Source organism: Bos indicus, chromosome 7 (assembly GCF_029378745.1).
Source record: "Bos indicus isolate NIAB-ARS_2022 breed Sahiwal x Tharparkar chromosome 7, NIAB-ARS_B.indTharparkar_mat_pri_1.0, whole genome shotgun sequence".
NCBI lineage: Eukaryota > Metazoa > Chordata > Mammalia > Artiodactyla > Bovidae > Bos > Bos indicus.
Window position 1 is genome coordinate 20,171,816 of NC_091766.1, and position 139,895 is coordinate 20,311,710.

Consider the following 139,895-nt stretch of genomic DNA (forward strand, 5'->3'; position numbering starts at 1 on the left):
GGAGCAAGCTGTGTCGCTTGCCGGCCTCACCTCTCGGCTGAATCGGGACAAACCATTTCCATTCGTCGTATCGGGTGGGGAGGCCGGAGAGAAAATCTCTTACGTGGAAACGATGGAAGCTGCCCTTTTATTTCCCTGAGAAGTGCCCGTAGATTCCTCCTGATGTGTGAGTGAGCTATGGCACCGTTGCTAACTCGCGCTTGCGGGGCCACTCACGCTGCGGAGCCTTAGATTGGATCCTCCCTCAGTGCTGCGTTGGTGCCGTCTGGCCTGGTCACATGGGCGGCAAGATGGCGGCCCCCAGAGCGCTGTAGCAGTGTCGCGGTTGGTGAAGTGTTGGTGGCAGCGGCCGCGGAGCGGGTGGGTCCTGTAGATCCTCCGATCTGGTAGCTCACTGGGGTGTTCTGGGGGCGAGGGGGACGGGGAGGACGCCTCACTGGGGTCCCGGCGCTGGGATTCTTTCGCTGGGGAGTAGAAAGGCCTCCCTTCTGAGAGGTCCCGGCGAAGTATTTCGCTCCAGTTCTGCAGACCCTGTCTCCGGGGATGCGCGTAGTGAAGAATCAGCGCGCGGGGGAAGGTCCCATGTTGGGTGACCTCTTTCTCGGGGTTCTGGGAGAACCAAACTGTGAAGGATCAGGTACTGGGGGACACACGTAAACGTGTCTTGTTGTTCAGTCGCTCATTTGTGTCTGACACTTTGCTGCCCCATGGATTGCAGCATGTCAGACTTTCCTTCACCATCTCCCGGAGTTCGCTCAAGCTCATGTCCATTGAGTCAATGATGCCATGAGACATCAGTTCCTGGGAGTCTCTTCCATGGAGCTTTGGGGACCCGGTCGTCCCTGGGGGATCCTGGGAGCAGCCCCGAGGGATGCCGTGTTGGGGCGACTTGCCTCTTAGCGGCAGCGGGGGCGGGGGTTTAGTTTATCGAAGGTCTTTTTGTTGGGAATTCTTGGTTTAGAGGGGGCGGATTTCGGGAATTCCGAACTTCCCTTCTTCCATCCCTTACTCACTCTTCATTGAAGTCTGTCTTAGTTGTGGCGTAAGGGATCTAGCTCCCTGACCAGGGTTCAAAGCCAGGCCCTGCATTGGGTGCTCACAAAGTTAGCCACCGGGCCACCAGGGAAGTCCCTGATGATCCCTGTTTTGAGTGCCACCTCCTTTGATGGTCACCTGTGCTCACACAACTGCACCTCCCTTATTATACCAGGTTGGCCCTAATGACTCCGCTGGGAGCCATACCCTGCTCGTAAGCTTCACGAAGTGTCCTCACTGGTCTGGAGGATGAAGACCAGCCTCAGCTGCATCCTTTCATTTTAATCCTTCCTTTCAACCCCGAGTTTGTGGTTTAGACCTTGACTCTGGAGCCCAGCTGCCGGGATCTCTAACTCTTCACTAGGTTCCTAGGCAAGTGCTTCACCTCTCTGTGCTTGGCGGCCCCTCCTGTAAAACACTGACGACCGCGGTGCTTGTCTCAAAGGGTTATGGAAAGGATGGAGCGAGTTTAGGAATGTAGGGGCTTAGAATAGATGACTGTCAAAGTAGCACATCCTGTGTAAATGTCAGTTGCTATTATTGTTATGGTCATTGTTCTTTAAAAATTTTTTTTTGGATGTAGATAATTTTTAAAGTCTTTGTTGAATTTGTTAAAATATTGCTTCTGTTCTGTGTCTTGGCATTTTGGCCACAAGGCATGCGGGATCTCAACTTTCCAACTAGGGATGGAACCTGCACCCCGTGCGTTGGAAGGTGAATTTTTAACCACGGGACAGCCAGGGAAGTCCCTTACGTTTCTTTTTTTTTTTTTTAAGTTATTATTTATTTTTTGGCTGTGCTGGGTCTTCGTTGCTGCGTGCAGGCTCTCTCTAGTTGCGGTGTGTGGGCTTCTCATTGTGGCAGCTTCTCTTGTTGTGGAGCGCAGGCTCTAGGGCACTCGTGGGCTTCAGTGTGGCAGCACTCTGGCTCAACAGTTGTGGCTCACAGGCTTAGTTGCCCCACAGCATATGAAATCTTACCGGGCCATGGATCACATCAGTGTCCCTTGCATTGGCAGGCAGATTCTTAACCACTGGACCGCCAGGGAAGTCCATGGCCATTGTTCTTATTAATGAATTGTGTGCTGGGAGTACAGGGGTGACTAGCACTCAGTCCCTGCCTTCAGAGTTTTAGCAACTGAACAACAATAACATAGGATCTTAGCTCCCTGACCAGGGATGGAACCTGCGTACCCTGCACTGGAAGGCGGATTCTTAACCACTAGACCACCAGGGATGTCCTCAGCAGCTCTATAAACAGTTAGTAACACTATTTTTCAGTTTCTGTGGGTCAGGGGTCCGGGCCTGGTTTAGCTGCGTGGCTGTGCCTCTGATCACGCGTGAGGTTGCGTGCAGACCCTGGCTGGGCTCCGCCATCTGAGGGCTGGACTGGGGCTGGGGGAGCTGCTCTCAAGCCGCCGCTCTCACCTGGCTGTTGGTGGAAGGCTTCAGTTTCTCCACCATGTGGGCCCCTGGAGCCACAAGGAGGAAGCCACAGGGTCCCTTATGACGCTCCCAAGTCACAGTGCCATTTCTCCTGTATCCCGTTATTCACCCGGGTCAGCCCTATCCGCTGTGGGGTCGGGGGTAAGGTCCACACGGTCCACAAACACCAGGAGGTGAGAGTCCCTGAAGGCCATGTTGGGAACCAGTCTCCACAGCCCCTCTGGCTGCTGTGTGGCGAACAGACCAGCAGAAGTCATTGGTGAGGTAGATAGAGGCCACAGGCCCAGAGAGGAAAGTGCCTTAGGGAAGGCCACACAGCAGGTAGGCAGGGCCGGACCCAGGCACCCAGGCTGTTCAGCAGTTTGGAAACCACCCCGCTGAGGTCCTAACTCTGAGATGAACAAGTCAGCTAGCAGCAAACGGCACCTTGACCTGGCATCTCGGTTTCCCCTCCCATCAGGTTCTCAAGCTTGAGAGTCCCCTGGTTTAGCCCAAGGAGGAGGAAGGCGGCATCGCCATGGTGACGGAGCAGGAAGTGGAGGCAGTGGGGCAGACGCTGGTTGACCCCGGGCAGCCCCTGCAGGCCCGCTTCCGGGCACTGTTCACACTGCGTGGGCTCGGGGGTCCAGTGGCCATCTCCTGGATCAGCCGGGCCTTCGATGATGACTCAGCCCTGCTCAAGCATGAGCTGGCCTACTGCCTGGGCCAAATGCAGGACCGACGGGCCATCCCCGTGCTGCTGGACGTGCTGCGGGACACCCGCCAGGAGCCCATGGTGCGCCATGAGGCAGGTGAGCAGACGGGGTGCGGGCTGTACCTGGCAAGCGCTGGAAGGGGTGGGTGGTGAATGCCTTCGACCATCTCTGCCCCATGTCTCAGCTCTACTGCCGAAGCACGAGAGCCAGGTAAATCCCAGGTAATGGATGGGTGTTGCCTCGAGCCAGTCTGGCTTTATGGGCCCTGAGATGTGAATTTCACGAGTCATAAATTGTGATCCCTTTTTGTTTTTATTTTTTTGGTCGCTCCATATGGCGTGTAGTATCTTAGGTTGTTCACCAGGGATTGAACCCGCACCCCTTGCATTGGAAGCTCAGAGTCTTTACCATTGGACTACCGGAAGTCCCTGATCTCTTTGATTAAAAGAAAATACACAGACAATGCGGGAGACCTGGGTTTGATCCCTGGGTCGGGAAGATCCCCTGGGGAAGGAAATGACAACCCACTCCAGTATTCTTGCCTGGAGAGTCCCATGAACAGGGGAGCCTGGCGGGCTACAGTCCATCGGGTTGCCAAGAGTCGGACATGACTGAGTGACTAAAAAAAAAAAAAGTTAAAACTGGAAATACCATTCTTTGCTCATACAAAGACAGGCAGTGGTCATAGCCAGCCAACCCAAGGTTACTCAGTCACTTCACTTACTGGACAATTTTTTATGGCCACTCCAGATGGCCTGTGGGATCTTAGTTCCTCAACCAGGGATCAAACCTGTGCCCTCTGCAGTGAAAGCATGGAGTCCTAACCGCTGGACTGCCAGGGAATTCCCTGGACAAATGTTCATGGACCATCTACTGTAGGCCAGGTGCTATTCTCACAAGAGGCTCAGATAGCCAGTGAGGGGCTATGGTTCCATTTATGATTGTTCTTGGTCCTTTTGAATATTCCCTGAGATAATCTCCAGCTTTGCCAGGCTGCCTTGGACTCCTCTCAGGATCCCAACCATTGACTCCTCTGGGAGCTCTCCGTATAGAGAAACATTTGAGCCCAAATCTCAATTTCGTGTGTGTGATTTTCTGGAACACCCAGTCATGTTATGGTGCAAACGCTTACCTAAGTGTTACGGAAGAAAATAAAGCCTGGGAGAGGGTGCCAGAGGTGTTGCCTTTTTTTTTTTTTTGGCCTTTCCATGGGATGTGTGGGATCCTAGTTCCCTGACCAGGGATTGAACCTGCGCCCCGTGCGTTTGAAACTTGGAGTCTCAACCACTGAACCACCAGGGAAGTCCAGCATTGCTGTTTTTAATTGCTGGAAAGAGATCCAAGTGGAGTAAGGGAGTTGTCTGGGGAAAGGGGTTCTGGGCAGTGCAAAGGCCCCGAGGCAGGATGGTGCCTGTCTGCTGACCCTCCTTGCCCACATCGCAGCTTAGAAACCTCCCCCATGTTTTCGGGGCTCTCCATGATGGACTCGACTCAGCGGACTGTTCTTGGCTCTCGCCACCCATGTCCCCAAGTTGTAAGGGCATGCTAATCTGCATCTCCCCTCTGGGCCATGAGCTCTAGGGGTGTGGGCCAGTGTGGGGTCTGAGCCAGTTTCCAGCAAAGTCTGATATCTGGGGAAGGGACACTCATTGGTGCAGATTCCAGGGATGGACTGGTCCCTGCTTTAAAACTCATGGCTGGGTGGCCCACCCATACGACACAGGCAGGGGCGGTGAGGGGGAAGGCATCTGGGGCGTTTCCTAACCAGCCAATGTACGCTCTCTGCCATGTTCTTCTCAGGGGAGGCCCTGGGGGCCATTGGGGACCCAGAGGTGCTGGAGATCCTGAAGCAGTACTCTACTGACCCTGTTGTTGAGGTAACACAGCACCCCCCTGCCCATACCCACCCCCATCTCGGGTCCAGGAACTGGCCTCAGACCCTGTGTCTGGTTGCCAGGGTGACCACCCAGGGATGCCAAGAGAGGGCTGCAGTCAGGATGGATGCCGTCCACTGCCCCTTTGGGCAAAACTGAACTCGATTCACACGTGACACCCACCCTGCTCCACTGGCGCCAGCACAGCCCCCACTCGCCTCTCTCCTAGCCTCCCACAGGCAGTCCCTCCATCGTGTAGATCTCCCAACCCACCCACCTCTCTACCTCCACCCAGCCTCATCCAGTGTCTCCCTGCCGCTGTCCCTATTTTTTCTTTAAACAACAGCTTTATTGAGATGTGTCACATACCATAAAACCCACTCCCTGAAAATGTGCATTTGGGTGGTTTTTAGTACATCCGTGGGCTTCCCTTGTGGCTCAGCTGGTAAAGAATTCACCTGCAATGCGGGAGACTTGGGTGTGAACCCTGGGTTGGGGAGATCCCCTGGAGAAGGGAAAGGCTACCCACTCCAGTATTCTGGCCTGGAGAATTTCACTGGACTGTATAGTCCATGGCGTCTCAGAGAGTCAGACACGACTGAGCGACTTTGACTTCGTACATCCATAGAGTTATAGAACCATCACCACTGTCTGATTCCTAGAACAGTCCATCCCCCCAAAAGGAAGCCCTATCCCCATCAGCAGTCACTCCTCCATTCCTTGCCCCAGCCCCTGACCACCAGGAACCCACTCTCTGTGTCTGTGGATCTGCCTGCTCTGCTCGTTTCCCGTCAGTAGAATCACACCCCGCGTGTCCTTCTGTGTCTGCGTCTCACTGAGCACCGTGTTCTCAGGGTCCATCCGCGTGGTAGCCGGTGTCTGGGCTTCTCTCCTTTTCAGGGCTGAGTGATGCTGCTGTGTGTGGAGCAATCACATTTATTTATCCATCATCTATTAACTTATTCTGTGCCTCAAGACTCATGGTTTGTCATCACCTTTGGGACAGTAGTCTTAAGCAGTCTGGCCTGGCCTCCTCAGGCCTGGCCTCAGGTCGTGTCTGTTGCTGGCACCCCCTGATGGTCCTGCCTTGGGGCCTTTGCACTGGCTCATCCCACCTGATGCCTTTCTCACCGGTCACCTCCGAGTGACTCCTCCTGACCCACTGTTCCCCTGTCACTCCCTGATCACAGCAGTCCATGCCGGTTGTTTCCAGCCTGGAAGGATCAATTAGTCCAGAGTCTGTGGGCTGTGTCCCTGCTAAACCGGGAGCCCTGGGGGCTGGAGGGGGACCTGGCATGTCCACTCCCTTCCCTTCCGTCCCCAGCGGCCGCCTGTGTGCCCCTCTCCCTGCAGGTGGCTGAGACATGCCAGCTGGCTGTCCGGCGGCTGGAGTGGCTGCAGCAGCATGGTGGAGAGTCAGCGGTCCGGGGGCCCTACCTCTCTGTGGACCCAGCCCCGCCCGCTGAGGAGCGCGACCTGGGGCAGCTGCGGGAGGCGCTACTGGACGAGGCCCGGCCACTCTTCGACCGATACCGAGCCATGTTTGCCCTGCGCGATGCTGGAGGCAAGGAGGCTGCCCTGGCGCTGGCCGAAGGTGAGGAGGGGCCTCGGGGGTCAGGCTCGGGGCCCCTTGGCCCCTGTGGCCATAGTTGTCACACACAGCTGCATAGCATCCTGGGCAGTGCATCCTGGGGCAGGTACTCTTATTACCCCCACTTCTCCGTGGTGGGAGCCTAGGCCCAGAGAGGCAGAGGGACTTGTCCAGGGTCACACAGCAGTCTCAGCTGCAGTTTGGGTTTGACCCCAGGGTCCCCCGTGACCGTTACTGGTGGCATTTTCATCTCAGCTGTGCAGGGAGCCCTGTGCAAGTCTGAGGGGCTGTGGCTCCTCTAGCAGAAAAGGAGAGGAGGGGCCTCCAGGAATCCTGGGGTCCCTTGATCCCCTCCCCCACGCCTGAGGTGGCTGCTTCTGGTCCACAGAGTGCTCAGAGTCCCTCTGCCTTCCTGGAGCTTCCTGTCTAGCCAGGGAGATGCTGGGACATCACCACCACGTGGACCCCGCGGCGGGAGCGCAGAGGGGGCAGGTGTGGGTTTGTCCTGGGCGGTTAGCTGCACAGTCAGGCGGGCTGGCCTCAAATCCCAGCTCTGCCTCCAGAGGACATCGGATCACAGGCAGGTCACTCCCGGGTCCAAGGCTGGGCCCCTCTCAGGAGAAGTGTGGCCCCTCTGTGTGGCTGTGCTGGTGAAAAGCCTGGGACTCTGCCTGTCAGGGTCACTAAGACTCTATGGAGTGTGGGGATCATGCAGGAAACGACCCAGAAGCACAAATGTATAAGATGCCTGCAAATCGCACTGGCAGTGTGGGCACAACACGGAGTCGGGGTACGGGGGACAGGACGGGAAGGAGGCGGCCGTGCCCAGTCTGGCCTCCGGGGAGTGGGAAGGGAGGGCCGAGTTTCCAGAGCCCGATGGGCCCACCCTGCTTCCCCAGTCCCTCTGGTGGCTACGGTCCCACCTCTGAACTCCATGATTGGCGGTGGGGGTGTTGGGGAGTGCTCCCGGATTCGGGAACCTCCTTTCGTCCCCTCTCGGTCCCTCTGTCCCCCGGTGCCCCGCGCCAGGCCCCCTCCTTGCTCTGTGGTGACCCCAGCCTTCTTCCCCTGTAGGCCTGCGCTGCGGCAGTGCCCTCTTCCGCCATGAGATCGGCTATGTTCTGGGCCAGATGCAGCACGAGGCGGCAGTGCCCCAACTGGCGGCAGCCCTGGCGCAGCCCACTGAGAACCCCATGGTACGACACGAGTGTGCCGAGGCCCTGGGGGCCATCGCCCGGCCTGCCTGCCTGGCCGCCCTGCGGGCCCACGTGGCCGACCCTGAGCGTGTGGTGCGGGAGAGCTGCGAGGTGGCCCTGGACATGTACGAGTATGAGACGGGGTCGACCTTCCAATATGCAGACGGGCTGGAGCGGCTGCGCTCACCCCTCTCCTAGGGCCTCCGCGGGGCGGTCCCCCGTTTGGACTCGGCGCATAAACCATGCTGGAGTGAATCGGATCTTGCTTCCCTGTCTTCCAGCCCCTTTTGCATCTTGATCGCAGGCTCCCGGGGGCTACGCTTAAGTCACTTCTGCCACTGAGCACAAGGGGAGGGGGACCGAGGGGTTGCGGGAACAAAGCTGCGTCTGGGGGGTCGGGGGGTGGTGGCCCCGCTTCTCTAGGAATGAAAGGGCGTGGGGAAGGCACTGTGGGGAAACCCAGGCCCCCAGGGTTGGGGGTGTTGGAGCTGTGCTTTGTGGGGTGGGGTGGCCTGGAGCTAAGGGCTTAGGGAGGGCAAGCAGGTCCCAGGGACACAGCCTAGATGAACTATTAAATTATTTTTGCCAAGCGATGACTCTCAAGAGTGTGTTGTGGGGCGGCTGAGGTGAGGGATGGCAGCTCTAAAGGAAAGTGTGGGGGACAAAGGCATGTGGAGAGCTCAGCTCTGACGTCTGCCCTGCCCAAGACTGTGTGACCAACCACAAGCCAGTGCTCCTGTTTCCCCATCAATTTCCTGGGCAGGAATAAAATCTGCCCAGCCAGTTCCCTCCAAGCCAGACCTCATCCTCTCCCAGCCTTTATTGGGGACATAAGGGAAGGGGTTTTGTGGTATGGCTAAGAGCTCGGGCTATGCGTTCCCATTCCCACCTCCATCCCCTACTTCCTCCACCTGCAGTCTCCAGCAGCCCATTTACCGCTTTGTAAAATGGGTGTTAACAAGAGAACTCATTTCATGTGTGACACATTTTCACACCAAGAAATTCTCAATTTCTACATGGGCATCAGCTGGGTGTCTTACAACTCAGTTCAGTGCTGACACCATCTGCCCAGAGTAAGTGCAGACCCTCCAGGTTCAGGGGTCAGACCTGCAGAGTTGCCCCACTTCAGACGCTGGTCTCGAGCCTGGACCTCCCATACTTCTGATCGACTGGTTATAATTTGGGGCTCCCACCACCCCCTCAAGTCAGGAAAACAGTTTACTTAACTATTTATCATAAAGGAGGCATATGAACAGCCAGATGAACAGGCGCAAAGTCCAGGAGGGTCCCCAGCACAGGAGCATCTGTTGTCCTCGTGGAGTTTAGGGCGGATGCTCTCACCCGTCCGGAAGCTCTCTAAGCCCCTTCCGGTAGGGTTTTCAACATGGGCGTGGTCTGTTAAATCATTCGCCATTGGCAATTAGCTCAGTTCCCAGCCCCTCTCCCCGGGTATACTCAGTTGTGTCTCAGTCGTACCCGACTCTGCGACCCCGTGGACTGTAGCCTGCCAGGCTCCTCTGTCCATGGAATTCTCCAGGTAAGAATACTGGAGTGGGTTGCCATGCTCTCCTCCGTGGAATCTTGACCCAGGGATCGAACCCAGGTCTGTTGCATTGGAGGCAGATTCCTTACCATCTGAGCCACCCCGAAGCCCTCTCCCTGGGGTGGTGGAGCTGAAAGTTCCATCCCTCTATCCCAGAGTAGGTTCCCCATGCCACTGGGACGCCCCCCCAAGCCAAAGCTGCCCCACCTCGTCTGCATCAGCTGACACCCAGGTGTGGTGGAAAGAGGTTGCTTACGAACCTCAGAGGAGGCATCCTTCATCCCATCACTCGGGAAATTACAGGTTCTTGGGAGCTCTGAGTCAGGTGCCAGGACGAAGAACAAACAGATTTCCTGTTATCCTACAGCGTCACCCTCGGGTGCTAGCTGCGAGCCCTCTCCCCCATTTTTCCCCAGGACCCCAGCCCGTCTCGTCAACTTGGCCCTGTGGCATGTGGGATCTTAGTACCTTGACCAAGGATCAAACCCATGGCCCCCACACTGCAAGGCAAATTCCCAACCTCTGGACCACCAGGGAAGTCCCTGTAATTTAAGAGCAGAAAAACAGCCACCATCACACACAGTCCTGACCCCATGCCTTCCAGCTCTGGCCCCCATAAGCCCTAGGAAGTTGTCAGACCCTCGCCAGCCCGTTCTCTCCCAAACCGGCACCAACTAGGCCTGCCCCTCAAGTCCCCAGAACTGTCCTTGCCCACAGATGACCTGTGAGTGTGTGCTAAGTCCCTTCATCGTGTCCGAGTATGTGCGACCCTATGGACTGTAGCCTTCCAGGCTTTGTCCATGAGGATTCTCCAGGCAAGAATGGGTTGCCATGCCCTCCTCCAGGAGATCTTCCTGACCCAGGGATTGAACCCAGGTTTCCTGCAGCTCCTGCTCTGCAGGGGGATTCTTTACTGCTGAGCCACTGGGGAAGCCCACAGGTGGCCTCCCAGTGTCCAAATCTGGTTGTCACATCACAGTCTACACTCTCCCCTCTGCTCCTGGGAATTTCTCAGGGACCCCGCCTCCTGCCCGCCTTCATCTGCCGTTCCTATCCTTCATTGGCCCAGGGCTGGGTCCTCAAGCACCACTCACATCCCAGCCTGGCAGCTTCATCCACTACTGGGGCTTAAATCCCATCTATGCTTCAATGATACCCACCGTTCTGACTCCAGCCGTTGGGTGGGGGTGGGGGAACGTCCTCGGAGCTCTTGACTCAGGGTCCAGTCTGCTGCTGCTGCTAAGTCGCTTCAGTCGTGTCGGACTCCTAGCGACCCCATGGACTGCAGCCCACCAGGCTCCTCCGTCCATGGGATTTGCCAGGAAAGAGTACTGGAATGGGTTGCCATTGCCTTCTCCGCAGGGTCCAGTCTGGATATCTCCAATTAGCTGATGAGGCTTCCCAAACTTAGCAGTCCTTAGACTTACTACCTCCTATAGTGGCTCCTCCTAGAGGAAATGGAAACTCCTGTCATTCCAGGTGTTCAGCCTGCCAACACCAGGGCTTGATCAGTTTAAAATCTGCCCCAGCTCTGCCTACTCCGCCTCACTTTTCTGCCTGCACCTGGTCCAGCCTCATTATTGGCCATCTGAACCAGCGCAATCCCTCTGGCCCATCCATCCCCTGGCTCCCAATCTCACCTCCAGGATCTGTCCTCCCCACAACAACCACCGGAGGGCGCCTGTGAGCACCTGAGTGAGAGCCCACCCTCACCTCCACAGTCTGTCTTTCCCACAGCAGCCACCGGAGGGCGCCTGTAAGCACCCGAGTCCGGTCATGTCCAGCAAGTCCAAGTCGGTCCTGCTCCAGGGCTTTTGCATCCAATAAACTTCTTCCATCTGGGAAGGAGATCAGCCCTGGGATTTCTTTGGAAGCAATGATGCTAAAGCTGAAACTCCAATACTTTGGCCACCTCATGCGAAGAGTTGATTCATTGGAAAAGACTCTGTTGCTGTGAGGGATTGGGGGCAGGAGGAGAAGGGGACGACAGAGGATGAGATGGCTGGATGGCATCACTGACTCGATGGACGTGAGTCTGAGTGAACTCCGGGAGTTGGTGATGGACAGGGAGGCCTGGCGTGCTGCGATTCATGGGGTCACAAAAAGTCGGACACGACTGAGCGACCGAAATGAACTGAACTGAACTGAAACTTCTTCCCTCTGGTACTGCCATGGCTGGTCCTTTCCTCCTCTGGGTCTCTGGTCAAATATCAGCTGAACATGACCTTGGCTGCCCTATTGCAAACTTTAACTTCCCTCCTAGCAGCCCTATGCTGCCCTCAAACCACTGAGGGCAGGGTGGTCTTCCCGCCCACCCCACCCTCAAACCACTGTTCACTTTCTCTTTTTTTTTAATTTAATAACATTTATTTTGGCTGCACTGGGTCTTTGTTGCTACACACAGGAGCTTTCTCTAGTTGTGGGGAACAGTGGCTTCCAGCCGCAGAGCACGGGCTTTAGGGCGTATGGGCTTTGGTAGCTGTGGCACATGGGTTCATTAGTTGCAGCTTGCAGGCACTAGCATGGGCTTACTTGCCCTGTGGCATGTAGAATCTTCCTAGACCAGGGACTGAACCTGTGTCCCCTGCATTTGCTGGAGGATTCGGAACCACTGGACCACCAGGGCCGCCCCACTCTTCACTTTCTAACACAACACAATCATTACTCTACGGTTATGCTTTTCTCAGAGTCTGTCTCACCATGTGCGCGCATGCATGCATGCTAAGTCACTTCAGTCACGTCTGACTCTCTGCAACCCTGTGGACTATAGCCTGCCAGGCTCCTCTGTCCATGGGGTTCTCCAGGCAAGAATACTAGAGTGGGTTGCCATGCCCTCCTCCCGGGGGATCTTCCCGACCCAGGATTGAACCCACATCTTCTGGATCTCCTGCAGTGCAGGTGGATTCTTTACCACTGAGTCACTTGGGAAACCCCCTATCTCTCCATCTTGACCATCAGCTCCAGGAGGGCAGGGATTTTCCCAGAAGAGGGAGCAACCTGTGCTAAGGCCCTGTGGGGGGTGATGGATGTGCAGGGTAGCACCTGGCAGTGGCTGTTGCTGAGCGAGGGAGGGGGGCAGTGGGCGGAAGTGATTTGCAATGTGATCACCCAGGCAGATGGTGGCCACAGGGGAGCCCCAATCCTCTTACCCAAAGCTCCTTAATACTTCCGCCAGGCAGGTCACCTCCGGGCCTCTCCTGCTCCGGGTGGCTGTCATGCCGGGGCTGGCAGCTGAGGAGGGAATGGACGACTGGAGCCCAGCCCCGCCACTCTATGAGGAGTACCGCCCGCCACCACTGGACACCATCCGCCTGCCCAGGTACGTGCTGTACCTGCTGCTGGCTGCGTTCCTGGTGGTGGCCGTGGCCTACGCCATTGTGGGCCATCTCATCAAGGACCTTGCCCACGATCTGGCTGGTGAGCCACTATCTACCACACCTGGCGTGGGCTAGTGCAGGATCGTGGGGGGAGGGAGGTCCCAAGGGTCTCCTGTAGCCAGGGAAGAGGGCGGAAGGTGGCCATGTCTGGGGACGCTCCTCATCACCTTCCTGTCGCAGACTGGGCTTTTGGCCCGAAGCCGGACCAGGAGGACGCCCCCCGGGAGCTGCCCGAGAGCCCCGAGGGTGAAGACCTGGAAGAATTGGACCTGCAGCTGGCTCTGGCCTGGCGAGGCGAGGAGGACGCGGGTGGGGGTGGCGAGGGGGCCCCCGCAGAAGCCCCCAACCGGGCCCCCCGCCGCCCCTCCATTGCCTTCAAAGATCCACCAGTCCGGAGCTCCTTTTGGAAGCTGGGCTGAGCTGGGCCCTGCCCTGGGGCCCAGGAGGCCAGCTCCAACCCCATTGACGGTTGTATTAATATAAAGTGGACTCATGTCCATCAGAGCCTTTTCTCCACTGATCCGCACTGTCTTGACAGAAAATATGGTCTTTCTTGGCTCGCAGGCTCCAGTGGTTGGACACTGTTATTTGCATGCTCTGGCTTCCCCCATTCTGCCAGAGCCTAACCCAGCCCAGTTTCCACCAAGCCCTGGGCAACCTGTAAACCAAAAACACTAAGGAGATAAAAAAAAATAAAATCTCACAACAATAGCGGCCAACCCTTAGCTAGAGTTGTGGGATGCTAAGCAAGCCCTTTCTGTATTTTATTTCATTCAATCCTCTGAGGTGGGACTTGCTGCTGCTGCTGCTGCTGCTAAGTCGCTTCAGTTGTGTCTGACTCTGTGCGAGACTTATCCACCCATTTATCAGATGGGAAAATGGAGGCATGCAGCCCAGACGTGACTTGGTTGGAGCAGGGAGAATTTTTTGTGGGATGAGGCCAGCCCAGCCAGCAACCTGCCTGGGGAAGCAGAGGCGTGTCCCCTGGGCTCCTGCATCTCCAGGTCCTCTCAGCTAGATTATGGGGTGGTCTGTCTCTGGGGGTCCTGACTTCCTAACTAGCCTGAGGGCACCCCGAGGACAGGGGCCTCCTTTCCTCCTGAGCTCTGCATGGGGCAGGGTACACAGTACGGACTTCAAGTGTGCCTGATGGGCTGGGCTGACTGGCTTGCCTTGGGCTCCACTAAGTGGCCCTCTTGCACTGCGGCCATGCTCAGACCTCAGGAAGGGAGGAGGCAGTGATGCTGGAGGCCTGGAGAAGGGCCAGGCCTCCCCACCCCAGTCTTCCTGCCACGTGCCTGGGCCGTGGCTGTCCCATGGCGGCTAGGGGGTAGGGTCCCCCTTCTCCCAGACAGGGCCGTCTATCTAATCAACTTAGTGATCAGGGTAGACACACAGGAGAGCTTGGGGACTGAGTCATCGGCTGCTCCGGGCCCCGTTCTCCAGGGCTTGAAGGTGGACGGTGGCCCCTCCCTTCTTGCTCCTTGTCCTCTCCCTGGAGTTGGCTGTCCACAATGAAGCAGCATAAGCTGGTGATGAGAGAGACCCTGTTCACATCCCAGTGCTGGCTGTTTCTGCCCAGCCTGGCACTCCTGGCCTCCCTGTAAAATGCAGGTGGCAAAATCTGTGGTGTGTGCAGAGAAAGAAGTGTAATGAGGTGTAAAAGCACTGAGTCAGGAAGCAAGATCAGGGCCATCTCAGCTCAGCCCCTGTGGGGCGAGCCTGGGGGCCCCGCAGGCTGGCTGTCCAGGGGTGGGACACAGAGCAGAGGGGCTGGACTCCCGAGTTAATCGTTACAATCAGGTCCAGAGTCTGTCCTCCTGGAAGGCGGGGGAGAGGGTGTGGGATGCCAACCAGGTGGGGCAAAGGGAGGGGCCCTCACTCGGGGCCTGCCCCGCCCCCAGACCTGCCTGCCCCCTTATCAGGAGCTGGGCAGGGCCTCCCCTGACCCTGACGGGGGAACGGCACACTCCAGCGCCCCGGCTGCTGGCTCCTCTGCACGATGGGGACCTTAGGGATCCTGCTTCTGCTCATGGGTCTGCTCCTGTCGCCAGTTGAGGCCCAGAAGGGTAAGGCTCTGACCTCTGGTTTGGCGGATGGGAGGAGGGGTTGGGGGATGGGCTTGGACATGGGCTTGCCCCCTCCCCACTTGATGAGAAACCAAGGACCCTGAGAAGAGAGGGGACAGGCAGAAGAGAAGGGAGGCCCGCTCCCCAACTCCCCCACTCCCTTGGGGCTTCCCACCCCATCTCTGAGCACCCCCATCTCTGAGGCACTTCCCTGCTGTCCAGTGTTGAGGACTCTGCTCTCTCACTGCCCGAGGCCTGGGTTCAACCCCTGGTCGGGGGACTAAGAGCCCACAAGCTGCGGTGTTGCAAAAACAAGCAAATAAATTAAAAGGACTTCCCTGGCAGTCCAGTGGTTAGGACTCCACACCTCCACCGCCCTGGGCACGGGTTCCATCCTGGTTGGGGAACTAGATCGCACATGCTAATGTCTGAGCATCTCCTGCACTCTTCTTTCCCTGTCCTTTCGGGGCGCCCCCACCTTTCCCTGGTGCTTCCCTGGTGGCTCAGACGGTAAAGAATCCACCTGCAATGCAGGGAGACCTGGGATTGACCCCTGGGTCGGGAAGACCCCCTGGAGGAGGGCATGGCAACCCACTCCAGTATTCCTGCCTGGAGAATCCCACAGACAGAGAGGAGCCTGGTGGGCTACAGTCAATGAGTCGGACAAAACCGAGGGACTAACACTCCACTTTCCACCCTTCCCATTTCTGAGTCCCCACTCCCCCCACCTCCCCACAGAGCGCCAACTGAAGCCCTGGCTGGTGGGCCTGGCTGCGGTCGTGGGGTTCCTGTTCATTGTCTTCATCCTCATGTTGGCCAGCCGCCTCTGGTGCTCCAAAGCAAGGTGGGAGCCCCATTCCTCACCCCTTCCCCTCCCTACTCCCAAAGTGCTGGGCACCTCTTCCACTTCATGACCCTCTCTAGTCCCTTTCCTTGTCTCCCCATTTCCCTGCTCCCCTTGCACCCACAGCCCAGTACAATCATGCAGTTCCCCCCGCTGGCTCTTGCTTCCTGGAGTTCCTTCAATCTGGGGGAGACTGAGGCTGCCTCCACTTCCTGCCCTTTATCCATCCCCACCCCTCCGATTCCCATCTCTTCTGCAGAGCTGAGGATGAAGAGAGGCCCACATTGAGGATGAATCCCAACCCGTATGAGGAAGTGGATCTGAGGTACTGCTGTGTGAGCATGTGTGTGTGCATGGGTGTGCACTGATGACCTCTTTCCGTCCTTGAACACCTCAGCCACACTCTGGCCCCAGGGCCTTAGCACCTACTGTTCTGATTTGTACACCTTTGCCCATATCTTCTGGCTGGCTCTGTCTCTCCTCCAGTCCCTGCTCAGTTGGTTCCTCCCCACAGATGCCCAACCTGACCAACAGCCTTCCTGATGCTCTCTCTGACACAGCCCTGCATCTTTCTTTGCACGTATTGCCAAATGAAATTATCTAAGTCATTTACTGGTTTCTGAACAGAACTTAGCTTTGGTCCAGGCTGTGTCCTCAGGGCCCTGCCCAGGGCCTGGCATGCAGTAGGCACTTACTAAATACCTGTTGAACAAGATGGTGGTGTGGGATAGTGCAGGGACTGTGTGCGTGTGATTTGGTGTGGGTGACTCTCCTGGATTCAGCGTCTCCCATGATCCTGTTTCCAGATGTGACTCTGATGAGAGCTCAGGGATGCGGGCAGGGCTGGAGGCTCTTATGGAGCAAGCACCCCAACTTGGGCAAAGGTTTGGGGACAGGAGTTGGAGCTGGGAGCTGGGAGGAGACTATCCTGGCTGGAAGATTCTCAGCTGAGCCTAAAATGCCTGAGGGAGGGGTCTGGGATGGACTATGCTTTGTTTAGACCCAGCTCAGCCCCAGTAAAGTGTGGTTCCTGCTCTCAGGATGTGCTGGAGGCTCCAGGTCCAATAAGTGCTCCTAATTCATAGTTTGCTCCCTGCCAGGTTCATTCCTTCCCCATCCATCCATTTACACTCCCACCCACAAATCCTCCCATCCATTCTCCCATCTATCCATCCATCCATCCACCCATCCATTCTCCCATCCATCCACCTATCCATCTATCCATCCACCCATCCATCTATCCATTCATCCATTCTCCCATCCATCCATCCATTCTCCTATCCATCCATCCATTCTTCCAATGAACAACTGAACCTTAGTTTCTGCCTTTGTGAAATGGAAATCACAAGGGTGCCTTGTAAGGGCTGTTTTGAAGATTCAGCAAAGACTTTTTGTGAAGCATTGGCACAAGTAAAGGCCTGGCACAGGTGAGGGTCTGTTAAATGGGAATGACTCTGTTTTGTTACCATGGTTTGGGGTTTTTGTGTCCCTACAGAAAAGAAGACAAGAAAGGGAAGGAAGAGAAGGAGGAAAAGGCTGAGGAGAAAAAAGCTGGGAAGGGGGAAAAGGCCAAGAAGAAAGGAAAGAGAAACTTCGGGCTGGAGCTAGAGGAAAATGAGGAGCGCAGGGACTACAAGAAAGTCAGGAACACGGCCATGTAAAGATTCAGTCACCTCCTCCAAGAAACCCGCCAGAGATGCCCCTTCCACACCCTAGAAGCAATGAACTGAACCTGAAGCCACTGTGGTGACTCCATCTGTGGTTGAGAGTACGGGGCCCTGAATGAAGAGGCTTGGGACCCTACCCACCCCCCACCAAGGAGGGCTCTTCGTGTGTTATACAGTCTATATTGTTATGATTTGTTCTATCTGGTGATTCTTCTTGCACTCGGAGACCATTCCTGGTTCGCGAGAAACCCCCAACCCCTACAATCACACTGCTCTACCTGCTTTTCCCCACTGCCTGACATCTATGGGCCAAAACCTCCTTCCTCCCGTTCAGCTTCAGGACCAGTATAGGCCAGGGACTGGGGGAGAGCCTTTCAGAAGGGCTTCTGTTGTCCCCTGGGACTCAGTTTCCCCAGGAGGAGACAGCTTTGGGGGCTGGGAGCAAGGCCTGGGCAGCTGTGGAAGACCAAACTCCACTGTGCCCAGGTGCTGGGCAGATCAGACGCTCCCCTTGCAATCTTGATCCTGCCGTCCTGAACCCTGAACTTTGAGCCCCGAGGGCTGTCTCCTGGGAAAGCCTTGCTCCCTCCACCCCCAGGTTTTTGGCTCACGTGACTCCATTTCCAGAAACTGGGTCTTGATGGGTGGGGTGCCCCTGGGTGCACCATCTTGGGAGGGGACAAGCCTCCCCTGCTCTCTTCACTTTCTTCAGGCCCTGGACCTTGCCCTGGATGTTAACCATTTCCTAATGAGAACTTTGATAAAGGCTGGTGTTTATCATTTTATTTATTTATTGGCTGTGCTGGGTCTCCGTTGCTGCGCAGGTTTTTCTCTAGTTGTGGCCAGCGGGGGCTACTGTCTTGTTGTGCAGGCTTCTCGTTGTGTTGGCTTCTCTTGTTGCGGAGCAGGCTTCAGTAGTTGCATTAGGGCTCTCTTGTGAAGCCTGTAGCTGGGGTGGTAGCCCAGAAGGCGGGGAGCTTCTGAGACTATCCCAGGATCGGCCACCAGGGGGCAGAAAAGCCGTAAATAAAAATATATAATCTCCCTAAAAGATGCTTCCACTGAACGCCTAGCATCCTTATGGTCTCAGTCTCTGTCGGTTTGCAATTCGTCCCATTTTCCAGCTGAAAATACTGAGACTTAGAAAGAAGGACGCCACCAGCCCAGGTCTCCCTGGCTGTTGTTGGCAGCGCTGGGATGGAAGCCTAGGCTGCCCAAGGGACGGGCACATGCAGGGGCTGGCTCAGGTCAGATTTGGAGGTTCATGTCCTAGGACGGGAGAGGGTTGGGGTAGGGGGTGTTCCTAGCTGGGAGAACTGTGTTCCTCTGGGATGCTATGTGGTCCCAGGGAAGTGGCCTAACTTCTCTGAGCCTCGAGTTGGCTCCTCTTTTGCAATGTGAGGACCAGAGTTCTGACCACCAGAGTGTGAGACTTGATGGAGGTGCTGGGACTTCAGAGCCAGTGCAATGCCTGGTGGTCAGGAAATGAGTTCCCCACCCTTCTCGAGCCGCCCCTGCTGTGGCTCTGACCGTGGAGAGTGAGAGTCAGGATGGGCCTCAGGGAGACAGGGACAAGGAAGCTCAGGACCCTGAGCCCCTCCCCATGGTGCCCGGAACTCAGGGAGGGGACCCCACCTCCTACTTCCTGGGGCACCGGCCACACCCTGCCCTGGGGTGCGCTGGGCAGGCCACTTCCTTCTCCCGCCGGGGCTGCAACCCCAGAATCTGCTGGATAGGGGCGAGGACAAGAGGGCGCAGGATGGGTAAATTCTGTACGACCCCCGGTCAACTCTCTCTTCTCGCAGCTCTGGTCCCAAGGCTGGTGCAGGCCCAACCCCGTAAGGCCTTGGGAGGGAGTGGGGGTGGAGTAGGGAAAATAGTCCTAACCTGGCGGCCCCGACGCTGACCCAACCCTGCTCCCGCCCGCAGTGGCCCAGCGGAAGTCGTGGCTGGTGGGGCTGGGGGCTGCGCTGGCCTTCCTCTTCCTCATCTTTGTCCTCACCTTGGTCTATGCCGTCTGGTGCCGGGAGTCCCAGGACAGGTGGGTTCTCATCCTTCTGAGCCCCTCCCCTTCGCTTACTCTTTAGCATCTCAGCTCCGCCCCTCTCTGAGTCCCACCCCTCTAAGCTCCTCCTTGTGCCAAGCCTCTCCCTTACTAGCCCCTCTTCTCTATGAGTCCCGCCCTTCTGAGCCCCGCCCCTCGCCGGTCCCTCCCCTATAAGCTCCTCCCCTACCGAGCCCCTCCCCTCTCTGAGTCCTGCCCCTCTAAGCCCCTCCTCGCGCCAAGCCCCTCCCCTCTAAGCCCCTCCCCTCTAGGAGCCCCTTCCCTTTCCGAGCATCCTCCAAGACTGGGCAGGACCAGCGGGGTAATACTCTGATTCTGAGAGGTCCCCAGGGGGGCCTCACAGGACCTCACTGGCTTTGCTCCTGACTACCTACCCGCAAAACAAGGGTGGCTTCCTCACAGAGATCCCCCATCCCTAGGATGTGTTTCAATAGGGGGGTCTATAAAGTATCACCCCAATGCCAACACCACCCATTTCTCCATCCACCTGTCCATCATCCATCCATCATCCCCCCGACCTGTCTCCCACCTTCTCTCTCTCCTTCCCTCCTTCCATCATCCATCCCTCTTATCTGTTCATCCATCCATCCACCCACCTTCCCACCATTCATGCATGCGTCTATTCGTTCATCTATCCACACACTCATTAATCCATCCACCCATCCGTCGGTCAAGCCCTTCATCTCTCTGCCCGTCCACTCACCCACAGTTCTGAAACCCAGGAAGCCAAAGAGGCCAGAAATTAAGAGCTCAGTTTTGGCTCATACAGTTCGAGCTCCTGAACTTCCTTCGTGTTCTAAGGGGGTCAGTGTCCTAAGCTGCCTGAGTCTCGTCCCCTTCTGTGTCATGGGAACAGTGAGGGTGCCTGCAGGACTCAGAGCTTCTGGGAGAATTGTCAGAGGCCTGGAGCACTGTCTGTCCTTATTAACTCGGATTATCTGGGCTCTTCTGGTCTCCACAGCAGTGAAGAGAAGGAAGAGGAGACTGTGAGAAAGGAGAAGGGAGAGGACGACTGGGGGCTGGAACTGGAGGAGACAGAGGGGCCTCTGAACCATGAAGCAATGGCAAGTTCCTCCACATGAAGTCTTCCCACTCATCTCCTCCAGGCAGTCCTCCAGGGATGCCCCAATGCCTTCTCCACACCCTATCAGCAAAGGACCTGGTCCTGGGGCCAGTAAGATGACTCTCTGGGACTCAGAGGTCTCAGAACCCGCCCCAAATCCCTCTCAGAGGGCTCTCTGTGTGTTACCTGGTAGTCCCGTACCCCTTCTCAAGCTTGGTCTCCACCTGATGATTCTTCTTGAGCTTGGAGGGCGCCCTTGGAGAAGGAGCCGCCCACATCCCTCCAAGAACCCCCCCGCCCCACTGTCTCCTGTCTCTTTACCCAGTCCACCACAGGCATCTTTTTACGCAGCGCCTGATTTCTTTTCCCACCTCCAATTTCTGTCAGGTTTGGATTTCATCAGAGAAGGCAGGTCCTCCTGTTGCCCAGGTGTAAGCTCTTCCAAGAGCTTTCTTTGAGTCCCAGTCCCTCTCCTTGCTGCTGTTCGCTGTCCCTGAACATGAACTTTGAGCTGGCTCAGCGTGCAGGGCCGTTTCCTGGGAGATGAAGGCTTCTCCTACCCTGTGCTGAGTCTCAGCATTCTGTCCTGCACGCTAGCACTCCCAGGGGGTGGGTTGGGGGTGCAGGGGTGGGAGTAGGGGGGCGACACAGGATCATTATCCCCTCTTCCTGTCCTGCACTCCTGGTGGGGAGGCCCCATAGAGAAGGAGCTGGAGTCCTCACTTCTTTGCTGTGTATCCCGGAGCAAGTAACTTAACCGCTCTGTGCCCAAGAGTCTAGTTCTGTAAAAGGAAAGAATAAATCCTTCTTAAGTTGTCACGAGGAACTGAATGAAATACTGCCTACAAAACTCCGGAGCGCAGGACCCAGCACCCTAAAGGCATCTAACAAGCATCAGCTTTCTGTATGCTGAAATGGTGAGGATGGGGGTAGGGGCAAAGGAGCCTGCCGCCTCAGACTTGGGGGATCCGGAAGGTCAGAGGGTGTGTTTTCAGACGACAGTTCTGGGAGCGTAGTTCTCAGTCCTCCGGTTTCCTCCAGGCGAGGCCCGGGGCTTCCGCGTGGGTGGCCGTGCGGAGGGTGGGGCGGGAAGGGAGAAGGGAGGTGCTGTCTGGGCTCCTCCCTTTCCGCAGGGGCGGGACTTCCCTACTAGGAGGCTTCTGGGGGCATTTCGGGGGCGTTTTTAGGTTGTCGCAAGCCTTCCCCTTTTATGGCATTCAGTGGGGAGTCAGTGCTGGGACAGCCCTTTCAAGGCCCCCAAATTGTTTTACCCCAGGGGCCAATGGATGAAAAAGACTCGGCTTTCCTTGAAATTAAAGGCTAGATTGAGTTCCCCCACCCCGGCTGAGCCTCGACCCTGGGATGAACCTCCAGCCTCCGGCTGAACCCTCCATTCCAGCTGAACCCCCACCAAGTTGAGCCTCACCCGAGATAAGAGCCCCATCCCGCAAAAGAAGCTCCTTCTAGATCCCCTCTTCCCTTCTTCCCGCCCCTTCCTCCCAAGCGGGACTGTGGGGTTGGGGGTCAGCTGACTCCTCCACGCGGGACCTGGTTTCTGGAGCCAGGTCCTAGGTCTGACCACAAGGGGGCGCCAGAACCTCTTCGCTGAGAGCAGAAGCGACCATCCCTTCTGGGAATGTAGCAGGGGCATGGGAAGGGTGCGCGTCCACCCGGGGGTCCTGGGATCCCTCATCCCTGCCTCCCGTATGTTTCTTCTGCCCCTGTTACCGGGCGGCGGGGTGGGTTGCGTTCCTGGGTGTCCGCGTCGGCGCACCCTACCGTCTCGGCTCACCCTACCGTCTCGGCGCACCCTACCGTCTCGGCTCACCTTGCCGTCTTTTTGTGCCTCAGTTTCCCCATCAGTGAACAGAGACAGAAACGTCCCTCCCCGGTGTGCGGGGTGGCGTGTGGTAAGATGCAAGGAGCCTGGGCAGCTGGGGAGCTTTGATTACATGTCTTGGGGTCTCTGGGGGACTGCTAGGGGGTAGGATGGAAGACCTCCCCCCCAAGAAGGGGTAGTGACTGCCCCTCACAGGCATAGCGAGGTTCCCTGATGGCTCAGATGGTAAAGAAGCCACCCGCAATGCGGGAGACCAGGTTCAGTCCCTGGTCGGGAAGATCCCCTGGAGAAGGGAATGGCTTACCCACTCCATTATTCTTGCCTGGAGAACCCCACGGACAGGGGAACCTGGTACGCTACAGTCCATGGGGTCGCAGAGTCCGACACAACTGAGCGACTGATAGGCATGGTACTTCCTTACCGCCACGCCCCTGTGGCTCTGGGGAGAGCTGAACATGAACGGTTCTGAGTGGTCAGCGGTGGGGTTGGAGAGACAGGGATGCTGGGGTGCTGGGAGGGCAAGCATGGCAGGCCTAGGCAGGTGGGTAGGGCCTCCTGGAGGTGAGGGTAGAGGAACCATGCCAAGCCCCGTCCCCTTCTTTGCCCACAGCCCTCCAGGGCTCCCACCTCCTTGGGGTTACAAGTCCCAAGTCCTCCTGTGACCCACAAACCCCTGAATGATCTGCCTTGTCTCCTCCTTGCCCTCCCCTCCCTTTCGCCCCCTCCCTCTCTCCGCTCAAGCCACACAGGCCGCCTCACTGTTCCCCCAACACACCAAGCACAGTCCTGCCCCAGGGCCTTTGCATGGTGTGTGCCCTCTGCCTGGAAAACTCTTCTGTCAGATTTTCAGGGGGCTGTTTCTTCTCTCCATTCAAACTTCTGTTGAAAGGTTACTTCCTCACATGTGGCCAACTCTCCTATCCCGTACTCTGCTCTATTTGTCTCCCTGGCATTTATCTCCTCTGACATACATTTATTTTTATTGTTTATTTTCTGTTTTCCCAACTTTGAACTGTGCCACGAAGGCAGATCATTTAGGGCATTTTGTTCTCCATTGTGTCCCAAGGGCTAGGTACCCAGAAGATACTCAGGGAATCTTTGCTGAATAAATGGGGTTTTGCTAGGTGGGGGAAAAACAAGGAAGGAAGGCAGTCTGTACATTTATGGAACACTGACTATGTGCCAGGCTTTGTCCCTGGAGCCAGGCAGGAGGTGGAATTACCTGAGCTGGCACAGAGCAGGTGCTCCATAGATGCCCATGGAACTTGTTGATCAAAGGTGCTGACGAATTCCAAGACTGGTTTTCTGAGGCTACCTCCCCTTCCAGCCTCTTCCCTGCACTTTGACAAGAACCTGGAACAGCCTGAACGCAACACAGAAAGTAGGACCCAAGACAGCTAGAAAGAGTCGAAGCATAGCTTGTTTAATTTTTATACATTTTTTCTTTTTTCTTTTTTTTTTTGCATTTTATTGAATCTTTTATGGAACCCCCCCTTTTTCATTTTTTTTCATTTTTTTTTTTTTGCATAGGGAAACAAACAAACAAAATAATAACAGCCAGAGTCACTTTCTGTAAATGGTACTTAGGTAGGCGCGTCCGCGCAAACTGAAACGACTGCGTAATATACAAGGTTATGAACGGAGTATGATGTGGGGGCACGGGGCAGAGGAGCAGGCAAGGAGAAGGCTGGGCCTGGGTCAGCCCGGATGTCCGGCTCCTTGTCCCCCATCCCTGCCTTGGGGAGGAGGAGAGGGGAAAGGAGATGGGCAGTGGGCTGGCCTGGCACCAACCTTCTCCTGACATAGGTTCATGAGCATGGTGTGTGTGTGTGTGTGTGTGTGTGTGAGAGAGAGAGAGAGAGAGAGAGAGAGAGAGAGAGAGAGAGATCCGGTATGTGTGGCAAGCAGAAAGCGAGAGACAGAGTAAACTATCCTGGTAATATTGGTAAAATACAAAATGGGGGGAAAAACTCAAAAAATATATCTCCGAGGCGACAGGAAATGAAACAGCAACACCACCAAAAAATGTGAGAGAAAAAAAGACAGAAAGAAAGAAAATTCAGAGAGAAAACGAGTTTCCCTCCTTTCTCCCTGTTGCCTCCCCCCAACCACGTGGTTCTGTCCCTCAGACACCCTGCTGTCTCGCCCTCCCACCACCGCCCCCCGCCATGTGTGGCCCTGGCAAGGGGGAGAGGGTGAGAATGGGGGTAGGGGCCAGGACCCCTGGACTGGAAGGGGCTTTGGTTTCAGGGGGCCTGGCTGGGATCCAAGATGGGAGGCTGGGGTGCTGATGCACTTAGGGAGTGAGCTTTGGGGGCTCACAACCGGAGGGGGGCTGGGTAGCTCCTGGCCCCTTTCCAGCGGGTCTTCTTCTAGCCAGGTGGTGTGAAGGGCGGGAATTTGCGGGGGGAGTGGGTCTTCCTCTCCTGGAGCCCATGTTCCTGTTGGATCCCGCCTCCTCTTTCCTGAGGCCTGAAGACCCCCTGGGAGTCGGGAAGGAGGACCTCAAAGCTACACCAGCAGACGTGTGAGGCACTGCTTGGGAAGTCTGTTTTGGTATCGCTGGCAACAAGTCCTGCTGGGATTGCTTTGGGTCTCCTTGCTTCACCTGGGGAGCAGGGTGGGGTGGGGGTGGGCCTCCGGGGCCAGCTCGGACCCCACACACTCTGAAATGCTTAGGGATAGATCGATGGGTGGCAGGGGGAGAGGTGGTGTCAGTTTGGAGATGCGGCTCTCAGGGAGTGTCCGAAGGGGCAGAAAGACGGAAGGATGCAGGAGATGTAGGACCTGAGGGCGTGTCTCTGGAACCTCTCTCCCATCACCCTCCCTAACCCACCCCCCTACACACAAAAAGTAAAAATCAGGGGTCTCAAAGAGAGAGAGACTCCAGGCCAAAATAAAAAGTAGCCACTGTATAATCTGTATTATGAGAAAAAAATTCCAAAATTATACATATATATATAATGTATAGTATAGCCCTACACTGGAGGTCAAAGTACCATCAGAGAAGCCAGAGGGAGTGGGTGGCTGGGGTCCCGTCTCTCCCAGAGGGCTGGATGGCTGCTCCTGGCCCCGGGATCCTGCCTCACTGGTAGCTGTCCAGCCAAATGTGTCTGCTCCTGGAATGCTGCTGTCTCCGGGGACAGAGGGAAAGTTCCGGAGCTGGGGGTGTGGGGGGGTGCTGAGGCTGAAACTGCTGCTTGGGGAGCGGCAGCAGGGCCCCCTCCCTGCAGCCTCCCTTAGGGTTCCCTTCCAGTCTGATTGTCTAGCTCAGGGTGAGAATCGGGGCTCATAATCCAGCCAGAGTGTGGGTTCCAGACCTGGGCACTGGGGACCCTGGACCCATCCTCCCTCCCCAGGTCAGATAGGGTGGGGCTGGCTTGCCACTCCACACCTCCCTCTCCACACTGGTCAGGGTCTGCTACCTCCATCCAAAGAGAGCGATGGAGGTGATCTGCATATATTGGGGAGGTCTCCCTTAGTCTTTTCCACAGCAAGGACTGGACCCCAAAGTCAGGCTAGGGGACTCTGCATGGGATGGGCTATGAGTGAGGGGGTGACGGTGGGCTTGGGCGGGGATGGGGTTTGAGATGTCAGTTTCATTAAGTGTCAAAAAAAACCAAAAACACCCAACACCCTGCCCACCTCCCTCCCAGGGCATGAGCCCCAACTGCATTGGCAGGTGGGAGCCTGATTCCTAGTGTTTCTGCCTATTCTGATGCACAGCAGGCAAGGAAGGGAGGGGCTCTGAGGCCCAGGGTGCTGTAGGGTGCAGTCATGAGGGACACCATGGTCCAAGGCAAGCCTATGGAGGAGGGGTCCCACAGGGACGTGCCACCCACTCCCCTGTGCCACTGGCTGTCCCCACTTCCCTGGTGGCGGGGGTGGGGGGGTATGAAAGCCGGAAATGGGCCCTGTGGAAACTGACAAGCAGGGCCTTGGGCTCTTGGGCCAAAGGGCCGTTCTCAAGGGCAGGGTCAAGGCCGGGGCCTGGTCTCTCCCCCCCTGGCCCTGGGGCTGGCTGAGGTGTCTTTTTGGAAGAAAACATGGCGTGAGCAAAGAGTGGCAGACGAAAGCCAGGGTCTGGCTGCAAGGCCCCACCCAGCTCTGGAGACAATTCTAACATCCAACGTGGTGGCCAGGGAGCGAATGGGGACTGCCCGCCAAGCGTACGCCAACAGGAGATGTTCAAGGGGCCCAGGGACCGGGAGGGCCGGAGATGGCGAGGAGGGATGGGCCCAAGGTTGGTGGACCCAGCCTCGGGGTCTCTTGCCTGGACACTTCACTGACTGCTACTGTCTCGGCTTTGGTAGAGTTAAAGGCAGAGAAAATTGGAGGAAAAAAAAGGAAGAGAGAAAGAAAAAGAAGGCAGAAAGGAAAACAAGAGAAAATAAAACCGAAGAAAAGACAACAGCAATGGCTGGCCCCTTGGACGGGGCCTGTGACGCGGTGCCCCCCGGCCATCCCTGCCCCCTGGCGTCAACCCCCCGGCCGGGCCTCCGTGGCTGAGCTAGACCTTACAGGTACAGACAGACAAATATTGCATATATCGGGTTTGGTTTTGTCTTTTTGTTTGTTTCACACCAGACCCCCTCTGCAGTCATAGCTGGAAGACATAGTAGAACTGGGGGGGTGGGGGTGGCAGGAGGGTCCTTCCTGCCACCCCAAGGCCAGTCTATGGGGATAGGTCCTTTGGCAAGAAGGAGGGGGCTGCAGAGGGGTAGTGACACAGCGATGCGACCCTGAGCCAGGGGGATGCCAGCCTGTGGGAGAGGTGGCGGGGGGAGTCTGGCTGTCGGCAGGGTGGCCACCCCAGGATGGGGGGGGTGAGAATGCGCAGGTGCATGCGTGGCGTCTGCGGGGGGCTGGCCTGTGGCCCAGTGAGGGGAGAAACCCTTGCCTGGGGCCAGGGCACACCCCTGAGGTCTGTCCGCTGCTGTGGGCAGGGGATGCGAAATGACCCCTCTGGAGCCCGAGGATGGGGCCGGGGGGGTTGCAGAGCACCAGGGGGCACCCCCAATGCAGCAGGAGATGGGGAGACAAGAGCCCAGGGCAGGCTGGGGGCAGGGCAAACTGTGGGGTGATTGTTGCGTGCATTGCTTTGTTTTTTTTAAGCAATGTGATTTTTAAGCGTGTGATTTTTTTTTAATTCTTAATTTTTTTTTTACAAATAGAAATACATCCCTTTTCAATTTTTACTTTTTATTTCATGTCATTGTTTTGTCATTTTTTCTTTTAAACTACACGAGCAGTGCATGCAGCTATCTGTGTGCGCTGATATTGTTTAAAGGTAATACTTATTCTTGGAAGGCAAGGCACATCATGTGATAGAAAATTTCGTGCAAATTAGGAAACATGGAACTTTTTTAAGGGTTTTTTTTTTTTTTCTGTATCTTTTTTTTTGTTTTCTTTTAAAGAGAAGGAGGGTGGTGGTGGAGGGCTGGAGTGGGGGGTGGCGTAGGGAGGGAGATAGAGCCAGTATCAATTGCCATGCAGTTTCAGCCGCCGTGAGCTGAAGTCAGGAGCCAGGTCACAGAAATCCTCGACTAAGCACCATGCAAAGTTAGGAAGCTGGGGGCTGCCGGGTGCCCCTTCCCCTTCCCTGCCTACCCGCACCCTCAGGTTCCCGGCTGACAAGCTTCCGGATACCCCAACTGCACGACCCACCCCTCCTGCCCTCCCCCAGAGCGGCCCATGCTTTGGTCCCCAACGGCCACCTGCTGGAGGGGCCCTGGGGACAGACGGACGGACCAAGGGTTCTCGAACCCCTCCGGACAGTGGGAGTGCGGCTGGTGGGGAAGGGTCTTGTGTGTGGGGGTGTCTTTCTCTTTATAATCGAGTGGGTTCGCCAAGCCCCTTGGGCTGGTTTGGGGGGGAAAGTCCGGTGTCTGGGGAGGTGGGAGGAGGCTGGCCAGGCCCGGGGCACCAGGGGTTTACCAGGAGAGGGAGGGGTGGGTCAGGCTAGGAGCAGTGGGCAGAGGCCCTCCCAGGGCCATGGCTTTGGCCTAGGCCGGGGATGGGGGTCAGCATTCCCCAGCGCCAGGCATGGAGACCAGTTGGGATTCAGACAGATGGCTGGAAGGGGTCTTTGTGTTTGGGCCTGGTGACCCCAGAACACCTAACACCCTTTCCCAGGCCCCCCTTCCCAAGATGGCCATCCCGGGGAGGAGGCATGGATGGGGCCGGGGAGCTGGGGTAAAGGGGCACCCCATGTCCCCAGGTTTAGTGTTTTTGGAGCGGCTCAACGGAAAATGTTTAGCAGATGGGAGGCCCCCCTACATGGCAGCAGGGAGCCCCAAGGCGCCGACCTGCCCGCCCCCAGCTGGAGCCCCCGGCCCTGTTCTGGACCACAGGTGGCCTGGCCCCTCTCCTTCTGGCCACCCAGCGGGCGACGCCTCCTGGCTGTGCCCCACTTCGGCAGGGGGTGGGGGATGAAAGTGCAAACCGTGGTCCCCCTTTGGGCCGGGAGGCACCAGGGAGGGGCTGTCGCTCCAGGATGTAAGGCACTGGCAGAGGAGGCGTGGGGGCAGAGAGGGCACACCAGCTTCTCGAGACCCCAGGCCCCATACCCCAGCGGGGCAGGACACTGGGAGGAGGCCCAGCTCTGCCCCTTGGGCCTGCTGGGGGCGGGGTTCCATCTCTCTAGCTCTGATGGGGGCATAGCAATGAGGGGTCAGCGACTGGAAGGGGCCAGGTTGCGGGAGAGGAGGGAGGGGGGAGGCCCACGGCCACTCTCGTCCCAGCTGGACACAGGGGAGGGGGGCGGGCGGTGGAAATCAGGCACTTAAACCACTCGCTCTCACCTCCCACCTCCACGGGCTAAGTGGGGGGGGTCCTCCCCAGTTCAAGGGTTGGGTGGATAGAGAGACCAGAGCAGCCCCCAGGCCTCTCTGCTCCACCGCCCCCAGCCCCTTCCTTGGAAAAGTGCATTTCTTACAGTGTGTGCAACGTGGGGCCCTCCCAGGGTGGGTGGGGGGGTGTGGAGCCGGTGGGAGGGGGGCTGGGGTGCGCTGGGGTGGCCTCCTATGCCTGGGGTGGGGCTGGGGGTCATTTGCATAGAGACGGCTCCCAAACCCGGCAGGTGCGGAGGGGCTTCACGTGAAAGAGCAGGTAGAGGTCCACGCCTGCCGGGCGCGCCTTCGCCGAGCATCCGCCACGTGCTGTGCCCTGGCCTTGCCGGGGTCTCCCTGCCACCCTCTTCTGGCCCCGTCGCCCCCTGCCCACCCAGCCGCCTCCGCTGCCTGCTGCTGGGGTCCCTGCCGGCCCCCCAGGGCCAGCCTCCCCAGCCTGGCAAACACTGTCCTGGAGGTGGCGGTGGGCGCGCGGGTGGAGCGGAGGCCTCACTGGGTGCCCTGCCCCGTGGGCCTGGCGCGGGCTCCAGGCTGCGCTCACCTGGTCCTGGGAGGAGGCGGGCGTGGCTGGGCCTCCCTGACCGGCAGCAGCAGCAGCGAGAGGAGATGAATAACTTAGGACGATCCCGAGCGTCCGGTCCGTCCGGCCGTGGTGTCCCGAGAGTCCGAAGCGTTGTCCTCTTTACCGTCTATCTTCTTGGTTGGGTGGGTTTATCTTTATGTATTGTAATTTTTTCCCCCGTTTGTCTTTTTTTTTTTCCGTTTTTTTTTTTTTTTCTTTTTTTTTCCTCCTGTGTTTATGTGTCTGTGTGATTTTGTCTTTCGGCCGGGCTGAGAGTCGGCGGCGGGGCGTTCTTGCTTGCTGTAGCTTTCCACCGAAAATGTGGGCCGGGGGCCGTCCATGCGGCCCCCTGGGATTCCTGGGACAAAGGAGCAGGGCGTGGGAAGAAATCTTTCTTATCCCAGATACCAGGACTGGGTGGCCGGAGGGGGACACACAGAGAGAGAGAGAGAGAGAAAGAGAAAGAGAGATGGGGGTCAGGCTCTGTGGGCCACAGCCTATACCCACTGCGGCCCCCTCGACCCCTGGAACCTATGACCTCTGTCCCAGACTTGTGTAACCTGCTAGGTGACCCTGGGCGAGTGATTGGGCCCCTAAGCAGGGCTGCTGGATAAAACTCAGGAAGTTCAGTTACACCTGAATCCTAGATAAGCCTTTTAGTGTAAGTATATCCCATGCAACTTTTGGGATATACTTGTGCTTAAAAAAAATTTTCTTTTTTTTTTTTTTAATTCTTTATCTGGAACTGCAATCTACCTGAACTCTGTAGTTTTGTTTGCTAAATCTGGCAACCCCACCTCCAACCCTGAGTATAAAACACGGGAGGGGATACTCCCCCTCGTGGGAGGAGGGCCACTGGTGAATCTCTACAGACAGGCACCATGTTCAGGCCCTGTGACCTGGGTTGTTTGTTTCTTTTTTACTTTTAACATTTTCGCATTTAATGGTTCCCCTAGAACCCTCATGAAAGAGGGACTACTGCCCCCCGACCCCGTTTTACAGTGAAGAAGACAGGGGCTCAGAGAGGTAAAGTAACTTGCCTAAGTCCACCAGCGTTTGAGGGAAGAAGACAGAATTTGCACTAGGGCCTGAGAAGCTACTTGCTTGTCCCCCTGCCTGGGGCTGACCCCTTAGCCTGGCCACTGAGGGGGTCATGACTTCCACTTTACAGAGGAGGAGACCGAGGCTTGGGGTCAGGCAGCCAGGTCTATAGGGACAGCTCTGGCCTGGGTCCCCACAGGGAAGCTGCTGTACAGACCCTTCCCCTGGAAATACATTCAATCCACCTGGGGAGTGGGACTGGGGTAGGGACCCCCCTGCCCCATCCCACTGAGGTCACAGCAGCGCTGTGCCCCCACCCCTGCTGTAAACCAGTCACACTCCCTCCAACCGGGCGATCAATCCCACCAGGCCGCCTGCAGCCGCTGGGCCATCCCATCGAACTGGCGCCGTGGCTCCCAGCCCCCCACCTCCAGCCAAGTTCAAGTTCATCTTGGCCATTACCTCATGTCTGGTTTCCGTTGGCAACCAGACAGATTCTGGGCGTGACCCTCCCCTGTGGTGGCCGGCCTCCCCAGGCCCTTCCTCCCTGCCTCCTCCCTTCCTAAGCTCTCTGCCCGCCCGACTCTGGCCCCCGTAATGGTGGGAGCAGGGAAGGCACCCTCAACTCAACATCCTCTCCCATCAGCTGAGGGGGAGACTGAGGCCGCATGGTGCCAACAGTGAGGTCTGGGCTCTGTCACCCCCTGGCCTGGCTGGAGCCCCCAGTGTGGCTCTGGGCACACGGCTGAACCACTCAGGCCCTCTGCTCATCTGCTGACCAGGTGTGATGGGCAGAGAAGGATTGGGGAAAAATGCTAGGCCAGGCGGACCCACCCCTTCACACAGGGAAGCGGGGGAGGCGTCAGACCCCACAGAACCCTACTCTGGAGGCCAAAGTGATGGCTGGCTCAGGGCTGCGGGGGAGGGGTGGGATGGTGAGAGATGGGGGTGGGGAGATGAAGAGGCAGGCAATTGATCAGGGAGAGATCAATTGCCATTGATTAGAGGAGGGGCGCTGATTGGGGTCAGAGAATATTGATCAGGGGGCCAGGCGCTGATGAGGGTGAGGGCAGGAGATGGAAGTGGGGAGGGGAGAAGCCAATGCAGGCTGGGAGGTGGGGCGGAGGTGGGGGGCCAAGTGCAGAGGAGAGCCAACCCGCCAGGAACAAGGAAGGTGGAGGAAGTGCTGACTGCGCCAAAGAGGAGGCCTCTACGCTCTGAGCCCTTAGCACAGGGGCTCCGAGAGGGGGGAATGGGTCTCGCGGTTCCTTCCTCCCCTTCCCTCCCTTTGGGGTCTGCCGGGGTCGGGGGACCCCTTAGTCCAGGGACCCAAGGTCCTGCCTACACAATTCTGGCAGGGTCCTCCATCCAACACCTTTGCTGCCCCCTGACACCAGCCCCACAAAGTTCTTTCTGGCTGCCAGCCCTGGCTGTGCAGACCCCGCCCTCCCTCTAACCTTTTCCATTGCTCCCCTGGGCCCCCAGGCCAAGCCCACGTTCCAGGTCTGCCAGCTATGCTCAGGCTGCTTCCCCATTATTTCCAGCCCTTGGCAGCGCTGAGCCCCCTGCCTGGACATACTTATCCTCTGTCAGACGCCAGGCTCCAACCTCTCCCCTCCCAGGCAGGGGCCCAGATGCCCCCTCCCCGAGGGTCCTCCACAGTCCCGGTCCCACCCTCTCTGGTCCCCTGGCAGGGCCTGTTCACCAAGCAGGGGGTGACCATAGGCACAGAGAAACAAAGGTTCCCCCTACCTGCCTGCCTTGATTTCCCTCCCCTTCCAGGCCGTCCACTTGGGGTGGTCCCCTCTCCCCCCATGCAGAGGCTGATGATAGGGGAGGTGACACCATGGATGGGGGAGACCGGGGCAGGGTGAAGAGGGCAGCCCGCACCCGTCCGTTGCTTTTATTAGCTTTGGTTTCGGAAGCAATTAGGACATGCCCAGCCTCCAGTGGGGAGGGCTGTCAGGTGAGAGCAGAAGAGGAAGATCCTGGCTCCCTGAGCACTCTGGGGGCAGGGGTGTCCACACTGGGATAGAACTCAAAACCCAATTGAAAGGGGGGTGGCCTGGGGCTGCGCCAGCCCAGTGGGTGACCCTGACCAAGCAATCCCTCTGTCTGGATCCTGGCCAGGGCTCAGTGAGGCGGGACACTTAATGTTTTGGGTATGCGAGGGGCGGCCCTGGCCTTTCCATGCCCTTTTTGGATCAAACTGGTCCCCTGATGCTCCAGACACTTCAAGGACTCCCCAGGAAGTACCCAAGGCTGGAAGAAGAGACTGAGGTTCAGAGTGGGTGAAGGAGAGCTGGGCACAAGCCCTCATCTCCTGACCCCAGGACCCCCAGCTAAAGTCTGTGAAGGGAGGGAGGGGGACTGCCAGGTTCCCCCCAACTCTGGACCCCCTGAGCTGCCAGCAGCAGCCGGGGGCCAGGCTGTGGCGGGAGGTTCCTTGGGCCTCCCCAGAGTGGCCGATTCTGATCTCAGCGGAGAAGGGGGACGTGGCTACCCGTCCACCTCGCCCTCACCCCTGCCCCCTGCCCATGGACTCTGTTGCAAGAGATCACTCTCTCACGGTGGCTTGAGGATCCGAATGTGACCCCTGGGGACCCTGCAAATCCCCATGCTCTATGGTTACTGGGGAGCCCCAGGATGTTTCTCTGTGCATCTGGGACTCAGAGGGGCTGCAGCAGCCGTTTTACATCCCGTGATCCCCTCCTCAACACACACCAACCAGGGAGCAGGGCTTGGGGGTACAGCCACCACCATCGAACACCACCTGCCAGCACCTTCCTGGCCTGCACACGACACTGATACAGATGCCAGATCAAAGGTGGGAGTTGGGGACACACAGGGAGGGGCTGAGGCCACCTCCTGCTTCGAGAGATGCTGGGAGCCACGGGTCTCAGTTCCAGACACATTGAGGCTTGGCCCCGCAGTGCTGTGCAGCCTCAGGCAACTCACTCCTCCTCTCTGAGCTTCCTTGTCTTGTCCTCAGCCAGCCTTGGTCCCCCCAACCTGGTGCACACTCAGTGGCAGTGATGCCAACCCCACCTCTGCTGTCTCCCTCCCACCTCGCGGGCTGGAGCCTGGGGTGGGGGCCTGCGTGCTCTACCAGGAGGCCCCACCCCCCTGCCATGGGCTGCCTTGGTTTCCCCAGCTTCCTCTGGCATCCTGGGATCCCTTGCCACCCCTTGCCTCCCTCTGGCCGGCGTGGGAGAGGATGAAGGTTGGGGGTCTGAAAGCTTGGGCTGATGCAGTATGTGATCCTGGGCAAAGCCCCTCTCCTCTGTGAGCCTCAGTCTTCCCATCTGTACAAATAGGACTGGGGCAGTGACAAGCCCAGCCCCACATCCCCTGGCGGGATTTGGGGCTTTACCACATCCCCCGGTATGGGCTCAAGGCCCTGAAAGGACCTGGCAGGTGGGTCCTCCAGCCACGTTCAACAGCTGCCATGCCAGGGGTACAGCTGGGGGAAGGCTCCCTGCACACCCGGCCGGCCCCTCTGCCCTGCCCCTCCCACCCCCCCGCCAGCCGGCCTCTTGGCCCCTACCTGTGCCTGATAAATGCCCGCTGGATCCCTTGGTCCTAATCCCACAAAGGAACGGTTTGCAGGGGACGTGCCGGGCGTAGAGTAGGCTGCGAGGAGGAGAGAGACCGAGAGCCCGTTAGCGCGGGGGTGGCGCGGGAGCACCAGAGAGGGTGGCCGCTGCTCAGGGTCAGACAGCCAGGCCTGCGCGCCCAGCACCTGGCACCTCTGAGCTGGCCGCCCTCCCCCGGACGGTCCGGGCACCCCGAAAAGCCCACAGGCTCAGGCCCCAGGGGTCGCGCAGGCAGATGTCTGCCGGGAGGGAAGGCGCGGGATGAAAGATTCATAATCCAGAAACCGCCTGTGAATTATTCAGAGAGTTCCAGTGCCTGGTCCATCCTGCTCCCGTGGCCTGCCTCCCGCCGTGCGGGGTGCCATGAATTATTGAGGGCGTTTTATTTATTAATTTCCCTCCTGGAGAGGGCTCGGGGAAGGCTGGGTGCACACACGCAGCATCTTTATATTTTAATCTCACTGATCACGCTTTGTGGGTGAGGCAATGATTCGAAATCCAGGCTGGGGTGTGGGGAAGGGGGTGGCGGGAGTGTCCCCATGTGGTCTCCACTCAAGCAAGGGTAAGTGGAAGGCAGTGAGGCTTGGGGAGCTTGCGGGGGGAAAGCAGGCTGGACCTGCAGTAGAGAAGTTGGTACAAGGCAAAAGAGAAGAAATCCACGTTCACTCCCCGTCTATTAAGTGTCTACTGTATACCACGCAGTGGGCAGCATTCCAGGGTTAACTCAGTGGCCTCAACACAGCAGACAAGACTCTTCTGCCCATTTCACAGATGAGGAAGTAGGGCGAGAAGGTGATGACCAGCCCCCCATGCCAACTCTGTGCCCTGCACCTGCCTCCTGCTAAGTGTTCTCCCTGATCTGTTTCACTGATTCGCTCTGCACCGCCCCTGGTGACTGTCCCATTTTGCGGCTGAGAAAACTGAGGCTCAGAGAGGGGAGGACAGTTGCCCAAGGTCACACAGGGAAGGAGCTTCAGGGGTGGGATTGGAGCCCAGCATTCCAGGGCTGCGTACTGGTGTTTGGAGAAAGATGTCTACATGTGAGGTGCCCTGGGTCTTGGCAGGCAGTGGATACTGGGGAAGAAACACTAGGGGTGGGGGTGCTGTGTGTGGGGAGCGGGGCCGACAGGGCCCAGAGGGAGGGCTGGCCCCTCCTGCTGGGGCTGAGGAAGCTCCTTTGGGGAGTGAGGGAGAGAGACATTAAAAAAGATGGGGTTCAGGGAGAGACTGGGGGCAGAGCCATGGCTGATGGGGATACCTGGACCAGGGTAGGGGCGTCCACTGGGGGCTGGCGAGCTGTAATCTCTCCAGCCACATCCCGAAAGTGGAAAGCTCGGGAAGGTTAGGAGACCCGGCCAGGGCCTCCCACTAGGCTACCACCCAGACCTACATCTACAGGGCAGAAAGTTCTAGAAGGCAGGGCAGCCACCCCAGGCCTCCTGGGGACAGATGGGCAAGCGGGGACTGTCCAGCCTGAAGGTGTGGCCCAGTCTGGCAGCTAGGAACAGAGCCCGCTGTGGCCAGTTTTCCCTGAGAATCCAGGGGAAATCTGGAAATTTTACGTGAAACGTCCTGACTTTAAAACAGCAACCATCATAACAGAGTCCCCTTTTTCACAGACAGAAGGCACCTGGGGGCCGGGTCTGGCCCTCCCGCCTCCAGTTTGAGATCTTCCCTTACTGCTTGTTGTACAGAGGAGGGTTTGGAGCCTGGGTATGGGAGTGGGGGTGGGGTGGCACATAGGGGGCCCCAGGCCACTCAGCCAGCGGAGGCAGACCCCAGACTCGCCCCCAGCCATCTCCTCAGGCTGCCTTGGCCCTGCATGGACCAGGCCTCCGTCTGGGGACCCACCAAACTCGCCGGCACACACCGGGTGGGCCTAAGCCCCCAACCCCAGCAGCGGGGCCGGGGAGGGGAGGGGCCCCTGGGGGACGCCTTCCTGGGTGCTTACAGGGCGAGGTCGGCGACGAGCTTCCTCCCTCGGAGGTGGGTTTGGTGGCAGGGGGGAGCGCCAGCCGCGGCAGCCCGGGGGGCGGGGGTGCCAGCATCTGAGCAGAAAGGCAGTGACTGGACATTTTGAGCTGGCCACTTCCATTTAACTGGGGGGAACAGAGAGACAGGTGGTTAAGGCGGCGGGTGCCCCCTCCGCCTCGGGCTGCTATCCACCCTGGGGCTGTGGATGGGCCTGGCCGGGACGAGTTTGGTGGGTGCCCGGGGCTCGCCTGGCCCCGCAGGCCTCCAGCATCCTGGGATGGCTGTATCATCGCCGCCTCCTCAAGCCACTTCATGCCCACTTTCTCCTAAACAAGATCAGCACCACCAGACTGCATGGGCGGCCTGGACACATCTCCCCGCGTTTGCCACGAGTACCCCTTCATCCATCACCTCTCCCACAGTCCCCAGGTCCAAAAGCCTCCGAACATCAAAGCTTTGGTGGACGTTTGGCCAAAGCCGGCCTGAGCTCAGCAGTAATCATGTCTGATTTCGGGGTCGTCCACTCAGACATTTGAAACAGACTTAAGTTCCCACTGGTCTGACTCCAGGAGCTGCGGACCCAGGTGTTTGCAAACAGAAGCTGCCCAGTTGGAGGAAGGGCCGCCTGACACTCATAAACGATGCCCAGGGGTCCCTGGGGTGGTCGCACCGCCCCACACTCACCGGTCCAGGCTGCTGACTGGCCGGGTCACAGGCCAGCGAGACGAGATCTTTGAGCGGGTCCTGGGGGTTGAGGTGAGGCGGGTAGCGGATGGCCGTGTGCGGGAAGTAGGTAGAGGCCGTCTGGGGCAGGATGGAGGTGGTGGGGAAGTGCAGGGCTGAGGACGGGTGAGGGCTTCGGGCGATCCCTGCAGAGATTGGGGGTGGGCAGGGGTCATCAGGGGCTCCCACTGGGCTGCCCTGTCTCAGAGTCACCGTGTTTATGCAAGTGGGTTACGCCTACATCTCCACCATGAGCCCATGGGGGCCTGGAACCACCCCTTTTACAATTTTTATTCATTTTTTAAAATTTACTATTGTTATTTTGCCATGCTGCGTAGCTAATGGGATCTTAGTTCCCTGACCAGGGATTGAGCCCAGGCCTCGGCAGTGAAAATGTGGAGTCCGAACCACTGGACCACCAGGAAATTCCACCGGCCCTTTTGTTAAACAGAGGACGACTGTGACTCTCAGAGGGACCGTCCCCTGTTCTAGCCACACAGCAGGCAGGTGGCAGACCTGGGGGTCTGAGCCCACACTGACTGGCCCCACAGCCCGCACCTTGACCCAGGGCTCAGCTAGCTCTTTCCATAAATGGAAGGTGGGCCCATTTTTTTAAAAAATTGAGATATCATTTGCACACTATAAAATACACCCTCTTAAAGTGTACATTCACTTTCTTTTTTAGCGCATTCACGGAGCTGTGCAACCATCACTATAATCTCTCTTAGAATATTCTCATATCCACCAAAAGAAGCCCTGTTCCCATTAGCAACACTCCTATTCCCTCCCCAGCCCCTGACCACCAGGAACCCACTCTCTGTGTCTGTGGATCTGCCTGCTCTGCACATTTCCCGTCAGTGGAGTCACACCCTGTATGTCCCTCTGTGCCTGCCTCTCTCACTGAGCATCGTGTCCTCAGGGGCCATCCACGTGGTAGCAAGTGTCAGGGCTTCACCCCTTTTTATTGCTCAGTAACAGTCCAGTGTGGCATTTGCTTTTTTTTTTTTTCTTGTTCTAAATAATTCAGTGACACTTTTAATTCCAGAACATCATCTTTCCCCACAAAAGAAGCCCTGTATCTATTAGTGGTCACTCCCCTTTATTCTCTCTCTCTGGCCAGACAGTAAATATTTTTGGCTTTCCAGGCCATAGGGCTTCTGATAGGGCTACTCAACAGTGCCCTTGTCACCTGAAAGCTGCCACAGATGATGTGTACATGGATGGGTGTGGCCCTGTGCCAATAAAACTTTATTTACAAGAACAGGTGGCAGTTGGGGGCCCTGCTTTGCTGGGTCCCAGTCTAAATTGCTGTACTATCTTGACTTTTGCCTCTGTCCTGTATACATACCTGCCTTTGTATGGCACTAAATCATTATTATCACAACCAAGGGACAACAGATGACATTCAGGTTCCTGTTTAACTCATTCTGATTTAACTCATTTGGTTCTACGGACAGCCTTGGGTGGGGGACATTTAGGAGCCCTGATGGACAGGTGACTGGCTTAGCTCAAGCCCCGTGGTGGCTAGAGTCCTGTCTCTGCTGCTGTGAGTGTGATGCTGCCCATGTGGGTGGCCAGGAGTGCCCATATTCCTGTGTGGCCTGTGTGCGGCCTTCTTTTTTTTAAACTTAAAAAAATTTTTTTAAAATCTTTTTGCCACACCAAGCATGTGGGATTTTAGTTCCCCAACCAGGGATCAACACATGCCCCCTGCAGTGGAAGCACAGAGTCGTAACCGCTGGACCGCCAGGGAAGTCTGTGTGTGACACATCGTGTGTCCTGTGTGTGACACACCATGTGTGCTGTGTGTCTGCCTCTTTTTGTGGCAGTCCAACCCCGGGATCTGTCCATGGGTCATTTGGACAGATGTGACCCATGACAGGTCATATGTCATACCGTATGGGGAGCAGATTGGGAGGTGAGCCCCTGGCTGCACCTCTTGGTACAAAAGGGGAAACTGAGGCCTCCAAAGAGTCAGGCCTGGGTGCTCTCTGCCACAGCACCTGCAGGCTTTCTTGCCTGGATGGGAGGCTACAGCAATAGGACTTGTGGTCAGACAACTGGTGGGACTTCCCTGGCTTCGAGGGCCCTGTTGAGATGGCCCAGCCACCCCTCCACTCCCGGGGCCCGCAGTGCTCACCACTGTGCACGGCGATGACAGGCCGGTGGTGCTGGGTGAAGCTGGAGAGGCGAGGTGAGTCCTGGGGAGATGGGCTGTTGAAAGGAGACTTGTCCATCTCTGTTTTCTTCACTGGGGATGAGATGCCTGCGAGGAGAGCCAGACAGTCAAGGGCCTGCAGGCAGGGTCTCTCCACTCCTAGGACCCTTGGGCCTCCCCGTGGAGCCTCTGCCCATCATTCCACCAGCCACTTGTGGGCGAGAGGCTGGGAACCCATTGCAGAGAGGGCAAACTGAGGTTCAGAGCGGGGCAGGGGGCCACCCAGGGTCATGTGGCCCACGGGGATGAGGGGCCTAATGCCCCATGGGCCCCTGGGTGACAGAGCCTGGCTCACATCTTCTCTTCTTCTAGACGTGGGTGAGCTCAGGGCTGCCCTCACCCCCTGGGGGACGCCAGAGCCCTGGAGAAGGCAGCAGGGTGGGCAGAGGGGAAGGTCTGGTCCAAAATCCGAGTGGCTCTGTGCTTGTGCCCCTGGCATCCTTCCTGGGGGTGCAGAACCTTCCCTGTGGGGTCATCGTGACTATTAAATGAGATATGACAGGTAAAGTCGTCAGACCAGGATCCAGCACAAACCCATGCGCTGGAATCACCTGCTTCCATTCCTCTGCAGAGAGTGGTCTCACTACCTACCCTGAATGCCCTGGGGGAACCCAGAAGGTCTCCAGCTCAGCCTCAGTGAATGAAACAATGGTATAAAGTAAGTGGGCCCTGTTTCTGCGGTCTCCTGCCCATCGTTCTGTGAGCTGACACCTGCATGTGTCCCTAGCGCTGTCCCATCTGGGACACCTGGGGCACCCTCTTCCCTGAGGCATTTCATCATAGGGCGCTTCTGGTTGCTGCACTAGCACCGCTGGGGGTGGGGGTGGGGGTAGGGGTGTGAGCCCGATCCAAGTGTCAGGCCCATTAAGGGCATTCAGGCCACCAACTGCTTTTGCCATTACAAAGACCACTGCTCTTGATGGCTCTGGGTGTGCACCTGCTGTTGTGTGTGTGTCGGGGTGGGGGGGGGGTTGGTGGCATGTCCTGGGATGGGGCTGGCGGTCCAGAGGGACCAGGCAGCCAAGCAGGGGCTTGGGAGCAGGTCTGGGCTTTCCCAGGGATAGGAAGAGTTGGCAGGACCCAGGGCAGGGTGTGTGTGTGTCCCTGCAGCCATGGAGGGGGTGTGTGTGCACACACGCATGTTTGCATGCACAGTGGGCACCTGGCTGGGGCATGGCTGTGGCAAGAATGAGGTTAGGGCTGTGAGACGCTCACTTAGGATCTCCTAGAACAGCCTGTCCCTGCATGGAAATAGCCCAGCCCAGACCCACCCGCAGCCGCACCTCTGCAAGGCCTTTCTAGAGCTTCCAGGGCTTGAGGGAGCCAGGGCGTGGGGTGGGGGCAAGGAGGCACCCGCATTGCAAGAAAGAGTCACCCTCATGTTCCGCACACCCCATCTGATGCTCCTGCATCTGAACATCTCTAGCTCGTCCAACAAACACACCGGGAACAGCCCCACATGTGCAACCGTGGCAGTCAACACGGTGCCTGGCCTGGGTGAGGACCCTAGGCGCCCCATCAAAGTAAGCATCTCTCCACTTAGCAGGTGTGCCCTTGACCCCTCCATCCTGATGCAACCAGCCAGCTTTCTGTTCAATACACATATGTATATGTCCTCTTTGAGCATCCCTATGCCGCCAGTGGAAGATACACACCTAACTGGAGACAGGTGCCAGTAGGTGCCCCGCTCCCCTCAGCATCTTTCCACATGCTTGTCACACATGCCTGTCTGTCCCCCATTTAAGCACACACTCTTCATCTAACAGGTAGGCCTGTACCTCCCCCATCTGAGACCCACAAACTAGCCCATACCTCTGCAGCCCACCGTGGTGGAGCCTTCTAGTCTCCAGGGCCCACAACACAGCATGGGCAGAGGGTGTGCAGAGTGGATAGGTGGGCAGGTGGAGCACAGTTCTGGTAGGAACCACCACCACTCAGTGGGCACTTACTATGTGGGATGCTCTCCCCAGCACTGCTGATCTCAGCCAGTCACCCTCTGTAGAACCATCCTGGGCTCTGTGGGGTGTGGAGCAGCCTCCTCGGTCCCACCCACTCAAAGCCAGGAGCACTTCCAGTCATGATGACCAGACATGTCCCAGAGATCACCCAGTGTCCCTTGGGGGCACAGATGACCTGGGTGAGGACCCTCTGTGAGACCCTGGGGAGCCACAAAGTGGTGGAGCTGGGACTCAAACCCAATCCATAACCACAGGCAATGCTCTGCCACCCCCCACTGCCCCCCTCCGCTGCAAAGTTAAAAAAGGGATGAGGTAAGCCAACCCCCCATTCCCACAATGGAATAACTGCCTGTGAAGGGCCTATATCCCCTGGCGAAGGGCCACAGAAGCAGCGAGAGCAGAGCACTCTGGGATCCCCTCTTTGCCAGGCTTGGCTGAGTAAGCAGGGAAGGCCTTGGGGAGGAGGTGGCCACGTGAATAGGCACTCTTGGCATTCCTGGCCTGGGCATGGAGTGTGCAAAGGCCTGGAAGCTGGTATAGAGGGCCTGAGAGATGTGGCTGCAGGGGTCTTGCCTGGGTGGAGAGGGGGGTCTTGCCTAGGCAGGGGGTCTTGCCTGGACTGGGCAGGGTGGTCTTGTCCTGGAGGGGCTGGATCCCCCTGCCACCCGCTGCAATAGGCCTTTGCTCTTTTAAGGCCCTGGAGTGTGGAGGCTGGGGTTGGGGAGTTAGATGAGCGCTGCCTGCTGCCCATGGAGGCCACAGCGGAGGAAGGGAGAGACTGCTCTAATCAGCTTAACCCCCTTAATGAACAGCTAATTGGGGGCTGTCTAGACAGGAAGCTGGAGGAAGTCAGGAGGAGGAGAAAGAGGAGGAGGCATTGTAAGAAGGGAAGGAGAGGAAGGGGGAGGAGGAGGAGGGAGGAAAAGACAGAATCCATCTCGCCAATAGACTGTGAGCACCAGGAAAGCAGGGACAGGCACACACTAGAGATTTGTGTGTTTGTGTTTGTGTGTGATGCCCACTGAGATGCCCACAGAAGGAAGCAAGTTTGTCATTATCTGAGGCAACCAATGGGAGCTCCAGGGGGACTGACCCCCTCTGGCATCCCCTTCTGGCTCTGTGATTCCCTATCACACACCAGAAGCTGCTACAGGCTTCCTTCTTGTCCTCCCCTGTCACGGCCATGTCATTCTCAGGGTAGGAAGGTCAGATCCAGCCCTAGGGACTCTCTCCAGTACTCCCTTCCTTTTAAAATGCTGTTTTTCTTTTTTGAGCATCCTGTATTGAAAGCTGGGCTCTTTATTTCCAGCCTTTCTCTTTTTTTAATCAATAGACTGAAGGCTATAATTTTTCCTCTCAGGACTGCTATGGCTACCCCAGCACAGGCTGTCTTTCAGCTCTATAAATAGTATACACTTTATATGTAGACAATCTCTTCAATTACAGAGTTAATGAGAAGTGCTTTTGAGTTTCCAATCAGGAAATGACAGGGCAGAAGTTCACTGTCTCCCAATATCTACTTTATCCTTCTTTCTTAGTAACAGAACCATTAATTTGAGATGGCACACGACTGCCCCAAGTAAAACTACATTTCCCGGCATCCATCACACAGCCAACTATGGCCTTAGGACTAACTCAGGGGCTCAAAGACAAGCAGAAGAGCTAAGTGAGTCTTCTGAGAATTATGTTTAAAGGGGGAGGACATGCCCATACTTGACCTTTCTTTCCTGATGGCTGGATATGATACATGATGGTTGGAGCTCCAGCAGTTACTCTGGACCACAATGTAGGAATAAAAACCATATTCAGTGCTGCATAATGCAGGAGACTAAAAGCCTCACATCACACTTGCCCAGGGCTGCTGATGGCTGGACATCTATTTGAGAGAAATGTACTTCCTTTTGAGTTTTCTATTATCTGCAATCAGACCTAAAGCTTATTGAATGCAGGTCTTTATAGAGACAAACTTCAGAGAGAGAGGGAACTCAAAGCGACAGAACCATAGAGACACTCTGATTCATAAATTAGAGCCTAATAGAGAGAGGTCCCCCCAGCATTTGGTACTGCTCTGGGAGCACACAGTGAGGAAGAGGGAGGACCCCTGGGACCTCAGATGTCACAACCAGCTGTGTTACAGACTGATTCAAAGAGATGGAATTTTATAAGGACGTGAACACCGAGAAACCCTCCTGTTTCCTGGTCACTTATCACATGCCAGATGATTGCTTTATTCACATTCCACCATGTCCTCTTTTCAACTCTCCAAAAGAATGATCGTTCTCATCTTCCCACTTTGGAGATGAGGCAACTGAGGCTCAGAGAAGTTAAGTCACCTGTCCAAGGGTACACAGCCTACACAGTGAGCAAAAGGCAGGGCTGGGATTTGTACCCTTGTTTCTCTGATGCCTGAACCTGCCTTTTTTCTTCCTTCCTTCCTTCTTTTCTTTTTACTGAAGAATAGTTTATTTATGATGATTCAGGTATACAATAAAATGATTCAATTTCATATATATCAGATTCTTTTCCATTTTAGTGAATCTGCCCTTTTAATTGTAATCTTAGGTTACTTATCAAGGATCCTATAGGTATGGCACTTTGTATAGACAGATCTCTATAAGACATCAGGCTCTATGCAAGTAGGGAAGAGGGAAACAGGAAGAGGAGGAGGGAAGAAAATAAATTGTAAAGGTATACTGGGTACTTATTATGTGTCAGGCATGTTTTAGGAACATTAGATGTCATAAATTTACTTAATCCCCACAACAACCCTATGGAGTGGGTAATGTAGGCATTAACACCCCCATTTTACAGATGAAGAAACTGAGGCACAGACAGGTGGGGGCACCAGGAAGCTGCTAAGGGTTGGGGGACTCGAGTCCACCATTCATAACCACTAGGCTATATGATGGGGTGAACCCTTGATAAGGGAAAAGACATCGAGTAAAGCCAAGCTTCTAAAACTGGGGGACAAGAGAATCTGAGGAATGCCAGGGACGTCCTCTCCACAGGCCACTCTGCAAACCACTTCCTTTATGGCTAGCGCTAGCTCACTAGAGAGCGGAATCTTAAGGTGAAAGAAACTGCCTCTCTTTTTTTCCCCCTGGCTGCGCCCCGCGGTTTGTGGGATCCAACCAGGGCCCTCTGCAGTGAAAGCGCCAAGTTCTAACCACTGAATCGCTAGGGAATTCCCATAAAGGGATTCTTTAGACGACAACGACGGTGGAGATGGAAACGCCAAAGAAGGGAAGCCTTTGGAGAATGCCCTTGGGGAGACGGTTAGTAAACAAAGAATCCGGAGGAGCCAGCGCTCGACAGAAAAGAGCCTCTATGAAACAGCTGACCCTACAAAACAGGGGCCTCATGAGAAACACATTCTAGAGAGGACCCTAGGAAGACAAAGGAGCAACAAGAAAACCTGCCAGGAAAAGGATGCTATAAGAGAAGAGGGGCTCCTATGGAACTGGAATCCCCCATACCAAGCTCCCGTGGAGATGCGAATCTTGGTTGAGGGGAAGAACTCCAGAAAGGACCCCCGTGAGTAGGCAACCTATATATCAGGACCCTCTAGCGGCGACCCTATATTGGAGGGTCTATGGGGAACCCCAAGAAGAAGCACCCTGCTGATCGAATCTATACTGAGTCAATTCTGTAAAGCAAGAAACTCACAGAGATAGCCTGTTTACAGGCAGAAGGCAAGAAAGCCGGCCAGAGTGGAACCAAAGAGCTCCGGGAATGCAAACCCGGAGTTTACGTCCAGCCGAACGCAACCCGCGCGACTACAATCCCCAGGAGGCCCCATGGCTCCAGGCCGACTCCCGACTCTCTGGCGCCCGCGCAGTGCCTGTCGGAATACGTAGTCCCAGCCGCGGTAACCCCGACCGGAAAGCCGGCCAGCTCCCGCCACCAGGCCCACCTCCTTCCATGTCCTCCGTCCAGTTGCGGCTGCTACTCGTGGGAGAACTGGGCGAGGTGTAGTAATCGCCGCCGGGGCTCGTGTCCACGTCTTCCTCCATCGAGCCGGATTTGTGCCGCTTGCTCCTAAAGGGCGAAGGAGGAAGCCAGCAGGGCGGTTACCACGGAGACGCAGGGGGCCCAGCAGACGTCGTTACTTCCGGCCCTTGGGGTGGGGCGGGGCGAAGAGGGTGCTATCGCGAGACTGCATGCGAGCCGCGGACTTGCCCCTGGCCCTCAGACAACACCTGTTACAATCTGCCCGTTACTTGGATGGGACACCTGGGACCAGAGACAGGGAGGGACTCGGCTGAGGTCCAAGCTAGAAAATTAGCAGAGTGGAGACTAAAGCCCAGAAGACCTGGCTCATCTCTTGAGCTGCTGTAATCCCCAGAACAACCTGGTAGGATCATGATCCCGTTTTACACATGAGGAAACCGAGGCAAACATAATGTGTGACTGGCTCACAATCACATAGCACATCTCAGCAAGAATCACTGGCTGTGTTCTCATCTCAAGGGCTGGGCCTGTAGGGCTCTAGGCTGCAGGAGTCTAGTGTGGGGTGTCAGGACTGGGGAAAAGAGTCACTTGGGTCCTGGATTTTTAAGGATAAATAAGAGTTTTCCAGGTGGAATGTGGAAACAGGGAAACGAATGAACCAGCTGGGGCTGGATGGAGGTGGGTGGGTGGGGTTATGGAATGCCCAGAGGTGGGGCCCGGGGGACATACCCGCTGGAGGATGTGCTGGGTAGCGTTCTTCTCATGCCGGTGCTGGCTGGATTTAGGTCATATGCCAGGTGTCCCTGCAGCTCCCCCAGGGAGAAGTTGGGTCCTGTTCCAGTCACCACAGGTGCTGCAGAAGGCGACAGAGAGGAGGGTGAGGGAGGGAACAAGGTCCAGGGCTGTGATTTGCCCTGGAGGGGTGGGGAGAGCCCTTTGGGGGCTGGCACTAGTTTGGCTGAAACTGCCCTAAATTCTATGTATCAGAAGAACAAGGCCATTGAGAGAGGCCAAGGTCACACTGTGAGGCAGAGACATAGCCTGAGCCAGAGGCCAAGCTTCCCAGCATTCTGAGGCCAGGCTCTGCTGATCTGGATGGGGAGGGAGATGGTTAGGGTTAAGGTAGGGTGCTGTGCTGTGCTTAGTCACTCAGTTGTGTCTGACTCTTTGCAACCCCATGGACTATAGCCCATGAGGCTCCTCTGTCCGTGGGATTCTCCAGGCCAGAATACTGGAGTGAGTTGCTGTTTCCTTTTCCAGGGGATGTTCCCAACCCAGGGATTGAACCCAGGTCTCCCACATTGCAGGTGGATTCTTTACCACCTGAGCCACCAGGGCTCCCTGAGGTGTGGATTTGAAATGGAGGTATCTGGGGGGTGGGTCCCGAAGCAGGTCCATAGGTAAGGCAAAAGGACAAGAGGCAAAGCGGATTGGGAAATCCTCTGGGGTCTCCTCCTTATGGAGTGAGGGAGGCCCCCAGAGGGGGGATGTTGGGGCGGAAGTTCGTTTGGCCCCTCCACCCAGCATCTAGAGTCCTTCCTGGGGAAGCGCATGTCAGCCTGACCTTGGACTCTGGAAAGGGCCTGGATACTGCCCTTCCTAGGAACCTTAGTTTAGTGATAGGGGTGGCTGGAGAGGACGAGGGGGAGTGGGGCAGGGATATGGGTTCCTTCTTCCTCCCTCCCTGAGTCCCTTTCCCCCTGGGAGCCCCCATCCCAAAGCTACGTCTTCTTCCTGACAGCTGCTCCCCTTCTCTGGCAAGTCCCAGAAGAGGGTGGGCGGGGACACTTACTCCGGGACACTTGGATGAGCTCAGTGACACTGAACACACCGGAGGTGACGAAGCTCTCCTGGAAGTCGGTGGTGTCTGGAAAAGAGACAGAGGACGGGGCTCAGCAGGCATCTGGTTGAACCGTGTCTGTTACCTGACCTTGACACCTCTGGGCTGCCCAGACTCTGGGGTGCCTGACCAGGCACCCCCGTCTCCCCCATTCTCCTTGACCGCAGGGAGAGGATGGCTGTTTCAACCCCTCCAGGCTGAGGAGGAGTCCTCTGCCCTAACGCAGCTGGAGCAGATCTTCTTTCCTGAGTCTCTGCTCCATCCTTCTCAGCGCAGCTGCAGCCAGCCTCCTGTCCTCCAGCCTCCCAGCCTTCCTCCAGGGTCTTTGTGGCATGGTAGGCTGCACACATGAGTGGAGGCCAGACCTGGGTTCACATCCCAGCTAGGGTTCCCACTTTGGTGTGTGATTCTGGACAAGTCACTTTACCTCTTTGGTCTCAAAAGTGGGGACCATACACCCCATCAGCTTGGGTGATTGTGAGATATGAATGCTACAACCCAAGAGGGACCAGCTCGGTCCTTTTGCCTCACTTATCGCCCCATGCAACACTGCAGTCTTTTAGCTTTCTGCTGCCAGGCTGAGAGCTCTGTGGCATTCCCAGTTCCTGGACCAGAACCTAGAAGACAGCAGGGGCTCAGAACCATGGGCTGAATGGAGGGTCCACAGGCAGCTGTTAAAATCTCCAGTGTGCCTAGACCCACTCCTGCCTAATTTAAAGGCAGTTTCACTGTTGCAGGGGCTGTCTGGACACTTGGACAGCCTCCTCTCCAGGATGGGGTGGTTTAGACCCATTTCATGGATTTGGAAACTGAGGCTGGCCCCAAGAGGGCAGGAGCCCTGACCCACATGGAGAGCTGGGAGGGAACAGGTCTATCCTGCCCAGAGGCCCTCACAGGCAGGACCCACTCTCTCAGCAAGTGTTTCCCAGGCACTTCCTGTGTCTGCCTCCGAGCTGGACACTGGGGAAACCATGGGGAACAAGACTAACGGGCCACTGCTCTCCAGGACTCACAGTCTGGAGTGGGCAAAGGAAGTCACATAAGAGCAGGAAGTCAAAAACCCTTCTACATGAATGTTCACAGCAGCATGATTTACAGTAGCTGAAATCAGAGAACACCCAAATGTCCATCAGTGATAATGGATAGACAGAATGTGGTCCCTCCACACATGGGAGCATCACTCAGCCATGAAAAGGAGACAAGCCCTGACACTTGCCACCACATGGACGGACCCTGAGAGGACCCTGAGAACACGATGCTCAGTAAGAGAAGCAGACACAGAAGGACACACAAGGTGTGATTCCACTGATGGGAGAAGATCCAGAACAGGCCGATCCACAGACACTGAGAGTGGATGAGTGGTCACCTAAGGAAGGGGAGTAGCTAATGGAGGTGGGGTTGCTTTGGGAGTAATGAAAATGTTCTGGAACTAGACAGGTAATGTGTGCACAGTTTGGTGAATGTACTTAATACCACCAAACAGTGCATTTTAATATGGTTAAAATGATACATTTTATGTGTGTTGTACCACAATTTAAAAAAACTTTTAAAGATCATTAAGTCAAACATGAGCTGCGTCAGGGGGTAGCGAGGCAGGCAAGGTGGGGGAGCCTGATGGGGAAGAGACCTATTTTGCACAAAGGGCTCAGAGAAGGCTTCCCTGGGAGGGTAACATTCAACCAAGACATCAGGGTAGGGGTGGAAAAGAGAAATGTGAGTTTAAATTTGAGAAGTGCCCAGACAGCCCCTGGCACAGTGAAACTGCCTTGTGAGAAGTTGGCTGCCTTGATTAGGATGATCTTAAACTCAATGTTTTGCCACCTGCCTGTGGGCTACAATGTTCCCGGCAGTGGAGATGGCTTATGTAAAGGCCCTAGGGTTGGAACATACGGCTTTTTTTTTTTTTTGGATGCACCACACAGCGTGTGGGGATTCCCTGGTAGCTCAGCTGGTAAATAATCCACCTGCAATGCAGGAGATCTGGTTCAATTCCTGGGTTGGGAAGATCTGCTGGAGAAGTGATAGGCTACCCACTCCAGTATTCTTGGGCTTCCCTAGTGGCTCAGCTGGTAAAGAATCGTCCTGCAATGCGGGAGACCTAGGTTTTATCCCTGGGTTGGAAAGATGCCCTGGAGGAGAGACTGGATACCCATTCCAGTATTCTGGCCTGTATAGTTCATGAGGTCGTAAACAGCTGGACATGACTGAGTGACTTTCACTTTCACACAGCATACGGAAAATATCTGACCAGGAATCGAACCCGCGTGCCCTGCAGTGGGAGCGTGGAACACTGGACCATCAGGGAAGTCCAAGTCCTTGGGGTGGGGATACACTTGGTGAATTGGAGGCTGACAGGGCTGGAGTTGAAGGAGCCGGGAGAGCGGTCAGAGTAGAGGTGGCAGCTCTCGGTTTCGAGGCGGTGGTGGGAGCAGTTCTTGTCCAGGCCTCTAGGGGGCAGCACTAGCCGCAGGGAGCGCAGAGCCGTGGCGGGCTCCCCCGCTGTCCATCACTTAAGCCCCCTCCTTGCTTGCGAGCTTTGTGTCCACCATTTATTGAGCAATTACTGCCTGCCCAGGCCCATGATGGAAGGCTAGGACCACAACATTCCCGAGGAGGACAGGGCGGTGGCTCCCAGCGTCCAGGGGAAGTGGCCATGGCCATTTCCTGCTGACCCAGCTGGCCAGCTGCTGTCAGCACACCCCTCCCCCCTCCCCCCACAGGGGTTTCCTGTTTGTGCAGCGCTCGCCCAGCTCCATCTCCAGGGGACTCCCTGGCGGGCGGGGAGGAAGTGACTTCCTCCACCAGACGCTGGAGCTCCCCGTGGGACCCGGCCAAACGCCGCAGCCCCCGCCGCCTGCCTCGAACATCTGGCTTGGAAGGAGGCACGTGGGGATCACAGGAGGCCAAGGAGGACTCAGGTCACAGATGGCCAGTGAGATGTGGCCCCGGGGCCTGTGAACCTCCTGGAACCATCCAGCCTCCCTGTGCATGCCTGTGACGGATGTTCCATGGGGGATGCCCTCATCCACCGGGTGTTTCTTCCCCTCTCCCTTTTCATCTCCCCTCTGTCCTGTCTCCTGGTGTACTATCTCTCTAGCTTCCCTTTTCCTCTCTGCTTTATCCCTCCTCTCCTTTTTTTTTTTTTTTTTTCTTTCTATCAATGTTTTTTGAGCATGTGCTGTGTACTGTGTCCTATTCTAGGTACTGAGGACAGGGCAGTGATCAAGACAAACACCTCTGCCCTTTAGGAGGGGATGTTCCACCAGGTGAGATAAGCAAACACATATGCAATCACTAAGCAGCTAAGCAAATACATACGCAATCACTAACTTCCTCTAAAGGAACTAAAACAGAGGGCTGGGATTGAGAGTGGCCAGGCGGCTTGAGCTAAGGAGCTCAGAGAAGATCTCTCTGAGAGGGAGGCATTTGAGCTAAGACTTGGGTGATCTGAGAGAGACAGAGCAGTTACCTGTCCAGACAGAGGGTACAGCCTGTGCAAAGGGCCTGGGACAGGCTGGTGCCTGGCATATTGGAGGAGAAGTGAGGAGGCCCCCTGTGGCTGGACCAGAGTGACAAGGGGCAGAGAAGGAGGAGGTGGGAGACGGAGGGCATGGGGCAGGTTGTACAGGGCCTCCTAGTCTGCAGGAAGGACTTGAGCTTTTACCCTGAGGGCTGTGGGTGGGGGAGGGGCAACACATGACTCAAGTGCTCACAGGAGCCCTCTGACCACTTCAGGGAAGACAACACTGTGACAGACAGGAGCCAGGGGATAGAGTAGAAGCAGGGCCTCTGCAGCTTCCAAAACCTTTCTGTCCTTCAGGTGTCTGCTCCCAGCCCTGAAGCAGGCAAATTCTCCTGCTTCCTATCCCCCCACCCCAACATGGAACTGACTTGTCCTACTTATTCATTAAACATCCTGTGAGACTGTTGGGGGAGCACCTCTGAGTGCAGATGCTGGAGTTCAGGGTCATGAGTTCCAACCCCAGCTCCCTGGATGCCCCTGGAAGGTTCATATGCCTCTTTGGGCCTCAGTCTCCTCCTCTGCAAAATAGAACAACAGCAGCACCTATTCCAGGAATGACTCAGGTACTCACACAGGACCACACAGAACCCACAAAGGGTGTTCCCAAAATTACTCCTAAATAAAAGATGGGAATGCAACCATGCCCTCCACCCCGCCACCTCCAGACTCACCCAGTGTGATGGGCTTGCTGTCCTCCTGGTCGGAGCCCATCCCTGCCCGGGGACTGCCACTCTGCTCTGCATCTGCAAAGAGAGGGAGGGGGAATTGGTGACGTTGCCACAGGGGTCCCCATCCCGAAGGGAGGAGGCGTCAGCCCAGCACTAGCTGGGACCAGCACCATGGAGACAATGGTCTGGAGCATGGCGTTCCCTGGCTGCTGCCACAGAGGGTCATGGATGTCTTTCGTCACTGGGGTCACAGGTGAGAACCCAAGTGCAGGAGCTGGCTCAGTCATAGGAAGTGCTCTCTGAGCCTCAGTTTCCTCTTCTGTCAAGTAAGGATAACTCATTTAATCCTGCCTCCACTGTATGAGGTGGGAACCCTCATGCCCATTTTACAGATGGGAAAACTGAGGGCCAGACAGGTGAGTCCTTGACCCCTCAGGCCCACTCCCATCTTCCTCTGCCTTCAGAGTCCCAGGAGCCCAGCCCATGGTCTTAGGTTGCTATTCAGGGTCCCCAGAGAGGGGGCTGAGGGGCACATTTCCGCAGCTGTGATGTCCCCCTCCCCTGCCCAACTTGGGGGCTCCCTCCCACTCCGGCGCCTGCCCCCCCATCTTATCTAAAAATAATCAGGCTCCTTGGCAGCCGGGTGAAGCAGACAGACGCTGAGCTCAGCGTTATTGGCTCCGGAGAACTAGATGGAGGGCGAGTCACGCCAGCCCCCTCTGCAGTCCCCACCCCCACCCTCCACCCTGGGTTGGGGGCAGGGGAGCACTTGACCAAGCCCAGATGGACAGAACCCCTAGAGCCCTATTCATTTATGTCTCAGGTCAAGGACAAAGGTGGCCGGAAGCACCATCAAATGACGGAGAAAGAATCAGGCCCCTGCCACCTGCCATACTCCAAGCCCAGGGCTGTTCTCTGTGTGACCTCAGGCAAGTTGCTTACCTGCCCTGAGCCTCAGAGTTTTCTCTTTCAAATGTGTGAAAGCATTTCACAGGCCCGACTGGGTTGGCAGGAGGTGGCAAGGGGATATTAACAGTATATATTAAGCACTTAGGGCGTATTGAGCTCTATATACACGGTAACATCTATCCCATTATTATTATTGTTATTTTTAAGTCCCTAAGATGACTGTAGATATGGTGCTTCGTTGTTCTCATTTCATACCTTCCCTTAAACCATTAAGAGCTACTTCTCTGGCATTATTAATGTACCCATTTTATAGACAAGGAAATAGATGGTTAGAATGACGAAAAAGTGCCTGCACTATGCCCCTTGTTGTTTTTTTTTTACGGTAGTGTATCATTTTATTTTACTTACTTTTTAATCCCCCCCCCCCCCTGCCAACCAGGGGAGCAACTTGTGGGGATCTTAGTTCCCTGGTCAGGGATCAAACACATGGTCCTGGCAATGGAAGCACAGAATCCTAACTACTAGCCCACCAGGGAAGCCTCCCCTTGTTAATTTAATTCATACTCTGCACATGTATCCAGACATGCAGCGCGACCAACATAAACTGCTTGGCATCTGCAGTTCGGTGCCTGAGTTCCCATCCCAGCTCTGGGAGCATCCGAGGCCACATGGTCCTGGGGAGGTCACTTCCCCTCCTGGGGCCTCAGTTCACCCAGGGTTGCTGGGGATAATAGTAATGATGACACTGCTCACAAGAGTTACTGAGCCCGCGCCATCTGCCTGGCGTGGAACCTGCAGCTTTGTACACACTGTGTGCTGAGCACCTGCTGGCAGCCAAGACCGTGGATGCTGTAAAAAGCCCAGGAGTGCCCCACCACCACCCCGCCTCCACGTCCCATCCACGACAGAAGCGCGTGCAGGCAGCCCTCCTTGGCTTGGCTGAGCAGCCCCCTGTGTGGCCAGCTCGGCTGGGCAAAGCTGGGCAGCAGCAAGGGGATTGTGCCCAGCTGGGCCCCACGCCCCATGGCAGCTCCCGGGCTGGGCAGTCAGCGGCCCCTTGGAGCCAGCCTATCCTGCTTGAATGGCCGCGTGGCTGGGCATGGGTGGCCACTGTTGGGAAGGGCCCAGCCTGGGCAGCCAGCCGTCGGGCTCCAGGCCTCGGGCACAGACCCTCTTCGAGAACCGGTGCCCATACGGACTCAGCGGGCAGCGGTGCCCGACTGGCACTCAGGCGCCTACCGAAGGAGGTGGGGGTATTTCCCAAGTGCTGTCTGTGTGTTCCTGCTTTGGAACCAGGCAGCCGGGCACTGCGGGCCTCTCCCTGTGCCTCACTCCCCACATCTGTGAAATGGGCACCATTACAGCGTCTCCCTCAGAGCTGTGAGCCCTTCACCCACCAGAGGAGAGTTTCATTACTGTTGTTACTCTCTGGTTGTTTCTGCCTTGGGTGCCTTTACTTCCTATGGATTGAAAGCCATGGCGCTAGGCTATGGCTGGCTCTAGTCTGGCGCCCTTATCCTTTGCTCTTGACCTCAGGCCGGCCATATCATGTGTCTGAGCCTCACCTTCCTCATCTGTAAAATGAGGATTTAACACAACCCACTTCCCAGTGTTTGTCAGGTCTCCATGTCAGCTAATAACAATTGTAAAATGTTGGTGCCAAACCGACATTCAATACATGGTTTGGGGGACCTAAATGAGAGTGTGTTTTTAAGTTTCTTTCCTTTTTTTTTTCTTATGGAAGAAAAATTGGTTAAGGCCTTTCTTTCTTTTGACTGCACAGCATGCAGAATCTTAGTTCCCTGACCATGGACCAAAACCACACTTCCTGTAGGGGAAGCATGGAGTCTTAACCACGGGACCACCAGGGAAGTCCTTTTAATTTAGGTTTCTAATTGATCATTGCTAAAATTTAGAAATGGAATTGGTTTGGGGGTGTTAAGCTTGTTGGAGAAGGAAATGATAACTCATTCCAGTAGTCTTGCCTGAGAAATCCCATGGACAGAGGAGCCTGGCGGGCTATAGGCCACGGGGTTGCAAAAGAATCCAACATGATTTAGTGACTAAACAACAACAACAACATTTTGTATCCTGCAACCTTGCTGAATTCACGTATTAGTCCTAAGACTCCACCCCCTTTTTTTTTTTTAATAGATTGCTAGGGATTATCTGTGTAGACAATTGTATCACTTGCAAGCAGAGCTAATTTTATTTTTTCCTTCCCAATCAGTATGCCTTGATTTTTTTTCTTGCCTTATTGCGCTGGCTAGGCCTTCCAAATGGAGAAGGAAATGGCACCCCACTCCAGTACTCTTGCCTGGAAACTCCCATGGACGGAGGAGCCTGGTAGGCTGCAGTCCATGGGGTCACTAAGGGTCAGACACGACTGAGTGACTTCACTTTCACTTTTCACTTTCATGCATTGGAGAAGGAAATGGCAACTCACTCCAGTGTTCTTGCCTGGAGAATCCCAGGGATGGGGGATCCTGGTGGACTGAGGTCGATGGGCTCGCACAGAATAGGACACGACTGAAGTGACTTGGCAGCAGTAGCAGCAACAGGCCTTCCAAAACCCTGTCGACTACAAGTAGTGGGAGCAGGTGTCCTCGTCTTGCTTTTAACCTTAGAGGAAACCCATTCAGTCTCTCACCGCTAAGAACTATGTTAGCTGTGGGTTTCTGCAAATTCCTTTACTGGGTTGAAAAAGCTCATTCCCCCGCCACCCGCCCCCCCTGCCACCCCCTCCCCTGCCTCTCTTTCTCTCTGTTTCCTATACTCCTGGGAGTTTTTTTTAATTTAAATAAGTATAGTTTCTAAATTATATGATGCTATACTTATATGACATCTCATTAAAAAAATTTTAATTGACTTTTAGATTGTTTTGAAATATACACTACATGTACTCTTCCATTTAACTGTTTCTCAGTGTACAGCTTAGTGGCACTAAGTAAATTCAGACTGTCTTGTGACCATCCCACCATCTATCTCCAGAACTTCCTTATCTTCTCAAACTGAAACTCTGTTCCCATGAAACACTGACTCTCTGTCCCCTACCCCAACCCCTGGCCCCCACCATCTACTTGTTATCTCTATAGATTTGACTCCTTCTGTGTCTGGCTTCTCTCACTGAGCATCACGTCCTCTGAGGTTCATCTACATTGTAGCAGGTGTCAGAACCTCCTTCCTTTCTATTATGCCATCTTATTTTTAACCATCCCTAAAAACCTCAAACTATTTCTCACCCACCTGCTGACCACTTGCCAGTCATTTGGCTTCTGGAAACTCCAAATCTTCTGGAGCTGTCCAGTGTGGGAGCCCTGAGCAACGTGTGACTTGAAATTTAAATCGGCTAAACTGAAATTAAATGCAATTTTCAGGACTTCAGCCATGCCAGTTACCTTTCAATACTGGACAAACACACTTGGTCAGTGGTGACTGAACTGGCCAGCACTGAACATGCCATCATCACAGAAAGTTCTATCAGGCTGAGCTGCTCTGGATATTTCCATGAAAAATCAGAAAAAGAGCACAGATAATTCTTCCACTTCCTTTCTACTTAGAGACCCAGAGTGGATAATGCCTAAAGGCTGGCTAATGTCTGACATCCCAGTCCCCAAGTGGGCAGCTTTCATTTGTTGAGCTTTTACTGTGTTATGAGCTTCATGGCACTATCTGACTAAATCTACCCAGTTGATGAGGTTTGTAAACTGAGTCCCAGCTCAGAGAGTCTATATTTCGAAGTTGATGTCTATGGAAAGAAATTGCCTAGCACAGAGGGACTTGACTAGGACATTCCTGCTCCCCAAGACGATGTCTGGGGACATCTGTAGTTGTCATGACAGGGGAAGGAGCTCCTGGTATTGAGGGGTTGGGCCAGGGATGCTGGCCTGGGAGAATCCCACCGAGAGTTGCCCAGTCTCTGATGTCTGGACTGGGGAGGGAGTCCAGTCCAGATCCAACCATTCTCAGTAGAAGCAAAAACTGGCTCTTGGGGCAGGGAGGGGGCTAAAAATTTATCTTTTTTTAAATAAAACACAGATATATAGACATAGATACAATATATAAATAAATATATAATATACCTGTGCTATTAAAATTTCATGAGGTTCACTGATTAGGGAAAAATCTGTCTAAAAAGGCTTTTTGTGTGTGTGCTAAATCGCTTCAGTCTTTTCCAACTCTTTGTGACCCCGTGGACTGTTGCCCACCAGGCTCCCCTGTCTATGGGATTCTCCTGGCAAGAATACTGGAGTGGGCTGCCATGCCCTCCTCCAGGGGATCTTCCCGACTCAGGGATCAAACCTACAGGTTCTTTACCACTAGTGCCACCTGGGAAGCCCAAAAAGACTCTTTAGGGGGAGGTAGTAATGAAAGAAAAGTGTCCCGTACAATTTTAAAGGGCTGTCAAAAGAGAAAGAATATGCAGCAGAAACCGGAAGTGACCTACGTGGTCTGAAGCATTTACTTTATTCAAAGTCTGCCAACTTCTGCTGTGAGTCCTCGCACAAGTGCCTGACATCTCTGAGCCTCCATCTCCTCATCTGTGAATCAGGGCTGAACTGCACTACTATTAACCTCTCTCCTTTGAGCACTTGGCAAATTGACTGCCAAGCACCTTTGGGTGCCGCCTGCCTGGGGGAACACAGCAACAAACAAGAGGAGCAAAATTCTCTGCCCTCATGGTACTGACGTCCTAATGGTGGAGTGCCAGGCAATCAACAAGGAAGCAGATTAACCAGGAGTATATAATTTCAGCTGGGTCAGGTGCAAGGGAGGTCATTCAACCCAGAGATGAGAGTGGCAGCCCCTGGTGGGTGAAGGGCTGTGACTGGAGCTCCTGGGAGGGTCATCAAGCCCACATCATGTGAAACGGTACATTCCAGTAATTAATACTTAGTGAGTCACCCCTTTAGCTGTGTTGGGAATGCATGTTTCACCTCCACTGACTCGTCTAATCTTTGAAACTCTCCCAGGAGGGATGTGTGGTAATCACCCCCATTTTCCAGATGGGGAAACTGAGGCACAAAGCGAGGTGGCGACATACGCAAACTCACACAACACCAGGTGGCAGCAATGGAACCTGGGGTCAACGCCCAGACACCCTGAGGCCTCATGTTTGGGTCCGTGGAGGGACTAGGAGGGATCCAGTGGGGGCCCTTGGAGGGGGGCTCAGAACAGACAGAACCCCTTCTTTGTTAGTAGTTTGGGGCGATTCCCCCGTGTTTGAACCCTGTTGTCTGACCAGATAAAGCCCCTAGCTGGGGGTCCCTTGATGCTCAGCTTTTTCCAAAGTTCTTTCTGTTACTAAATGTGGTGTTGGGACAGCTGGGGGCAGTGAGGAACAGCCATTTCACTTATGCCAACAAGCCCCTCATGGGAGAAGAGCCCCCAGACCCTAATGTCCATGGGAGCAGATGCCCCAGACCCTGCTGCATGGGTCAAGGAAATTTCAGAGCACCCTCACCTCACTGAGCAGAGAGCTAAGGTGTAGAGTGAGAAGATAGGAGATGATGATGCTAAATAATAATAATAATAATAAAATATTGGCAACAACCAAGCACAGACAGCCTACCAAAGGCCAGGTGGCAGGCTGTGCATTTGACAGTCCTGTCTAACACCCTGCAGCAATCCTTGACTGAGGCTGACAACCACACGTGACCCAGAGAGGGTAAGTAAGTTACCCAAGGTCACATAGCAAGGAAAGCCGATGGGCCAACCCGGATTTATGTGCTCCTCTCTTAAAGAACCTATCCGTAGAAAGCCATCATTTAAAGAGATACATGCACCTCAGTGTTCACAGCAGCACTATTTACAACAGCCAGTACAGGGAAACCGCCGAAGTGTCCACAGACAGATGAGTGGGTAAAGACCATGTCGGGTATATACACAAGGCAATATCATCTGGCCATGAAAAGAATGAAGCAAATGCCACGTGCAGCAGCCTGGATGGACCTAGAGATCATCACACCAAGTGAAGTCAGACACAGAAAGACAAATATCGAATGATGTCACTCACATGCAGAATCTAATATAAAAGATGATATAAATGAACTTAATTTACAAAACAGAAACAGATTTCAAAAATAAAATTATGGTTACCAAAGGAGAAACGTGATAGGGAGGAATAAATTAGGAGTCTGGGATTAACATACACCGTGAGTGCAAGAATGCTAAGTCACTTCAGCCGTGTCTGACTCTTGGCGACCCTGTGGACCGTAGCCCGCCAGGCTCCTCTGTCTATGTGATTCTCCAGGCAAGGATTCTGGAGTGGGTTGCCATGCCCTCCTCCAGGGGATCTTCCTGACCCAGGGATCAAACCAGCATCTCTTAGGTCTCCTGAATTGGCAGGTGGGTTCTTTACCACTAGCACCACCTGGAAAGCCTTAACTTATGCACGAGTATATATAAAATAGATACACAACAAGGACCTACTGAATAACACAGGAAACTGTACTCAATATTCTATAATAACCTATATGGGCAACAAATCTGAAAATAACAGATACATGCAAATGTATACCTGAATTGCTTTGCCGTACCTTTGAAACTAACACAACACTGTAAATCAACTATTCTCCAGTAACATTTATTTTTAGAAAGAGGGGGCCAGGGGAAACATCCTTGAATGTCTCATTGAATTTTATATCATGTCGATTGCTGGCTTTAAGACATTTGCCTGTTGACAAGCTTTCTCCTGACCTGCTGCTGTCCCCGGAGTCCCCCACTGCCCATCCCCGAAGACGTGATTTTCTGCAGCCCCACTCAGATCAGACGTTCGATCTGGCACTTGGTGCTGCTCAGATTACATTCCAGACTGTGTGAGAAAAACGTGGACACTCCAGAGAAGTACCACAGAACCAAAATGCACATTCTTGACCTGGGGAGTGGGGCACCTACAGGGGTCCCTTGGGTGTCCACAGACTCCACCTGACCCTGGGGTTTGTAGTCAAAAAGCCTGAGCCTTGCTGTGGGCCTCTTGGGCAGCTGTGGGACTCCTCAGAGTCTTTCAGGCACCCTGGGGTCATGAAGAACAGGCTGTGGGGCCCAAACTTGTATGATCCTGGAGCGTGTTTTAGAAGCTGGAGTCCTGGAGCCCTCCTGTGTTGGAGACTCAGCCCTGATACAAGTTGGCCTGTGACCTCGGATGAATCAGGCCTCTCTCCCTCTGAGCCTCAGTTTTCCCCATCTATAAAGTGGGCTTTCTCTGTTGCTGCCTTACTTTATATGGGTGTGAGGCTCAAATCAGAGGAGACTCAGGAGGGGAGGGGTCCATCACAGTCTAAAGGATAAATACTGTTTGTGTGACAGCATATTTCCAAGCTCAGAAGTTACATGAACTTTGTCCCTCCTCTGCCCACAGCCCTCCAGGGCTCTCACCTCCCTCGGGGTAAAAGCCCGAGTCCTCCTTGTGGCTCATAGGCCCTGCACGACCTGCCCCATCCCCTCTCTCCCCTCCCCTTCTACTGTTCTCCCCATCGCTCACTCTGTTCCGGCCACACAGGCCTCCTGGCTGTTCCTCCAACATTGTCCTGCCCCAGGGCCTTTGCACCGGCTGTGTTCACTGCCTAGAACATTGTTCCCTCTGTATCTACGTGGCTCACATTCTCTCCTCTCTCTGGGACCTTCCTGAAAGGTTTCTTCTCTGAGAGACACTCAAAGCTCTCCAGCACCATTCCCAAAGCGCAGCTAACCATGCTCATGCTAGTATAAGTGAGACTGGCCCTGGACAGACAGCGGATGTGTCTCAAGCGACACCCTGGCTTGGCCTGGCACCAGTTCTCTTGACTTCCCAGGTTCGCGGGGTGTTTGTCGGCAGCCGGAACGTCATCACCTCCCGTGGCCTTTCCTTCAAACAAACACATGATCACAGCGGCAACAGAAATGTAAACTGGATCCCATTGACAGCGTGTACAAACTGTTCTTTCCTGTCCGTGGCCACGAGCCCAAATTTGGTCTGTCCTAGCCCGTGACAAAGGCGCCGCCATGGCCTCCGGTCCAGCCCTTCCCGCCCTGGAGCACCCACCCCCCCTCTGCACCAAACAACTCTTGCTACTATCCTGGTGGCTGAGACTCCAGCAGTTCCTAACTGGGAGGTCCAGACACCACCCCGGCATTCATCTCCCAGATGTTTACTGACCACCTATGCTTGCCGGGCACTGGGGAAGTGGCAGGGAGCCAAGGGAGGGGAGACAGACAGGAAGTGACCCAACAGAAGGAGACCGAGATAATTTCGCTGGTTCTAAGTTCCACCGAGGCAATAAAGCTGGGTCAGGGGACAGAGAATGGCTGGTGGGGGCGGAGGTGACTTTTAACCAAAAAGTCAGGCAAAAACTCTTTATAAAGACATAGGGAAGGGAAGGAGCCAGCTGTGTGGAGAGCTGAGGGCAGATGGCACGGCAAGTGCAAAGGCCCTGGGGCAGGAACAAATACAGGATGTTTGAGGAACACAGCATCTGGCCCAAACGCAGTACACAAAGCCAGGAGACCTCAGGCCACTCAGGGCACCACCCCCCATCCTGGGCCCTGTGGGAAGCTTTGATTTTGGTTGCAAGGGTGATGACTGGATCTACGTTACATTTTAAAACGTCTCTGGCTATGAGGATGTGGAGAAATTGGAACCCTCGTGCATTGCTGGTGGGAACATAAGATGGCGCGGCCGTGGTGGAAAACACCTTGGCACAGGTCCCTCCAAAAGTTAAACATAGAATCACCATATGACCCACGCCTATGTCTATACCCCAAAGAACTGAAAACAGGGCTCAAGCAGATACTTGCCCACCCATGTTCACAGCAGCTAGACTCAGAGAAGTCAAAAGACAGAAACACACCAAGAGTCCATCAAAGCACAAAGGATAAACAAATTGTGGTCCAGCCACGAAATGGAATATTACTCAGCCTTAAAAAAGGAAGGAGGTTCTGGCACCTGCTACAATGTGGAAGGACCTTGAAGACGTGATGCTTATAAGAGAAGCCAGACACAAAAGGACAAATACTGTCTGGTTCCACTCATACGAGGTCCTAGAGGAGTCAGATTCACATAGAGAGGAAGTAGATGGTGGGGCCAGGGGCTGGGGGAGGGGAAAGGAGTGAATGTTCAATGGGGACAGAGTTTCAGTTTCAGAAGATGAGAAAGTTCCGGAGATGATGGTGGGGATGGTTGCAGGACAGTGTGAACAGGCTTAATACCGCTGAGCTACGCACTCATAAATGGTTAAGACAGTGAACTTTATATTATATATATATTTACCATAATAAAGCAAACACGCATTAAATCTGGCTGCTCAGTGATTTCTGCACTCTCAGAGGCTGGAAGTCCAGGGAGGAGGGGTGGACAAGGATCCCAGTGGGCATAACAGCTTGGCCTAGGGTAACAGCCAGGGGTGGACAGAGTGGGTCACACTTAATTCATCTTTTGGATGTAGAAAGGACAGGACTTGCTGAAACTATGATTACACCCACTTAAACCTGGCAGGATACGGAAGAGCCTACGGTTCCTGTTCAGGCCCCACAGTGCATCCGCTGGGCTAGCCTCGGCTGCCACAATGAGCTCGCACACGGGATTTCTTGTCCAACCTCAGCGGGCTTCCAAATGGAGCTGGCTCTGCTGGGCTGCCACGTCCGCCTCCCAGCACCGGCCAGCTAGAGAGAGAACCAAAGCCAGGTCCTGGAATTCCCAGCTCCTGGGTGTCACCGGTCATTTTTAAACATCGCCGGCCAAGGTTCAACTTTGTCCTGGAAGGCCACACTGGTCAGGCGACCCTGGTCTTCATCCTCCTCGTTCTTGCCATGGAACCTTCCCTGCCCCTCTTGCTCTCATGCCAACTCCAACCATCTTTCCAAGCCCGGATCTAAAATCTCTTTTGGAACACCCTCCTTTCGTACTTTGTCCCACTTTTGTCTGAGTTCTCATCACACTGGACTGAGCCTGGGTCTTTTTTTAATTAAAAAAATAAAAAAATATATTTATTTGGCTGCACTGGGTCTTAGCTGTGGCATTCAAACTCTTAGTTGCAGCATGCAGGACCTAGTTCCCCGATCAGGGCTCAAACCCAGGCCCCTAGCGTTGGGAATGTGGCGTCTTAGACACTGGACCACCAGGGAATTCCCAAGTGTGGGTCTTTAAACGTATGAAAGTCCCAAGTCCTTCTTGTGGCCCACAAGGTTCTGCATGACCTGCCCCATCCCCTCCCTGCTCTCCTCTCCTCTCTCTCCCCCTTGTTCACTGTGCTCTAGCCAAATGGGGTCCTTCCTAGTTCTCCAACATCCCAGGCATTGGTCCTGCCTCAGGGCCTTTGCACTGCCTGGAATGCCTTTCTTGCAAATGTCTGCTTGGCTCAAGAGCTCTTTATTCAGGTTTCTGTTCAAGTGGGGTTTCATGTCCACAGGACCTGGCCTTGATGCTCTGTAAGTTTGGGGGTTCACACCCTCGTGTCCCTCCTAAGAAATGTGACCATGGATTCCCGGATATGTCCCATAATCTTACAACCTGCTTTGTGTCCCAAGCCTCCACCTGCCTCCCGCATGAGTCTCTGTGCAAACCCAAGCATAAGGGGAAAGGTTGATTCTTTCACTCAAGTATTGACCACCTACAGTATACCAGGCTGTGTCCTAGAGTCCAGAGACACAGCAATGTACCAAAGAGACACAAAGTTCTGCCCCATGAAGTTTGAGGTCAAGGTTTCTTCTAGGCCATCTCGAGGAAGGCCAGATCAGTCACAGCAGGAAGGCTTCAAGCTAAACTGAACCTGGACGTCCCTGGTGGCTCCCACGGTTAAGAATCCATCTGCAATGCAGGGGACCTGCATTGACCCCTAGGTGGAGAAGATCCCCTGGAGAAGGAAATGGCAACCCACTTCAGTATCCTTGTCTGGGAAATCCCCTGGACAGAGAAGACTGGTGGGCTACAGTCCATGGGGTTGCAAACAGTTGGACCCACTGAGCGACTAACAGACTGAACTTGGACTTCCCTGGCAGAATAGCAGGAGGAAGGCCCAGAACCGAAATTACTCTGGGCTTCAAGGAATTCTAGTACAAATCCTGAGTCTCCCTGGGGACACCCTGTCTTGCACCTGCAGGCTCAGGACTGCAGAACTCCCAAGGCCAACAATCAGGAGAACTGGATGTCAGTCTCACCAATGCTGTGTGATCTCAGCAAAAGTACTTTCCCTCTCTGAGCCTCCACATCCTGATACAGAGGTTCTAAACCACCCCCTGGTGGCCCTCCTACAGGGATATTTGGATAAATCAAAGGGGAAAAAGGCAAGATGCTAGACATCCTCGGCCCTCAGGGGGAAATCTGGACAAAGCGTCCAGGCGGAGAAGCAGAAGGCCACGGCCGGGGTGACCTCCTGGGCGCCGCACCCCGCTCCGCACCCCCCCTCCAAGGCCTCCCCCCGCCTTGTCCTTCCTGACCCGCCACGTTCCTCGAGTCTGGACCACACTTTCCATCTCCCTCTGCCCTGCTGCCGGCCGCCTGGGCCCCAGCCAACCTGCTTCGGAATCACTTTCAAAGAAAAGTTTCTTTTTTCTTCCCACCCAGCCCGGCTCTCACCCCCGCCTGCTCCGCGGCCTGGCTGTGGGCCCCGCCGGGCACTCGTGGACACCTTGCCAGCGGGTCAGGACAGCGGCCGTCCACCACCCCCCCGGCCGGCCACAGCGCCAGGCCTGGGAGGTGCTAACGCGTGGCTTTGGGCTGAACTTGGGGCATCCGGTGGGCTCTGGGGGGCTTTGGCACAAGCGGTTTGGGGGTGTCTGGCCCGAGAAGCTGGCAGGGAGGCCCCCGTAGGCCGCGGGGCCCACTCTGAGGCCTGCAGGCCAGGGCTCGTCCCACCCCGGCCGCTCTTGGCGGCCACGCCACCTATGACATCAGCGCTCTGGCGGCCATTTTGTCAACGCTTCCTCCCAGCTTCCAGATGCTTCTCCGACCTAGGCGGCCATTTTGTGGGCGCGGGAGGAGCTGGCTGGCTGGGCCTGGAGTCCGGGATCCCCTGGGGTAGGGGTCGGCGGCGGCATTGGTGGGGGGTGCTGAGCCTCCTCTGCGGCCTCCGCGGGGTTAAAGGCTCTTATGCCAGGAGGGCGGCGTCTGTGCCAGGCAGGGGTAGGAACCCGCCTGCTGCCACCCGGGGCCCGGTGCCCCCCGCCACTCGCTCGGCACAAACCAGACTCCGGGTGGCACCAAGGATGTGAAAAACAAGGTTAAAAATACCCACACGCGCAACACCCGCCCTCCCCCCCCCCCCCCCCCCCCGCCCCGTCCCCTCCAATGTCAAATGTGTCAGCGCCACCCGGGGAGGGGGGCAGACTTAAAATAACTCGCTGTTTACATTTGGAGTGAATTCCTGGCTTCGCCCGCAGCCAAGCCAAGGCCTCGGCCTGCCTCCCTGGCAGCCCCGCCAGGGGTTGGGAGCTGTGGAGCCGCATGTGCCCAAGGGCTGAGCGCGCACGTGTGGCCGCGGGAGGGGACGCGGCCCCGGAAGCCGTCTGAGGCCACGCGGTGGATGGAGGCGGCGGAAGCCCAGAGCATCCCCCATGCCAAGGACGGGGTGGGGGCGCCCGGCCCCTCCCAGTTTCCCTTCTTTCTGAAGTTTCTCGGGCTTCGCGTCACCAACTCAGCAGCCCCAGGGAGGGGTGGAGGAGGTGTTCGGGGGAGGCCGGAGGCTGGCAGCCTGGGCCAGGGAGGCAGGCACCAAGGGGAGGCCTCCAGAACAGGGCAGAGGCCCGCCCTGAGCTGTGTGCCCTTGGGCCAGCACTCCCCCTCTCTGAACTAAGACTAGGTGCTCTCCCCAGTGTTGTCTGGGGGGAATCACACCCGCAGCAAATGGGGAGCCTGCTGACTACCTCAGTTTCCTTCTATGCAGAAAGTAGATTTTGAGATGCAAACCTTTCAGACTGCTGGGAGCCCCATCTTCCAGAGGGGTCAGAGATGGGAAGGGACTTGTCCCAGGTCTCATGTCGGTAAGTGGACAATCGGACGGGAACTCAGTTACTCTGGTTCTGGTGTCCACATTTGTAACCTGCTGCCTGAAATGCAGGAGGAGGTCATAGTTGGCGTCATAGTTGGTGGGGAGACTTTTCTTCCCTGCCTCTTCTGTGGCCTCTCTTCATGAAGCCTGGCATGCAATTGGTGCTCAAACAGTGCTTACACATAGCTGGCAGTCAACAGATGTTTGTAGACAAGTGAGTGTGAATATTCCTGCAGAGCCTGGCACATGGTAGGCACTCAATATGTGCCTATAGCATGAATAATTGGGATGATCCTGCTAGGGCATAGTATACAACAGGCACAAAATAAATGCTTGTAGGACATGGGAATCCCCTGTTGGGAAAACGGGGATATTCACAGGGAAAGACCAGGTTTAGGAGTGTAGATTCCAACCAGTGGTGATACAGTGGATTTCCACAACAGGCCAGGGAAGGGTATGAAATGTCATCCAAGCATTGCCCATCTCAGGCCCCCCTGGTCTTTTGAGGATCAGCAGAAATCCTCTTTTGCAAAGCCCACCCAACTGCTCCAGGCCTAGCTATCAAAGGCAGGACCTCAGGGCAGGAGGAACCCCCCAAAATAATAGAAACTTGGCTTGGGGACCCAGGAAGGCTTTCTGTTAGAGGGCACATTGGAGCTGGGGCCTTGATGTCTGAGTAGGAGTTTGCCAGGTACAGAAGGGGCTTGTAATGACAGAGTATGAAATACATTGTCATACATTGTAGAGACAGTGTATGAAAATAATGATAATCATAACTGCCATTTATTGAGTCCTTATATGCCAGGAGCTGCATGCAATCACCGGAGAAGGCAATGGCACCCCACTCCAGTACTCTTGCTTGGAAAATCCCATGGACAGAGGAGCCTGGTAGGCTGCAGTCCATGGGGTTGCTAAGAGTCAGACACAACAGAGCGACTTCACTTTCACTTTTCACTTTCAAGCGTTGGAGAAGGAAATGGCAACCCGCTCCAGTGTTCTTGCCTGGAGAATCCCAGGGACGGGGGAAACTGATGGGCTGCCATCTATGGGGTCGAACAGAGTCGGACACAACTGAAGCGATTTAGCAGCAGCAGCAGCATCATACAATCACAAGAGCTATGTACAGATTTACAGAGGGGCAAAAGAGGTCTCAGGGAGGTCAAGCAATTGGGTCCAGTGCATGCAGCCAGGACTTGAACCCACGCAGAGATTTGGCCTCACTACCTGCTGCCTCACTGAATGTGTCTGGGTCTGGCAGAGACTGGGCAGGCAGCACATGGTGGGTGTGTAGCAAAGACAGACAGCCCTGTCTGTATGGGGTGGGCCAGACTGTCCAGCTTTAGACATTCTGCAGGGCAGAGGAGGACCCTAGAGGCCTGCTTTCCCCAGAGAGAGAGGGCTGCAGTTTCTGGGAAGAGGGGCATGGCTCCTACTGCCTCTCCTTGGCCAGAATGGCCCCAGTGAACCCAGGAGCCTCCAAGAATCTCCTCAGTCAGCACCTAAGGGAAACTAGGGGGGTGGAGGCCAAAGACCCTCCATATGTCACCTCAGTACCCCAGGAGGAAGGTGTCCAGGCAGAATCTCAGGCTGGCCACATAAACCCTGCAGCCTCTACTTGGGTGTCCAGTTATTCCCACTGACCCTCACAGTGTACCCATTTCATGGATCCAGAAACTGAGGCACTGGAGTGGCTTGGAGCCAGGCTATTTGTTTCAGGGACAACTCCTTGCCCAACTGACTGTGTGACTCCAGGTTAAGCCCCTGGTTCTCTCTGGGTCTGTTTTCCCACGTGGCACATGGGGCTGGGACAGCATAGTAACAGTCTAAACAGCTTTCTGTGCTGGCCTTTGACCAGGTGTCACAGGGCTTCTGTACTTTCCAGATAGTGTAGAGGTAAAGAATCCACCTGCCAATGCAGGAGATGCAGGTTCAATTCCTGGGTCTGGAAGATCCCCTGGAGAAGGAAATGGCAACCCACTCTAGTATTCTTGCCTGGGAAATCCCATGGACAGAAGAACCTGAAGGGCTACAGTCTGTGGGGTCACAGAGTTGAATATGACTGAGCGACTGAACATGCAACATGCCACAGGGGTTCCATAGCTGTGGTCTCATTTTACAGGGACAAAATGGGCTCAGATGGGGGAGTCACTTAGTTGCCCAGTGGCCCATCCCAATGAGCATCATGGGTTTCCTCATACCTGTCTCCCATGTCAGGCATGGGGGAGTGGCACTTTCTGCCTCCCAAGCCTCCTACATTATTGCTACTGATTCCTGAATTGGTGCCCACTGTGTGCCAGTGCTCCTGGAACCCACGGAGCAGTTACAGACGATCATTCCCATTTCACAGCCAAGGAAACTGAGGTGCCAGCCCAAGCCTACCAGGTGAGATCAGGAATAAAAAAACGGGAACAATGCAGCCATGCAAACAGAACACCCAGCTTGAGGCTGGGGGCCCCACAGTTGCCTGCCCAACCCACCCAGAGCCCTGCGGGCCACCTGGGGAACCACTGACCTATCCCCGCTTGCCCACAAACAATATCCTGACTCCAGGAGAGGGCCCTGGGTATGTCTGGGGGCCGACCTGCTCCCCCTTTTCCCTGCCTGAGTCCAGGCAGGAGGCAAGGGGACAGGAGGGCCAGCACCAGCCTTGGAAGGGGCCTCATGATCCAAGTGACCGTCCAAGTGAAGTGCACGGTCTTGCTCTGCCCAGACTGACCAATGCCACTGAATTCTCATGCTTCTGGAGTCCGCCTCTGCCTGGCTGGCCCCTGGCCATCCCTGGCCTGGGCCGGAACCAGCCCTGTCTTCTCAACTCCCACCCTTGCCCCCCAAAGCCTGTTCTCCCCACAGTGGCCAGAGGGCGCCAGTGAGCACTGAGTCAGGCCCTCCGCCTCCTCTGCCCACAGCCCTCCAGGGCTCCCACCTCCCTGGTGGTAAAAGACCAGTTCCCCTCCCTGTCCTCCCTTCCTCCCTGTCTCCCCCTCGCTCAGTCTGCTCTGTCCACCCGGGCCTCCCGGCTGTTCCTCCAACCTGCCAGGTCCAGTCTTGCCCCAGGGCCTTTGCACTGGCTGTGCCCTCTGCTTCGGGTGCCCTTCCCCCAGTTCTTTGCACAACTGGTTCCTCCTCACCGCTCAGGTCTCAGCTCAAATATCAGGTCCTCAGACAGTCCCTCCCCAAATAGTCCATCACTCTGTATTCCTTAACTTTATTTTTCTCGACAGCCCTCATCATGAACTTGTTCTTTGTCCATCTCCCCCACATGACTGGGAACCTCACCAGGGCTGGATTTCTGTCTGTCTTGTTCATGGTGGTGTCCCCAGGACCTGGGAAAGGGCTTGGCACACAGTAAGTACTTAATAAATATTTATCAGCTACCAAGAAGTTGTACTGACTGAGTGCATGCAGGCCCCATGCTATCTTAACCCTTCACACGTCTGAACTCATTTCCCCTGGGCAACCCTGAAAGGCAGCGTGTTTTACAGATGGTGATATGGAGGCCCAGAGAGGGTTGCCATTTTCCTGCGGTCATACAGCAAGCAGGTGGCAGGGCCAGCACCCCGCTTAAGACCCACTGCCTTACTTTGCTGATACCCCCTTGCCCAGATAGGGAAACTGAGGCTCAGGGACAGAAGGGACTAGCTGAGGGTCAGAAGCAGAGTGGGCTCTGTGCTACCTGGGAAAGAACAGAGCGATGATGAGCAACATCAACAACAATAATAATGATGGTGCATTCTAATGATTGAGTCGATGAGAGTTGATAAAGGGTTCCCTCCATGGGTTGGTGCAGAGTCCTGGAGGGGAGACTTGGGGGACGCCAGCCCCTTTAAGAGCCTCCCCCTCCCCAGATGGGGCTGGCCCGGCCTCCCCTTATGTAAGCAGGCCAGCTGCCCTTGCATAACCCGGTTACATAAGGAAGCAGGGAACAGGCTTGTCCATCCGGCAGCAACCTGTCCCAGGCTGTCTGAGGGGCCGGCCTGGGGCATAGGAGCGCCGAGGCCGCCCAGAGCAGCCAGCGGGTACAGCCCAATTCAAGGCCTTCTAGGTCGGCCCCTGTGTGGAGGATGTCCCAGACTCCCCCAGCCACAGCATCCCCTGGGCAGGAGAAGTGAACGATTTCCAGCCTGAAAGTGGACAGGGGATATTCCCATTGCTCTGAAGGGGAACTGAGGCCCAGAGAAGGCAAGCGAGCAGCCTGCAGCTTCACAGCCCCGGTAGAGAGGGTGGAGGTGGCAGGGCTGACTGACACCTGGGCCACATAACGTCTCAGCGCCTTTGTAAAATGCGGCTGCAGACAGGACCTTTCTCAACAGGGCCTGGTGTGCAGCTGGCACTCAATAAATGCAGCCTGAAACTCAGCTGCAATTAAAACCCTTTTAACACTGTTAACCAGCCTAACCCTTGCCTCATTTGACATTTGAGAAGCAGAGGTAACGAAGAAAGGTGAAGAGGTAACTGCCCAATCCCAAAGGTGGGGGAACACCACGAGGCTCAAGCAATGCCATGAGCACAGAGGAGCACCAACTGTGTACCAAACCCTGACCCAGATACCATTCCATCTGCCCAGTGGCCGAGAGAAGAGAAGGCATTTTTCCCAGATGAAACCCACACGCCACCAGGCACATGCAGCCACCATCTGACCATGTGGGGCTGGGATGTCTGGATGCGATGCTGCCCACCCCCACCCCCACGCAGGCACTTCAGTTCCTCCATCTTTGGGAGGCTGGGGGGTAGGGCTTGGGAGCAAAGCGGTGGCCCCCTCCTTTCCCCTTTCTCTGGGCACTGGCCCTTTAAGCCAGCAGGCTGCCAGGGCTTGTCCTGGAGTGACCCCAAGGGGCGGGTGTGGTCAGGAACAAGGGGCCCATTCAATTGCTGTTGCCGCCTCCGGGCAGCCCACAGGCTGGCCTGGGGTGGTGAGGGGAGGAGACTGGCCAAGACCGGGGGAGAGAGACCGGGGGTTGAGACAGACAAAGAGACAGAGACCCAGACAGGGAGACTTTGGGCCTCGGCTGCATCTCTTGCCTCCCTGGTTCCACCACATCAAGGGTTTGAGGCCGGCCTACTCCCAGCCAGGCTGCAGCCCCAACTTGATCTAGCTGAGCCTGGCACCTGCTCACCAGCACCCAAACTCTCTAGGCCCAAAGGAGGGATCCTAGGACATTCTAAGAGAGGTCCCTGACATACCCCAAACAGCCCCTTCTTAGGGGACTCCTGTATTCCCTCAGATCTGCCAGTGAAAGTGAAAAGTGAATGTGTTAGTCACTTAGTCATAACCAACTCTTTTCGACCACTTGTGGACTGTAGCCTGCCAGGCTCCTCTGTCCATGGGATTCTCCAGGCAAGAATACTGGGTTGCCATGCCCTTTTCCAGGGGATCTTCCCGATCCAGAGAGTGAACCCAGGTCTCCTGCACTGCAGGCAGATTCTTTACCACCTGCGTTCGAATCCTGACTCTACCATTTAGCTGTGTGGCCTCAGGTTGTTGTCTTAACCTCCCTGGGCCTCAATTTTCCCATGTGCGAAATGTGGTTCATGATAATCCCTACCTTTGTGGGATTAAGGTGAAACAAAATGGTGTGAATAATCCCTGATATGTACTGAGGATTTACTTCTTAGTAAGCCCTCAGTATGCCTGCAGTTCCCCCCCATAATGCACCCCGACATCCCAGACACATACAGACAACCCCTTCCTCCTGCCAGAGGTCACCAGGGTCAATTAGAGCTGCTGCCTTCCAGCGAGGACCTACTATGTGCTCTGTTCCCCTACAGCCTCTGGAAACACCCCGGGTTCCGTGTCCCTACATGTGATAAACAACAGACTTTTATTGCGGATTAAACAAAATCCTGACTTATTCCTGGGCCCCTTAGTCCCAGCTTCTCACAGTCCTGCTACCAAACCTTTCCCCACCAAGGGGCCCCATTCAAGCAGGCAGCCCCTGCCTCAGCAAGTCTGGAAAAAGCCTTAAAAAATCTCCCAAATCTACCTCTGTCTCCCTCTGTAAGGGTTTTTTCTAGAATACTCTGCTCAGTCACTAGACGTCTGAGGACAGGCTTATTCAACTCTGACCTGAACGTTCTGTATCCCTGCCAGAAAGAGAATTCTAGAACTTGCCCTGGATGTTCTAGAACCCAAGTTGAGAAATTTCAGAGCCCGTCCTTGGACATGAGAAAATCCCACAGGTGGAATTCTGGAAATTCTGGAATTCTGACCATGTGGCTCTGGGAGAATTCTAGAATTGTCAAATGAAGATCACAGCGTTGTTTGTTTGTTTGTTTTAATATTTATTTGGCTGCATCGAGTCTTAGTTTGCAGCATGTGAGATCTAGTTCCCTGACCCGGGATCAAACCTGAGTCCCCTATGTTGGGAGCATGGCGTCTTAGCCACTGGACCACCAGGGAAGTCCTAAGATCCTAGCTGTGAAGGGTCTAAAACAGGCCTTGGGAACTCCAAAACTTGTCCTGTGGAGGATCTAGAACAGACCCCCTGCCTCTCTTGAAACCTCTTTCCCACTTGCAAGCCATTTACCCTGAGGTACCAGTGATATTTGCTTAGTCATGACCAACTCTTTGCAATCCCAAGGACTCTAGCCCACCAGGCTCCTCTGTCCATGGGGATTCTCCAGGCAAGAATACTGGAGTGGGTAGCCATTCCCTTCTCCAGGGAATCTTCCTAACCCAGGGATCGAGCACAGATCTCCTGCAGAGCCCCCCTTGTCCCCCTATCCTGACGCCCACACAAGACAGCCTGGGACAGAAGGCGGGATAGAATGGACCTGAGGAAGGACCCTCTCTGGGCCTCAGTTTCCTGATGTGGACAAGAAACGCAGTGTTCCCACATGCCCCCTCCCTTGTCCCTCACTGACTCTGACCATCTGTGACTTCCTGCCCACACCCAGCTGGAGAGAGAGGGGCTGGACTGGCAGCTGTCTGCGGAGGTGGGGGGTGCCCGGAGATGTCCCTAGCTGCCCTCAGCCCCCCCTGGCTGGCTGGGCACAGGGCCAGAGTGGCAACTGCAGCCCTGCCACACTGGGGTGGCCGCCACAGGTGCATCGAGATGCTTCCCGCTTTCTGCGGGCTCCACACCTCTCGGGTCCTCGGGAGCCTCAGCAGGTGTGGGCGCGCAAGCTGGGCACCCCAGCAGAGGTGCTCGGTCCATGGCAGAGGGGCGATCTACTCAGGAAAGTGTTACTTGCTCAGTCCTGTCCGACTCTTTGCAACCCCATGGACTGCTGCCCGCCAGGCTCCTTTGTTCATGGGTTTCTCCAGGCAAGAACACTGGAGTGGGTAGCCATTCCCTTCTCCAGGAAAGAACTTAAAATTTCTGAGTACTTATGCTGAGAGGTTCCTTTCTCAGAGACTATAACTTAACTTCAGTCTCTGAACACTGCCTCCACTCAGCCTGCAGATGAAGAAAGCAGAAGCCCAGAGATGGGCATTAACTTGCCCAAGGTTGCTCAGCTGGCCAGAGGGCAGAACTGGAGCTGGAAACACAGTAATGGTGATGATGATGATAAAGGCGGTGATGCTCAGTTGTGTCCAACACTTTTGTGACCCCGTGGACTGTAGCCTGTCGGGCTCCTCTGTCCGTGAGATTTTTCAGGCAAGAATACAGGAGTGGGTTGCCATTTCCTTCTCCAGGGTATTTTCCCCACCCAGGGATTGAACCTGGGTCTCTTGCATTGCAGGCAGATTTTTTACCAACTGAGCCACGAGGGAAGCCCTAATAGTAACTATGATTATATTACCATCACTGGTTTTGTTTTTATTACTTATCATTGCATAATAATAGAGGATGTATATCTTGCCTGGAAAATCCCATGGGTGGAGGAGCCTGGTAGGCTGCAGTTCATGGGGTCGCTAAGAGTTGGACACGACTGAGTGACTTCACTTTCACTTTTCACTTTCATGCATTGGAGAAGGAAATGGCAACCCACTCCAGTGTTCTTGCCTGGAGAATCCCAGGGACAGAGGAGCCTGGTGGGCTGCTGTCTCTGGGGTCACACAGAGTCGGACACGACTAAAGTGACGCAGCAGCAGCATTATTCATTATTACTATCATTTTTTAAAAATTTTGAAAATGAAGCCTAGTTGAGTTACAAATTATCACTAACAACAAAGAATTTTTTTAAATTGTGGTAGAATATCAATTGGAGAAGGTGATGGCACCCCATTCCAGTACTCTTGCCTGGAAAATCCCATGGGTGGAGGAACCTGGTGGGCTGCAGTCCATGGGGTTGCTAAGAGTCAGACACAACTGAGCGACTTCACTTTCACTTTTCACTTTCATGCATTGGAGAAGGAAATGGCAACTCACTCCAGTGTTCTTGCCTGGAGAATCCCAGGGACGGAGGAGCCTGGTGGGCTGCCATCTCTGGGTTCGCACAGAGTTGGACACGACTGAAGTGACTTAGCAGACTATCAATAGCATAAAATTCCCCTGGTGGCTCAGCAGTAAAGAATCTGCCTGCAATTCGAGAGACCCAGGTTTGATCCCAAGTTGAGAAGATCTCCTGGAGAAGGGAATGGCTACCCACTCCAGTATTCTAACCTGGAGAATCCCACGGACAGAGGAGCCTGGCGGGCTATAGTCCATAGGGTTGCAAAGAGTCGGACATGACTGAGCAACTAACACCACCACTTCCATTGTTATTTTATTTATTTTTTGGCATGTGGGATCTTAGTTTCCCAACCAGGGATTGAACTCATGCCTCTAGCATTGGAAGCACAGGGTCCTAACCATTGGAACCACCAGGGGAGTCCCCCAAATTCACCACCTTGGCCATTTCTAAGTGCACAGTTCAGTGGCACTGGATACCTTCACATTGCCTTGCAACCACCCCCACCATCATCTCCAAAACTGCCTCATTTTCCCAAAGGAAAACTGTCCCCATTAACTGACCCCGCCCCACCCAGAGCCCCTGGCCCCACCATCTACTTCCTGTCTCTCTAGATCTGGCTCCTCTAAGACCTCCTGTGAGTGGAACCAGACAGTGTGTCCTTTTGTGTCTGCTTCTCTCATTGAGCATCATGTTCTCAGGGTCCATCCACGGTGTAACGTGGGTCAGGATCTCTTTCCTTTTTAAGGCACCAAATTATGTTTGAGCCTGGAGGAGGGCATGGCAATCCATTCCAGTATTCTTGCGTGGGGAATCCCATGGACAGAGGAGCCTGGTGGGCTACAGTCCACGGGGTTGCAAAGAGTCGGACACAAGTGAAGTGACTTAGCATGTATGTTTGAGCACCTACTGTATGCCAGGCCCTCTCCTAGCACTCTTCATGCATTATCTTACTTAACCCCATATAGCCCAGCGAAGCAGGCACCATCTGTTTCACGCCCTTTTCAGAGGGAAGGCAACTGAGGCCCAGAGCAGTGATGTCACCTGCCCAAGGCCACACGGCACATGAGCAGTGGGATCTCAACCTGGGCTGTCTGGCTACAGATGTCATCCCTACCTCTTCCTGACACGGGGCTCCCACCTGCTGCATTAGCAGCATCCTTGGCACCGCTAACCAGGAGCCCAGAGGCCTCCCACCACCACTATAAATACATCATCAGCTGGTGTCTGGACCTCACCCCTGGGCAGTCACCTCCCCTGCATGGACAGACAGCTGGTCCACCTGGCTTCCCTGCCCTGGGGGAGTCCAGGCTGCGAGGAGCCCCTCACTCCTCCACCACCCAGACACCTGGCTTCCAGTGGGGGCCCATCCTCGGTTACAGGTACCCCGGCTGGTTCTCTAGATGCTCTGAGGTTCTTCCCCACTTTGCCTCCTGGGGCTGGGGAGAGGATCTGGGAAGGAATTGAGCATTTATTGAGCACCTGTTTTATGCTATCTAGGGGTCACTGACTCCAATTGTCAATGCAGTGGACACAGCACAGTTACTTTTTCCACTCTCCAGGTGGGAAAATGAAGGGTCAGAGAGAGGAGTACATCTCACATAGCCTGGAACAAGTGTGGACACAAATTGTGTCCATCATACAAGCAAATGCCCACCCTCACATGCTCTCCTGTCCACATCCATCCTGTCTCCCCCGGCACAGTGTCCTGGGCTGGAATGGAGATTAACAGGGGTTCGAAGAGATGAGGGACCCTCCCTCTGTCAAGGTCCAGCTTGCTTCTCTCTGTGGCCCCACAAGGCCCTACCTTCCTGGCTCAGCTCTCCTCCAACCTCAGAACAGAGAGGGCAGGGCTCTGCCCTAAGTCACATAGCAAACCCAGGCAGGGCTGAAGCCAACCCAGGCTCCTTCGATCCAGACCCTTTCTCCTGCCATCCGAGCCCAGGCTGCACTTTTTGAGGATCCTGGCCCCCAGGCTGGGGCACGGTAGGCACTTCAGGGAGGTTCACCAATATTCATTCATTTGTTCACTATGTATTCTGGGCCAGCTCTCTTCATCATCTGTACAACTGGGAGGGTGTGGTTCCATTCAGTAACCCCAAAAGCAGTTTTCCGTTTTTTCCTTTAGTGGTTTTGAGGACTCAGGATCTGTGGGTTCTAATTCTGCTCTACCTCTTAGGAGCCGTGTGACCCTAGACAAGTGATTGACCATCTCTGGGCCTGTTTTCTTACTGAAACACGGGAGTAGGTAATAGTTGCTGCCTCCCTGGGTGGTGAAAGTGAAAGTGTTAGTCGCTCAGTCGTGTTAACTCTTTGCAACTCCATGGAATGTAGCCCACCAGGCTCCTCTGTCCGTGGAATTCTCCAGGCAAGAATATTGGAATGGGTGGACATGCTCTCCTCCAGGGGATCTTCCCGACCCACGGATCGAACCTGGGTCTCCTGCATTGCAGGCAGATTCTTTACCATCTGAGCCACCAGGATGGTCTCCCTGGGTGGTGGAGAGAATTAAACCAGATGTGGGGCAGGCTCAGCATCGGGTATGCAATACATGTCCGCTGTTACTATCATCTGTTGCTATGATTGCTTCCCAGGTTTATCCAAGAGGGGTGGGGACCCCTCCCCCCTCGATCCTTCTGCCTCCTTCCTGGGCACCCTGGGCAGCCCCTTGAGCAGCTGTGATCTTCCTAAGCAGGCCCCTGCCCACAGTGCCGTTCCAGGAGGTTGGCACCGAACAAGGCGGGAACAGGAGGCGGGAACGGGAGGCCAGCCCACAGCGGCGTCAGCAGATGGGCACCATCTGGGCTGGCGGCTCAGGGCGGGCTGGCAGCTGCTGGAGCGGGCGGGCCTGGCAGCCCCTCCCCCGCCTGCCCTGGCACGGTGCCCGCCCGCCTCAGGTTTCTTAGGCCGCCAGAGGGGGCGGGGAGGCCTGGCTGGGCTCTGGGGCTGGGCAGACAGCTTCTCTCTCTGGGCCCTGCTTCCTCCGGGCTCCTTCCCAAACGAGAGGCTGGGGAGGAGGCCCGGCCTTCCCACTGCCAGGCAGCGGTCCTCAGCCCCACCCTCCAGCCCTTGTGCTTGGGACCATTCCAGCCCCAGGGCCTTTGCACTGGCTCTGCTCCCCCAATGGCCTGACACACTCTCACTCAAATCTCCCTGTGGCCCAGCCAGAGTACCTGCCATGCCTCTCCACGCCCCTCCCTGTCCTTAGCTTTTTATTAATTTAACTGAGAATTGTCAGCTTCCCCATCTCCTGCTCAATGGCACATCCACCCACAAAGGGCAAGCAAGCAACAAGCAGCCCCACTGTCCCAAGGCAGAGCTCATGTCACTCCCCTCATCAGGGTCCCCCAGCTGTCCCCTAGGCCACCCTCAGGGCACACACGGAGTCCACTCCTGGAATCAGGGCCCCGTGTCTGCAACGATGCCAGATGGATGCCCAAGGCAGCCAAGTTTGGCCCAAGGTGGTGCCCTGGGCTCTGAGGAGCCTGGCAGCCCCAGCGCCAAAGGGATCTTCTCCCAGCTCATCCCCACTCTTCGATCCTCCAAAATAAACCTGGGGAGGGAGGCCTGGGATTCCTCCTTGGGGTGGGGCCCCAGCAATCCATCTGACAGCCCCAGGGAGAAACAGAGGCTGTGGGGGTGGGGGGAGCCGAGCCTCATCCCCGGGTCTGGGGATAGGGGATGGCCGAGTGTGTGGGTCTCCGTGTGTCTCTTCCTGTCTCTGGGTCCCCCTGTGTCTCTGGGTCTCTCTCACTGTCATTCTGTTGGCCCCGAGGCCCCACATCTGACACCCGAGGTGGTACCTCCTTCCAGACGAATGGCAGGTACCCATCTCAACATCCTGCCTGTGACCTGTCCCAGAAGTCAAGCAAGGCCTGCTTTCCCCACTCCCCATCAACCCCATGGCCTCCCTGCAGGGCTGGTTTGAGTGGCCACTGCGCTCTGACCTTGGCCCAAACGCCCTGCAGCCCTGAGACCCACAAGGGGAGAGGAGAGAAGAGATGGCCAGTTCTCTCTGCCATCAGATGACTGCTTGGCTAAGAACAGAGACGTAACTCTGGTCCAGATGGGGATGGGGGTCCTGCGATAGAAGTCGGGGAGCTGGGGCTCAGCAGGGGGTTCTGGGTGGCAGCCTCAGCTTGGGAATCCTGGAGGAAGCTCTGGTTAGTAGAAGCCTAGAACACAGACCCAGCCCAGAGGTGGCCAAGCCACATAGACTGGACACCCACATCCTACACTGCAGCTTGCTTCTATCCCCTTCTGCCACTGAGCATGGAGGGCTAGCAGGGGTACCAGCAACAGAAGTTGTGCTGTGCTTAGTCGCTCAGTCGTGTCCGACTCTTTGTGACCCCATGAACTGTACCCCACCAGGCTCCTCTGTCCATGGGAATTCTCCAGGCAAGAATACTGGAGTGGATTGCCATGCCCTCCTCCAGGGGATCTTCCTAGCCCAGGGATCGAATTCAGGTCTCCCGCATTTCAGGTGGATTTTTACCGTCTGAGCCACCAGGGAAGCCCAAGATTACTGGAGTGGGTAGCCTAACCCTTCTCCAGGGGATCTTCCCAACCCAGGAATCGAACCTGGGTCCCTTGCATTGCTTGCGAATTCTTTACCAGCTGAGCTACCAGGGAAGCTCCGGCAACAGAAGTTGCCCATGTCCAAACCCTAATTCTGCCCTTTTCTAACTGTGACCTTGGGCAGCGCAGGTAACATCTGTCAGGGTACTTTTTAGTTTCCTTCTTTTGAGGCTTCCGTTTCCTCATCTGTACAATGGATACGATTCCTGCCTCACAGGCTTGCCATGAGAATGGAAAATAATTGCTAAGTCCTCAGAAAAACTGCTTGACAGAAAGCAAGTGGCACTGGGAGTTGGGGTTTAGAAGCATAAGTAGGAGTCTTCCAGATGGGAATGACATCCACAGCAGAGGGAACCATATGGGCAAAGGGATGGAGGTGGGAAATTATAACCCTAGTAAGGATGATGATAATAATGGTCCAAGAAAAAAATAAATAACTGTCCACAAAGTCTTATTCCTGTGTTGGGTACTTCTCTCCATGACCCCACAGGGGTTATTTGTCGAACACTTTTATCATAAGAAGCAAACATTCCTACAGCTATTTTTGATTGTCTCATTTTAAAGACAAGGAAAGCAAGCACAGAGAGATTCAGTGACTTGTTTTGGGTAACCCAGCCTCCAGGCAGTCAGGCAGGAGGCTGAGCTGGGGTTGGGCTCCCTGCCCAGCCCTCGAACCCGACCCTCACTCCGGGTCAGCTGGGGCGTGTTTGAGTGACGGTCCCCTGGGATGATGGAGCTGGCTGGAAGCAGGAGAGGGTTCAGCCTTGACCTTCCCCAGCCCTCATGCGAGGAGGCTGACCAGATCGGCTAGCAAAAGCATGGCCGACGGACATGAAGGTGTCTGTGGAGGCCTGGAGGCCCCGCCTGCCTGCTGAGCTGAGTGGGGGAGGGGGTCGATGGGGGAGGGGAGGCGCCCGGAGATTGTGCTGACGCCGGCAGAAAACTTGCTTCAAAATTTTATCAGCTCAGCGCGGAGGAGGTGGGGGTGGGGCTGGGCGCGGAGGATGGATGTGGTGGGAGAGACCGGGACCTGCATGGTAATGAATGCTGCAGCCCCCAGGCTGCCCGTGCCCTCCCCTCCCCCCATCACAACGACCTCAACAGTCACCTTGTCTACCCCTCTGCTTCTGGAGAGGGGTGAGGGATGGGGCAGATGGGGTCAAGGTCAAGGAATCAAGGTCAAGACTGGGAACTCTGGCCTGGCTTTACCCCCTACACACCATGGTGACCAGGAGACCTCATGGAAGGCTCACAGCACCGCTGGGAGTTGGCCTGGTTGTTCCTCCCACTGTACAGAGGAGGAAACTGAGTTACAGTCCAGAGTCACACAGCCGGCACAGGACACAGGGCAGGGCCGTGATCAGAAGCTCGGCGGTCCTGCCTGGAGTCCCCACTTCTTCTCTTTGCCCCACCCCCGCTCCTCCCAAGCCCTCCCCAATCATTTCTGGTTGTCTGATCAAGTGGGTGCCTGTGGGGCTACCGGTGGTGGGACTGGGTCTCCAAACCGAATGCACCCACCTGACACGCTCAGGCAGCCCGGGTGTGTGCAGGTTCACGCCCACAAGGGTACCAGGCTCAGCTTGGGTGGGAATAGCAGGGCACGGGACTTGTGCTAGTTAGGTTCTCCAGGGCACACCTGATTCCATCCGCATGAAGACAGTCACAGCTGCCACCCGCCACACAGTAGACCAGAGTTCAACACGCGACACACACCATCTCCAAGAATCTCCCCAGGCCCAATCCAGGTAGGAACTTGGATAACTTCCATGTGACAGCTCCACTGGGCACACCACCAGGAAGCAGTGGGTCAGTGAAGCCCACTGCCTGCTCAACCAGGCCCTGCCCACGACCACCAGGACCTGTTGACGTTCAGGACTGGGCCACCCGTCCAGCCTCTGCACCTCTGCGCAGGCTGCTGACCCCCTGGGAGAGCCCCATGCTCATCACTGCCCAGTCATCCTGCAGAGCTCAGCTCAGGGGAGCCTCTTTCTCCAGGAAGCTGTCTTGGGTTTCTCCATCCTCACAAACCCCACTGGTCTCCATGTGGACCATTTGACCACAGAGCCAGCAAACACCAGAAACACCCAGCTAGAAGGGCAGGAGTAGGGAACCCCAACAACCAGAGAGATTGATGACACAGCTCAAGTCACACAGTGCCCCAGCTTTCCACTTGGCATCAACATGACACCTGTCAGGACTCTGGGGAAGGTCTGAGTCAATCAACCAGCATTCAGTGGGCCACCCAGCACCCTTCCAGCTTTCCCAGGAAGGATAAGGCTGCCCCTCTCCCACCTGTCAGTGGCCCATCCTCACCCCTGTTGCCAACAGACCTTCTGGGACAGCATCTCATTTCCTGTGGCCTGCCACCCCACTTGGACCCCCAGGACACACCTGCCCCCTACCTCACTCTCCCCATGAACCAGATCTCTTTCCCTTACACTTCACATGGCACGTGCCTACTCCATCTGACTTTCCCAGCACCTGCCTCCTCCCTTTGACTTGAAGAAGGCCCGCCTCCTTGCTCAAACCTTGCGAGACACGCCTCCCTCCTTGGACATCTCACAGGTCAGCCTCCTCCACCCCCACCAACCCCCGCGCAGGCCACTGGACCTGCCTCCTCGCTCAGACCTGCGAGCCTGGTTCATGCCCCTGAGACAGGCGCATCCCCAGCTCTCTCCACCTCCAGCCCCGTGCACGCGAACGCCCTTACTCACCTCGCTCCCGCACGAAGTAGGCCAGGTAGAGGTCGAGCTCCTTGACCGCCACGCCGATGTGGTGCGGCTGCACGCAGAGCACCGGGTGGCCGCACTGCGCCGCCTTGACCAGGCGCTCGCCGTCGGTGCTCTCCAGGGGGATGCCCTTGAAGAGGATGACCATGACCAGGTCCAGCCGCCACACCTTGTCAGCCTGACGCAGGCAGTCGATGCGGCGCATCTTGCCCTTCTGGTCAGGGTTGGAGAGCACACAGCCCGGCGCCTTCTTGCCAGTGATGGCCAGCACGAAGTCCTCGCGGCACTCGGGCCGGATGTCCTTGCGCAGCTTGGCCAGCAGCCGCGATGCCCACTTCTGCTTGACTTCGGCCTTCTCACCCAGCAGCTCGTCCTTCACCGCCCGCTCCTCATCCTTCGACATCCGCTTCTCATGCTTCTTGAAGTACTTGCGCTTCCGCGCCTGCAGGTTGAACCAGGTGTAGGCGAAGGCTCGGACGTGAGGCAGCAGCGCCTCGATGAAAGGGTGGAACTCATCCTGCAGGGCGGGAGAGGCCAGAGATCAGGAGGCGCTGGGGCCCGTGGACCCACTGCCCGGCCCAGAAGACTGAGGCTGCAGAGGCCCCAGGCAGACACATTGGAGGGATGGTGGAGCAGAGGTGTGCAGAAGTCCTCTGCACATACCTCCAAACTCCCAGGGAAAAAACAGGGCCAGAGGGGTCCAGCAGAAGTTCACTGGATCATCTGAGAACCCATTGCCCCGATGGGGAAACTGAGGCTCTGACCATGGTGGAAGGCACAGGCCAAGGAAGCCAGTCATGGAGGGCTGTCTTGAACTCCAATGTTCAAGGCAGGACAAGCTGAGGGTCCAAGGTGGAAACTGATGGGGACCCACTGAACAGATGGGGAAAACTGAGGTTGATAGAATAGTAGTGGCATGGATCCATTCTCTGCCTTCTAGAACTGGGGTCAGCAAACTTTAAAAGTACCATAAAGAACTGGTAATGAGTATTTTAGTCTCTGTTGCAAGACGCCACAGAGATGTGACCACATGGCAGTGTTTCTGTAAAACTTTATTTATGAACACAGAGAGTGGGCCTTGGGCCCTGGGACTGTACTTTGCAAAGCACTGAACTAGTGCGTGAGCTCAAATGTCCAAAGCAGGGCTGAGCACACACCGGACACTGACAATTCAGGAGCAGACAGGCTCATAGCGTCACTTGTCTGCCAGACCCACTGCTCGGCAGAGGAAGCTGACATGAGACGGAGGTTCAATGGCTGCCTCTACTGGCTCTTGGCAGTGATGAAAAAATGAGGACAAGATATCTTTTCTATAGCCCAGAGATACAGACAGAACCAGCTGAGGTCCACAGGCCAAGAGGTCCACAGGTCCACTGGGGCCTACTGTATGTCAGGGGCTAATGAAAGGGTGGGGTGGGGTGGGGCGGTTCCTATATAGACCCATTGCAGGGGCAGGGAGAGCTGAGGCCCAAGGAGGCAAGATCAGAATGCAGCAGAGAAAGGGGAGCTCAGGCATGGAGATTCAGAGCTGGAGAGAGGGGTTCCCGGGGGCCAGTTCACCCTAGCCTGCCCCCCACAGACCCATTCCACAGATGGAAAAACTGAGGCCCGAGGAGGGCCAGAAACCTGCCCAGAGCTGTGATTTCAACACCCCCGCCCCCACTGCCTGAGTGGGGCTACTGAGCAGTCACAACACCCATTTTACGGATGAAGAAACTGAGACCCCAAGAAGAGACTCAGTCACAAGGAGCAGAGCTGGGACAGGAAGCCACACCTAACCAACTTCTCCATGGAAACAACAGCAGCCCTCCCCACTGTTGGGCCCCTAGGAGAATAATGGGGCCATGGGAGGCCCCTTTCCTCTTCTCTGGGGGTGGGAGGAGGCTGTCTCATTCTTGCCATTTTCAACAAGGGAAACTGAGTCTGCAGAACATCCCTGGGATGTTCTCAAGGGGTGAGAATTTCTCAAGGGGTGAGAAATTCAAGGAGAAAGGAAGACAGAGAAGAGAAATTTCAATCCCTACTCTTGCCTGGGGGCTGCACTGGGTTCTTGAATGGAGGTTACGTCTCTCCCTGGCATGTGAATCTCATTATCTGCCCAGCTCTCCAAAGCCTGCATTATGCTATTATTATTATTGTTATTATTGTTGTCGCCGTAACGATTAGTTGCTTACAATCTTCTAGCGGCAGGAAAAGGCCCAAGGCTCCACTATGCCTTGCATGACGGGGAGGCTAAGCTCAGAGACAGGCAGAGACCTGACTGAGGTCCCGGAGGCTCTCAGGGTCTGTGTGAGGACACGAACCAAGACCCTGTCTGTCCCTTTCTCGGAACAGCCTGCTCTCCATGAGGCAGGGGTCTCTCGGGAAGATGGTGACACAGTTGCTCTGGGCTACCAGCTGGTTTCCAGGTGGACGTGGCCAGGCTCAGTCCCACCTCCAAGCCTGGATGCACATGGTACTCCCCGCCCCAGGTGCCCCCTCTCTGTCCTGTACCCCAACTCCCCTGGGCCACCTGTACCATGGGTGCTGGGGGTGGGAGACGACCTCAGATCTCCTCTATTACTGAGGGTCTGAAAATAGCCTTCTGTCCTCATGGGGTGGGGCAGGATGGGGTACTGTTTGTGCCAGCCCAGCCCCCTCTATGCCAATGTCCCCCGACATGTGAGTCACCGTAACAGCTGTGGCAGGGACTGGACCTTACAGCCCCTTTCCCCCACCCTACCCTGCCCTGGCTGACCTGCTGAGGGGCTGTCTCCTGCCAGGTCCCCTCCAACCTCAGAGGCGCTTTTCCTGTGTCACCATGTCACCCAACATGCCAGCCCCAGGGGTGGGGAGCGGCTCGCCCAGGGTCACACAGCTGATCTGCAGACCTGGGTCCAGAGCCTGGGAGTCTGGCCAGAGAATCGGGGCAGAGAATACATGGAGGCGTGGGGCACTGTCCCCCATGGAGGGAACACCATGGTAGAAGGAGGCCTGTCATCCGAGGCCTGGAGCTTATTGGGGGAGTGATCAGAGGGAGCTGGGAAGGGGCAGTTGGGGTGTCAGCCAGCTGAATGGGGGTGCTATCTCCTTCTAGCATAGGAACCCCCTTATCTGCCCGGCTCTCAAAAGCCTGAATTATGCTATTATTATTGTTGTTGTTGCTAGGATTATTTTGGGCCCAGACCCTACCTCTCCCTGAACCCCTGTGCCTCTGAGCCCCCTCCCGTTTGATGAGTTCTCTCCTTTTCCTTCTCCTCCCCTCTCCAAGCCCCCTCACCCCTGCCGATGCCTACCCCCTCCTCCCTGGGCCCTCTCTGGGGAAAGATGCCAGGGAGGTGGGCAGGGGCGGGAGCCCACGTCACTGGTGACCCCAGCTGGTTCTGGAGGAAGGAAGACAAACAGCCTGTAACTGGGTCATGGACCTGCTGCCTGAGCCTCCACGTCCTCCCAGGGAGGTCAACCCAGGCGAGAGGCAGGCCTGTCGCTCTCTTTGTCCCACAAGACCTGTGACAACCAAGGCCTCTTCCCCAGACACTTCCCAATGCCCCCACTGGTTGACAGGGCAAGGGAGACAGCCAAGGAAAGCTAGAAGCCAAGAATCCTCCTGAACTCCTACACATCCCTCAAACCCCATCTCCAATGTTCCTTCCTTCAGGCAGCCTTTCCTGCTTTCCTCAGGGTTCTCCCAGACCTAGCCTGGACCACACAGCTGGGCATTTTCAAGTCCAGCTCAGTCGGTCTCCCCTAACCCTGAGGCCCAGGGTTGAGGCACCTGCTGCCAGCAGACTGGAGGGAACAAGCTTGGGTGACAATGGCCTCCATTTTCACCTTCTGTATGATCCAGGAACAGATCGCTGCCATACCTTGGGCATCAGTTTCTCATCCTGTACAATGGGCAAAAAGGGACCTGGCACCCTGCTGGGGATCAGTGGGGAGCTTATTCACTGCTCTGGTAATCACAGATGCAAGGTTAAGGAAGACAGCAAGAAACCCCAGAAACCTTACTTGGCCCACTGGGACTTCACAAGCTAAAAAGTGTAATAAAATGTCAAGCTGGACTTCCTTGGTGGTCCAGTGGTTAAGACTCTGTGCTTTGACTGCAGGGGACATGGGTTTGATTCCTGGTTGGGGGACTAAGAATTCCAAAAACCTTACTTGGCCAAAGAAGACAGCAGCAGCTGGCAGGCAGACACTTGGGTCCAAGCCCTCGCTGGGCACTATGGACTGGCCAACTGTGCTCTGGGCTGTGTCCCTTACTGGGCCTCCCCGTGGCTCACCCACTCTGAGAGTCCAGGACAGCAAACCAGGATGTCAAGCTCCAATTTCCAAACCAAAAGTTTTCCACAAAGCATTTCTCTCCTCAGTGACTCAACGAATGTTACTGAGAATCTCTTGTCCACCTCCTGAGTGCTCATCTCAAACTCCTGTGCATCCTTCAAAACTCAGGTTCCAATGTCCCTTCCTCCAGGTAAGCCCACTGTTAAGTGTCGAACAGCAGAACTCATATTTGAATGCAGGCCCATTTGGTGCCAGACTAAGTGTTCTTGCTAGTGATTCCTCCTTCCAAGTTCAGAGCATCATAGCTTATGAACAGCTCTTATCCAATGAGGGAAAAATACATTTGATGTTCCAACAAGTATCTCTTGAGTGCCAGCTCCATGCATGATGCTGGGGCCCAGCAGAGCCCTGGGCTCAGCCCTCACCTGGATCCTGATTTGGACAGGGATGGATATTAAACAAGCTAGGAAATGTAATAAAATGTCAGGTTGGACTTCCCTGGTTGTCCAGTGGTTAAGACTTTGCACTTCAACTGCAGGGGGCATGGGTTCAATCCCTGGTTGGGGGACTAAGATCCCACAAGCTGCAGCCAATAAATAAATAAAACAGGGAATTCTCTGGTGATCCAGGGGTTAGGACTCCACCTCCACACTCTCAATGCTGAGGGTCTGGGTTTCACCCCTGGTTGGGGGACTAAGATCCCACAAGCTTGGAGGTGTGGCTAAAAAAATAAATAAATGAAAGACAGAAAGCAAAAGAAAGGAAGGATGGAACAAAAAAGAAAATGTCAGGTTGAACAATGTGCTCTAAAGAAATTTAAAGGAGTTTGTGGGGGGCGGTCCAAGGAGTCCCCTGGGGATGGTTCTTTTTAGTTGGAGGTGGTCAGGGAGGGTCTCTCATAGGAGAGGACACTTGAACAAAGACCTAAAAGATGAGCATCCATGGTAGGAGCTTTCCAAGTGGAGAACACAGCACATGCAAAGGTCCTGAGGCAGGATCATGCCTTATGTTTGGAGAGAACAGGCGGGGAGGACAGTGAGGCTGGAGCAGAGTGAGTGAGAGGGAGAGGAAAAGAGGGCAGGCAGGGAGGGGATGGGCAGGTCAGGCAGGGCCTTTGAGGACCTCCTGGGAAGACTTTGGGTAAACTAAGTCCAGGGAGTAGAAAACCTGGCAAAGTGACCAGTGAGTCTGAGCCCTGAATCTCCTGACTTTACTCTCTGTGCCCTGGGGTCCTGGGTGGATGCTGAGCCAGAAGGTTCGGGTGTGAGGGAGAGAGACAGGGAGCAAGGCTGAACATTTACTGAGCTCTCAACTCTACAAAATGGGAAAAATTGTTGTACCCACTGTCCAGAGGGAAAGACTGAGGCACAGAGCCTTGAAGCCACTGGCCCACAGCCACAGAGCCAGGAAGGAGCTGAGCTGGGACTTGAACCTGGGTCCCATGACCTTGAACTTCCTGATCCTTGGCCCCACTGCCAGCTCCCCCAACCCCCCGAGCTCAGGGTCTGGTCATTCCTCAGGGCTTCCTGTTCTGTACCCCACCTGCTTTCTCTGAATCCCATGTGGCCCCCTTCTGCTGCTCAGCCCTGGATCACATGCCACCTCCTCCTCGGGACACCAAAGCAGCAGCCAGGTCCTGCCATCCCCTCACTACACTGCAGCCCCTCGAGGGCGTGGCTTTGATCTGTTTCTTCACTGCTGCTTCAATGGCATCCAGATTAGAAAGCACCAACTTCATCTTCTGCTTGTTCCCAAGGCACACACCCCAGTCGACGAAGGAAGCTGGTTCCCATGTGGGTCTGGTCAAACTCAGGGAGACCCTGTACAGGGCTAGGCAGGTAGGGGAGGAAAGACCAAGAGAAAAACCCTGGTGGTGGTGGTGGTGGTTAGGGCTCAAGGTTCTGGGGAGTCACTGTTGCCCCTGGCTCCCAGCTCACCCTGAGCAGATAGTGACAGAAGGCAAGGAGGACGAGCCGGAAAATGCCTGTGGGGTGTTTAATCCAGTTATCAGTTTCTGTGCTAAGTCACTTCAGTCGTGTCTGACTCTTTGCCACCCCATGGACTATAGCCCACCAGGCTCCTCTGTTCATGGGATTCTCTAGGCAAGGATACTGGAGTGGGTTGCTATGCCCTCTGCCAGAGGATCTTCCTGATCTAGAGATCGAACCTGTGTCTCTTGCATCTCCTGCCTTGGCAAGCAGGTTCTTTACCACTAGTGCCACCTGGGAAGCTGCAGTTCTTAGTTTAGTGACAACCATCATCACAGCCAAGCTTATTTGGCACCGACTGTATACCAGGCCCCAAGCTAAGGTTGAAGCATGCAAGGAAGGACTAGGTCACCTGCCTAGAGATACACAGCCACTTAGGCAGGATCTACATGCATATCCAAGGTCAACCTGGGTTCCTGCCTCTTGATCCCAGGCAGGGCACATACGTGTGCACATCTGTGTGCCTACACGTGTGGGAGTGTGAGCTTTGGGGACGGCACACCCAGGGTTCACTCGCACCCAGGCCACGAGCCAGTACACGTGTGTGCGGTCACTGCGAACCCGCCTGCTCATGGGACAGGAAGCCCCAGGACATTTGGTGGGTCCCATCCGTTAGGTGGGAGACAGGAAGGTAGGTCAGCTCAGGCAGAGAGCGAGCAAGGAGGGGAGGAAGGGAGAGAACGCTGACTCGCTGACTCGGCCAGAAGCCCAGTGTCGTGATTTACAAGGCACCCGACCCTGACGCGTTGAAGCACCTCCGCTGCAGAGGAGGGAGGGGAAGAGACACAGACTAGACTCAGAGAGAGACAGAGAGAGGGAGAGAAACATGGGGCGAGGTCGTGCCTTGGACAGGAGCCAATCGGAGACCACCAGACCACAGGTCGTGGGGGGTAACCTCAGGGAGCACCCACCTGCCCAGGCCTGACCAGTCAGGTGGGCAGTGGCTCCAGTTCCAGACTCACCAGCCATGCTGTGCCACCCGGGGGCAGGCCCTAGCCCTCTCTGGTCTTGGCCCCTCTCCCAGTCCTGAAATGCTGGGAGACCCAGCCCCCAAATTCCAGCAGAGCCTCCATGAACTCATACTAGGCTGGCACTTCATGCCTTCTGTGCCCTGCCACAAGCCGCCGCCACATACATCTGGCCCATAGGAGGCGCTTAATGAAGATCTATCATATTCAATCAAGACAGAGTCCGGGACCCTCTCCTAGCCTCAGTCTCCCCACTGGAGAAACAGTGATTTTTTAAAAAAGAGTGTTGCCCCACCAGGCAATGGGGTGAAGCAATGAAGGGAAGAATGAATGAATGAGGGGGGCCCTGGCAGCCGGCACTGCTGTGGCCACGGCCCAGGCCCAGCCTCAGCCCCGGGGAATCCTGGGCACTGCAGCCAAGAGGGATTTGGCCCCAAACCCGGAATAACTAACGTGGCGGTAGAGGCGGGCGGGAGGGAGGCAGGGAGGGAGGCCCAGAGCGGGGCAAGCGTGGGGAGGCCGGCCTTCCCGCCGGCAGGATTTATGGAAGTAACGGCTGCTCCACACAGTTCCTCTTAAGAGTAAAAGTGAAAAGCGTTTGAGTCACCATTGAAACAAGGACGGCGCTCCCAGAATCCTCCAGGGCCGCCTGGGCCGTGGCCGCACTACCCCCACCCCAGGTGGGCAGGACCTTGGGGGCACAGGGCGGGCTGGCACCGGAGCAGCCCGGCTCCCTCCCTTCACACACCCCCATCCAGTCTCGGCTCTGAGAAGATCCGGGTCGGATCAGCTAAAAGGGAGCTATTTTCGGATGGGCTCAGGTCGTAAAATTAGTCAGTAGAGGAGGGGAGACAGAGGCCCAGAGATGGAGAGGGAGAGAGACAGGGAGAGATGCAGGCAGTCAGAGAGAGGTGGGTAGGGCGAGATTAAGATGCAGCCAGGAGTGGGGGTCCTCCGTGAACAGTCTTTCCAGATCCCCCAGATGGAAAGCCCAGACCAGACTGAGCCTGCATGCAGCTTTTGAGATTACACCGAGGCTGTGCTGAAGGGGGTCCCAGGCATCCCTCCAGAGTGAGGGGCACCCGTGGGAGAATAAGCAGAGGAGAGGGATCCCCTTGCCTCTGGGTCACCCCATCCCCACCCTGGCCTGGGAGCTCCCAGGTCCTCTCTCCACCGGACTGTCTCCCGGTCGCCCTGTCCTTTGCACACAGAACCTCAGGTATTTTTCATTACCATGTTTCCACCGAGAGCCTGCCTGGCTGATCCTTGCCCTGTGCCCGGGGAAAGCCAGGCCCAGGGAGCAGAGGAAGGCCAGCTCTGCTTCTCACTGCCACCCCCCACCCCCAGGCAACGTGGACCAAGGCCTGTCTCCCAAGGAGTCCTGATGGGGGAATTCCAGGGCGCAGTGACAATAGGCTGCCGTCCAATCTCCTCGCCTGGAATAGCCTCCCTGGGCTCAGCCCCCCTGGGCGGTTCCCAGAGGGAGGGAGCCAGCAAGCGCGGGAAGGACGGAGGGGGCGGGGGCACCTCGGGGCCACCCAGGCCACCCCTTGAGGCCCAAGGTCACCCAGCAACCCTGACTAGGACCCTTATGGTACTTGGTGAGCTTTAGGGCAACAAGCGGCAGAGGGGAGCCAGCGATGACGGCTTTGGGGAACACCAAAAATTGCTCTGAAGGGGAAGGGAGGTCTGGAGAGGGGCAGGGACATCCCCAAGGTCACTCGGAGGATAAGGGGTAAGACAGGCCCTGAGACCCCCTTGGCATGGGCCCTCACATTCCCTGTGGGGAGCCAGAAACTGCGGGGGCTGGAGGGGGCCTGTGAGAAAGAGCTTGCTATGCGGGAGGGGCACCCCAGGATCGTGAATGGTGGCGGGGGACGCCCAGCAGAGACTAGCATCCACGTGCTCCCCACACAGTAGTTTGTCCTCAGGGTAGTCGGTGGCCCGCTGGATGCCCAGCTTCTGCGGCTCCGCACTTGACACTGCCTTTGCCTCCAGAAACTGCCTCCGCAGCCACTTGTCACTTTGAGGGAAACTGAGGCCGGACCCCCATGTGTTAAAGACATCCAAGGACGTCGGGTGGGGGCAGAGCTGGAGAGTGGAACCAGCAGACCTGGGAGGGTCCCCCTGGAGGAAGCTGGGGGAGAGAAGGGGTCCCCTGGGGCAACCCCGGGCACAGCCGCCCCCTCCCCACACACCCCCTGGGTCATTGCACAAGGGCCGAGCCCGGGTAGCCTGGGAGCGCGGCCAGGGGTGAGAGGCTACACGAGGGGGCAGGGGCAGGTGCCGGGCTGGCGAGGGCGTCTGCAGCGCCGCAGTGCCCGGGCCAGACCCGGGCTCGCCCGGCCTCCCGGCTCCTCCCGCCGGCGGCGGCGGCTCAATAACCCACAATCGATGCAGCGAAAATATCGGGCCGGGGTTGGGGGCGCGCGGGGAGTGGGAGACCCGACGGGAAGTTGGAGCACCCCCTCCCCCCACCGCTGGTGCCTCCAACTTCGCGTGCCCCCTCCCCCTCCGCGCACACGTGGGCCAATAATGGGGGGAAAGGCGGCCAGGGCCGGGGTGGCGGGGCACCACCTTATGGGGTGGGGGGGCGTTCGTCCCCATATCAGAGGGGTTCTCCCCTCCAGAGTCTCCTGGCATCCAGGGTCCAACGGGGACCCCCTCGATTCCTCCTATGAGCAGGCCTGGGTCCAGTCCGGGGGTTCGCACAGAACCCCGCCTTTGGCCTTCTCCCGGGCACCCCTCGACCTTCCCGGGTTGGGTGGGGGTGCGCCTCCTGCGTCTGGGGAGGGCGAGACTGCAGGGTGAGCCCCCACGTCCGCCAGGGGGAGAGGTCCCGTGGGGCACGCAGGGCAGGCGTCCCGGGTGAGGGTCCCGGCCCATCCCCCCGCCGCCTACCGGACCCTGGCCTGAGGCGGGGGCGGGAGGGACGCGCGCCTTTTCCGTCCCGCCTCCTCGGGCTTCCAAACTCTGGGGCCCGGTGGCGGGGGGCGCGGGGCCGGGGCACCGGGGGCACGCACCCGGGGCCGGGCGGGGGGCGTACCTGGGTCAGGCAGAGCGGGGACGAATACATCCCGGGCGCGGCGGGAGGCGCAGGGCCGGCCGGAGCGGGCGCGCTGAACTTACTGAGTCATTTTTCCAACCCCCCCCCCCCCCCCCCCCCCGCGGCCGCGGCCGGCGCGCTCCTCGCCGCCTCCTCCCTCGGTCTGCCTCCCTCCCTCCTCCCGCGCTCTCCCTCTCTCCTGCGCCCGACTCCCTCTCTCTCTCCCTCTGTCTGTCTCTCTCTCTTCCTTTCCAGCACCCCCCCGTCTCTGTCTCTCTCTGTGTCTCTGTCTCTCCTCCCTCCGACAACCACCTCCCTCCCTCCCCCAATTTCTCTCCCCTCCCATCCCGAACCTCCCACTTCTCAATATCCAACTTTCAAAGAAACGAGGGGGGTAAAAAAAGAGCGCGAGCGAGAAAGGAAAGCCGCCCCCCACCCCGCGCTCCCCATGCCTCCTGAACCCCCATCATTGCTTATGATTACGAATTTCGAGCCGCCCTGTGCCGGGGCACCGGACGGGAACCAACGGGCTTGCGCACACCCCAACCGCAGCGGGTCCCCCTGGATCGCCCGCCCGAGTCGGGTGGGTAGGGGTTGGTGGCTCTTGCGGGACATTTGGGGGCCGAAGGTGGATTTTGAAGTCCCCCCCCACAACCCGCCCCAAGCTGGCCGGGAAGTTGGAGAAAGGAGCCAAGGTGGGGGGAGGGAAAGAATGAAGAAGTGACGTGTGCAGAGGCCCGGCGCGAGCGCGCTTTTCCCCTTAAAGATGTACAACCCGGGGTGCATGGCGGGAGAAGGGGGTCTTATGGTATCCTCTCCCCCTGACAGCCCCGGGAAGCCAGACGGGGACTGCAGTTCCCAGGCAGAGGGACTTGGCTACAACTGCCCTTCCGTAGCCAGAAGGGCCCCAACCAACAGGGGAGCCTCCAGAACTCTGCTCTTGCTTCCTCAGCCAGCACCAAAGGAGAACTGGGAGCTGGGTGGGTGGGGTTTGGGCCTCCCCTATATGTTTCCCCAGTACCCCAGGAGGAAGGTGTCCAGGAAGACCTCAGGCTGGCCAGATAAACCCTTGCAGCCTCTTCCTGGGTGTCCAGTGATTCTTACTGACCCCCACCCACAGTGGACCCATTTGACTGAATCCAGAAACTGAGGCACTGGAGTGGCTTGGAGCCCAGTTACCTGGCCCCTGAGCCCACATGGCAGGCTCTGTTGTTCCCCCTCTGGAGAACAGACCTGCCCTCCTCCAGTCTGAGCCCCCAGGGAGCCTGAGGACCTGGCCTCACCCCTCCCTGTGTTCATCCTGCACACCCTCCCAGCCTCTCTCAGGCACTTCTGCCACCTCAAAGAGCAGGATGCTCCCCCCTTGGCATCCTCCCCTGTGAAGTGCATGAACAGTGCCCACCCCCTGGTGTTGGTCAGCAGAAGAACAGCACTTAGAAGTGCCTTGACCTTCTGTTAAATATGCACTGAGATGCTCTTAGAAAGCTTGGCCATTCTGACCCATCTCCAAGGACAAATGATAACCCCTTGCCAACTTGGGGCAGCTGCCCCATGCCCAGAAAGAATGCTTTTCCCCCATGTTATAGGGGAGGAACCCGAGGCCCGAGGAAAGGATGCTACTGACCTGGGGCCCTGGGGTTAGGCCAGAAGGAAGCAGGATTCACACAGACACGTACACCCTCCGTCCTGCCGGCTCCCCCTGCTGTGAGTGACAGTCACTCAAATGGCACTTCACTAATGTTTTGTTTTTCTAAATTCCCACTGTGCAACCATGGGGGGCATTTAAACCTCAGGATGAAAGAGAGAGACAGGTGTCTAGGAATCCAAATGCCAACATAACAGAAAGCAATATTTTATTATTTTGAAAACCATTGTGAACACCTGGAGGGCAGAATCCCCAATTCACAGACATTTTCAAGTTCAAGTTGCCTTAGGAGCTTTCTCCCAGGTGGCTGCGACTGCCAGACTGTTCCCAACACCCACTCGGCATGCAGCCTTCACCAGGTAGTTTGGGTTACTCTGGAACGCAGTTTGGAGAGCACAGACTCTCTCTGTCTCTGTCTAAACCTCAGTTTCCACATCTGTAAAATGGTTACAATAGATGCAACTCGCACATTTTGGGAGGTTGGGCAGATCGGAGTCCTTGAGATAAGGTGTGGAAAGACAGTATTAATACATTAGTGGTGGCGGGTGCAAGTTCACAATTGAGAGTGAAGAGTTCTATCTGTCTGTCTATCTATATCTATCTAGGCTTCCCAGGTGGTGCTAGCTGTAAAAAACCCACCTGCCAATGCAGGAGACATAAGAGATTAAGGTTTGATCCCTGGGTTGGGAAGATCTCCTGGAGAAGGAAATGGCAACCCAGTCCAGTATTCTTGCCTGTAGAATCCCATGGACAGAGGAGCCTGGCAGGCTACAGTCCATGGGGTCGCAAAGAGTCAGACATGACTGAAGCGACTTAGCAATGCATTTGTCTGTATCTATCCATCTATATCATCGAGTTCAGCAGGAAGGGGTCCCTACAGTGTAAACAATAGGTCCACAGCAGGGCAGTTTTAGTGCAGGGTTACAGCCTTGGGTGTATGTCTCCTTTAGCCAGGAGCCCAAAGTGCCTGTGCCTCAGCTTCCCGTTCTGAGAAATGGGGTGATAAAAGTTTCTACCCCTCTGGCCTGTTGTGGGTAAACCTGCCAATGTTTGGAATGCACATAGTGTTTTTGAAACAAAACAATTGCTGGATTGGACCTATGTGTGAAACATCTGGGGAGGGGGGCACTGCATGACTTTAGCTCCTGGCGCTTTGGAACATAAGTTAACTCATCTGTTTAAAAATGCTCTCCCCATCACTCACTCTTAGGCTCCTCTGTAACTGTCCCAGCTATAGATGCAGGAGGGTGTTGACTGTCACCCTATAACACTAATGCCAACAATCTGGAACCAGCTACCATGTCCGTCCTCGTGGGGACCAGTTCAGCAGTGCCACCCAGAAATACTACACAGCTCCACAAAAGAACAAGGGACTTCTACCTGGAGACGCCTCCAAGAAATACCCTGCAGCCCAGGGCTCCTCCCCACTCAGCACTTCAGACCATCCTCTCTGATTGGGCTGTCCTGAGCACTGTGCGGGGGGGTGGGGGTGGACAACAGGAGCCCCGCCCCCCAGTGTGACAACCACGGGTGTCCCCAGACCTCACTCAGTGTGCCCTGGGGAGAACCTCTGCTGTAGACTCAGCAAACAGACTCAAGATTGCATTTGGGAATTTTTTTTTTAAAGAATATACATATATCCTTTATGAGAATGTGTATCTGTTACATGTGTAGCTGCTCAGACAAAGCTGGGTGAAAATAGGGCTTTTCTGGAGTAGGGAGTCCCACAGGGTGGGGGTGACAAGGAAGGTTTGATTTTTACTCTGGGCACTTCTCCATCCTCTTAAGATGTTCATGAGTGGCTTGTGTTATTAAAAGGCAAACTTTTAAAATGTGAGTGGAATCCACAGCAAAATTTTAAAAAGCAAGAGCAGCTCAGGGAGGAAAGATAAGAGCTGGAGCCGCCTGGGAACCCCCCAGCTGCCATACGCAGCAAACTGAGCTCCAGCCAGGGGGGCAGGACCATTCCTCCTCCTACCTTGCAGGGCATCCTGTGTCCCCATTTTACAGATGAGAAATTGAACCTCCAGAGGGGCATGTTAAGGTCCTCAGCCTTGAGAATTGATGGTGGGATGACATTGAGGCTGACACAGACATACAACACAGAGGCACACAAACACACCGAGCATGTCACGAGAGATACACAGATGTACAGAAACACCTCATACGGAGACACACAGATTCTCGCATGTCACACAGACTCTGACAGATACCCAGACCCAAGGGGACACACACACAGACTCACATAGACTCACAGAGAGACACACAGACCCATACGAGGGCATGCACAACCCCAAATACAACACAAGTGCAACCAGCCAGAATCACAAACTCAGACCACAACACAGCCATACATGCTTAGGAGCACACGCACCCATAGGCAGAACGCCTCCCAGGATTATACACCAGCGCGCACACACACACACACATATTCACTCAGAGGCTTCCCTGGTGGCTCAGACGGTAAAGAATCCACCTGCAATTCGGGATCCCTGAGTTGGGAAGATCTCCTGAAGAAGTAAATGGCAACCCGCTCCAGTATTCTTGCCTGGAGAATCCCACGGACAGAGGGAGCCTGGGAAGCTATAGTCCATGGGTCGCCAAGAGTTGGACACAACTGAGTGACTATCACACACGCACACAATACATGCACAGTGACACACAACACACTGCATTCCTGCTCCTCCCTCATGGCTGCCCCCCCCCCCAAAGTTACCCCCACAGATGGAGTCTTTGCTCTCCAGATCTTCAGGGACCCTGGCTTGTACATGGAGCTGGGGGAGGGCGGGATGGGCTTGGCTCCTCCCCCTCCCACAAATGCAGGTGCCTGTTTGTGTGTCTGCTGCCTGCCTGTGTGTGATTGTGTGTGCACCTGTGTAGGGGCAGAATTCTATACATGTGTGGCTGTGAACAGATAGCTGTGAGGGTCACGGGTGTGTGCTACTGACTGCGATTACACGAAGGTGTTCCCCTGCACACCCGGTGACAGGTGGGGAGGGAGGCCAGTGTGGTGGAGGGCAGTGCCTGGGGGTGGGGGGTGGGGGAGGGCAGCGTTTCAGCGCTGGCCGTGGGTGTACGGGGTGGGGAGCACAGGCTGTGGAGGGGCCTGAGGGTGGGGGAGCTCACATGAGCTGAGGACCCGAGTACTGGGTGTGGATGATTCCGTGTCACTGTGGGACCCCTTTTTTTCCCCTTCCCAAACAACACCCCCAAAAGGGATGCAGGTTCAAAGTAAGACCCAAAGACTCGCGCCTAGTCTTGGGGCTTTTATATTTAGAAAATTATATAAAGCGCCCTGGGGTGGGGCGTGGGGGCGCGGTGGGGATTCCCCTGGAGGGGAGAAAACAACACTGCGTGCCCATGCGTCTGGCCCGTCCCAGACAAGTGCTGGAGGCAGGGCTCGCAGCGCGGCTCCCTGTCCATCCAGCCCAGAGGGTCTCCTTGGCCACTTCCCTGGTCCAGACCTAACCCACGCGAGCTTGGGTAACCACCCATCCCTCCGGACCTCCTCAGAGGAGGAGTGGGGACCCCCGCTGCCCCGCCCCTCTCTGGGCCAGGTCCCCGCGCACGCGCAGCCCCTGGCGGGAGACGTCGCCGCCGAGTGATCGCGTCCCGGCGCCACCTCGCGCCCAAACCTCAAGCTGGGACCACCTGGGGACGCGCGGATGGGGGACCTCGAGGCAGGGGGAGTTGGAAGGAACTGGGTGGGGAGTGAGAGGAAGGGACAGAGCTTTGGCAAAGTGAAGGAAGCCACCGTCCCCCACCTGGTAGCTCGGGTTAGGGGGGAAAAAGGGACTGGGGGGAGTGGGGGAGAAAGCGTAGACCCATCCTCAGAATAGTCACTCAGCGCCAGTCAAACGCACACAGTGACACCGAAATGTCCCCTGAGACGCAGTCACACGACACAGCTCCCCACTCAGTGGCAACCCCCTAACCCCCCCTCCCACTCACACGGGGACACCCCCACGGTCATCCAGGGACATCACATTCCCCGGGGACACACAACCCAGACACGCTGCTTCACAACACCGCCCCACGGGGACGCATGGCACAGTCGCCCAGTTACCCCAACACGTACACACTGTCCCATAGTTGCACAATGCTCTAACAACACGCAACACAACACACACACAGCCACGTGGATGCGCAGATACACAGATTCGTAAAGGAGAGGACCCCACGCCTGGGGACCCACGGACAGGGATGGGACCACCTAGCCGCACAGACCCTCGAATGCACCCCCAGGGACCCGTGTTGACCCGTTGCAGAGCACAGGGGCCCCAAACGCAGCCCTCGAGTGCGGATGCCACAGACACCGGCGGACCGGACACCGGAACCTTCAAGTGCAGCTACCGGCGCTTGCGGGCCTGGGGCGCGCCCGGCCTAGACCCTGTGACCCCTCTCGGCTGGGACCCGTCGCGCGACGCGGCAGGGCCGGGGTCGGCCCGGGGGCGGGGCTCAGGCAGCGCTAGGGCCAGCCGGGTGGCTGCCCCTGCGCGGCGCCGAGCGCGGCCGCCCGCCCGGCTCCAAGTTCAAGGCGCCCGGCGGCGGCCGCTGCGCGCTCTCCGCCCCTCTCCGCAGCGGCCATTTTCCGCTAGCTGGCGCGCCGCGCTCGCCCGGGCCGGGGCAGCCCGCTGGGGCCGCCGCGACCCCCGGGCCGCAAGGCCCCGGCGGGCGCCCCCTCCCCGACCCGGGATCCCCAGCGGGCTGCGCGCTCGGGGGTCTCGTGCCCGGAGCCGCGCCCTCCCGCTGGGCCAAGGAGGGGGCGGAGGCCTGGCCTGGGGGGACCCTCTCTCGGGAGCCCCGCCCTCCCCTCTAACTCCGCCGCGCCCGTGAGGGGCCCCCCACTTGGGGTCCCCCGCTGCTCCCCGCGCGCCAGCTCCGCCCCCAGCCGCGGGGGGGTGGATCGGCGGGCGGGGGTCCCGGGGCGGCGGGCGGGAGGGGGGTTCCCCGCATCGAGCCCCTCCCCCGGGCGGCCCCCGCCCCCTGCCCCCCTAGACCTCGCAACTTTCGCCGGGAGCCCACGCACCACCCCAAAAACTCCCCCGGCGAAAACGAAAGTGGGGGCGGCGACGTACCATGGCGCTGCTGCGAGGAGGCGAGGCCGGCGCCGGAGCGAGCGCGCTCGGTCCCCGGCGAGGGGGGGCCGGAGGCGGCGGGAGGAGGCGGCGAGGGAGGGCGCGCGGGGGAGGGAGCGAGCGCGCTAGGGAGGGGGCGCGCCGTGCCCGCCCCCCCGGCTCAGGACCCTCCCCTCGGCCCGCCCTCCCCCCGGTCCCGCGCGCCGCCCGCGCCTCAGGCCGCTCCGCGTCCCGGCCCCGGCTCCGGCGGCTCAGGCTGCGGCTCCATCCCCGGCCCGGCCCGCGCGAGGGGAGGCCGGGAGAACGGTCGCGGCAGCGGGTCGTTGGGCCCGGGTCGGGCTCGCTGCGGCGGGAGCGGATCCACCTTTACGGCGCGCGCGCGCTCACACACACACACACACACACACACACACACAGGCAACTGGGGACACTCGCGGCCCGGGCCTCCTCGACTCCGACACCGACACAGAAAGCACAGCGACGCGCCTGAGACGTGTTACAGACACACACAGCCTGCGGGTGTCACCTAGATACCCCGGGGCCCACGCTCGGTTCGGTTCTCGGACGCACACCTTCTGCAGGATGCCACCAACACAGACACACTCACAACCTGCGGGTGTCACCCAGATACAAGGGGACCCACATGCTCACAGTCTGCAGGGTGTCGCCTAGACACCCACAGCCTCCACGCTGTCACATACACAAATTCACAGCTTGCGGGGTGTCACTCAGCCACACAGACTGACAATCGCAGGAAGACACTTCAGACCTCGGTCTGAGCCCCATGCCGACCCCACGACCCCTCCCTCCCAGCCATCGCCGCAGCCACCCTTGCCCCCAAGTGCAGGTGTCCCGGATACACAGACACAAACACGCACAGCGGGGAGACGGGACAGATGGGGACACAGACAGACTCGGACAGCGAGGGTGACAGACCTGGGGGGCAGGGGTTCCCTGGGGATCCCGCAGGGGCTCCAGGCGGGGCGGGGGCGGGGAGCGCGCGCGGCGGCTCCGTGGGTGTTGGGGGGAGCAGGTGCCCCCTCCCTGGGTCGGGATTAATGGCGAAGCCTCCGCAGCGGGGGAAGGGCCGGACCGGGGAGGGTCAGCGCCCCCGCCCCTGCCGCGCGGGCCGCTGCGGGCTGGGAAGCCGTGCCGCAGCGCCCCCCCACCCCCACCCCCCACCCCCACCCCCACCCCACTGAGCGCTCTCCCGCAGTCCCCCTCCTCGGGCAGCCGCAGAATAGGCACCGCCCCCTTCTCCCCGCCTCCTCCCTGGCTCTGCGTCTGGCGCAACCCCGGGACGATGCGAGGGGGGCTTGCTGAGACCTGGTGGGGTGGAGGCGATTCTGTGGCCGTCCTTCCGTCTGGGTTCCCCCCTCCCGCCTGCGACCTCACTTCCCCCAGCTGGGGCTCGGGGATTCAGGGATCCCTTTGGGGAAATGATTCCCAGCTCCCACAGGGAGAGCGCCAGGGCTTCGAGTCGGCGCAGGCAGCACTCCGGGAGCAGAATCAGGCCCTGACTGCCCTTCTAGAGCCCTAGCTGACTCTGGGGGCTTCTGGAAGTTCATTCTGTGTCTTGCTGGGCAAACCGGGGGCCGGCCAAAAAATCTCAGGCAAGAGGTGGTAACAACAGCCCTGCCAACATAGTATATGTTCAGTGGTACGGAAGTAGCCTATATCTCAGGCGTCCAGGGAGCGTTCGCTCTGGGATGCTGAAGTTTTCTTCTCTCTTCTGCGCATTCCTCTCCCCACTTGAAAAAAAAATGTTTGGCCGCACCCAGCGGCATGTGGGATCCTTGTTCCCAGACCAGGGATCGAACCCCTGCGTCCAGCATTGGAAGGCAGAGTCTTAACCACTGGATTGCTGGGGAAGTCCCCCTTGCCGGATTTTTAAGAAGAGAGGGAAACTCAACAACCAGCATATCAGAAACCCAAGGGTCCTGATCCTGACGTTTCTAACCGGGTGCTTCGCAGGTCGGAATGGGGAGGTTCTGGAGGGGGCCTTCCGTCTTACACACGTGGAGCCAAAGAAAGTAGGGCGCATACCCCAGCTCTGGCTCTGGAGAGGAAAGGGTGAGGAGGACAGAGACCCACTGCTCCCAGCTCCTCTCTAATCGGCCTCTGTTAATCCCCGGCTTCAACACTCCACTCCTTCCTTGCCTCAGGGAATTAGGTACCTGGGAGGAGAATAGGGGAAAGGAGACGAGGGAAGGGGTGGGTTAATGTCAGCCAGACAGAGATTCGGGTCTTGAGGGCTATCATGGAGGCCCGAAAGCTGCCCCCGTACCCGTCATTTTGCCCACAAGGCCATCCTTGGGTCTGCGGGCATAGAGTTAAATGCTTTACAGAGGACTACCTACTCATTTACTCTTACAGCAGCCCTAGGAGGTGGGTGCTATTACCTCTATATCCCCATTTCACAGATGAGGAAACTGAGGCTCAGACCAGGTTTTAAACTCTTGCCCAGTTTCATCCAACCTGTAAGTGATAATGGTCCAGAGGACGCTTTCCTGACAATGTATCTCCTAATTTTGGCTTCTTTGGCGATCTGCATAAGCTGAGATTCTCCCAAATCATCAAGTCTTGGTTCCTTTTTGCTTAACAGTGCTTCTCTCCATCTATCTCTTTCCTCTCACATTTTGCTATAAGCAGCAAGGAGAAACTGATCTGCACCTTCGACAATTGGAAATTCCCCTCTGCTAAATATCCAAGTTCATCACTTACAAGTTCTGCTTTCTGGATAACTGTAGGACACTACTCTGTTAAGTTACCACCACTGTATATAAAAGATCTCCTTTCTCCCAGATGTGTTGACTTATGTTTCTTCCACCCTAGAACATTCCCAAAAGACAGACTGATTAGCAAACATATTTAAAATGTCCAGCCTTATAGAGACCAAAGAAAGTATAACAATAAGAACTTCCCATGTTTTGGCACTCATCAAGATCAGTAAAGATTTCTGAATTGATAAAACCCAGCGCTGGTGAGGATGTGGTAAAACAGGCATTTTCATAAATTACTTGGAGGTAAAAGTATATATGAACTGGGAAAGCAGTTTGGCACACATGGTAGAGGCCTAAGACAAGTTCAGACCTTATGGTTCAATTTCTGGGAGTCTATCCTGAACTTGGGGAAAGGTATGCCCAATGATGTTTATTGGCACAGACTTGGGCAAATTGCTATAAATCAATGTTTCTCAGCCTTTTTTTCATTATCCCTCCCTGGTTGTTTTAGACAGTTTTTCCTAATCACCTCTTATGAAATTTTAATACCACAAATATACCGAATATTTGTTTATATAGTATATGTATAGCTATGTTTTCTACCTGAAAAGCGTAAGATTTTTTTCACTCCCCAAGAACTGATTTTTGCCTGTGCTGAGAATGCATGCTATAAAGAATGGTATAGCCTTCTGATGGAGTGGTACAGTCCTTTAAAAAGAAGTTTCAATATGAAAAAGGCAGCCACCCCCAAAAGAAAATGAGGAAAGCAAGCAAATGATGACACATGGGTGGCCAGAAAGTGCATGAAGGTTGAGGAGATGTCTGACCTCTTTAGGGATCAAGAAAATGCATGACAAAGCCACATCAAGGTCCAATTTCATCCCTGTATCATCGTTCCAAATTTAAAATGTCCAACAATATCAAATGTTGGAGAGGCTGTGGGTACACAGGACTCCTCCACACTGCAACCATTTTGGAAAGCAGACTGATATTAATCACAACACTGAACATTCATGTGCCACATAACCTAGCCATTCCTCACCCAGATAAATACCGCAAGAAACCCTGACTTTTTGCCCCAGGAAATATGCCCCCAAATGTTCAGTACTGCACTGTGAAGAAGGCAGACACCCAGAAACAACCCAAATTCTCATCTCTAAAAAAACAGAGAAATGCATCCTGGGAAATTCACCCAATGGCATAGTAATCAGCTAGAGTGGTGTTCTCAGCCACAGGCAAACAGTAGGGATGGACTTAGCAATATTACATGGAGTGTAACAAAAACTCCCCAATATTAGGCACAGCATGAGTCCCTCTATGAATTTCAGTTCGGTTGTTCAGTTATGTCTGACTCTGCAACTCCATAGACTGCAGCACACCAGGCTTCCCTGTCTATCACCAACGCCCAGAGTTTGCCCAAACTCATATCCATTGCGGAGAAGGCAATAGCAACCCACTCCAGTACTCTTGCCTGGCAAATCCCATGGACGGAGGAACCTGGTAGGCTGCAGTCCATGGGGTTACTAGGAGTTGGACACGACTAAGCGACTTCACTTTCACTTTCCACTTTCATGCATTGGAGAAGGCAATGGCAACCCACTCCAGTGTTCTTGCCTGGAGAATCCCAGGGATGGGGGAGCCTGGTGGGCTGCCGTCTCTGGGGTCGGACACGACTGAAGCGACTTAGCAGCAGCAGCAGCATGTCCATTGAGTTGGTGATGCCATCCAACCATCTCATCCTCTATTGTCTGGTTCTCCTCCTGCCTTCAATCTTTCCCAGCCTCAGGGTCTTTATGAATTTAAGATAACTAAAATGAGACAACATTTTTGGGGAATACATATTTGAGGTACAGTTATTTTCAAGCAAAGAAAGGAAACATTCCAGATTAAGAAGCGTAATTAACTCTGGGGAGAGGAGCCCAAAAAGTAGGATGGGGGAGAAACATTTCTGAGGTGTGAGTTGTTGTGAAAGTTCTGTTTATCCTCGTGGTATTTATTTTGAGGATTTAGGATATTTATTCTATTAACAAACATTTAAATTTACTAATAAATGGAACAATGATAAGTGCAAGTTGTGAGTCAGGCTGGGATTAAACTCATGCCAGCATCTAAAGCCCAAATAAACAGCAAAATCACGAACCCAAAATTAGGATGTGCTGAGAAGAGACTGTCAGCTCCATGTTGGGAGAGGGGAGGGTGTCTGCTTGGTTCACAGCTGTGTTCCTGATGCTGAGAACAGTGCCTGGCACACAGTGGGGGCTCGGTACATATTTGCTGAATAAGTGAAAGTCTCAGGGGGTAATGCCTGTTTAAAATCCCATTTTTAAAAATAATCACATGTGTGTATCTTAAGTCTTATATATAAAAAAATGTATCATATAAAATGTATATGTACTAAACATATAAACACATGCATAGGAGCCAAAAGACCCTGATGCTGGGAAAGACTGAGGGCAGGAGGAGAAGGGGGTGACAGAGAATGAGATGGTTGGATGGCATCACTGACTCAATGGACATGAGTTTGAGCAAGCTCCAGAAGATAGTGAAGAACAGGAAAGCCTGGTGTACTGCAGTCTATGGGGTCTCAAAGAGCCGGAGATGACTGAAAAACTGAACAACAACAACATGTATAATTATTATTAATTATATAATTTATATTTATACATTATAGAATATGTGTATGTATTAAATGTATATTTAAAAGATTCATACACACACACACTAGGGTTCCTCAACCACAGCACTGATAATGAACTTATCTCCAAGATTTTTTGTTAGGCAGAGGGAGAATAAAAAGAAAACCCAAATTGCTGAATGTTAAAAACATGTGTTCAACACTTACATAAGAACATGAAGAAAGCCACACAGTCCCAAAGCTGCAGATACCCATCCCTGTGTGCAGGTGATAGACTTAGCCCCATTTTACAGATGGGGGAACAGAAGCCCAGAGAGTTACTTCCTAACTACTCTAAATCACTGATCACTCAGCTCTGCCTCTGGCACAAAAGCAGACCCAGACAGTAAGTAAACGAATGGGTGTGGCCAAGTGTCAATAACATTCTTTGTGTCTGGCTTCTTTCACTGGGCATAATTATTTTGAGGCTTATCCTCATTGTCCCTTGTACCAACAGCTCATGCCTTTCTATCCTGGGCTAGTGTTCCGCTGTCTGGATATGTTACACAGTGTCTATCCGTTCACCTGCTGATGGACATCTGAGTTGTTTCCAGTTCTGGACTCTTACAAATGAAGCTGCTATGAACCTCTGGGCACAAGCCTTCCTATGAACATTTGCTTTCACTCCTTGTGGTGGTAAAGGTCTGGGAGTAGAATGGTCATAGCCAAGTGCATTTATATCAAAGTCTTCCATGGCCATAAGCTTTCATTCCTCTTGGGCAAAGATCTCACAGCCAAAGATTGGATCCCACGGTGGTAGGTGTGTTTTTGACTTTATAAGAACCTGCCAAACTATTTGCCAAAGTGGTTGCACCATGGGACACGCCCTCCAGAGGGAATTTCAGTTGCTCTACATCCAGTGGCCAAGACTGAACAAACATAGGAGCAGATGCATCATTGCAGACCTGGTGAATGATGGGGAGAGTGCCAGTCAGATGGCAGCAGGGGTGGGGGAGCAGGCAAGGTGAGCCATAAATCCAAGGCTTACTGGATTCTGCAGAGCCCTGCTGCCCCCAGCCCCATCAGGTCCAGGTGCAAAGCAGCTACTGGTTTGGACCCTAAATCCATTGGAAGGACTGATGCTGAAGCTGAAGCTCCAGTACTTTGGCCACCTGACATGAAGAGCTCATTGGAAAAGACCCTGATGCTGGGAAAGATTGAGGGCGGGAGAAGGGGGTGACAGGGGATCAGATGGTTGGATGGCATCACTGACTCAATGCGCCTGAGTTTGAGCAAGCTCTGGGTGATAGTGAAGGACAGGGAAGCTGGTGTGCTGCAGCCCACGGGGCCACAAAGAGTCGGATATGACTGAATGACTGAACAACAACCTAAATCCATAACAGGATTGTACCCAGTGGTTGTCACTTTCCTGTCTTGGCAGTGATGACCAGTTCTCCTGGAGAATCTCAGAGTTCAGGGCCTGCCTTTGGGAGGCCATAGGTGGGAGTGAAACATCAAAGAGTTGGCCCTAAGTGATCTTCAGATGTACCTGGTGGGGACAGTTTGCCAGTGAACCAGAGAGGCTTTGAATCCTTGCTTCTTTTGCTACAAGGACTACAGCTTCTGGATCTCTACCTCAAGGCACAGACAGGAGCTGCCTAGCCTGGGTTCAGATCACTGTAGCGTGACCCTGGGCAAGTCAACTCAACTTGCTGAGCCTCAGTTTGCCCATCTGTAAAATGGGGGAGGGGAACACAGTAGTCATTGTTGTTCAGTCGCTCAGTCGTGTCCAACTCTTTGCAACTCCATGGACTGCAGCAAGCCAGACTTCTCTATCCTTCACCATCTCCATGAGTTTGCTCAAACTCACGTCCATTGAGTCAGTGATGCCATTTAACCATCTCATCCTCTGTCATCTGCTTCTCCTCCTGCTTTCAATCTTTCCTAGCATCAGGGTCATGCTGAGGATTAAATAATTTGATATTTGCCAAGTGCTTAGAATGGGAGAAAGCAATGGCAACCCACTCCAGTGCTCTTGCCTGGAAAATCCCATGGGCGGAGGAGCCTGGTGGGCTGCAGTCCAGGGGGTCACTAAGAGTCAGAGACGACTGAGCGACTTCACTTTCACTTTTCACTTTCATGCATTGGAGAAGGAAACGGCAACCCACTCCAGTGTTCTTGCCTGGAGAATCCCAGGGACGGGGGAGCCTGGTGGGCTGCCGTCTATGGGGTCGCACAGAGTCGGACACGACTGAAGCGACTTAGCAGCAGCAGAATGGGACCTAACACCCAATGAATGATGGAAGGTGTTTGTTTGTAGCAACAAACCAGCTGAGACACAAGTCTGTCCTCTGCAGATTTGCCTTAGCAACTGGGAACAAACTAAGTGTCAAGCCATTGGCAATTGTGGAGGAGATGGCATAGGATGAGGCAGTAAGGCAGGCTCTCAAGAATCCTCAGTGGTGTGAGGGAAATGCTGGCTGTTTGAAGTTAACAGAGGTGGGGTTGGGCCAGATTTAATAACAGTAGCAAACACTCCTGGGTCAGGCTCATTTTGTGCCTACCACAGTTCAAAGGAACCCAGGGCTTGCAAACTTTTCCAGCCAAGAGCCAGAGAATGACTATGTTCAGCCTTTCAGGCCAGAGGATCTCTGTTGCACCCACTCGCTCTGTCCTTGTAGTTTAAAAGCTGCTGTGGACAACCTGTCAATCCATGGGTGTGGCTGGGTGCCAACAAAACTTTATTGACAAACACCAAAACGTGAATTTCACATCATTTTCATGTGCTATGAAATAGTATTCTTATGATTTCCTTCAACAATTTAAACATGCTTAGGGACTTCTCTGGTAGTCCAGTGGCTAAGACTTCAACCTCCTAATGCAGGGGGCCCGGGTTCGATTTAGTTGGGGAACTAAATCCCATACTGCAACGAAGATTCTGCATACCACAAATAAAACCCAGTGCAGCCAAATAATTAATTAATTTTAAAAATAATTATTACAAAAAAGCTTTAGGTCAACGGCTGAACAGAAAAATCTAGCCCTAGAGACGTAGTTTGCTGATCTCTGCCTTAACTCATTGTCATGGCTCCGAGTGGAAGGTACTGTTATCATTCCCATAGTACAGATAAGGAAACTGAAGCACAGAGAAGTTGAGGGAGTTGTCCAAGGTCACACAGCCAGTAAGCTTTTCAATGTTTCTGCAGGAGGTGTTACTTTGATGGTGGGGCGGGGGGTCTAGTCTTCCAAACAGAAACCACCATCCCTACTTTCCCAGCCTTCACACAGTTCCCCCACAAAGCACCATCCTTCCCCTTTGAATCCTCTGGGTCCCTGGGAGGTTAACTGTATCAGGTATCATTACCCCCATTTTATAGATGAGTAAATTGAGGCCCACGGGTGGCCTTGAAGCCCTAATAACAGCTTTACATTGTGTAAGCAGCCATTTCCGGCTATTAAGCCATTTCATCCACAAAGAGCCCTCAAGGAGGGGGAGGGAAACCCTTATTAGCTTGTGTGAAAGAAGAAACATCACTAAGGCCCAAGGAAGGAAATGATTTGCCCAGGGTCACACAGCGGCTGAGCTATATGTGCAATGTTGGGGCTCCTCCATCACTGCTGGTGCCTGAGGCTCTCACTGGTTCAGCATCTGCCTCCAGTGATAGGAACTAGATGCCTGACCTTTGCATTCATTCATTCATTTGGCTGCACCAAGTCTTAGTTGAAACGTGTGGGGTCTTTAGTTGTGGCATTTGGTCTCTTATTTGAAACATGTGGGATCTTAGTTCCCTGATCAGGGATCACATGGGGGGGACCCTACATTGGGAGCATGACGTCTGAGCCATTGAACCACCAGGGAAGCCCCATGACCTTTGTATTCTTTGTCTTGTCTCCATCCTCAGGCCTTGATTTCAGCCTGGCACAAACTAGATCCCCAGGGCTGCAATGTGGGTGAGGCCAATGTGGCACTTATCGAGGGGTGTGATATCTAAGATGGCACCAAAAGCTCAGTCATCAAGATAAATAATCTTTTAAAGTATCTTCAGAAGATCTAGGAGCAACAAAATGTCGCAATTAAATAAAGTCAGGATTGGTATTACTGAATTTTTTTTTTGACCTCAGGCTCCAACCTCAGGCCTGTAGGTAGGCAGGGATGGAAGACCAGATTCGAGGCGGCTTGGGGAGACCCTGAGATGGATGCAAAGGGCACCCCAGGCCAAAGGAACGGCCTAAGCAAAAATGGGGGGAGACAGGGCAGCAGCCAGGCATGGACCTTAAAGGCCAGGTCTGCTGTCCTTTGAGGCGGCTACCCCCGATTCTGAAAAGGGGGTGCAGGCAGAGGATGAAGAGCACAATCCTCCCCACTACCTGCCCCCCCTTTCCAGCTGCCGAGAGTGCAAGGCCAGGAGTATGATTCAGAGTGGCCCGGCCTAGGCTTAGCTCCAATCCCTTCCTCCTGCCAACAGCTCCCTCTCCTCCTTTGGATTCTGTTGGAAAAAAAACAAAAAACAAAAAAACCTCTCCCTCCCCACCCCACCCCCCACCGCTGCCGGGAGGAATTTGACATGGCAGCAGGCCCAGGCCTCCGCCCTCCCCCAGGCAGTCCTCTGCCAAGCACGACGTGGCCACACCGGGGAGGACCCTATGAGGATGGCACTCTCCCCACCTTGGACACAGAGGAACTCCTGACTCTGGTGAGCCCTCTAGGGGGCCCACCCTGCCCCTCCAGGGCTCAGCCTGGCACTTCGCTCCCTGCCAGGCTGGAGACCATCTGTTCATCATTGAAATCTCAGCACTGGGTTTGGTTGGCAGAGATTTCTGGAGTTCCAGGGCAGGGACCCTGGGCCCTGAAGGAGCAGAGGGCTTGCCCAGGTCTTGGCCCCCTAAGATGGGCCATGCTGGGCTTCTGTGCTGGGTGGGGTTTGAGACCCCTCCATACATCTGCACACACACACACACACACACACACACACACACACACACACGGTTCCGTTCCTCGGTCCCCCCAATTCCGGGAATAGGGCCAGAACTGAGTCCCAGCCAGTCACCTAGCAAGACCTCACCAGGCTGCCAGGCCATGAAGCCTTCCCACAAACACAAATACACCCACCCCGATTACTCCCCCTCCTCTAATTCAGAAAGCAAATCCCAGGTGAGAGCCAAAGTGGCTGCTGGCTGCTGGAGGTTGTTGCCCAATTGCCAAAGTATGGGGGGGCTCTGTCCAGACTCTGGAGCCTTGGGTTCTTCTTACCACATCTGCTTTTCCCTCTCTCAGCCCAGGGAACCCTGGGGGCTCCCCCAGAGCTGGGGGGTGGGGTGGGGCAGGGGTGGGGCAGAGGGGATACTGGAAGGGGCTGGGGGCTGAACTGGAACATATGCAGAGGGGTTAAAGATAGTCTTCTTTCATTAATTCATCTATCAACATTGATCCAGCACCTTCTGTGTGCCAGGCACTATTCTGGGCACTGAGGATGCGGTAGGGGACCAAAAAAAGGGCAAAATTCTTGCCCTCATGGAACTGATGGTGCAAAAGGGGAGATAGGTGGGGAGCAAGATGTGTAAGGGGAATGTACAGTGTTGGGTGGTGATGAGTAAGTTGGAGAAAAAACAATGAGAGAGATGGGGACGGGAAATGGGCAGGTCAGGCTTGGGGGTGCAATTTAATAAGCTAAAGGAGGTGGAGAAGAAGCCATGTGGGTGTCTAGAGGGAGAGGGGTTCAGAAGGCATAGCACCTGCAAAGGCCCTGGGGCAGGTCCACAACTGGTGTATTGGAGGAACAGAAAGGAGGTCCCTGTGGATGGAGCAGAGTGAGCGAGGGAGGAAGGGAGGGCAGGAAGAGGGTGCGGCAGGTCGAGCTGGGCCTCCCGGCCTCAGAGAGGACTTGTACTGTTATTCCAGGTACATGGGAGCCCTGGAGCGCGCGGAGCAGAGGAGGGGGCGGGGCCTGACTCAGGTTCTCTCGGGCGCCCCCTAGCTGCTGCGGGGAGCACAGACCGAGGGCACAGGTGGCAGTCGGGGCCTAGGATGAGCGATGAGCTGGGTCCAGGTGGGTGGTAATGGGGGCTGGGCTGGATCAGGTGAAGGTTGTATACCTACTATGTAAAACTAGCTATTTGCTGGGATGTTCATTAGCTCCACAGGTACGTATTGTGTGTGTGCGTGCTAAGTGGCTTCAGTTGTGTCAGACTCTGAGACCCAATGGACAGTAGCTTGCCAGGCTCCTCTGTCCATGGGATTCTCCAGGCAAGAATATTGGGGGTGGGTTGCCATTTTCTCCTCCAAGGGATTTCCCCAATTCAAGGATTGAACTCCGAAGTCTCTTACGTCTCCTGCATTTACAGGCAGGTTCTTTACCACTAGCGCCACTGGGAGGCCCAGAGAAAGGCAGAACTGCACCCCAAATCCCAGTGTTTAAGTGGCACAGCATATCTTATCAGTGTCTAAAGCCCTCCAGGGCTCCCTGTTGCCCTCAAGATGAATAAGTCTTCCCCGCGGCCCATGAGGCCCTGCATGACCTGCCCCTTCTCCCTCTCTCCCCTTCACTCACTCTGTTTCAGACACACAGGCCTCCGGGCTATTCCTCCAACACACCCGGTCAGGTCCCGCTCCCGGGCCTTTGCACGTGCCATGACTGCTGCCCTGACTCCTCTCCTTCCAATGTGGCTTTTCCTCTGCATCTTCACTTCCTTAGTGCCCGGCACATGGCAATTGCTCAACAAGTATTTAGTGAATGACTTACTGAACGTTTAAGTATAATTCCGGCTTTGTTAAGGCGATAACAGCCCAAGAGCACACATCTGAGCAAAGATCTCCCTCAAACCAACTCTGAGGCCCACAGCTTAGGAAGCACCAGCAGAAGGATGTCTCTAAGGGACCAAGAGGGGTAGATTTGGCGGCCTAAAGGAACCCACTCCGAAACCCTTTGCTGGGCCAATGGGCTTCACCTGGAGATGGGGCGTGACTTGTTGGAGCATTGTCATTGGCCAGCATATACCCAGGCATGTTCTGATAGGCCTCGCGGCCAGGCGCAGGCTGATTGGCTACTTCCTCTCCACCCACCATACCCAGGCCCGGGATTCCACTGTTTGTGCTGGTGCCCAGTTCTGAGTTGCATTTTCTATCCTGATGGTGCCCTCAGGGCCAAGGCAGTGGCACTGCCCAGGCATGCCGCCCTCAGATTTTGCAACTGTAGCATGCCTTGGGCTCCTTCTACCAGTTCCTGGAACCCTGGCATGGCCGATCGCATTGACTGCCCAACCCTCCCCAGGTGGGACTAGTGTCCTGAGCAATGGGTTGCCCGGGGAGACTGTAGAGCCTGGTTGCACCCTGATGTGCTGTGCACTCTCTCTGAGCCTGAATTCTCTCCTCTGCTAAAGGACCTCTCTGAACGTGAGGGTGCTAACAAGGCTGTAGGGTTCTCAGCGGGGCGGTTCTGTCCTCCAGAGGACACTGGGCTGTGTCTGGGGACATCTGTGGTTGTCATGATGGGGGTGGGGGGTGGAAAGGATGCTGCTCCTTACTCACAGTGCCCAAGACAGCCCCACAGAGAATGACCCCCCTCCCCAAATATCCTCAGTGTCCACGGGGGAGAAACTCTGCAAAAGAGGGCTAGGTGTTTTGGAAACTGGAAAACATTGTGTGCAAGAAAGTCTGCCTGATGGTCACGATTTACTCAACAAGCATATATCCTCCTGCCGCGGGCCAGACCTTTACAGAATGGGCTTCACTTATCTTCCTGACAGCTAAGGGATGTGAGGACAATGAAAGCAGGACAGTTTTGTTGTGCACCTACTGTGTGCCAGGTACCTCCCATGCCTCTTCTACACGTGACCATCTCACATTCTACCCCTGCCACCGATGCTTCCATTACTCAGCCCATTTCACCGATGCACAAATTGAGGCACCTGCCCACAGTCACCACAGGTAGCATCTTTGCCTCTGGTGCCTGTGATGTAGACAGACTCACTCACTTGTATCATAATAAGAACATCAATAGCCAATGGGGCCCGACTTTGTGCTAACTCTTTTACAGACTCAATGCAGTAATTCTCAAAGCTGCCCTCTCAGGGGTGTAGGACTGTTGCCTCCATTTTATAGATGGGGAAATTCAGGCCCAGAGACAAGAGGGTCTGTTCCAGGGTTCTGTGCAACATACGGCTAGCTTCCCAGGTCATTTGTACTCATACCCCTGTTTCTGCTAAGCTAGGTCTGCTCCCCGGCCTTTCACCCTAATCTTCCCGGAAGGTGGGAGGCAGTGCTGTTGACCCACTCAGGGTGCAGTTCCTCCAGCCCCCCAGCTTCTCTGGGCTCATCCCTGCAGCCATCCAAACAGGAGGCAAGGGAAGCAAAGCAGCAAGAGAGACTGGGGTTAGACACCTAGTGGCACTTCCTGGCTTTGGAGACTGGTAGAGCAGGAAATGTACCTGAAATATTCCCCCTACTGGAAACATTTCATACCCTTGGAGCAGAGCAAAGAGCAAGTGAGTGACGACCCTTCTGGACAAGACAGGGAGACTGCAGTTCCAGGAGGCATGACCATTTCCCCATGGGCAGGGGATGCCCAGCAGCTGGGAAACTGTATCCCTGAGGGCTTTGATATTGTCCAGATGCCTTGGCTCTAGAGTCAGGCTGAACTGGGTTGGAATCCTGGTTTGGTCATTAGTTTGCCTGGTGACTTTGTGGGGGAGCTTGCCATTGCTGGGGACATTGAGAATGCCATGGAGGGTGGTAGCCGGAGTCAAGCCCAGACTTCCACAGAGGCCATTGGAGAAGGCCTCCACCCAGCACCTTTGCCAGAGGGCCTGGCACAGGCACCTGGGTGTGGACTTGGGCACCGCCTGGCACTCTGGAGCCTGCCCACACATGCCGACCTGGGCACAGCCTCCAGAGTCCCACTCTTGTGTCTCTGGCATCTCTCCTTCGAATGGAGAAACTGAGGCTGGGACCTCGTGAGGTGGGAGCTACTGACCAATTCAGGATGGCCGTGGGGACACAGCCTACCTGGCCCCCATGACCGCCCAGCTCAGGGCTCCCCAGGCTGCTTGTCTCCCGCTGTTGCATGGGAACTCAGACAAGTTGCTGTTTTCTGGTCCTCGGTTTCCCCATTGGTCTGAGAGGAACTCACTGACGTGCCTGGGGGCGCTGCTGCAAGTAACAGATATCATGCACTTCCGTGCAGCAACAGGGGCAGGAGTGACACTGTGATTTCCGGTCCCACAGGGCCCAGGAGGCCTCTTCCCCTGAATCCCACCTGCCAGGCCCCAGCAGTCAGGCCACTGAAGGCTCAGACCCCAGCTCTGCTGCTCGAAGATGGTGAGGCCTCGGGCAGGAGGCATCCTCGTCTCAGTTTCCCCATCTGTAAAATGGGCACATCCACATGATGATCACAGTTGCCACTCTTTGCAGGCTGCCTTGCTGGCTAGAGGAGGGCCCCAGAGACAGACCTCCCACATCCCCTGAGTAGGGTTGGGGGTCTCCTCTTCCCACCATGGGGGCTCTCTCCCACCTCCTGCCAGCTGCTCGTAAAAGTCCTGCCAAATGGGAGGTTTCTTTGCCTTCTAAAAATTAGGGGGCAACTCCTGCTCCTCTCAGTCTTAAAAGGGAGCTCCTTGGCCTTCGCCCTTTGCCCTCCGACCTCCAGCAGCCAGGTAGGGGGAACCCAACAAGTAGGGAGAGCAAGTCAGAAAGGTAGTAGGAGCCTGGTAATTGGGCCCCAGGTCACACCCAGGTAGATGTGCCACTTAGGGGGGCGTTTCTTGGGAGTGAGAGCCTCAGGTGAGGACTGAAGTCCTAGCACTGCAGCCTAGGCTGGGGGGCGGGGAGCGGGTGGCTGGCACCCAAGGTGGGTCATAACGGCAGGAAGTCGGTTACAGAGGGAGAGAGTCGTTGGCACTGTGATTTCCGGCTGTGCTGCTGGGTTATGTAAAGGGCAGAGCCGCGGGGTGGGGAGGGCGGGCACCTCAACATTGTTGCCCACCTGGCCTGGCTGACAATGGAAGGACAGAGTTTCAGAGTAGGGGTTGGCACTAATTTGAATTGGACCATGGGGACTGATGCCCTCAGCTCATTTCTCCACCTCCTCAGCCTCCCATCCACTGGGCACCATCAGGTGGAGGGGTGGGAGGCAGCCCTCTGGGTTTCTCAACTCTCCCGGCCCTGCCCCAGAGGCAGGGGACCCCAGTCTTGGTTTGCCGGTCTGTGCAATAGGCCTGGCTTGCATATTTATTTACTTTTGTTGTTGTTCTTTCTTCTTCTTTTTTTTTTTTTCTCAAGGATAAGAGACTTTTTAATTTATTTTAATTTTTTTTTTTTTGATGACTACTATATGTTTGGGCTTCCCAGGTAGCTCAATTGTAAAGAATCCTCCAGCAATGCAGGAGATGTGGGTTCAATCCCTGGGTTAGGAAGATGCCCTGGAGAAAGAAATGGCAACCCACTCCAGTATTCTTGCCTGGAGAATCCCATGGAAAGAGGAGCCTGGCGGGCTACAGTCCATGGGGTGGCAAAGAGTCAGACAAGACTTAGTGACTAAACCACCACCATGGTAACCACCATCACCACCACCGTACATTTATCCATCATATCATGTAGATACAAAGTTAAAGAAATAGAAAAAAAATTTTTTTCCTTGTGTTGAGAACTCTCTGAACAGACTGGGCTGAGGGGAGGTGGCCTCTCCACTTCACAAAGGAACACAGTGAGTCTTGGTGAGGACCACCACAGTCATGAGGCCTCACGTCCAGTCCCAAGCTGTCCTGGCCCCAGTGTGGATCCCACCTCTTGGTTCATCAGCCCGCATTAACTGAGCACCTGCTATGCATTCACTCCTTCTGGGGCTTTCTTCACAACCTGGAGGCCAGGACCCCCACTTTCTGGAAGAGGAAACTGAGGGGACAAATCTGGGGTCAGAGAGGGGCCAGAGCCTGACTTGGGTGTCCTCACTTTAGGCCCTATGACTCCATCCTTGGTAGCTCAGTTGGTAAAGAATCTGCCTGCAGTGCAGGAGACCCGGGTTCCATCCCTGGGTTGGGAAGATTCCCTGGAGGAGGAAATGGCAACCCACTCCAATATTCTTGCCAGGAAAATCCCATGGACAGAGGAGCCTGGCGGGCTTTACAGTCCATGGGATCACAAAGAGTCGGACACGACTTAGCAACCACCATCACTACTCCCATCCCTCAGACACGCGCTGCACCCACCACGCCCAGCCCACCACCCCTGTGCCCCTTCCACCACCTAAACCTGGACTTGGGGGTGCGCAGAGGCCACTGAATCTTCACGGAGTGGGGGTGGGGCGGTGGCTAAGGTCAGGCTACAGACCCCGCCCCCTTCTGGGAGGGGCCTGGCCAAGAGCTCCGTTAACAGGGCGATTAAAGAATGACAGATGCGGGGGAAAGCCTGAAAGAATTAAGCCAGCGCTTGGAGAGGTTGGTTTATATAATCTCGGGTACGACGTGTCCTCTGGAGCCAGGATTAGGTGCTGCCGTTTCCCAGGCAGCCTTGGGGGAGGTAGCATTCCGCTCCTGCTCTGCCCTGCTCCACTGGGGCTACCCCCTCCCCAACCCAGCCCTCCTGGACACCTGCTGGGGGAAGCTTGGGGGCTGCAGGGGCCGGTTCCCCTGGGAGGGCGCCAGCTCTGCCCGAGGAGGGGGAGACGGGTCTAGGAAGTGTGCCACCTGGCAGATCCACTCCCAGGTTCTGCCTTGCACAACCGGCTCCTGACCCTGGACAAACCCGAGGCCTCACGTTCTCTTCTGGAGAATAGGTTTTGCAGGTTTAAACATTTGGAGCATGGTGTACAGTTGGTGCTGAATAATCCTAGACCTTGGGAGGCCTTGGAAGCTGAAACGTGGGCTAGCCACATTGTCCATTGGCTATCAACATTGCTGACGGACTTCCCTGGTGGCCCAGTGGTTAAGAATTCACCTGCCAATGCAGGGGACATGGGTTTGATCCCTGGTCTAGGAGGATTCCACATGCTGCTTGGTAACTAAGGCTGAGGGCCACAACTACTGAGCCTGTGCTCTAGAGCCTGCCAGCCACTGCAGTGAGAAGCCCTCACACCACAACTAGAGAGCAGCCCCACACCCACGGCGGCTAGAGAAAGCCCGCACACAGCAGTGAAGACCCAGTGCAGCCAAAAATAAAAAATATTTTAAAAACGAATGCTGACTGCAATAATAATAAAGTCTAACAATCATTTCAGTTTTCCTTATGCCATTCAGTGTCCCTTGATAGTATGTGTTGTTTTTCCTCTGTAGTCTGTCTCTCTCCCTGGAATGCCAGCTCCACAGGCACCCAGGAAGCACCCTGCATACAACTGCGGCACTGTTCATGTGTACTGCACAGCCACTCGGGAACATGCTCTGTGCTGGGACGCTCACATGGGAACCCCTTGGCAACCTCACAAAACCAGGAAGGGGTGTTTTATGGCTCCTATTTCCCAGAGGCAGAAACTGATGCTCAGAAGGGGAGGCTCACCTGCTCAAGGTCATCCTGCAAAGAAGTGACGGAGCTGAGGTTCTCATCCAGCTCCCTTTGCCGTCCAAGGCTCCTGGCCAAGTTGCTGCCTGGCTCCTCCTGGACTCATACGCTTGCAGGACTAAAGCGCAAGGAAACATGGGGCAACCAGAGATGCCTGGACCTTTGCGTCCACCCATCAGGCCTTGTGGGGAGCTACAAGGGGGGTCAGCAGTGTCACTTTTTTGGAGGGCCTGTGTTGGGGGACTGTGGGCGCAATAGGGGATAGACAGTGCAGGAGGAGGGGAAGAGGAAACTTGTTCCCATCACACATCACAGCCATGGTACCCTGGCCTCCAACAACCAGGCTGGGGATCCAGAGTGACTCCCACCCCCAAGGAGGATGCGCTGCAACCACTCAGCTTTTTCCGGTAACTATTACTCAGCTCCGGCATCTGGGAGAAAGGTCAGGGATGTGGCCAGCAGCAGTAACTGGACTGGATGAGGGAGAGGGTGGAATTCCCACTCCTCCCAACTCCCGGGCTGGCTTCCTGCTGCCTCCTTGCAGGTGTTGGATGTCCCCAGAGGCAGGGAGGGGGCAGGAGAGACTCCCCGATCTCTATATGGCCCAGACAGTCATACAGGGCAGACTCCATGCTGGTCCAGCCCATGATCCGCTTCCTCCCATGCTGGCCACCTGTCGCCAGCCTTCGGGACACACACTCACCACTGTAACTGAATCTACCAGGCAGCTCTGTGGATCCCCCCACCCTGTGACTGGCGCAGACTCAGGGAGAGTGAGATGGGAGGGGGCAGGAGGGGCAGGGCAGGAGTTGGCAAGCAGGGCCAGGCTTCAGTCCTTCATCCTCTGCTCTCTCCCTCCTCCTGCTCTTCCATCTTCCAGATGGGCAGTTACCTAATTTCCTCCACTGCTCATAGCCTGTGACACCCCTGTGGGTCCACTGTGCGTGGGGCACTGACCGGGCACACATGGTTTCTAACTGCTCAGGATAGACCCCCGATCTGCCTCTGACTTTACAACCTGTGGGTATGAACATTCCACGCTCTCTTGCTTTGCTGTGGGGTTAACTGGATTTCATGGGTCCCATTTTACAGGTGGGGAAACTGAGAATCTGAGAGGTGAAGAAATTTGCCCAGTGGGGGCTGATTCAGATCCTCTCTGGTTTCCTGGATTTCAGTCCTGCCTCCACCCAATCCCATCTGAAAAATGTCCCCCAATTTCTCCATGGCTCCTCATCGCCCTAAGAATAAAATCTACGGTCATCTTCACGGCCCAAGACCCTGCATGACCTGCCCCGTCCCCTGCCTCCCCTCCCCTCCTCCCTCTCTCCCCTTCACTCACTCTGCTTGCGCCTCATGGGCTTCCTTCCTGTTCCTCCAATACACCAGGACCAGTCCTTTGCCCAGACCTTTGCACAGACTGTGCTTTCTGCCAGGGACACATTCCCCCAATGTCTTAAAGCTGGCTTCTCATCTTTCAGGACACTTTCTCTATAAGGCCTTCCCTCCCTTCACCCCTTCCACTTGCCACCCACCTATCGTCCTAGTTTTGTTTGTTTGTTTGTTTCATAGCCTCAGCATTGTTAGATGCTGTGTCTGTGTACACCTGTCTTGGTCACTGCTGTATCTCCAGTGCCTGGAACAGGGCTCAACACCCAGTAGGAGTCTGATAAACATTTAGGCCAGTGATCAGCAGACTATGGCCCAGGGACCACATCCAGCCCACTGCTTGTTTTTATAAATAAAGTTTTATTGGCACAGACCAATCCCATTTAGGTACATGTCATATATGCTGCTTTTATGGTACAACTGCAGGATTGAGTAACCGTGACAGAGGCTGAATGGTCCACAAAGCTAAAAATATCGACTATCTACCTTTTAATAGAAAAACTTGTGACCCCGTCCCCCTCCCCCTGCTTTACAACTAACAGATGTAACAGAACCAAAGAAAACAACCTGCCCAGCTTCCGGTCCTGACTCTCCCCTTGGCCTCTGACAGTATGACTTTAGGAACTGTCTTCCCTCCCCCTGAGTCTCAGTTTCCCCCACTGTCAAATAGAGTAAGCTTTCACATCTCACCAATTGCAGCCAGTGGGTCAAGATGTTTAAAACAATCAAATGATGGGACTTCCCCGGTGGTCCAGGGCTTCAGAATCTGCCTTCCGATGCAGGGGATGTGGGATCGATCCCTGTTCTGAGAAGACTCCACTGCCCTGCAGGGCAACTAAGCCTATGTGCCACAACTACTGAAGCCCGTGTGCCCTAGAGCTCCTGTTCTGCGACAAGAGAAAGGCCATCGCAACGAGAAGCCTGCGCCCCACAACTAGGGAGTAGACCCCACTCATCACAACTGGAGAAAGCCTGGCCACAGCAACAAAAACCCAGGACAGCCAAAAAATTAACAGTAATTATACTAAAATACTCAAACAGACTCATCAGAGACATTTGAGAGCCTAGAGGTGTGTCCTCGGACATCTGCAGACGTGACATCACAAGCCAACAAGGAAAAGACTAGGGCGGCTGGACAAATGGTCTTGGGGAAAACTGACTTGCTCCATGAAAAAACTCAAACTGTCCCCCTGGCTGATGTCACCTACAGATGGATGCCTCCCTGGATTAAAGACCTAAATGTGAAAAAAAAGAATGGGACCATTGGCAGAAGAAGATGTAGGAGAAGAACTTTAGGACCTGGGGGTGGGAAATGACTCTTGGGATCCTGTGAACTGTAGCCTGCCAGGCTCCTCTGTCCATGGTTTGCTCCAGGCAAGAATATTGGAGTGGGTTGCCATTTCCTTCTCCAGGGGATCTTCCTGACCTAGGAATTGAACCCAGGTCTCCCACATTGCAGGCATATGCTTTACCAACTGAGTTACATGAGACAGCAAAGGATGTGTAAGTTCTAGGACATTAAAATGAAAGATTTCTGTTCCTAGGACACTAGGAACAGAGAGAATAGAGAGATGATGGGACAGGAGGAGAAATGGCAGGACCAACAGCTGGAGTGTACAGGAACTCCTAATCAGGGCTGCTGTATCGCATGTGGCAGGTGGAGTCATTCTCACTCTAGTTTAATTGAGTTCCAAGAAAATGTTTGCCCTGGAGGTGTACAATATGGTGGCCCTGCTCCTCAAAACCATTTCAAAAAGATGGTACCCCTAGAGCAGAGTGGACAATGTGTATGAACCAGCAGCTTTCAGAGGAGAGGAGAAATAGTCTGCCATAAGCAGGGCAGAGTAGCACAGTTGTATCATTTTACACCTGTCAGGGAGGCAAAAATGAGAAAGAGGGGGGATGCTGAGGGTTGCTGAGAGCCTGTGTGTGTGTGAGGGTGTGTGTGTGTGTGGACTATGGCAGCCCCTCTGGAAAGCAGCCACTTACTACCAGTTGACATAGGTAGATATATACAGCAGTGCAGCATCCCGCAAGAAGACATGCATAGGAATAGCCATAGCAGCTTCGCTCATTAAAAACCCCAAACTGGAAACAACCAAACGTCTAATCAGTCGAAGGATCCAATTGCAAATGCTGAGGTTTCCTGGTGAAAGGAGGAATTCTGCCACAAAACTGTCACACAGAAGTCCTGCCTGTCTTCAGCCTGCCCAGCTTGCAGATTTCAGACTCAAGGATGCAACATCACTTCTTAACTGAATTTCCAGCATGCTGGCCTGCCCTACAGATTCCAGACTGGCCAGATCCCACAGTACATGAGGCAATTTCTTAAAATAAATGTATTTATCTACTTATACCTATGTCTGTTTATGTCTACACACCCACACACCCCCTGTTGGTTCTGCTTTTCTGGAGAACCTTGACGAATAGGTAGCCCAGCCCTGCCTTTTATAAATAAAGTTTTATTGGCACACAGCCACACCATTCACTTTTGCATGATTTTCCCAGGCTTGTTAGCTTCCCTGGTGGCTCAGACAGTAAAGAATCCACCTGTAATGCAGGAAACCCAGGTTCGATCCCTGCGTTGGGAGTATTCCCTGAAGGGAATGGCAACCCACTCCAGTATTCTTTCCTGGAAAATCCCATCGACCTAGGAGCCTGGGGGGTTACAGTCCATGGGGTTGCAAAGTCAGACATGAGTGAGCCACTAACACTTTCACTATTCACTTTCACTTCCAGGCCTATTACCTATATGTGCAGCCTAACAAAATACATTTTCAAGGACACACAGACGTAAAGAAGATACACATTGACACTTAAGACATTTGCCTATGGAGGGACGGGGTTAGGAAAAAAGGACAGAAATCCAGAGGTAAATAAAACAAAGATAGGAAACAGAAAGGAAACCTTCGATAACGTGGGAATACGGATCAAAGGGTTAGGGCAGGTCTCCCGGTCACGTGCTGCCCTCTTGTGGGATCCATAAGCATTGCGGCCTCTATCACTTGGTTTGTCCTAACAGACGGATTCTACCAGGGCTCAAGCAGTAAAAATCTGTCTGCAATGCAGGAGATGCAAGAAACGCAGGTTCGATCTCTGGGTCGGGAAGATGCCCTGGAGGGGGAAATGGCAACCCACTCCAGTACTCTTGCCTGGAAAATCCCATGGGCAGAAGAGCCTGGTGGGTTACAGTCCACGGGGTCGCAGAGAGTTGGACACACCTGACGTGCAAGCAAGAGATGGTTACCGATCAATAACCAAAGCAACTTGTTAAGCATGAAGTCCACTGCATGCTGCTGCTGTTAAGTCACTTCAGTCATGTCCGACTCTGTGCGACCGCATAGACGGCAGCCCACCAGGTTCCCCCATCCATGGGATTCTCCAGGCAAGAACACTGGAGTGGGTTGCCATTTCCTTCTCCAATGCATGAAAGTGAAAAGTGAAAGTGAAGTCGCTCGGTCGTGTCCGACTCTTCGCGACCCCATGGACTGCAGCCCACCAGGCTCCTCCGTCCATGGGGTTTTCCAGGCCAGAGTACTAGAGTGGGGTGCCATCGCCTTCTCCGACTGCATGGACGCACCTTAAAAAATTGTGGTAAAATACATAGAACATAAAATTTACCATATTAATAATTTTTAAGCACACAGCTCAGTGGCATTAAGCACATTCATATTGTCATGCAAACCATCCCTGCCATCATCTCCAGAACTTTCTCATCTTCCCAAACTGAAACTCTATCCTCATTAAAAACTGACTCCCCGTCTCCTCCCCCAGCCTCTGGCCCCACCACCTACTTTCACACCTGGAGAGGGTGTGAAGAAAAAGAAACTCTTCTACACTGTCAGTGGGAATGTAAATTCATACAACCACTATGAAGAGGAGCATGGAGGTTCCTTAAAAAACTAAATAAGAGTTACCATATGATCCAGCAATCCCACTCCTGGATATATATCCAGAGAAAACCCTAATTCAAAAGATACATGACAAACTTCTCTGGGGGTCCAGTGATTAAGAATCCACCTTGCAATGCTCAGTATGAGCATTTGATTCCTGGTCGGGGAACTAATGCAACTAAGTGTTTCAGAGCAACTAAGCCCATGTTCCTACTGTACATGTACCTACTGTAACTACTGAAGCCCACGTGCTCTGGAGTCCACACGCAACAACTAAAGACTGTGTGCCACACTGAAAGATGCCTCAGGACACAAGGAAGATCCTGCGTGCCACAATTAAGACCTTTGTCGTTGTTCAGTCGCTCAGTTGTGTCCGACTCTTTGCAACCCCATGGACTGCTGCACGCCAGGCTCCCCTGTCCTTCGTTATTTCCCATAGCTTGCTCAAACTCATGTCCATCGAGTTGGTGATGCCATCCAGCCATCTCATCCTCTGTTGTCCCCTTCTCCTCCTGCCTTCGATCTTTCCCAGCATCAGGGTCTTTTCCAAAGAGTCAGCTCTTTGCGTCAGGTGGCCAAAGGATTGAAGCTTCTGCTGCAGCATCAGTCCTTCCAATGAATATTCAGGGTTGATTTCCTTTAGGATTGACTGGTTTGATCTCTTTGCAGTCCAAGGGATTCTCAAGAGTCTTCTCCAGCACGACAGTTTGAAAGCTTCAATTCTCCGGTGCTCATCGTTCCTTATGGTCCAAATTTCACATCTGTACATGACTACTGGAAAAACCACAGCTTTGACTATATGGGCCTTTATCAGCAAAGTGATGTCAGCCAGCAGAGGGGGAATAAAGATGCTTGAGCTTGGAGAGATGGGAGTGCGTGACCACTTTGTCAGCCACATTATTTACATGATATTTATTAATATTCCTTTATTCATTTTTCAATACATAATTTCAGCGCCTCCTGTGTGTCATGCCTTATTCAGAACACTGGGAACCCAGAGAAGGCCAGGGCAGAAATCCCCGCTCCCACTTGTGGCACAGTAGGGATTACAGAATTACACAGAATATAATTGCAACGTGTGCTTGCTGCATTCAGGAGAATGGGGGAGGAGTAAGGACAGGACAAAAGTTGGGAAGTGGGGCTTTCTGAGGGCCATTTGAGCTGAAAACAGAGGAATGAAACTAAGCCAGCTTGGCAAAGGGGATATGAAACAGCATCTAGGGCGGAGGGCACGGTCCGTGCAAAGGCCCTGGGGCAGGGCTGTGACAGGTTCATTGGTGGAAGAGAGAGGGGCACTGTGTGGCTGGAGCAGAGTGAGCGAGGGGGAGAGGGAGGAAGGAAGGGCAGGCAGGCGGTGGGGCAGGTTATGCAGGACCTTGCGGTCCACAGGGAGGGCTTGGGTTTTCCCCCCAGGGAGTTAGAAGCCCTGGAAGTCTGTCGGGAACAGGGAGGGGCCGTGGTGGAGGTGTAATCTGACTCGGATGCTCACTGCCTCCCTCTGGTGGCCACTATGGGGATAACAGACTGTGGAGACCAGGATGGGAGCTGGGGAATCAGGACTGAATGATACAATGATGGTATCAGGTCAGTTTATCCAACTGTGGGTCTCAGTGACCCCCCCCCACCGCCCCAAATGGCACTGCCCAGCATTTAGTACGTGTTCAGTAATTACCAGTTTGCCCTGAATAGCTCACTGAATCCTCCCAATAGCTCTATGAGGAAGGAGTTATTCTCATCCCTGTTTTACAGATGAGGAAAAGGAGGCGCCGAGAGGGAAAGTGACTTACTCAAGGACACACAGCTGACGAGTGGCAAAGTGAAGTGCTTGCTCTTAACTCCCTTGCATAAGAACCAGGGGGCTAAGATTATACACACGGGTGGGCAGGGCAGATGTTTCTAAGAGTGAATGACGGGAGTAGTGGATCTGGTCTGGGAGGACTGTCTGGAGGTGGTGGACCTGAGACTTAAAAGATGAGCTGAAACTACCAGGCACCTTTGCAGGAGGCACTGCAGGGCAGAGGTCCCAAGGGAAGCCCCACCAGGATGCGCAGCCCAGGTGGGTCCATACCTAGCATCCAGCGCCATCTTTTCCACGATATGGCCCTTCCCCTCTCCCCGACAGCGCTGCTTCCAGGGACCACCCTCTCCCTCTCCCTTTCAGATTGGGTGGCTTGGTGCTGACGCCCCCCCACCCCCGCCACCAGCCACCTCCAGCTGGTAACAATCCCCAGAAAGGGGTCATTAAGTGGCCCAGCTGAGGCCTCCGATAACCAGCACACAGGCACTAGTTTAATTTTCCACTGATTTGTGTGCGGTGGGCCCCCCAGAGCTGAGCCATGTGTGTGTGTGGAGAGGAGCATCCAGCCCCACAGCCATCTACAAGGAGGGACGGCAGAGGAGAGGGCCTGGGGGGCCTCACTGAGAGACAGTTAGGGGGCAACTAACATGATTTATGCCCCCCCCAAACCTCACCAGCCTGGCCCTGCAGTGGGGATTTCCTGGGTTGTACTGGGTCCTCTGTCCTTCACACTCTGACAGCCACTTCTGTCTTCAACCTCCACCCACCCATCCATCCATTCAGCCATCCAGTTGTCCATATGTCCATCCATCCATCCATCTATCATCCACAATCTATCCATCCGCTTATTTCCATCCATCATCCATCCATCCACCCACAGTCTATCCATCCATCCACTCATTCATCCATCCACCCACCCACTCAATCATTCATCCACCCACTGTCTATCCATCTACCCACCCACTCACTCATCCATCCATCCACCCACTTGTCCACCCCTCCATCCCTCTATCGCTCCCTCCCTGACCCCTTGTCCCTCCCTGCCATGGATAAGCAGTTACTGATCGCATAACATGAACCAGGCACTACTTTGGGCCCCAGTGGTTTTCTCCACACCTTACCTAGGATCCCTCCCAGACCATCCCTTAGGGTCGCTAGACTCAACATCTTCCTCCACGGTCCTGCCTGCCCACTATGCTCCCATCTCAGGAACAATTCCACCCTTGCTTTCCGTCCCTGAAGCTGGGATCCCAGCATTAGCCTCACATCCTCCCCCATCTCCCACTCCACAGCTTGTGGCCCCCCCACATTCTTCCCATTCACCCCTTGGGGCTCTCTCCCACCCATGCCCAGTTTTCATTTTCTGCCATGTGTATCACCACGTCCATCTCCCCCTGGCCTCATTCCAAATCTCACACCTGCCTGAAATCTGGTCACACCCCTCCATGTTCAAACACCCTCTATGGCTCCCTGCTACCCCAGAAGGAAGGCTTTGCTCTGCATCCCGGCAGGCTAGGCCCACCAGGATCTGGCTTCACACTCCCCTCTCGCCTCCCTCTGCCACCTCATTTCCTCCCCACCTTAGCTCGGTCACACCCAGCACATCCCCACTGCCACACCTGCTTCTGCATGGCTCCTTCTGCCAGGAATGCCCTCCTTATCATCTCTCTGAGCTGAAAGCCTTGGCATCCCCCCGCCCAGGCTTGGCTCACATGCCACTTTCTCCAGGGAGCCCTCCTGAACAGAGCCTGTTCCCTGGGTTTCCATCTAAGGACCAGCCTCTTCCACCCTGCCTTCGGCTCTGCCCCTCAGGTTTTCAGAGCCTCACAAGGCCACCAGGTGTAGAGGTGGACCAGAGCACCGTGTCAGCAGCTGGTGTGGGGCCAGGGTGTGACACTTACCACCTGGGTGACTTGACCTCCCGTAATAGCAGCCACTCATGGATGACAGAGACAGAGGCTGCTTCAGAAGCCAAGCCCTGCTCCACTATGTCGCCCTGGCACATCTCTGCATCCTCATACAGCTACCGCCCCTCTCTGAGCCTGTATCCCCATCTGCAATGTGGGGAACAAGCCTCCTTCGTGGGCTTGTTGGGAAGACTCCAGTTGGTTATTATCTTGAGCTGTCGGCTCAGCATTGTGAAGTTATGGCAATTTGCTGTGTGACCTTGGGAAAAGTGCTGTCCCTTTCTGGGCCACTCTGTCCCTTCTCTTGACTTCTAGAATGAGCAGCAGCCAGCTCTACCCTGCTCCTGGAGGGGCAGCCTCAGGAGCCCCCAGGGGACGGTCTTCACACCCCACATTTGCCAGCCCAGGAGAAGAAAGGATGGAAGAGAGGAAGGAGTCCTAGAAGGTAGGAAAGTGCTGGAATTTGGAGCCAGGGTGGAGGTGGGGGGGTTCATGCATGTGGTCAGGGACTAGTTGTCTCGGGCTGAAGTGAGAGGCGGGGCTGGCAGTGTCAGCTGCCTTCATTCACTCACTTATGAGACCATTCATTCATTCTTTCTTTCTTTCATTCATTCACAAAATATCACACTGACTTCTTTAGCGGTTAAGCCCCCAGGCTCTGCAGCCGGGTGGTCTGGGTTCGAATCCTTATGCTGCTTCAACCCTAGCTCTATGGACAAATCCATTTACCATCCCGTGCCTCAGTTTCCCCCTCTGTAAAGTGGAGGGTGGCATACTGTGACCCCTTCTGCCCTCTGTGCTGTCCGGGTCTGCACTGCCCAACCCCCCGCCCCGGCCCTGCTCTCTGTGTCTCCCCAACTCTCTTCTCCGGGGCTCCCCGCCCTTCCCCTCCTCACCGCCGACATTCCCGGCCCGGGCGCTCCGGGAAACATTCCGTGGTTTGCAGCAGACTGTCCGGCTCCTCAGTCCCTCAGATGTGGGCAGAGTGGGCGGCGGCCGGGCGGGCGCGGGCCGGGGGCTGGGGAGACTGCGTGCCCCCCGAATCCCACCCCAGCGCCGGGCACACGGCGGGGGAGGCAGCGGGCGGCACTCGCAGACTGGCAGAGAGACCTCCTCGGCAGATGGGGAGGCCCTCCGCTACTCACAGCCCTCCCAGGGCTCGCTAGTGTCCCTTGCATAAAACCCCAAGTCCTCCCCACAAGCCCACAAGGCCCTGCACGACCTGCCCCGTCCCCTCCTCCCTCTCTCCCCCTTGCTCGCTCTGCTCCAGCCAAAGGGGCCTCCTCGCTGTTCCTCCAACACACCAGGCACAGTCCTGCCCCAGGGCTTTTGCATGCATTGTGCTCACAACCTCCAGATCTTTAGTCCCTGAGATCACTCAGGTTGCAACTCAAAGAGACCTTCCTTGCGCACCCGGCTTCCTGGTCAGGTCCGATGCTCTCTTTGCTTAGGTCTTTACAGCTTCCCTGTCAATTTGAAATTATCTCCTGTGCTTATTCATTTTCTCTCTTACTCCCCACCCCCACCCCAAGCTGGACCATGAGCCTAGAAAGGGCAGGGCTGGGTCAGCCTGGTTCACTGCTCACACGTAGTAGGCACCCACTGAATAGATGGAGTGAGCAGCCATGGAAGTCCTCCTCGACTCTAACCACAATCTCTCCTGCTTTAGCTGTGTGAGTATCACACAGTTCCTGACTTGGGCACAGCCCTTAACAGCTTGCCAGACACCTCCACCGTCATAAGCTCATTGGATTTCCCACAAAGACTCTGTAGGAGAGAGGCCTTATCATTCATGCTCCCCTCCCCCATTTTACAGGTGAGGAAATTGAGGCTCAGAAATGTTAGCTAATTTGCTCTCTGAATGAATGAACAGAGAGTGAACAAACAGAGCTGCATTATGACTTTTGAGGGCCCAGTGCATTTTGCCTTCCTCCCTAAAAATAAAATTATTAACAATTATGCTTCCTGGCTGCGTTGGTAAACACATAAACATTATCTGGGCTAGATTCATTGCTATATGTTCATTATTATCATATTCAGTGTTCTTCTGATTATTAAAAGAAAAAAAAATTTAAAATATTTCTGAGGACACTGGCAGTCCCACGGACCCCGGTCACTGTAGGAGAAGTAGAGTCTGCCTGGGCCTGGGGACTGAGACTGAAATCTTGGACACCTCCCCACACTCCCCTGTCCAGACCCACATTTTGAATGCTGCCTGGTTCCTTCACCCACCTTGCGATCTTTGAAGCTTTGAGAGTAAAGGGACCTTTTTAGACTTGCTTGGTCCTCTCCACTTAAGAGGATGCAGTTCCCACCAGGTGGGGCTTGGATGCCTCCTGTGATGGACGCCTTATTACCTTTCAGCCTCCTTCCTAAGGATGAGCTGACCCTTGCAGAGGCTGAACCCTGCCCTCTGGCGTTAGGCAGACCTCAACCCCCTCCCCCACAACCTCCTCGGCTCCCAGTGCCCAAGGGCAGCCTCACCTGGGGAGATTTAAGACCTATCTTGGGTCTCACTGTTTCAGCTCTTGTGTTGGGAGCTCCATGTGGGTGGGGCTGGGGCAGATCTGCTGTGTGGGGCCCAGGTAACCAAGCTTGAGACTTGAGTCCAGAACAAGATGGTGAATTTGACCAAATTTGCCCAGGCTTTTTAGGGCTGAGGTCCCAAGTCTCAGTCTTTGCCTGCAGGCTGTTGAACCCCATTCTCTTTCCTCTTCCGGATATATCCTGGTTTGATACCTGTCCTTAGCTGATCCGTGAAAGTGAAAGTTGTTCAGTTGTGTCCCATAGACTATATAGTCCATGGAATTCTAAAGGCCAGAATGAGTGGATAGCCTTTCCCTTTTCCAGGGGATCTTCCCAATCCAGGGATCAAACCCAGGTCTCCCGAATTGCAGGCAGATTCTTTACAAGCTGAGCCACAAGGGAAGCCCAATAGCTGATCCATAACCTCCCCTGTATTGGGGCTTCTACCTCTATTGATAAGACCTCAAGTTTGCACAGAACCATTTTTCTTGTCACAAACTGCCAGTTGTGCTTGACTTTCCCAAGTTCCTGGCGGTAGGTGATGGGGAATTGCCCCCTCACTTCTGACTTTCAGCCCCAGCTCTCTCCAGTTTCCAGCTCTGCCTGCCACTTCCTGGGTGACTTTAAGCAAATTATGCCATTATCTGAGCTTCCAATCTAATCACCAGGTTCTCGCTTTTCTTCATCTGCAACCCACCCACTTCCCTCCACCCTCCAGGCGCCCATCATATCTTCCCGGCCTCCCCTTGGTACCAGCTGCCACGTCAGTCTCAGACAATCCCTTCTCCCCACAGAAGTCCAAGGGAACTTTAAAGAATGTAAAACAGGCCCCATCCCTCCTTTGTCCATAGCCCTTCAGGGCTCCGACCTCCCTCGGGGTAAAAGCCCGAGTCCTCCCCATGGCTCCCAAGACCCTGCACGACCGGCCCCATTCCCTCCCTGCCCTCCCTTCCTCCCTCTCTACCCTTTGCTCAGTCTGCTCCACACGGCCTCCTTACTGTTCCTCCAGTACACCAGGCACAGTCCTGCCCCAGGGTCTTTACATGGGCTGTGCCTGCAGCTAGGGCCACTCTTCCCCTTTTCTCGTCTAATGAATTCTGTCATCTGCCTGGTCTCAGATGATATGTCATCTCCTCAGTGAAGCCCTCCTAGACTGGACAGCCTAACTCAAAGCCTCCAGCTCCTTAGAACCCCTTCCACAATCATAACTAAGTCTGATTTTGCACACTGATTTTGCTTTTTTCCTTTATTGCAACATCAGCCCCAAGAGGAAAGGGGTCTTTGTCTGGGTCACTGGTGTGTCCTCAGCAGCAGAACAGGGCTAGAGGCACAGTAAGTGTTTAATCAGTGTTGGCTAGATGAGGAATGAAAAGTGAAAGTAGTGCACAACACTTCTCAGGAATGTGGGGACACCTCTGAACTGGTGGACCCCAAAACCTTCATACTCCAAGGTCAACCAGCTCCTCCTGCCCCCAACCAACTTGAGTCATCTCAACTCCAGGGGGCCTGTAATGAGGGATCAAAGGAGATCTCCCATCTAAGGCTCAGTTCTCCTTGGAGAACACTGGCTGCTAAGCCTGAGATGTCCAGGCCCCAAACCGTTTCCCTGATGGACCTGATGAAACCTGAAGACCAGAGAGGGCAAGTCACTGGCCCAAGGTCACACAGCACGCCCAGGTTCAGACCTAGAACCGTATAGGTAGGTAGAGGGTTTCACAATTCCACTTCGGGTGGTGGGCCAGCTGCTGGAGGGACAGATGGATAGATGGACAGTGGGGCAGACAATGGTGCACTGGCTTATGGCCTCATGCTGGTCAGAGAACCGCAGCAAATGTCCAGCCCCCAGCCCCCAGGTGCCACAGCCTACCCTAGAATGTCTCCTCTCCCATCGGCTGGAACCTGAATGTGGCCATTTACCTCGAAGCTTCCAGAAGGGTGCCCAGTCCTAGGAGCAGATACTATGGGGTGCCCATACCCTCTCTTAGGTCTGGGAGGACAGAAACGGGCAGAGGTGCGGCTGGGGTCCCACAGTGGCTCAGATCACAAGGCTCCCGCCTTCTGTCTGTTGATCTGGTCCCCAGAGCCCCCAGACCCCATACTTTCCTGCACTCAGAACTTCCCATCGTAGGCCCTGAGGGCAACTGAGTCTCGGCCTCTGCAAGGTTTCAGGTCCAGTCAACTCGCTGAAAACCTTCTCAGAGGATGGCCTCTCTCGGCGCCCTTGGCCACTCTGGACACAGTCGAATCTGGACTCTCAGCTGCCTCTGGGCAACCCGGCCATGCTTCCAAGTGGAATGACTTTCTCTCCATCGTCTGGCCTTGGTTTCCCCACTTCTGATCACTTTTCCCCATTTTCCAAACACTCAGGGACGGGTCACCGCCAACCATTAACCATGCCTGAATTCCCTTCACCAACGTCCAAGTGTCCCCAAATCCGAGAGGCTGGAAAATGAGGCGAGAAGCGCCTGTCTGCCCGCCGTCCCCTCCTGCCCCCCGAGACGGCGGTCTGAGCCCCTGCCCAAGCCCCTGCCCGAGCCCCTGCCCGGCAATGGCGGGCACCTCCTCACTCACCATCCACCACATCTTGGCCGTCATGTCGTAGCAGAGCTGCCATTTGACCGAGGTCTCGCCCGGCTTGCTGGACACGAGGGGCCCGGGCACCTCCATGCTCGGAAGGAGGGGAGGGCGGCCCGAGCCGCCTCACTCAGTCAGAAGCGCAGGCTGGGCCGGCCGCCAGGGGTGCAAGTCCGGGGTCCGGGCTTCCATAGCCCCCGGGGCGAGGGGCTTTCTCTGAGGGACACTCAGAGCTGGAGATCACAGGCTTGAGGGGGAGAGGGAGGGGCGCGGATGCACTGGTCTGAAACACACCAGGCCAGTCTCTTGCAAGTGGCCACCCACACCCCGAGGAGGCCGTCGCAGGCCCTGTGTGTGTGTGAGTGTGTGTGTGTGTGAGTGTGTGTGTGTGTGTTCATGTGTGTGTGTGAGCAGTCAGCACTGTCATACCAACCAAGGATTTGTGAATGAGCCTCTGATTGGGAATCCCCCTCCCACCCCCGGAAGGAGCGTGGCTTGTCTCCCCCCTCCCCTGCCTACCAGCCACCCATCAGCTCTATCAGGGAAGAAAGGCTGGACTGGGAGGGAGCTGGCGTATGTGCAGTGGGGGGCGTCAACCCCCCTGCCCTCCCACACACCCACCACCCTGTGCTGGACGCTGGCTGGGGTGGTGCTGGGGCCCCAAGCCTCATTAAGTCCAGGTGGGGCCCTGAAGCCAGGGACAGCAGATGGTACCTTTAGAGAGCTGGGGAGAGAGAGGCACTCCCGGTGCACAAACAAGGTGACATCCGAGGCTGGCTGTGTGATCCCAGACCAGTTCCTGGGCCTCTCTGGGCCTCACTCTCCTTGTCTTCAAGATGTCAGATGACGTCACTGAGGACAATGGTGGGGTGGGAGGGGGTGATGGGACAAAACACAGAAGCCCTTAGAAGGGGGTGCGATCGCCACTGGTCGACTTTTTCCCTTTCTTCTCCCAACTTCTGAGCAGAAGTGAGCCACGGGGATCCCTTTGATCTCATCATCTAATCATCGCTGTGCATTTATGGAGCACCGAGTGTGTGCCTAAACTCCATGAGAAGCGGCCAGTCGATTCTCTGTGTGAGTCAATGTCCTAGCCTCACTCTGGCAGCAGGAGAGACTGGCAAGACTTTCCAACCCGGCTAGGGGCTGCCAGGAGCTCTGAAGGGGCAGAGGTGAGGTCCAGCCGGAGAGCACAGGGCCACTAGGTTTCTGCTGGCCCTTAGGGCTTCCAATTAGGAGTGGATGAGGGAGGGGGAGGTGGCAGTGGGACTGGGTGCAGCCGGCACCGGAGCTGGCCCCCGTGACACTGCGAGCAAGCAGAGGGGCACGCTGGGAGTGTGGCTGTCCCAGGCCCGCCTCTTCTGCCCTGTCTCCCACCAGCCTGGAGGATTCTGACTAAAACATGGCTCTCATGGGTTCTCTTTCCTGCCTGCCGCCCTCCATGCTCCCCAGTGTCCCCAGGTTAAGTCTCCCCCGCCGGGAATGGGACTGACTTCCCCCTGGCCTCTCTGCCTGACACACTCTTCCTCTTTGCATTACCTGTGGACTCCTATGCATCCTTCAAAACCCAGCCCAATATTTCCCACCTCATCCTGAGGGTGAAAGTTATACAGAGACAAAAAAGAAACAGAGATTCTCAGGGAGAGACAGAGTGAGTGAGAGAGACAGAGAGAGACCCAGGCATGCCCAGTACACTGTCTGGACTACACACTCTTACCACCCACCCTAAGAGGCTTGGACAATCAGCCACTTTTTTCTTGATGGAAAGACACTGTATGACACATACCTGCTGGCCCCAGGTTCCAACCCCCAAACCCACAGGACTGAGTTTCTGGGTCTGGCTTGGGGGCTCCCAGAAGACAGCACCTGGGTCCAAGCCCTCACTGGGACTCCAGTGAGGCACGCAGCAGGAACCAAAGATCGCTGACCAAGTGCAAGGGTGTAGATTAGACCAGATGATTCCAATCACCGCTATTGACACAAACTGCAGGCCAGGAGCCATGCAAGGTCAGTACAGACAGGAAAATGGAGGCTCAGAAAAGTTAAGTCAGGAGCCTCGGGACACACAGCAAGTAGGGCTCACTTCTGCGATTTCAGGGGGATGCTGGACACCTACCCAGCTTCCACCTTCGCCTCCTCAAGTCTCAGCTTAGATGACACCTCTGAGGAGCCCACCCAGCACCCGCCCACACCCGCCATTTAAAAGTACTCCCCACAGGACATCTCTGGTGGTCCAGAGGCTAGACTCTGAGGTCCCAATGCAGGGAACCTGGGTTCAATCCCCAGCCAGGGAACTAGATACCACATGCCACAACTAAGAGTTTGCATGACGCCACTAACACCCAGAGTAGCCAAATAAATAAATAATAAGACAAATATTTTTAAAAATTATTTAAAAAGTGCCCCTACTGTTCATGAGCATCCCCCCTCCCAATTTTAGTTTTCCTTTATCATTTTACTTATTGCTCATCTGTGGCCATCCCCTGGGCATGGGGGGAGGTGGGGAAGTCAGCTTTTGTCTGTCTTCTTCACAGCTTTGGCCTCAGTGCCTGGAACATCGCCTGGCACCGAGTAGGCGCCCGGTAATCTATTTGTTGAATGAATGAATGAATGAAAAACCGGTCAGGGTTTTGCAAACACTGGCATTTCCTGCTGACTCTCCCCAAAGGCATTTTCCTCTTGGCGCAAAAGCTGCAGGTCTGGCAAGGGGGTGGGGGTGGGGAGGGACGAGGGGCTGGGCCTGGCTGCTGCCAGGGCCCGAACAAACCAAAGGAACAAACGGGGCCACGCCTTGGCCAGCTAGCCCAGCTGAGGCCAGCAGGGCCCAGCCCAGCGGACGCGGGTTCGCCCACATGGAGGCCCCCGCCCCGTAACTATAATTTGCCTCAGTACCTTGTGGTCGTAGGAGACAATTACCCCACAGATGTGTGGTTGGAGTGAGGCATTCAGACGGCGGGTCAGAGCCCGGGCCTTGGCGGAAGACAGATGTGGGAGGCGGCTTTCAAATGGGAAGGGAGAGAGGGCAACTTCACAGAGAGAGAGAGAGACAGGGAGAGTGAGACAAAGAGAGACAAACTGAGCAAAAGACACACACACACAAACAGAACAAGGAAGACCTAGAGACCCAGCCAGGCTTCCCTGGTGGCTCAGATGGTAAAGAAACCCCCTGCAATGCAAGAGGCCCAGTTTTATCTCTGGGTCAGGAAGATTCCCTGGAGAGGGGAATGGCAACCCACTCCAGTATTCTTGCCTGGAGAATCCCGTGGACAGAGGAGCCTGGTCGGCTGCAGTCCATGGGGTCACGAAGAGTCGGCAGGACTGAGTGACTAACTCCTTCGCTTCACTTTTCAGAGACTCATCCACTCCCTGTTCATCAAGGTAGATGGTTGGGCTGCTGGGTCACCTACACACCAATCGAGGGGTCTGGTTTATCAGCTGCGCTTCCATCCAGGGAAACTGAGACCCCTGAGGGTCAGGGGATGCCCAAGCCTTCGGCACCAGCTGAGCTGGACTAGAACCCAGTGAGGGCCTCCCAGCACCTCCCCTGATTTCCCATGCCCTGATCCCGAGGGCAGAGGGCCAGGGTTGCTCTGAGCCTGTTTCCCTAGTTGCAAAAGAAGGAGCTTAGGGGGCTTCCCTGGTAGTCCAGTGGCTAAGACTCCAAGCTCCCAATGCAGGGGGCCCAGGTTCTATCCCTGGTCAGGGAACTAGGTCCCACATGCCGCAACTAAGAATTCGCATGCTGCAACTAAAGATCCCACAAGCCAAAACTAAGACCCTGGCATAGCCAAATAAATAAATAAGTAAATGTGGTGACCCAAGGATGAAAGAGCAGATAAAGCCAAGGAGGGTCTTGGAATGCAGGAATGGAAAAACCAGACCCTTATCATCCTTCCCTCCAGCATATCGTAACTATTAACGGATTTCAGGTCCTCCTGAGCAGTACAACCTGTCTCCCCTCCTACCCTATAGGGAGAAGGTATTTGGCTTACTCTTCCCCACAGCCAGTATACGTGCCTCACCCAATCAGCAAATGACCCACAAGACCCCTATCCCACTCCTTGTACCCTGGCTACAGACTAAGAAAAAAAAAGTGGAGTAAGGACCCCTGTTCAATATTGGTTTTCTCTTGAGCTGGCCCACTGTTCTAGCAGCGCCTCCCACTCTAATAAACTTTATTTCCCTCTCACTCTGTCTCATGTGTGGAAATTCTTTTTCCAACCCCGCGCCTGGACCATGACATTTTTGGTGGCCCGTACGTGGACCTTGCGGTCTCTTTCCCCACCTCCTCACTTCTTTTTCATAGGGACCCTCTGTGAACAGGTAAGTGCTGTGGAAGCAACTGAGGAACTCTGGCCAGGGTTACCCTCTGGTGTGTTCCAAATGCCCCACTGCTCAATGCGCCCCAGTAGCTACTGCCCGAATGGGAGAGGGTCTCTCCTTTTTCTTCTCTCCAACTGAGGACTAGGCCAACCGATAATGCGTGGGCACGGGTCAGGCACTTAAAAGCCATTAGGGCGCCTGCCACATGAAGACTCCCGTGTAAAGATAACAGGGACACAGAACGGATCAGGCCACAAGGGCATCCGCCCCCAGCAGGACAACTTCCGTGCACCGTGTCAGGCACACAGGGGTTGAAGCAAAACAGAGACAATTGTCTCCTGACCACCACCTCCCCGATAAGCTTGTAAGGTGGATTCCTCAGCCTTCTTCCCTGTCACTTTCATTTCTTTCCCTTTTGGTCCAGATTGATTTACAGGAGCCGAGGTGTTGCCTCTGAGCCATCCCAAGAGTGCCTTCCACGTTTCAGGGAATCGCCAGTGAGTCACCCGGCTGCTCCCAGGGAGCTCTGTCTTTCTCTGCCCAGGTCACATGGTTCGAGTACGTCTCGGGAGCCTCTCTCATTGACTACATTCTCAGAAACTGAGAAATTTGGACCCTTCAAAAGGCCTGGCCCCAATACAAACTGGGGGACCCAAAAAATAGCCTCTGAAAGGTACACTAGCTTTTGTCAAAAGCAGGGAAAGGACTCAGAATTTCCTTTCGTCCAGTCCTTCATGGCCCTCAGTCAGAATCCAGATTTGAGGGACTCACGCCACATGTGTCTTTCTGTTGCCTTCCTATCTCCTGTTCCCTTTGTCTCTCTCCATCAGATTTCCTAGACAACCCGTACTCGACCTTTCATATCCCCATGATCCCTAGGAAAGGATTCTGAGGTTCCCTTTGGTCCAGGTCTTTCTCCTCTATTCAAAAGCCTGAAGGATCAAAAACTCTCCTAACATTCTAAAGAATCCCCTTCTAACTAGTTTATCTCTCAGGTGGGGAGGGAACCAACCTTCCCCCATTCCTGAACATCCTACAGAATTCCCTTCTAACTACTCCTGTTTCTCAGGGTGGGGAAGGACCAAGCCTCCCCAACTCTTGCAGATTTCCTTAACCTTTTAGATTCTTCTGATGGGACGAAGACCTCATTTCCCACCAGAGAGACAATCTAAGACTTTATCAGCTGATCTGCCCCTGATATCAGAGTCAATTTCAGTACTATTTGGTCTATATTTTAGCTATAAAACTAACATGAATTTTTTTTCTTGGAAACGGCAAAACTGGTTCTTTTTGGATATGAAATTAAAAACAACTAGGTTGTTAAAAGGCCTGCCTAGAAAAAAACTTGAAGTTAACTCCGTCCATGTCCTTGAAATACACAGCCAACTTTAAGACCTCAACTTGAGGAAAGTAGAACTTCAAGCCAAAAAAGTGGGTGGGGGGTTGCTGTTAAAGAGACATTTTAAATTTCAAGCGGAAAACTATGAGATCTCTGTCTGCCTGTCTATCTGGATTTATCTATGTCTCAGTGTGTGTCCTTTGTTTTTTTTTTAAAAAGTATTGCTGAAGTTGTAAATGAGTTCTAATTTAATTGGCCTAACGTGCTGCAATTCATGGGGTCGCAAAGAGTCAGACACGACTGAGCAACTGAACTGAACTGAACTGAGAGAAAAGTAAGCGCTTACAAATCAGACAATTCTAAAAACAAGAGAAATTAACCTAAATGAATTTCAGATTCACATGAATGAACTTGGAAATACAATACTAAATATCTAGTATAAATGTTTGCTTGCAAATCTAATATAGACATGTCTAAGAGTCGAGTCCCTTGGACTGCAAGGAGATCCAACCAGTCCATTCTGAAGGAGATCAGCTCTAGGATTTCTTTGGAAGGAATGATGCTAAAGCTGAAACTCCAGTACTTTGGCCACCTCATGCAAAGAGTTGACTCATTGGAAAAGACTCTGATGCTGGGAGGGATTGGGGGCAGGAGGAGAAGGGGACAACAGAAGATGAGATGGCTGGATGGCATCACTGACTCGATGGATGTGAGTATGAGTGAACTCCAGGAGTTGGTGATGGACAGGGAGGCCTGGCATGCTGCGATTCATGGGGTCGCAAAGAGTCGGACACGACTGAGCAACTAAACTGACTGACTGAAGAGTCATTAATCTTAAGTATAATATTTTCATTGTGCCTAGGTTTATTATAAGTTAAATACTGTTATATTGTTAAGTATTATTATATCTGTTACAAGTTTGTCAGCCAAGAAGGTACCTCCAGTGAAGAAACTTCAAAAAAAAATGTAAATGAGATATGAGGTTTTAGATAAACTCTATTAAGATTAAAAATGTCTGTCTAAAACAGTCTCTCTAGATTTTGGTAACCTGAATTTCTAGGGTTGTGCTAAACTAAGTGACAGAAGTTTATTGAATAGCTATGCTATGCTATGCTATGCTAAGTCACTTCAGTCGTGTCCGACTCTGTGTGACCCCAGAGACGGCAGCCCACCAGGCTTCCCCGTCCCTGGGATTCTCCAGGCAAGAACACTGGAGTGGGTTGCCATTTCCTTCTCCAATGCATGAAAGTGAAAAGAGAAAGTGAAGTCGCTCAGTCGTGTCCAACTCTTAGCGACCCCAAGGACTGCAGCCTACCAGGCTCCTCCATCCATGGGATTTTCCAGGCAAGAGTACTGGAGTGGGGTGCCATTGCCTTCTCCGATTGAATAGCTAGGTCATTTCCAAATAAGGTAAGATTCTGAAACATTCATTACTAAACACTAACTTCCTCTTACAGAGAAACTAAAGATTTTGGGCTATTAATGAATAATGTTTGATGCTATCCTGAGATGTTCTCTATCAGAAAGCAAAAAAAAAAATTTTTTTTTAAGGAATTATCACTGGTTATTTGTGTTCACCAATCTATAGAATGCTAATATAAAAGTCAGTTCTTGGTTGCTTAAGGAAAGCAGGGTGTGTGTTTCCAGTAAAGAAGATATAAGGAATGAAATTACATTTTATGAAGGGAAAAGGAAGTAGGTCTGACTTACAGGTAGCTGTTTCAGGATGGGAGAACAAAGTAATGGGTACAGAAAGTGATAAGAAGTTTTATGGAAAGTGGACCCCAAAGGAAGAGTTTTGTGCGTAAATACAAGTTTTCTTGAGATGTTGAACTGCCTTTGATAGTGGATTTTAAGTTTCTTTACCTCTGAAGTGATCTGTTCTATGTTTACCTTTGAAACCTTTGTTACTTTGGCTAAATGAATATATTGTTTCACAGTGTCCTATATGATCCTATCTGACTGAGTGTTATAAACCCTTTTGATATTTATTGAAAACACTTCCTAAATCATTTGACTTCTAGCTAACTTTGGGATGCTTCAGAGATCCCCTGAAACATCCCAAAGAGAGATATTAAACTACCTGAGTTCATTTGACATGTTAAATTACATGGGAAGTATTGTTGCAGGAGTGATGACTCTTCTCAGGTTATATTTTATGGTTGATGTTACTAATATAGATATCCTAGAAATTATGTGAAATTCATGAAAATATGATATGTCCTGGTAAAATGTTGTCAGTTATAATTCTAGTTATCATATTAAAGTGTTACATTTCACAGCAATGACCAGGCTACTTTGTCAATTGCAATTTCATCCGGTTTTAAGCATGCCTTCTATGGTTCCACTCTGATGCCTTTGCAAGAATACTGCCACTTCAAGATTTATGGAAAAGACTTCTTTTTTTTTTTTTTTTTTTTTGGAAAAGACTTCTAAGATTAAGCAAAAAACAAATTTTGATTGTTTGTTATCTGGTAAACTTACTGTCTATGTTAAGAGAACAAAGTTTTCTTAGAATGAAGCTTTTGATAACAGATTATGAATTTCTTTGCCTTTAAGTGATTTATATTTGTTTTTAAAATCTTTTGTTACTTTGGTAAAGTAAATAAACATTATTTAAGATTATCGTACATGTAGACAAAGCTTATTCTGCTTCTACAAAAAAATAACCCCTTGCGGTTAGACTTTTGCTATCCTGATGTCCTTAAAACATGGCTACAGTCTACTCCTAAATCAGGGAATTAAAAATGGGTGGACAATAACTGTAAATCAAAGAGTCAGGGCTATAGGAAATCCAAGACGGCTCCTTGGATTTTCCTGGCTCCCTGACAAACCTCATTTTTATTTGATGGGTTAAAACCTTCCCTGGCTACAGGGTTAATGCCCTCACAATGACAAAAAAATTATATTTCACTTAATGTTAAGCTCTAGTTTTGTTAATTAAGCTCTGTGTTTACTACAATTCTCTCTTGAGATAGTTCCTTGTTGCTATGTTATATTGCTAAAAGGTTTAATTAATTATTAAAAAGGCCACTCTAAGTTTGTTTCTAAAACAAATTTCAATAACCAATCTTTGGATAAAGGTCAGATGCTCCATGAAGTACAACCAGGAGATTCACACCTGGCTATAATCATTTAACTAAGTCAGATGACCTGGGGAATACTAGGGTATACCTAATGAAATTTCTTGACTTAAATTCTTGCTTGTGACCTTACTAATAACTGAGAGCTATATTATTTGGAAGGAATGATGTTAAAGCTGAAACTCCAGTACTTTGGCCACCTCATGCGAAGAGTTGACTCATTGGAAAAGACTCTGATGCTGGGAGGGATTGGGGGCAAGAGGAGAAGGGGACGACAGAGGATGAGATGGCTGGATGGCAGCACTGACTCGATGTATGTGAGTCTCAGTGAACTCTGGGAGTTGGTGATGGACAGGGAGGCCTGGCGTGCTGCAATTCATGGGGTCACAAAGAGTTGGACACGACTGAGCGACTGATCTGATCTGATGTTATTTTCTGTGTCGCATGTTTCAGAAGATTGTTTCTTACCTTACTCCATATGAGAGCAATGATTGTAATAATGTAACTCTAGATATTGGAAGAAGCAACAAGAGGGAATATTTTCCTGGACCAAGAGGCTAGTAAGACAGGTATGGTCCAGAGACTTCTGCTACTCGCAAGGCCTGGTCCAGTAACAGCACACCGAGTGGCCTGTCAGTGGAATCTTCCCTAGACCTGGGAATGAGCCTTCCCAGCACTGCAGGGCACAATGGCCATGAAATGTCTACAAAGCATGGTCAAATATGTGGCTATGAAGGGACCCAGCTGACTGGAAGTTGGCATTTGCCAGCTGCCTCTACAAAGATTACATCATGACCACTGCAAGCTGATGAACTTCAACACCCCCTGAAAGGAGTTCAGGGTGGAGATTAGAAATAAGGCACTCTGTGCTCTGGGAAAAACCCAGAAGAACCGGCCTTCAGACAGTCAGATGTTTTCAGATAAAGATTTTATGAGCCCAAATTCTTGCATCTTTTTGTACCTAGTGAAACACTAATGTCATGACCAATGTCTGGGCCTGGCTCTCCTGGTAGCCCCTGAGCAGCTTTTCTACTTCTATTAATCTTTGGGCCACGTACCTTTAACTTTCTTGTTAAGTTTGTTTCTTCTAGAATACAACAAATCTCAAGGGGTAGTACGACAAGAATATTCCCTGACCAACAGCCAGACGATGCTGAAACAAGTCACCTTATCATTCCATGGCCTCTCCTCTCCCTCCGTAAATGCACCCTGACAGAGAGCATGCAGAGGGAACCCAGAGCCCCACGACACCCCTGTACAGCCTGAAGAAGTCAGAGCGGTCATTGCCCCCTTTCCCCTGACACTGGGTTCCCAAATGCCTGAGAAGGGAAAGAGGTAGATAGTTAGACATGAGCAGGGTATCAAAAGGGGCCAAAGAATTGGCCCTAAAAATAAAGAGAGGGGGGAATGCGGTGACCCAAGAACGAAAGAGCAGAGAAAACCAAGGAGGGTCTCAGAATGCAGGAACAGAAAAACCAGACCTTTATCATCCTTCCCTCCCCCATGTTGTAACTATTAATGGATTTCAGGTCCTCCTGA

At 54.7% G+C, this 139,895-nt stretch overlaps 4 protein-coding genes across 19 annotated transcripts; 3 read left to right on the forward strand and 1 right to left on the reverse strand.

The window, feature by feature from the left end:
- Positions 1-233: 233 nt before the first annotated feature.
- Positions 234-13,431, forward strand: LOC109560968 (deoxyhypusine hydroxylase). Of its 8 annotated transcripts, XM_070793129.1 has the most exons (8): positions 261-360; positions 1,211-1,407; positions 2,941-3,271; positions 4,976-5,052; positions 6,403-6,643; positions 7,715-7,836; positions 12,559-12,796; positions 12,937-13,431. In XM_070793129.1, the coding sequence occupies exons 3-8, from the start codon at positions 2,998-3,000 to the stop codon at positions 13,173-13,175; spliced, it is 1,191 nt and encodes a 396-aa protein (XP_070649230.1). In that variant the 5' UTR covers positions 261-360; positions 1,211-1,407; positions 2,941-2,997; the 3' UTR covers positions 13,176-13,431. The 8 variants fall into 8 exon arrangements, with proteins under 8 accessions (XP_070649228.1, XP_070649234.1, XP_070649230.1 ...); XM_070793127.1 differs by lacking the exon at positions 1,211-1,407 and having other exon boundaries at positions 234-360; XM_070793130.1 differs by lacking the exon at positions 1,211-1,407 and having other exon boundaries at positions 266-386.
- A 143-nt stretch (positions 13,432-13,574) lies between these two features.
- Positions 13,575-18,125, forward strand: LOC109561774 (small integral membrane protein 24). The gene is made up of 4 exons (XM_019964500.2): positions 13,575-14,825; positions 15,564-15,669; positions 15,929-15,994; positions 17,165-18,125. The coding sequence occupies exons 1-4, from the start codon at positions 14,759-14,761 to the stop codon at positions 17,328-17,330; spliced, it is 405 nt and encodes a 134-aa protein (XP_019820059.1). The 5' UTR covers positions 13,575-14,758; the 3' UTR covers positions 17,331-18,125.
- Positions 18,126-18,656: 531 nt separating this feature from the next.
- LOC109561773 (small integral membrane protein 24-like) lies at positions 18,657-21,068 on the forward strand. 6 transcript variants are annotated; one of them, XR_011567571.1, is made up of 3 exons: positions 18,657-19,108; positions 19,266-19,377; positions 20,366-21,068. XR_011567571.1 is itself a non-coding variant. In XM_070793136.1 (3 exons), the coding sequence occupies exons 1-3, from the start codon at positions 18,940-18,942 to the stop codon at positions 20,481-20,483; spliced, it is 402 nt and encodes a 133-aa protein (XP_070649237.1). In that variant the 5' UTR covers positions 18,670-18,939; the 3' UTR covers positions 20,484-21,068. The 6 variants fall into 6 exon arrangements, 5 of the variants coding, with proteins under 5 accessions (XP_070649237.1, XP_070649238.1, XP_070649239.1 ...); XM_070793136.1 differs by having other exon boundaries at positions 18,670-19,108; positions 20,363-21,068; XM_070793137.1 differs by having other exon boundaries at positions 18,671-19,099; positions 20,363-21,068.
- Positions 21,069-23,793: 2,725 nt separating this feature from the next.
- NFIC (nuclear factor I C) lies at positions 23,794-98,068 on the reverse strand. 4 transcript variants are annotated; one of them, XM_070793126.1, is made up of 11 exons: positions 97,707-98,068; positions 80,707-81,238; positions 51,213-51,284; positions 46,971-47,045; positions 45,908-46,031; positions 45,141-45,265; positions 39,192-39,317; positions 37,013-37,197; positions 36,306-36,453; positions 34,306-34,391; positions 23,794-30,130 (listed from the first exon to the last, which is right to left on the reverse strand). In XM_070793126.1, exons 1-11 carry the CDS (start codon positions 97,707-97,709, stop codon positions 30,113-30,115), a joined length of 1,494 nt encoding a protein of 497 aa, XP_070649227.1. In that variant the 5' UTR covers positions 97,710-98,068; the 3' UTR covers positions 23,794-30,112. The 4 variants fall into 4 exon arrangements, with proteins under 4 accessions (XP_070649227.1, XP_019820054.1, XP_019820055.1 ...); XM_019964495.2 differs by lacking the exon at positions 97,707-98,068 and adding an exon at positions 90,984-91,116; XM_019964496.2 differs by lacking the exons at positions 36,306-36,453; positions 97,707-98,068 and adding an exon at positions 90,984-91,116.
- Positions 98,069-139,895: the final 41,827 nt, after the last annotated feature.

Excerpts from the sequence above, each read along its gene's own strand:
- LOC109561774 (XM_019964500.2), top strand. The coding sequence starts at position 14,759 with ATGGGGACCTTAGGGATCCTGCTTCTGCTCATGGGTCTGCTCCTGTCG. Across the intron at positions 15,670-15,928 it reads CTCTGGTGCTCCAAAGCAAG|AGCTGAGGATGAAGAGAGGC; the intron begins GTGGGAGCCCCA and ends TCTCTTCTGCAG. Across the intron at positions 15,995-17,164 it reads TATGAGGAAGTGGATCTGAG|AAAAGAAGACAAGAAAGGGA; the intron begins GTACTGCTGTGT and ends GTGTCCCTACAG.
- LOC109561773 (XM_019964498.2), top strand. The coding sequence starts at position 18,940 with ATGGTGCCCGGAACTCAGGGAGGGGACCCCACCTCCTACTTCCTGGGG. Across the intron at positions 19,175-19,265 it reads GCTGGTGCAGGCCCAACCCC|TGGCCCAGCGGAAGTCGTGG; the intron begins GTAAGGCCTTGG and ends TCCCGCCCGCAG. Across the intron at positions 19,378-20,362 it reads TGCCGGGAGTCCCAGGACAG|CAGTGAAGAGAAGGAAGAGG; the intron begins GTGGGTTCTCAT and ends TGGTCTCCACAG.
- NFIC (XM_019964495.2), bottom strand. The coding sequence starts at position 91,013 with ATGTATTCGTCCCCGCTCTGCCTGACCCAG. Across the intron at positions 81,239-90,983 it reads CCCCGCTCTGCCTGACCCAG|GATGAGTTCCACCCTTTCAT; the intron begins GTACGCCCCCCG and ends CCCGCCCTGCAG. Across the intron at positions 39,318-45,140 it reads GACGGAGGACATGGAAGGAG|GCATCTCATCCCCAGTGAAG; the intron begins GTGGGCCTGGTG and ends CTCTCCTCGCAG.
- LOC109560968 (XM_070793127.1), top strand. The coding sequence starts at position 2,998 with ATGGTGACGGAGCAGGAAGTGGAGGCAGTGGGGCAGACGCTGGTTGAC. Across the intron at positions 5,053-6,402 it reads CTACTGACCCTGTTGTTGAG|GTGGCTGAGACATGCCAGCT; the intron begins GTAACACAGCAC and ends CTCTCCCTGCAG. Across the intron at positions 12,797-12,936 it reads CCTTGCCCACGATCTGGCTG|ACTGGGCTTTTGGCCCGAAG; the intron begins GTGAGCCACTAT and ends TTCCTGTCGCAG.